Source organism: Cupressus sempervirens, chromosome 1, assembly GCF_028749045.1.
Source record: "Cupressus sempervirens isolate cs-2001-9-10 chromosome 1, ASM2874904v1, whole genome shotgun sequence".
NCBI lineage: Eukaryota > Viridiplantae > Streptophyta > Pinopsida > Cupressales > Cupressaceae > Cupressus > Cupressus sempervirens.
In genome coordinates this window covers 466,135,868-466,280,046 of record NC_143118.1, presented here as the reverse complement: position 1 = coordinate 466,280,046, position 144,179 = coordinate 466,135,868, and the positions used below count along the sequence as shown (strand labels likewise).

General features: G+C 34.9%; 2 protein-coding genes across 3 annotated transcripts; both read right to left on the bottom strand.

The window, feature by feature from the left end:
- Positions 1-33,877: 33,877 nt before the first annotated feature.
- LOC149578316 (uncharacterized protein At5g02240-like) lies at positions 33,878-113,649 on the bottom strand. The gene is made up of 7 exons (XM_089828229.1): positions 113,367-113,649; positions 81,853-82,124; positions 81,585-81,621; positions 81,359-81,456; positions 75,338-75,399; positions 34,526-34,649; positions 33,878-34,395 (listed from the first exon to the last, which is right to left on the bottom strand). The coding sequence occupies exons 1-7, from the start codon at positions 113,416-113,418 to the stop codon at positions 34,276-34,278; spliced, it is 765 nt and encodes a 254-aa protein (XP_089684355.1). The 5' UTR covers positions 113,419-113,649; the 3' UTR covers positions 33,878-34,275.
- Positions 53,813-54,941, bottom strand: LOC149578317 (uncharacterized). 2 transcript variants are annotated; one of them, XM_089828231.1, is made up of 4 exons: positions 54,783-54,923; positions 54,629-54,695; positions 54,168-54,514; positions 53,813-53,968 (listed from the first exon to the last, which is right to left on the bottom strand). In XM_089828231.1, the coding sequence occupies exons 3-4, from the start codon at positions 54,437-54,439 to the stop codon at positions 53,935-53,937; spliced, it is 306 nt and encodes a 101-aa protein (XP_089684357.1). In that variant the 5' UTR covers positions 54,440-54,514; positions 54,629-54,695; positions 54,783-54,923; the 3' UTR covers positions 53,813-53,934. The 2 variants fall into 2 exon arrangements, with proteins under 2 accessions (XP_089684357.1, XP_089684361.1); XM_089828235.1 differs by lacking the exon at positions 53,813-53,968 and having other exon boundaries at positions 54,783-54,941.
- Positions 113,650-144,179: the final 30,530 nt, after the last annotated feature.

The following is a 144,179-nucleotide window of genomic DNA, read 5'->3' as shown; positions in this document are numbered from 1 at the left end:
GTGACACAAACACAAAATCCTCCACTAGCTATGATAAAAATACAATTAAGCCCTCCACTCAATATCCCCCCTCAACAACCATGACCACAGATAAACCTTGAATGCATCCCATTCTAGATCATGTTATGCTAGCCAGGAGGACCTCATCACTTGCCTTACACAAAATAACTCTCACATTACACAATTGATCAATAAGTTGAGGTCATCTAGTCTTAATCACCATAGAACCCTCATAGATACACTAGAACAAATGGCCAATAATGCAAATGAGGTGTCCAGTAAGGTCACAAAATTAGGTTCATAAAGGGATAGGTTTTGCACATTTTATGTTGATGGGTTATCATATGTGCAAGTAAAAGATTAGGACATGAAAAAGGTGATACATATTCTCTTTTTTGTGGATCCTATCAGTGACAACTTCTTGGAGGAGACTACTAAAAAATTTCCTATTCATCGGTGCATTCATGCTAGGATAAATCAATTTTCAAGGAGAGGTGGTATATGGTGTTTGACCTACCATGATGTAAAAATTATGAGGAAACTTTATATTTTTTGAGAAATCTATAATGTTAGTTCATCCTTGGTGAAATTACTTTCACATACATCATTTCCATGGTAGAGAGAGAGGCTTTGTGTAGGATAGACCTAGGGCATGTAGGGTGGTACCACCAAATGAAAGGAGGCATACAACACAAAAAGCTATCTCATGTTGTGGTCCAAATAGTTGTAAAAGTGTCTATTGAATTATAGACCCTTCATGTAGCTGCATCATTGACTGATGTCATCATTCAACATGTCACATAGTTAGCTAGGAGAGTGGATGGATCATCACCTATAGCACCTCCACCATCATCAGATGTACCATTAGGGTCATCACAGCCTACGTTAGCTCCATTATTGTCACCTACACCACCAATGTCATCACCTCTTGTGCCACCTACATCATCATCATGTGCATCATTTTAGTCATTGGGGTCCAATCAACATATGTGTTTTAGTTTTCAACATGCATGTGATGGGATAGGTATTAAGGAGAATGAGGATGGAGTGACATCCCATCCATGTATACATTGAGCGATGACCTATTATGCATCCAGAGATAAGGGTTTGATTCTCAGAGATGATTTGATGATGCTCGTCTTTGGTGGAAAGGAGACACGAGTTTATTTATTTAAGTTTTCACATTTTATTAATTAATCACCTAAATATGATAAATGTAAATAATTATTTTTTTTTTAGAACACTCTAGATTGATATGGTATGAGAACACCACACGATAATCATTTTGCTAGATGTATGGGCTCAAGAGAAAGAACACCAGAGGTAATTTTTTTAAAATATTCTTTAAATATATTACAAACACCATTTGTAAGATTTTAACATTTAGAGAAAACCAATCCTCTTGCATTATTTTTTAAACTTTATGATGGTGAGACAAACATTTATATTGTATGGTCTTGTTTGAGCTCTTTTAGGTCCCATTAGATCTTTGTAGTCTTCAAACTTAATGAAGGTCAACCACGTGACCCACCTAGTATCCTTCCAAGTCTTAGGTGCTCCCAAGTGTTCCAAATTTATAGGTATCCTTCAAGTATCCACTCACAAACCCTATCCTTCCCATTATAGTTTTCCCTCTTATTTCTAACAATGGTCTTTACTATTTTATAGGGCTTGTCAAGGGCTCAAATTTCTCAACTTGATGATGTCACACTTTCTACCATTAACTTTGGCCTAGAGAGCTATGTGGTATCATATTTTGCACACCTATCAAGTTTACAATTTGAATTGAACTCATCTTGTAACATATGCATTCCTCTTATGTTATTTTTGTTTTTACATAAGGGTACCCCACATAGCTTGAACTTACGCAAAAAGCAAAAAAAATCAGCTAGCATACCCAAACACAAAAAGGTATTAAATATAAGTTAAATGTATATTTTGAAATTTACTATGAATGAATATATTTGTGTACTCAATTTTGATGAATATGTACTGACTTGTTTATTCTATATATGCAGAAAAAATTGAGCATTATAGAGTTGGTGAATGCACCTAACACTACTAATGTTCAAGAAAGGGAAGAGGTAAAATTTTCATAATTTACTTGAATTAAATTTCATCACTATGGCATAACATGTTATGTTTTTCATCTATGAAATTTTCAAATCTATCTCATCAACAGTGTTGCCTCCTATGAGCATAGTACATGCATATGAGGTTATGGTATGCATTTGTTCTACATACATATTTAAAAACTTCATTTACAAATGAGTACATATATTTTTCAGTTTTATAGTGATTGTCAACAATTTTGGGTTATTAACTTGAGTTAATTATCTTTTTCCCATTACAATGTCCTTCGTGACTTCTTAAAGATTCTTTATCATCTCATTGTGTTAGGAGTTCTAATCCTCCAATATGGGGTTGAGCACAATAGAGGCCAAAGGTATGCATGTAGATTCTTAGTTGAAGCCCTCTTTTGATCTCATTTTGGCTTATTTTTGTGTTTGATAGAAATCCCTAACACCTACATCTACAATGTTGTCATTCTTATCACTTACCATACAAATTGTGCCTCATACTAGCATTGATTCATCACTAGTTGTGCCTCCTACTAGCATGGTACATTTATCTTAGGCTCTAATGTGTATTTTTTTTAAACTCCATTTACTAATCTTTGACACCTATGTATATAGTTATAACATTGTTATTACTTACTGTACAGGTTGTGCTTCCTATCAGCATTGTTTCGTCACTGGTTTTGCCTCCTAATAGCACAAGAGATCTAGCTTAGGCTCTAGTACGTATTTATTTTTTACTCCATTTACTAATCTCTAATACATATATATGCAATGTTAACATTTTTATCACTTACCATACATGTTATAACTCCTACCAACATTATTACATCATTGGTTGTGCCTCCTACTGGCACAAGAGATCCAACTCAAGCTCCAGTACATATTTGTTTTTTAGTCCATACATTTTTTGTTTATTATTATATGTTGAATTTCTATACTATTGCATTCATTTTGCATTTCCTCTTATAGGAACCTTCAAGACTACCCATCATCTATGTACCTCATCATTTTGTTAGGAATCTCACTCATCCACGAAGGAGCCCATTGTTGTTATCATTTAGTCTGAGTGTAGAAAAAAGAGATCAAGTAATCAACAATTTAACTATCAACAAATTACAATTTAATTCAACATTATTTTCATATTATTTTTAGTTAAGATATCTAAAATATATAATTTTTAAATTCTTCTTGTGTCGACACATGGTGAGCCACATACTACCTCAAAGAGGCTCAGCTTTGATGATCCAATGGAATCATTGATATTAATAGAGATATATAGAAGTAGTTGTGGTCATCACATTACATTTACATATATTTCACTTTTTTATTGTATATTCAACATTTTTGATAGTATACATGTTCAAAATTTGTATTTGTATTTTATATATCAACATTGACCTATGGGATGTCATCTTTTTTTAACTATATTATTGATATGGAGTGATATTATTCATTTTGATTTACATTAAATTTGTATTTTCATCCAACTTATTCATTGTGTGCATATAAATTTGCAATTGTTCTTACTTTCATGCAATTAATCAAACACATAATGTTCGTTATTTAATATAAAAAATGACACATGTTTATCGAAGTCATTGCAGCATGGATAATGAAATCAAACTCATATGTGATTTATTTTGATGTAATAAGACATGAAAAGTTAAAATATGTAATGATTTGTCTATTTGTGTGAAATTATTAAAATTATAAAAATTGTAACCCAATGTTACTTAGTAACCCTTAGGGATACGTTGTTGTAGTGCACTTGAGAACCAGTAGGGGACCCAATAGCTGAAATTAGATGTCCCCTAGCATTTACCTGACCAACCAGAGCTAACAGAGATGAAAATTTGATCCAAGGATGAGTAGATTCAAAGATGGACAACCTTTCGCATTTGAACTAAGCAACACAACAAATGTTGGCATCGAGCGAGAAAGGGGTGCCAAATGAAAACAAAGTCTAGTCTCCCAAAATTGAGATAGGCTATTATAGAGATTGACAACTCAATCCTATAGCACATAATTGTTCATCCATACCTCACACAAGCTATGAGATATGCCCTATCAAAGATGGAAGCCCAATGTTTCTTAGAGACCCTTAGGGACACTCTGTTGTAGTAAGGTGGAGAATGATTGGGGGACCCAATAGCCGAAATGAGATGTCCCCTAGTGTTTACCCAACCAACCAAAGTTTAAAAAATTGACAATTTGATCCCATGAGGAGCAGGAATAACCTTTCCCATTTGAACCAAGCAATAACACAACTTTTAGCATCTAGCGATAAAGAGGTACCAAATGAACAAAGTTTGATCTCCCAAAACTAAGACAAGCTATTGTAGAGACCAAAAATGCAATCATGTAGCACCTAACCACTTGTCCATACCTTACATGAGCTACAAGATATTCTATGTTAAATATGGCAGCCCAATGTTGCCTAGTGACCCTAAGGGACACTTTAGTGTAGTGAACTTGAAAGCACTCAAGATACCTGGTAGTCAAAACAAGATGTCCCCTAGTGCTTACCCAACCAACTAGAGCTAATGATTGGATCCAAGGATGAGAGGATTGAAAGATGCACAACCTTGCTCATTTGAACTAAGCAACACAACAAATTTTGGCATCGAGTAAGAAAGGGGTGCAAAATGAAAACAAAGTTTGATCTCTTAAAACTGAGACAAAATTTTGTAGAGATCAACAATGTGGTCTTATAGCACTTGATCGTTCATCCATAGCTTGCACGAGCTACGTGATATGCCCTATAAAAGATGGAAGCCCAATGTTTCTTAGTGACCCTTAGGGAGACTCTGATGCAATGCACTTGAGAATGATCGTGGGACCCGGTAGTTGAAACAAGATGTCCCCTAGCATTTACCCAGTCAACTAGAGATAATAGAGCTAATGATTTGATGCTAGGACAAGTAAATTTTTATCATCAAGTTCAACTATAAGATAGTAAAGCCTTCCTACATTGCTTCATCAATTCAACATTATAAATCTCATTTGTGGCAATAAAGCATTCATCAATTCAACATTATAAATCTCATTTGTGGCAATAAAGCATTCATCAATTCAACATTATCAAGTTATTTTTTATACAAATTTTGGCATCTAAATATGCACATGTTACATGTCTTCTATCCTTTTATATACAACAATTGGCATCTAAATATGTACATCATTACAAAATTACAATATTTCATGTGCAAGATATATACAAAATTCTCAAAATTACTCTACCATATGTAGAATGATTTAGCTAGATAGCACACAATCAATCAAGGGAGCCTTTTGGATCATCTCTAATCCTTATAGTATCAAGTATTGCATCATCATCATATTTGTAAACTTTCCACAACTTCGTGTAAAGAGGTTTACCATGATATGGTATCAATTGAATATGTGTTGCAACAATAAGGTTAGAGAAATGGAGAATATGTTTGTGTGTCTCAAAATACTCAAATAACCAAGTGCTAGAATTCTTGATAGAATACTTATTATAAGAAAAATATAAAAAAAATTTAAAGTCAAAATTGATATATTAAACATGCTAAATTTACTTAAAGAGATTTTAATGCCAATGGACACAAATATACTACCTTCTAATCCATGTGTTTCTCACAATGATAGATCCTATTGGGTACTCGATTCCCTCACCATCAATTTTTTAGCATGAATTTTGATGGTATTCCTTTAGGGGAGTATCCTAAGCATTGATAGAACACTTGGGGAGATTGTTAGCATGATTGACATGTTGCATTGATGATTGTGTTTGTCATTGATGTCAACATAGCAATAATTCAGTGAAGGCTAGCAGAGGTAGAAAATAGAGATCATGGTCGTATGAACATTGTTTTGATTATCTAAAAACATGTGGTTAAGGACATGTCCCATACTATGTCCTGATAACGAGGTCAAGTGTGTGTAATCTAAGTCAAAGATATACAAAATTTATATGTTATTTACAGAGAGCAATGCATAGAAAAAGTGTTTGGAAAGAAGTTTCTAATTATCCTATTATGTCTTCTAATAGAGATATAATCTAGAGATGTGTAGTTATATAGTGATAAAGGATATCCTGATGATGAGTAAGTGTGCAAGCCTTGAAGTCACACGTGTGAGAAGTTGTATAGACTATGAGCCGATAGTACTATATGGTTGCAAAAATAATCAATTGTCTTAATATGGTCCTATTATAATTAATTGGGAAATCCTAAAGGCCGACTCAAGGAACTATTTTGAAGACTTGGTATAAAGGAAATTATTTTCTTTGTTTGTAAATGTATGGATTATGCGAAGTAATCAAAGAAGTGTGAATACAAGAAGAGTACTTGAAAATGTGAGTAAGTGATCCAAGGGATTATTGGATGTGAAGTTTGTGATTTGGTATTGAAATTAGAAGGAGAAAAAGTTTGGTTGATAGGATAGAGAAAGAAGAAGAAGTAGTACAATTCAATTATATTATTCTACAAGGAATAATATAGAGATCATTTGGACAGTGCATTCATTGTTCTTGCCCTTAAAGCTATTTGGATAGTGGGTCCATCTACCTTCCACAACTCCTAACAAAGTTGGAATCTCCTAAAAGAGATTCAAAGTCTCCTAACAAGGACTAATATGTATAGAATGTATTTCGTAGACTCCTAAAAGGGTCCATCCTCTAACAAGGAATATTTATATTAGTACATCATCTTGTGGATACCATTCCCACTGGGGTTTCTATGATCAAGGATTTCCCTAGTTAACATATCTAGTGTTATTGTGCATGAGTATCTTATTTTATTTTTTGATTATATTGGTCATCTGGTTAATACTTAATAAGATTGATAATTGTGATAATAGTTGGATAATTGATTCACCACCCCCCCTTCCCCTCTCAATTATATTGGTGGACTATATATTTTAAAAATTGGTATTGGAGCTTCAGGTCCTTGAAGGGGAAGCTTAACAACTTTGGGATACCAATGGAGATTCTTTTCAAAAAGGATAATCCTAAGATTAATGGGGTCAACTATGAAAGTTGGAAGGATAAGATGAAGACTCATCTATTGTATATGGGTCTGAGATATTGATTATTGATAAAAAGTAGCAAAAAAATTATGGAAGAAGAAAAGCTTGAACATTGATGTGAATTAGAAAGAGATTTGTTTATATGTAACATGAGAGCCAGAGAAGCCTTACTATCAGCTCTTCTAGAGAATGAATACAATCAGAATTGGATATGCACATTTCAAGATGCTAAAATGATGGAAGATGAATCTGTAAGAAGATATGTTGGTAGGATATCTAAAATTGTTGCAGGAATCAAATCATATGGTCAAACCAAAGAAGAAGATGAGATTTTACAGAAGATCTATAAAAATATGACACCACCATTCAAGCAAGAAGCACAGATGATTGAACTTTTGATACCCTTTACTGAGAAGTTCTCCAATTAAACTTTGCTTGGAAGAATGAAACCAACAGAAGCAAGATTGAGATAATTAGGAGAATTAACAAGAGTGAAGATAGCTTTTAGTGCCTTAAGTGTTTGTACATCCCTAACTAGAACTGCAAGCACTCATGGAAATTCTGCTAGTAGTAGTAGAACCAAATCTTATGAAGATAAAAAGATTAAAGAAGGTATAGCCCTTCTAGTGAGGAGAGAACCAAATGGTAAGAATGTTTTCAAATGTTGGACTTGTAATTAATTTGGTCATTGTGCATCTAAATTTCCTAAAAGAGAGAAAAAAATATAAAGGAAAGTTTAAGCCTAGAAAACCTAGAAATTGTTTATATGCTAATGAAGATGAGGAATCTAATGAAAGAGTTCAAAGTGACAGTGATGATGAGCTAGGATTTGTAGCTATAAAGGAAGATAATCTTGACATAGAAATTAGAGAAGAGGAACCTCTAGTTTCCCAAGTTGAAAAAAAAATGATTGGATAACAGACAATGGATGTTCACATCACATGACTACTGATATGAACAAATTTTCTAAATTTGGGTATCATGATGGAGGTATTGTTAGAGTTGGTAACAATGCAGCCTATCACATTACATGGATAGGATCTATTACTCTTGAAGGAAAGACTAACACTAATGATGTTTACTTTGTTGATGATTTAAAGCATAACTTCTTGAGTGTTGGACAATTGGTGGATAAAGGTTATCAATTGAAATTCACTGAAAAGACCTGCATTATCAAAGACAAATATGGCAAGTTGATTGGAATAGGTACAAGATTCAACGGTAATTTATTTTAGTTGAATCCCACTAGGATGACATAGTTGGTTGCTAAACTTGATAATAGTTGGTTATAACATAGGATTTTTTGTCATATAAACTTTTATAACATTGTGAAGGTTAGTAGCACATTTGTAGTTAGAGATTTGCCTAAGATAATTAAGCCTACTAATGTTTTCTTCAAAGAATGTATCATGGCTAAGTAGAAGAAGGTATCATTTCTCAGTAAGAAGTTCACTACTACAAATAAGATAGAGATTGTTCACATAGATTTGAGTGGCCTTACCAAGACAAGAGGATTCTATGGAAAAATGTATTTTATGATTTTTGTTGATGATTTCACTAGAATAGTGTGAGTAGCAATTCTTATAGAAAAATCTGGAGCATTTGAGAAGTTTAAGATATTTAAGAATAGAGTTGAGAATGAATCTAGTGTTAAGATTAAAAAAAAATTGAGATCAGATAGAGGAGGATAATTCACCTCTAGAGATTTTAACATGTTTTTTGAAGAGAAATGAATTAAGAGACAGTTATCTTCACTTAAGACTTCTAAGAAGAATGGAACAACAGAAAGAAGAAATAGATCAGTGTCAAAGGCAGCAAGAGCAATGTTGTTTGAGAATGATGTATCCAAGGCATTTTGGAGAGAAGCAGTCAATACAACAATATACACCATGAATAGAGTATAGATCAGAAAAGGTATGAGCAAGACACCTTATGAATTATGGTTTGGTCATACACCTCAAGTAAAGTATTTCAAAAAAATTGGAAGTGTTACATAAAGAGAGATGTTGATGTTGGTAAGTTTGATCCAAGAAGTGATGAAGGTATGTTTTTTGGTTATTCATTGAAAATTAAAGCTCACAAATATTTTAATCATAGAACCAAGATAATATTTGAATGCGCAAATAAAAAAGTTGATGATAAGTTTAGAATTAAGGAAAAGATGATGGATTGCAATTTTGATAAAGAAGAAATTTTTATCGAAAATCTTGAAGTTTTCTTTGAGACTAACAATCATCTATAGAATGATGTACAAATTGTTGAGCAAAGAGGAGAATAGATATTTGAACCAAGAGAAGAGATAAGAGTTGAGTTAGAAAATCCTACCTCTAACAAGAACTTGACAAGAAACACCCCCTAGAGAAAATAATTGGAAGCAAAGATAAAGGAGTGGTGACAAGGAACAAAGTTAATGAGGAAATATGTTTGATTTCCCAAATTGAACCTAAGAGCATAGATGAAGCATGTAAAGATGATCATTGGATTCAAGAAATGAAGGAAGAATTAAATCAAATTGTGAAGAATGACACATGGGAATTAGTTCCTAGACCTAAAGACAAGAATGTTATACGAACCAAATGTGTATTCAAAAACAAGATGAATGAGCAAGATGAAGTTGTAAGAAACAAATCTACACTTGTGTGCAAAGGAGATTCATAGCAAGAAGGAATAGGCTATTAGGAGACATGTGTCCCTGTAGCCAAAATGGAAGCAGTAAGAATGTTCTTGTCTTATGCAACAAATAATAAATTCAAAATGTATTAGATGGATGTCAAATCATCCTTCCTAAATGAAGAACTTGAAGAAGAGGTATACATTAAGAAGCATAAAGTTTTCCCTCTAACTAAAGAAAAGGACATGATATGCAGATTGAAGAAAGCTTTGTATGGTCTAAAGCAAGAACTTAGAACTTGGTATGCAAGGTTGGACAAGTATTTTGGCAAAACTTGGATTTGCTAAAGGTACTCTATTCTACGATCTAGGATGATTACAGAGAAATGCTAACTGATTAGATAAAGTTAATTTAAACCTTTAATGAATCAAATTAATGTAATTGAAATAAGAGAACAACAATATTAAGCTGATAAAAGAGAAATTGGGAGAAAGAAGACAAACAATTTGATTTCAGAGTTCGTCCATATGGACTACATCTCTGGGTCCTACTCCAATAGGGAGACTGATCCGATTATCTCCAAAATTAGGTACAAATGTTTACAAATCACTCCCTTTAAGTATAACAGCATCACGCTATTTCAAAGTACAGGAATGATCACTTCACAAATCTCCCTTACTCTCAGCACTTGGATGTTCTCTCCATTTTTTGAATGACCCTTAAGAGTCTCCTAACCCCCTTTTATACAAAAAATTATCCAAAATAAGGCTATAAAAAAATGATATAATATTAGACCCTTCAATTAAATCCCCACTTTGAATTAACCTTTAGCCAATTTTGAAGATTTGGCCTCATGTCAATTTTGGGGTCAAAATGGTAACAAATAGCATGAATGTTGATGGTATTCCTTTGGAGGAGTATCATAAGCATTGCTAGAACACTTGGGGATATTTTAGTATGATTGACATGTTGCATTCATGACTGTGTTTGTCATTGATGTAAACATAGCAATAATTTTGTGAAAACTGACAAAGTAGCAGATAGAGATTGTGGGCATATGGACATTGTTTTGATTATCTAGAAATGTGTGGTTAAGGACATGTTTCATACTGTGTCCTAATAGTGAGATCAAGTGCACATAATCTAAGACAAAGATATATACAATTTATATTTTATTTATAGAGTAGTATAGAGACTGAGTGCCTAGAAAGTAGCTTTTGGTGATCCTATTATATCTTCTAACAAAGATATAATCTAGAGATGTGCAGCTATACAATGATAAAGGATAGCCTAATGATGACATCAATGAGTGCGCAAGCCCTGAAGTTGCACCATGTGAGAAGTTTTATAGACTGTGAGCCAACAGTGCTATATGGTTGCGAAATAATTATGTTCCTATTATAATAATTGGGAAAGCCTCAAGGCCAACTCAAGGCATTTTTTTGAGGACTTGGTATAAAGAAAAGTATTTTATTTGTTTGTAAATTTATGGAGTATGTGAAGTAATCAAAGAAGTGTCAATAAGAATAGAGTATTTGAAAATGCGAGTAAGTGATCCAAGGGATTATTGAATGTGAAGTTCATGATCTGGTATTGAGATTAGAAGGAGCAAAATTCTAGTTGATAGGACAAAGAAAGAGGAAGGAATAGTACAATTCAATTATATTATTCTACAAGGAATAATATAGAGATCATTTGGACAGTGGGTTCATTGGTCTTGCCCTTGAAGTTGTTTGGACAATGGGTCCATCTGCCTTCCACAACTCCTAATAGGACTTCAAAGACTCCTAATAGTGATTGATATGTACTATATGTATTTCATAGACTCCTAATTGGGTCCATCCTCTATCAAAGAATATTTTTATTAGTACATCATCTTGTGTGTACCATTCCCATCAGGGTTTCCCCTCTTATCAAGGGTTTCCCTAGTTAACATATCTGGTGTTATTGTGCATGAGTATCTTGTTGTGGTTTCTAATTATATTGCTCATATGGTTGAGATTTAATAAGGTCAATAATTGTGATAATAGTTGGATAACTGATTCACCACCCCCCCCCACCTCTCAATTATATTGGTGGACTATATATTCTAACACAACTACTATAGCTATCAGTTTCTATTTTGTTGCAATACAATGACATAAAAAGTAATCAACTCCTTCATTATTCTCATTTGAAATTACTACGTATACAAGTTGGCATCAACCATATTAATTAAACTTTTCAAAAGAGTTATACCAAATCTTTTTTCTCAATTCTTCTACAATTTCTTTGTGACATTTTATCAAGCATTGGCTTCAAAACATTTTCAGTAATGTCAATTAGAAACTTTGGCTTTCTATGAATTATTCTAGGAGATGTCAATGTATGTGCATGCTCAACATTTTCATTTATTTCATTAAATGTATTTGTCAAATCAAATTGAGATGCCACATTAGGTGCATTAGGTGAAGTTGGTATATTTTTCATAATCACATCAAATGGGGTGTTCTTGATTTTGGTTTATGGAATAAGGTGCATTTTTCACATTCATATCAATAGGTGCATGCTCACAATTTTCATTTGGTACATTGATCATGTCAATTTGAATTTCTATATTTTGATCACTTACATTGTGTTCATTTGACAATATACCTTGACACAATCTCCTCATATGCTCTCTTGTTTATTCTTTTGTTGCTTCTCATTTTTCAATTCTTCCTCTCTTGTTTTTTCCCATTGTTGATCCAAATTACCCTACAAACACTAACATGAACAAAATGCACAATCAGTTATTAAAATATCAGCTTTGCATCATTAATGTATACTATGAAGAAAAATAAAATATTGAAAAACAAGATAAAATTATGGTGAATGACAAGATACAAACATAAAATAACATGGACACAAGAAAATAGACAAAATCAATCATTTCAAAGAAAAAAAGAATGAACTTTTGCAGATCTAATGCAAGAAAATACATGAAATAGTAGTGGGACCTTATGAAAGACAATGAAATAGTCAATTAGTCGTTGAGAAGTTAAAATATCTACATTTTTTAATAGCTTGATTGGATTTCTTGTAACCCAATTGTGTTCCTCATAACTCAATTGGGTTATTAACTGCTAAGCACAATGTGCAATTAATGTCATAACCCAATCAGGTTATGTAGAACTAGGATAAAAGAGAGATGGAGGGGTTAGTAAAAGTGATAATGAGATATGTTAGGGGTTAAATATAGAAGGGTTAGAGGAGGGAGGGAGAGAGAGAGAGAGAGAGAGAGAGAGAGAGAGAGAGAGAGAGAGAGAGAGAGAGAGAGATGTTATGGGTTTGAGAGGGATGGAGAGAGAGATAGAAGGGTTACAGTTTAGAGGGAGTCATTGTTATGGGTTATTGAGAGATAGAGAGAGAGGCTATGAATATATGTGACCATTTCTATTTATATCTATAAGAATTTTGTTATATACATATAAATATTTTATTATATAAGAATTTAGTTAAAATATATACGTATAAATATTTAATTATAAATATATATACAAATATAACATAACATAAACTTATATATACAAAAAATCATAGCATAATGTTAAAACTATAACACATAACCTGATCGCATTATTGCTTCCATAACCTGATCGGGTTTTCTGTTGCAAAATAACTCGATTGGGTTTTGGCCAATTGCACATGTCAATATATGCCTTTAAAACCCAATTGAATTATTTGAAAATAAAAAACACAATCAGTTTATGGCTTGGTAATACGCTTGAAAGTTGACCCAAAGGATTTGGGAATTATTTTCCCTCCAATTTTATTCCTTTATACTCTTTCTCATCTTCCAAGATGTTTTGTCATCTTTACCTTCATCGGTTTTCCAAATGATAAAGCACCTATCTCTAAAATCACCACCATATTCTAACACATCTTCTTACCTTTGCAATGACATAAATATTTCTTTTTTTGGACAACATTAATAGTGGAAACTTTAATTAGTTTTACCATTCTCTTCATAGCCCTCACAGATATATTTCTAACTTATTTTAAATAACTTTTATATAATAAATCAAATGCAAAATAAATTACATATTATTGTTCTACAGTTCATTCTATAAACTTTTAAAAAACAAAGTTTTCATTTTCAATTATTTTGATGCAAGTTATGCCCTACACACAAACATGTACCAAGATTTCAGGATGTCGTCACTTCAATAATTCATTAAAAAAAAACTTATCAAAAAATTACAAAAAAAAACACTTCTAGATTTCTCTCTTAACATCCTACCAAAGGGATTTTCAAAATACTAAATATAACTGTCTTTTTTCTTTGCATATGAAAATAGTTGTGTTAGCCTTAGTTTTGAGTTGCCAAATTTTAAACTTTCTCTGATTCCTTTAACCCAAAAAACATACATCAAACAAGCCTTTCTCGGTCTCATATCCTACAAGTATCACCAAGCTTTACTTATCGAGGTCAATCCTATGACATCTCCCACAGTTCTCATTTCTTCGAACCACTTTGAACCTCTTTGAACCTCGATTCAAAGTAGTTCAAAGAAGTTCAACCAAAGGATTTTAAAACTAACCTTTTATTCAGGTGGGACCCGCTAAACATACTAGAGGTTTTTGTTCGAACCTCTTTGAACCTTAGTTCAAAGAAAATCAAAGCAGTTCTATCACCGAATGCTTTTGCACACAGATGCTAATGATTCCTGAAGGACAACTGGTTCCTGAGAAATTAATTGAGATGCCAGAAGTAATGATGAAAATCTTGTTTGAGTTATTTTTGTTTGAGATGAAATATTGGTTGTCATCATGATCAAAGAAGGAAAATATTTCATTTGGGAGTTGAATTATTTATCAGAAATTTGTAATGATTACAAAGACACCCTCAAAGATAATCATTTAATGAAGGTGTCTTGTCACAGTTTCAAGCATGCAAATCAGGCCGCAACAAAATTGCCATGAATACCTCATTATGAGGTGGTAATTTCACCAGTATGTCTCCTTCCCTTTTAAAACATAAGTTTCCCACTTAATTATTTTATCATGCGAAGAGGATAATTAAAGGTGGAACAGAAATAAGTGAAGAAAAGAGGTCTAGTTTTCTCTTAGTGGATTACAGGTGAGAACACAAGAAAAACCTTGTTCTATCTTTTGTGTGAGTTTTGAAGAAAAAAAGCAGTATTGAGCTTTTATTTCCTTTTCTTAAAATGAGGTTTGTTCTACATTTATTCAAAATTATTTATAGTTAAGAGTGTAAGAAGCCTATCATTTTTTATACTAATTTGGAAGGTGTCAAGATTGAAAAGCTACAAGGAAATTTCCTTGAGCAAGCTGACAAAGTTAATGGTCTATTAGAAACTCTAACAAGTGGTTTAATTGAAGTTGTGGCTTTTCCTCCTACCCTTTTGAGTCCTAAGCTACTCCAGTTGTCCACTGATCATTATGATGTAAGAACCAAGAGTATTCTTAATAAAGATAGGGAACCAGTGTTGACCATTTCTAGGGAGACTATCTCATCAGTATTGTGTTTGACTAAATGTACCTTTTTTGCTTTTAGCCCTACCCAATCCTTGGTTGAATATCAAGAAAGTCTAGACAAATACCGTAACATGTTGGCTAGGAAATGGACAGAAACTAATGATAAAGGTAGTTCAAGACTGGCCAAAATAATTACCAAAGATCATATGAAGCCTCATGTTCATGATCTCATGGTTTTATTGCACCAGGTTAAAGGTTTGATAGAAATTTTTCTCTTTTAATATTGGATGTACCATTATATATAAATTATCCTAAAAGGAGAACAGTTGTTGGATTAGGTAGAATTGATAGCCAGTGCATTAAGAAATGAACTTAAACACTCTAAGGTATCTAGAGAATATTTATATATGTCTTCCTCCCTGACCTATTGCATTGTGTGTGTCAACAATATCACTTCCCTTCCTCATGGAACTTGCAGTGAAGACATGATTTTTTATCAGTATTGTCCCCCACTTCAAAGAGATAGGGTGTTGGAAGATTTTAGGAATACACATGTTCTCTAATAGAAAGTGTACATTTGAACCTTAGAAAAGCACCCATGCTGAGGATACCCTCAGAGGCCCAAAAGTTTATTCAAGTTCATGGGAGCTATTTCATCCAATTTCATAAGTTTATGTACTTATAAATAGGGAGATTTGAAGAAGAACCAATGAAATACCTTGGTATGCTTTAGATTGTTTTATCATAGCTGAGATTTGTAAATAGTTATTCTCAATGATTTTGGATAATCTCCCTCAAGAGGAGTGGGAATCTATTTTCCCTAATAAGCTTGGTTATTTAACCTATAGTAATATGATCAATACCTCAATGGTTGGAAGTAATTTACTCAACTTCAATTTCAAATCCTACCAAGGAAGGAGGAATTTTGACAGAAAACGGTTTGTAGCTAAAATACTTGGCTTACAAGGTCAATCACCAACAATTCCTCATCTGGAAGATCTGTGGCAAGATTGTAATGATGAGGAAGAAGTGATAAAGAGGGATCAATCAAGACTAACACTGCCACAAATTAATTCTCTCAAATTAAAATTTCAATTGGAAGGGGAAGTTGAGGATGGTTCAGACATTATTGAACCAGGATGAGAAGAGGTAAGTGATCTAAAAAAGTTAGAAGTGGACTGAAGTCAAGGTGAAGAAGATGACATAAACTTGAGAACTAGATCTATTCTCACCCATATAGATACCTGGTTAAGAAGAATGAGTATGAAAGTTGTCAATGAAAAACAAACACCAAAGACCCCAAAATTGATTTCTCTCTCTATAACATTAACTTATGACATCTTGATTTCATCTCATGTTGCAAGTAACACTCCAACTCCCAATAAGTAGAACAAAATAGTGTCTCCTAAACAATTCATGACCCCTAGAACCAGGTCTAGGACTAAATTTGAGGCACTCATGCAATAGGAGATTTAGAAGGAGAAAATGATGATTGAAGAGCAAGATCAAGGAGAAGAGCTCTCCTTCTCGGATACTCAAGATGGTGATGTGCAATTAATAGAGGTTCCTAAGTTAGACCGGCCTAATTTCATGACTTCTCTAGAGGAAATCAAGGGACTATAGCTACTCCCACCATTCCATCATGGTTGTCTAATTTAGTTAGCAAAAAATGGAGTCTTCAACCAGTGTCTACACAAGTTAGAGATATCATCTCCAAATATGCAACCCATGGTTCCAAAAGAAAAAAGATGAAGAGTGGTGTGCATTTGATCAAGGGCATGGTGACTAGAAAAGTAACGGTAAACCTACAAACAAAAAGATGAGTCTAGGGAAATTAACGCAAAAGGTTTTTAAGTCACCATTATAGAATTGGGGGTCATTACTAGAGACACTGGTAATCACTTCTTTAAATTTTCTGCAGACCACATGTTGACTTAGTTTGAGAGGGATAGAAAAGAAAAGAAAGAACTAAAGGGGTTGGTAATCACTATAGTTGCTTATATAGATTCTCTGATGCATTTGGGTTCCCTTCTATTGGTTCAGAATCCCCAATCTTTTGATCCCAATTCATCAAATAGCTAGCAATTGGTTAAGCAAATGCAAAGGGGTAAATTACTCTCAGACACAATACAAGAATGGGTGGGATCCATAGTTAAAGAAGGTAGTAAATTTATTCTAGATTTTATGACCATGTACACGGAAGGAGAGGTGTTGTTAGGTGAAATTCAAACCCTTGTGCCAGTGTGGGAGGCTAAACAGAATTGGTGAAAAGCTATTGTTTTCCAAGTCCATGATGTTGAAAATAAGGAGTGTTGAAGTTTCTAAACAAGAACCCCATGAAAACTATAGACTCATGCATGTTGTTCATCCTCAGAAGCAATATGGGTTGGAAGGAGTCAATTTACAAAGGATCCATTGAAGAAATGTGATCAGTGGAGGCTAAAATCCCTGGGATACATAAAGAACTCTTAAATGATATGCAGATTGTTAACCCTATAGGATTCCTATAGTTTGAAGATGGCAATATGGACTCTGAGGTTTTAACCAAAAATTTCAATCATGTTGTGACAGGAATCAAGGACAATGACACACCCACTTCCAGAGACTTCACCACCCTAGCCAACATTGCATCAATGCTATATTTGAACAAGAACCTCATGCCAAGACAAAGCCACATGATTAAAGAGCTTAAGTGGGAAAAGGCTGCTTGTAGGTCAAAGCTACTCAACTTGAAAAATCCTCACTCTCATGCAATACAGGAATTTACAAACGCCTTCAGGAGTTGGAAACTAGACAAGTAGACCATGGAAAATGGAGAGAAGGTTGGCAAAGGTGTTTAGTTGAAGACAATTATCTTGTAATTCATTTTTTTGAAAACTGATTTCAAATTGTTTCTTTTTCTTGTAACTATTTCCAACCAAAACATTAGGCTTGAATGGATTCCTTTTTGGGTTTATAAAAACTATAAATGCTAAAGCATTTAGTTAGAATAGGGTTAGAATTTTAGTAGCCTAAGAATACTTGATAAAGTTAGTACTATTTTGATTATGCAGAAATAGCAATAGACAGATAGTAATATATATGAAGATCCTCTCTTAATGACTTGGTGCTTGGAGAAGTCTTTTTGATATATATGTATATATCATATTTTGTTGTGCTTTAAAACAGTGTTTAAAGTGAAATCAATCATGGTTACTTTTTGGGTTGTGATGATTAATCATGTATAATATCTACTGCTATTTCTTTATTGTTCATTTATATTTATCATTCCCCAAGTTTGGTTTGAGTTGTTGCAAAGTTTAAATTCGTAATTAAATTTTGTATGCTTGTGGAAAGACTATGAGTTTCCATTTATTGATTTTTTGAATATGCAATTCATTACCTTAGTACCCATGAGTGCATGAGTGTCCTTTAAGCACATTTTGGCAAAAGTGTGCATTAAATTAATTTTGATTATTTAAAATTCATTGATAGATCATTTGTAAAGTGAGTTGCACCTGTAAAAATTCAGAGGGAAACTAATAATATAGTGTTTACCCAACTATTGTGAACTTTATTGAATATTCTAGCCTTGGGCATAGATTGGATTTTTTTTTAGTAGGAAAGACAATCTATTCACTAACATATTTTTGGTGAATCTACTAGGAAGAGTCCCTTGAACAATAGGATTAAATCCTTTGAAACGGTAATGAATTACAATGGTCCTACTACACGATGATATCCTCCCTATTCTGCAGCATAATTTACAATTTGAAAATACCCAGGAGGACATAGTTTTTGATTTGGCTTCGGCTTCCTGGCCATTATGTCAAAAAAATTAGTAGTTTCAACAAGATTTGGTTGTTCTCGAAAGAGAAGAGGAGTGTGCTAAACTTCTTAGAGGTGCGCCTGAGGTTCAAGAAGAAGCAATGGTTAATAGAATTGCCCAAACCCTTGCAAGACCCTAAGTAAAAGAATAAGAAGTAGATCTAGCTTATAGAATGTACACAAGAGGAGAAAGAGAAAAGGGCATTTTAGATGAGAATTTTAAGCCTTTAAAGAACTTGAGCTTTCTTCCCAACTTTAATGTTCTGAGAAAGAGAAGAACTAAATCGTATAGTAGACCTAGTTCTCCTCCCAAGCATTCCACTATCTCACCTTTAGTGCAATCTCTACTTCCATTGAAAGTTTTGGTTCCTTCTCATTTAAATATTCAACCTCTACAATTTATATTACCAACAATGGTTGTCAACCAACCCTAGGGGAAAAAGATAGGTCCTTTGAACCTTGGGGCTAATCCTACTATGTTGCCCAAAGGTGTAACTAAAATTCTACCTAAGTTCAGTGGTGATGGTAAGATTTCCATGGAAGATCACCTAAGTTCTTTTCTCACAGCATGTGGAATTATAAGTGTCCACACTCAAGAGATAGTTGTGAGGCTATTTTTCCAAACACTAACCAATATCGTTGTTGATTGGTTCAATCACCTACCCCAACATTCCATAACTAGTTGGAATGACATGAAAATAGCATTTGAAAATAGATTCAAAACTCTTGGGAATGAGTGCTCTTTGCTACTTCAACTAAGTCAATTGAAAAAGGAAATGCACGAACCCATGAGGGAATTAGTAGCAAAATTCAATACATTAATCCAGAGGATTCTAGCTGCTTCTAGGCCAAATGGTGAAAATCAAAAAATATTCTTTGTAAATGTAGTTCCCCTGGATGTTAGCTTTCACCTTATTAAAGACGTAGTCATTGATTTGGCTGCTACCCAAAGATTAGCAATTCAATTAGAAGATGCATTCATCACAGCTGGTAAATGGAGAAGAGACATTGAATCTTCTGGAACTACTTCCACCTCTGCTCCCATGGATCCTTTCATACAGAGATTGATGAATGATATGGCTATGTTGAAAAGACAATAGAATAGAACTAGTGTTCCTTACCAATCCTCGTACCAAGACACTAATAGACATCAACAACACCAAATTCATGGTAAAACCCCTTTCTTGACAGCACCTCAGCCAAGATTACAGATTGAAGAACTACCTAAAGAGACCATGTGTTCCTTCTATCTGACTACAGACCATGATAGAAAAACTTGCATTGATTGGTTAAGATGCATTTAGATAGCAAAAGATGCCCTTGGTATTGAACAGTTGATTGAATGTGAGAAAGGAGAAACTAAAAATTTAGGTAATTATTTTCTTAAATATGGGTCTGACACTGAGAGGGGAGGTGATGCTTTTGTGACACGCCAAGATCCTGCCTACATGATCTTGACCAAGAATCAAAGAAATCAAAAGTCCTATACAACACCTAATGCAATTGCATCGAGTCCTAAAGAAAAAGAGCATACACATAGTGACTCGGCAAAGAACGTAGGCTTGAAGATATTATCTACGAGAGAATCGGCAGCTGGCACTTCTGCCTTTGACATTGTAGAATTTTATAAATCCTTTTCAATTTCTATCTCCCTGGCTGAATACTTAAGAATGAACCCTAAGGATTTGGATAATCTAGTCTGATATGTGAAAGGGAAACCTTTAGCTAATGCCCAATTCATTGATGATATTGAAAATCAAATATCCCATAAAAAACATGTCTTCGTATCAAATAATACAAGACAGTATCTGAATGCAGAGTCCAGTTTCAATGTTATTGAAGGAGAAGTTGAAGAAAAGAAACCTAACCCCTTATATGTGTCTCTATTTCTAAATGGGTAAAAAATTAGTAATTGCATTATAGATTCTAGAGCTTCAGACAATATCATGTCGGCTCCAATAGCTAAAGCCCTTGGTTTAGTTCTCACTAAAACTTTTGGACATTGCTATTCCATGGATGGAAAGTAGGTCCCCTTCATTGGTCAAGTCAAAGATGTACAAGCAGTTCTTTATGCTTTTTCAGAGAAGAGGTTGAAACTAGCTATCCTAGTGGCTAACATCCCCACTAGTTATGGAATCTTGCTCAGTAGAGCCTTCTATAAGGACATGGTAGGAGAGATCAAAATGATTGGTCTAAGGCTTCTACTCTAGTGGGTAAGAAGAAGATCAAACTAGAGCAGGAGCCAAATAAATACATAGTAGTACCTTCAGACAATCTGAAAGCCCAAATATTGTACGAAGAATGCCAGTTCATGAACTATGTCATTTTTCCTGACAATAAACCCAAGGAAGATGAAGGGAAGGTTAACGTCGATGCTTTGTGGGTCTTAGAATTTGATGGAAGCTGCTCTAATTCAGGATCAAGGGTTGGGGAAGTTTTAGTTTCACCTTCAAGGGACTTTTTCCCTTTTTCTTTTAAATTGGATTTTCCACAACACAAACAACACCATAGAGTACAAAGCCCTACCCCTAAGGTTGTAGGAAGCTAAAGTGAAAAAGATAAAGTAGATGAGAGTAAAGGGTGATGCTAAACTCATCATAAAATAGGTAAGAAATCAATTCTCTGTAAAAAAATGATAGATTGAAGCACTATCGAAACCTAGTTTGGGATGAGATTGAATCATTTGATGCTTTCTCCATTGAGTTTTTACCTCACTCTCATAATTCTAGAGATGATTCCTTAGCTATCTTTGCTTCCTTATTATTACCACATCCAAACTGTAAAAGTGATACCTATAGGATCGAAATGATCTACAGACCTAGTGTCCTAGACAATGTAAACCATTAACAAGTTTTTGACAATGATTCACAATTGAAAGGTACTTTATTGAATGTATTGGAAATTCCACTGACATTTTCTTCGAAGGGTCAGAAAAAGATGGTGAATCTATCGGTGAAGAATCAGTTGAATCTGAAGGGGTAATTTAGTTGAAATGAAATAAAATTTTCGAAGGATTAGTTTCTTTGGAACATTTGTTTGGACAAAAAGATGGCAGTGCCACTCAAAAGGAAAGTGATCGCAATGGAAGTTTAAAGGCACATGAAAGAATAAATATTGGAGATGAAGGAGATCCTAAATAGATTTCTATCGGTCAAACATGCTCAAAAAGAGAGAAGAATGGCTTGTTGAAACTTCTCACCAAATACAAAGATGTCTTTGCCTGGGGATATGAAGATTTTTTTTAAATTAGGAGTGGAAAATTCAGACATTGCATATCAATAAAACTTGAGGCAACCACTTTCCGATAGAAGCTTTGAAATTACAACCCAAAGGTGTCTGAGGAAATTTTTTAAGAAGTGGAGAAAATGCTCAAAGCTTGAGTAATTTATCCAATCCATCATTCAACTTGGATAGCAAACATTTTCCTAGTGAGAAATAAGAATGGTGAAATAAGAATCTATGTGGACTTTAGAAATTTAAATCAAGCTAGACTTAGAGATAATTATGCACTTCCAACTATGGATCATGTTTTGCAAACCGTCACCAGGTCTAAAGTTATGTCAATGCTTGACGGCTACTCAGGATATAATCAAATCAGTGTTGCACAAGAAGATCAACATAAAATATATTTTATAACCCCCTAAAGTACTTACACTTATAATCGAATGCCTTTTGGTTTGATCAATGCAGGGGCAACATTTCAAAGAGCAATGAATTCTTCTTTCAAAGATCTGCGAGACAAAATAATTGTGATATACTTGGATGATTTGACAATCTACTCTAAGAGGAGGAAACATCATTTGAAGGATCTTGAAGCAATTTTAGGCTGATGTAGATATCATGACATATCTCTTAATCGTAAAAAGTCTATATTCTTTGTGGAGGAAGGCAAATTGCTAGGGAATATTGTTTCAAAGAAAGGTATAAGGATTGATCAAGACAGAATAAAGGCAATACAAAAATTATCCTTACCTACTAATAGGAGTGATCTAAAATCCTTCTTTGGTCATATCAATTTTCTAAGGAGTTTTGTTCCTAAGTTCTTAGAAAAAGTAAGGCATATGTTGAGCATAATGAGTGAGAAGCATCCTTTCAGATGGCAAGAGGAAGGTAAAAAGGCTTGGATATCAAGGCAACTATTTCAAATGCTCCAATGCTAGTGAGTCTAGATTTCAAAAGGGATTTTATCATCTACTACTATGCTTCGAAACACACTCTGTCCAGTATTTTAACCCAAAAAGATGATCAGGATAATGATGCCCCAATTGCTTTCATGAGTATTCCTCTGAAAAAGCATGAGATGAATTACACTCAAATGGAGAAACATGTGTTTACAGTGGTGAAAGAAATGAAACAGTTTGGGTATTATATCTTACATTCTCATTCTACTGTCTATGTACCTAAAACAACAGTAAAGAGTGTACTAACTCAACAAGAGATCGGGGTAAACAAGAGAGTAGTATGGGTAGCCAAGATTCAAGAATATGACCTAACCATTAAACCTACAACTTTGGTAAGGGATTGAGGTTTGTGTGGGTTTGAGGTTTGTGCAGAGTAATAGCTGAAAATAAAGAATCAACGTTAGAAAACACTGAAGTTACACCTTCTATTTTGTTGGTAAGTTCAACTGATCCCTAGTTTTCTAATGTAGTATACTTCTTGACATATGGTGAATGCCCCACAAATTTGAGTTATAAAGAAAAATGCAATCTCAGATTGAAAGCAGCAAAATATGTAATTTCTCAAGGCGTATTGTATAAAAGAGGTATAAAGGAACCTTTTAAGATGTGTAGACAGTGAATAGCAAAAAAATTATTGAATTTGTATCATTCAAATGTTTGTGGCAGACATTTTTCCTCTACTATGACTGCTTTCAAGATCCTCAGAAATTGCTTCTATTGGCTAGGTATGTTTAAAGATGCATATTCTTTTGTAAAAAAATTTGAGAAATGTCAACTTTTTACGGGTTGCCCTCAATTAGCAGCATTACCACTAAGACCAGTAATAATTGAACCTTTCCATCAGTGGGGTATAGATTTCATAGGACCATTGAACCCTCAATCTAGTGTTGGTCACATGCACATATTGACAACCATGGATTACTTCACCAAATGAGTAGAAGCCATCCCAACTAAGAAAGTTAATTCACAAGTGGTGTGTGAATTCTTGATGGAATACATATTTATCAGGTTTGGGGTCCTACAAAAGATAGTGACCGATAATGTAACCTACTCCTCATCTGAAGAAATTTCTATGTTCTATTACAAGCATGGCATATCTTTAGCTTATTCTTCAAATTATTTCCCTCAAGCCAATGGGCAGGCAGAATCTAGTAACAAGAACTTGGTTGCTATAATAAAGAAGTTAGTCAATGATAATGCCCAAAATTGGCATTAAAAATTGTATGAAGTGTTATGGGATGACTGGGTCACTCCTAAAAGATCTATTGGCATGGCCCCTTTTCAATTAGTGTATGGAATAGGTGCTCAAGTATCCCTACCCCTGGAGCTATCTGTCATGAAGTTGTAGTCTGTAATCGAAGATCCATTTTTTTGAGATTCCTTAGAGAAAAGGATGTTGTACTTGAAAAAAATGGAAGAAGAAAGAGATAAACTTGTGGATCACATTACTGAACACCAAATGAAAGTAAAGCAGATTTTTTATATGAAAGCCAAGCCTCGCAACTTCCTAAAAGGAGATGAAGTCCTCTTATGGGATAAAAGGAGAGAGCCCAAAGGAGCACATGAAAAATTTGATTCACTATGGAAAGGTAGATTTGTTATCACAGAAGTTGTTGGTCCAAAAAAAATTTGCTTGAGCTATCCAGATGGTACTAGTTAACCCTTTACCTATAATGGGCAAGACCTGAAATTGTTGAAATTGTGATTCCTTGAAAAGTCCTTCTCATGTATATTCCCCTTTTTAGCTTTCTAGTTTGTCTTTGTTTGCCTTTATGTTGTTTTTTATTTTGGTGTTTCCTTGAGTTAGTTTTGTTTCTAGCATTCTAAGTTCTCTGCATACTCCGCATACATAGTCCCCAGTCAGAACCCCTATTAGCCCTAGTTTTGAGTCACCAAAATTTAAACTTTCTCTGATTCCTTTGAAACCCAAAAAACATAGATCAAACAAGCCTTTCTCGATCCCATATCCTATAAGTATCACCAAGCTTTACTTATAGAGGTTAATCCTATGACATCTGTCACAGTTCCACTTTCTTTGAACCGCTTTGAACCTCTTTGAACCTCAGTTCAAAATAGTTCAAAGCAGTTCAACCAAAGGATTTTAACAATAACCTTTTATTCAGTTGGGACCCGCTAAACATACTAGAGTTTTTTGTTTGAACCTCTTTGAACCTCAGTTCAAAGAAAATCAAAGCAGTTCTATCACCGAATGCTTTTGCACACGGATGTTAATGATTCCTGAAGGACAACTAGTTCCTGAGAAATTAATTGAGATGTCAAAAGTAATGATGAAAATCTTGTTTGAGTTATTTTTGTTTGAAGTCAAAGATCGGTTGTCATCATGATCAAAGAAGGCAAATCTTTCATTTGGGAGTCGAATTATTTGTCAAAAATTTGTAATGATTACAAGGACACCCTCAAAGATAATCATTTAATGAAGGTGTCTTGTCACAGTTTCAAGCATGCAAATCAGGCTGCAACAAAATTGTCATGAATACCTCATTATGAGGTGGTACTTTCACCAGTATGTCTCCTTCCCTTTTAAAGCATAAGTTTCCCACTTAATTATTTTATCATGCGAAGAGGCAAATTAAAGGTGGAACAGAAATAAGTGAAGAAAAGAGGTCTAGTTTTCTCTTAGTGGATTATAGGTGAGAACACAAGAAAACCCTTATTCTTTCTTTTGTGTGTGTTGTGTAGAACAAAAGCAGTATTGAGCTTTTATTTCCTTTTCTTAAAATGAGGTTTGTTCTGCATTTATTCAAAATTATTTATAGTTTAGAGTCTAAGAGGCCTATCATTTCTAATACTAATTTGGAAGGTGTCAAGATTGAAAAGGTACAAGGAAATTTCCTTGAGCAAGCTGACAAAGTTAATGGTCTATTAGAAATTCTAACAAGTGGTTTAGTTGAAGTTGCAGCTTTTCCTCCTACCCTTTTGAGTCCTGAGCTACTCTAGTTGTCCATTGATCATTATGATGTAAGAACCAAGAGTATTCTTAATAAAGATAGGGAACCAGTGTTGACCATTTCTAGGGAGACTATCTCATCAATATTGTGTCTGACTAAATGTACCTTTGTTGCTTTTAGCCCTACCCAGTCCTTGGTTGAATATCAAGAAAGTCTAGACAAATACTGTAACATGTTGGCTAGGAAATGGACAGAAACTAATTATAAAGGTAGTTCAAGACTAGCCAAAATAATTACCAAAGAGCATATGAAGCCTCATGTTCATGATCTCATGGTTTTATTGCACCGGGTTAAAGGTTCTGCAGATGTTTTTCTCTTTGAAGATTGGATGTACCATTATATAAAAATTATCCTAAAAGGAGAATAGTTGTTGGATTGGGTAGAATTGATAGCCAGTTCATTAAGAAATGAACTTAAACACTCTAAGGTATCTAGAGAATATTTATATATGTCTTCCAACCTGACCTATTGCATTGTGTGTGTCAGCAATATCACTTCCCTTTCTCATGGAACTTGGAATGAAGACATGATTTTTTATCAATAGTGTCCCCTGCTTCAAAGAGATAGGCTATTGGAAGGTTTCAGGAAAACACATGATGTTCTAATAGAAAGTGTACATTTGAATCTTAGAAAAGCACCCGTGCCAAGGATATCCCCAGAGGCCCAAAAGTTTATTCAAGTTTATGGGAGCTATTTCATCCAATTTCCTAAGTTCACATACTTACGAATAGGGGATTTGTAGATAGTTGTTCTCGATGATTAAGGATAATCTACCTCAGGAGGAGTGGGAGTCTATTTTCCCTATTAAGCTTGGTTATTTAACCTATAGTAATATGACCAATGCCTCAGTGGTTGGAAATAATTTACTTAGCTTCAATTTCGGATCCTACAAGGGAAGGAGGAATTTTGACAACAAGGGCTTGCAACTAAAATACTTGGCTTAAAAGGTCAATCGTTGAGAGTTCCTCATCTGGAAGATTTGTGGCAAGATTGTAATGATGAGGAAGAAGTGATAAAGAGGGATCATTTGAGACTAACACTGTCGCAAATTAATTCTCTCAATCTAAAATTTCAATTGGAAGGGGTAGTTGAGGATGGTTTAGACATTATTGAACCAAGATGGGAAGAGGCAAGTGAGCTAAAACAATTAGAAGTGGATTGGAGTCAAGGTGAAGAAGATGACATAAACTTGAGAACTAGATCTATTCTCACCCATGCAGATAACTAGTTAAGAAGAAGTATGAAAGTTGTCAGTGAAAAACAAACAACAAAGTCCCCAAAAGTGGTTTCTTTCTCTGAAACATTAACTTCTGACATCCTGATTTCATCTCATGTTGTAGGTAACACTCCAACTCCCAATAAGTAGAAAAGAACATCGTCTCCTAAACAAATCACAATCCCTAGAACCAGGTTTAGGACTAAATCTAAGGCACTCATGCAATAGGAGACTCAGAAGAAGAAAATGATGACTCAAGAGCAAGATCAAGGAGAAGAGCTCTCCTTCTTGATTACTCAAGACGGTGATGTCAATTAATAGAGGCTCCTAAGTCAGATCAGCCTAATTTCATGACTCCTCCCAGAGGAAATCAAGGGACTACAGCTACTCCCACCATTCCATCATGGTTGTCTAATTTAGTCAGCAAGAAACGGATTCTTCAACTGGTGTCTACACTAGTTAGAGATATCGTCACCAAATATGCAGTCGGTGTTTCCAAAAGAAAAAAGATGAAGAGTGGTGTGTGTTTGATGAAGGACCTGGTGATTGGAAATGTAATAGCAGAGGTGGCTACCTAAAAATAGAAAGATAATTTTGGGAAAATTGACGCAAAAGGTTTTAAACTCACCACTATAGAATTGGGGGCTATTACCAGAGACACTAGTAATCACTTCTTTAAATTTTTCGTAGACCACATGTTGGCTCAGTCTAAGAGGGCTAGCAAAGAAAAGAAAGAACTAAAGCGGCTGGTAATCACTATGGATGCTTAGATAGATTCTTGATGAATTTAGGGGCCCTTACATTGGTTTAGACTCCACAATCTTTTGATCCCAATTCATCAGATAGCCAACAATTGGTTAAGCAAATGCAAAGGGGTAAATTACTCTCAGACGCAGTACAAGAATGGGTGGGATCCATAGTTAAAGAAGGTAGTAAATTTATTCTAGATTTTACTACCACATACGTGAAAGGAGAGGTGTTGTTACGTGAAATTAAAACCCTTGTGTCAATGTGGGAGGCTAATTAGAATCGGTGCCAAGCTATTGTTTTCCAAGTCCATGAAGTTGAAAAATATGGAGTGTTAAAGTTTCTGAACAAGAACCCCATGAAAACTGTAGACTCATGCATCTTGTTCATCCTCAAAAGAAATATGGGTTGGAAGGAGTCAATTTACAAAGGAACCATTGAAGAAATGCGATCAGTGGAGGCTGAAATTGTTGGGATGCATAAAGACCTCCTAAAAGATATGCAGATTGTTAACCCTACAGGAATCCTACAGTTTAAAGATAGCAATATGGACTCTAAGGTTTTAACCAAAAATTTCAATGATGTCGTGACAAGAATTAGGGACAACGACACGCCCACTTTCAGAGACTTCACCACCCTAGCCAGGATTGAATCAATGTTATATCTGAACAAGAACCTCATGCCAATACAAAGCCACAGGATTAAAGAGCTTAAGTAGCAAAAGGATGCTTGCAGGTCAAAGCTACTCAGCTTGAAATATCGTCACTCTCATGTGATTTAGGAATTTACAAACGCCTTCAGGAGCTAGAAATTGGTCAAGAAGACCATGGCCGATGGAGAGAAGGCTGGCAAAGGTGTTTAGTTGAAGACAATTATCTTCTGTTTCATTTTTTTTTTTACTGTTTTAAAATTATTATTTTTTTCTCGTAATTGTTTCCAACCAAAAGGTTGGGCTTTAATGGAGGCCTTTTTGAGTTCGTAAAAACTATAAATGTTGGAGCATTAAGCTAGAACAGGGTTAGAATTTCAGTAGCCTAAGAATACTTGATAAAGTTAGTACTATTTTGATTATGGAAATAGCAATAGACACATAGTAATATATATGAAGATCCTCTCTTAATGACTTTGTGCTTGGAGAAGTCTTTATATATATATATATATATATATATATATATATATATATATATATATATATATCATATTTTGTTGTGCTTTAAAACTTGGTGTTTAAAGTGAAATCAATCATGGTTACTTTGTGGGCTTTGATGATTAATTATGAATGATATCTGCAACTATTTCTTTGTTGTTCATTTATATTTATCATTCCTTAAGTTTGGTTGGAGCTATTGCAAAGTTTAAATTCATAATTAAATCTTGCTTGCTTGTAGAAAGACTATGAGTTTTCCATTTATTGATTTTCTGAATATGCAATTCATTACCTCAGTACTCATGAGTACATGAGTGTCCCTTCAGCACTTTATGGAAAAAGTGTGCATTGATTTAATTTTGATTCTTTAAAATTCATTGATAGATCATTTGTAATGGGAGTTGTACCTGTAAAAATTCAAAGGGAAACGAATAATACAACGTTTATCCAATTGTTGTGAACTTTATTGAATTTTTCAGCCTTGGGCATAGATTGGATTTTTGTTTTAGTAGGAAAAGACAATCTGTTCACTAACACTATGTTACATTTTTTTTGCAAAATCAAGAACTATTTTTCATGTGCAAAAGCTTTGACTTGCCTAATCTTATCCATTTTGGAAAAAACTCTAGGAGTTATAGAAAGTAGATTAAGTGTATTACAATTTATATGTTTTACACATCTTGTCATTTTGAGTGGATGACCCTCAAACATCTCATGCAAGTTCAGGTTGACCCAATTTTTGAAAATTTGTGTCCAGTTATAACCCCTTTTTGTACACCATCTTTGTGCACTTACCTTATCAATAATGAAATAATATTATTTTATATATAATATTGATAAACATAACATCTAATTATGATATACATATATATCTATATTTATTAAATTGACTTATTTATTATTATTGATTATTTCATTTTCAATTAGCCATTCCATTACCAAAGGGGATATTACATGTTTTTGGTTTAATTTGCATATTTTATGCACTTTATTTCAATAGTTGCAAATGGGTGGTTGGAAATTTAGAGAACATGATGTTTTAGGGTTTTGTGATTGACCTTTTCATACAAACTTTTGACGTTCCAATGTTCTCTAGTCTACACCACCACACAAGAGGAGTTTGTCCAAGGTATCGTCTGCTCCACCATTTTAGTTATCATTGCATAGGGAAGGTGGGTAACACACAAAAGGTGCAACATCAAGCACAACAAATAAAGCTATTGCAAGTTCCAAACAAGGACCATTTTCTTTATCAGAATGAGCTAGGGATAATATTTGTAAATATTTGCAAATAATTCATGATTTATTTCAATAATGTCATAAACATCATTCAACTGTAACAATCAAAATCATTTGTATCATTAACATTGTTATCATCATCTAAATTAATACCAATTAGATTTTAATATGAAAAGAACAATCAATCATGTTTAGACAATTTAATTTTCTCTAGATTATCTTTCTCTCTTAGGGGATGCATGAGTTAATCAAACTCAATCAAAGCATTGTGAGGTGTTTTAAGTGAGAATATGGTTTGGGAAGCTAGCTCACAAGCCTTAGCGCATCTGTCACAACCACAAGGACAACAATGGCATTCAGTTTTGTTTGATATTTAAGAAAGTTTAGAATTTATCAATAGTAACTCATTTTCTTCCTGAGTGGAAGGAATGAAAGGAATCTTGCTACGTTGAGAGATAGAGGATATATAGTGCTTATAAAAATATAAGAGGTGGAGTGTAAGTACATGTAGGAAGAATAGGGGGTGTAGGAAAAAGTCTAGGTTAAAGAAAGGGAAATGGGGCATCCTTAAGAATACTTAATTCAAAAGTATTTTGGGCTTTGACTTTGTGATAGGATCATAAGAGACAATTGTGGTGAGGTTGTAATGGTTTAGCATGGTACAACTTGCAAACTATGGTTAATTGGAATGATTTTTTTCATTTTGGAGAAATTTCATACACTTTTGGTTAAGGGGGGTAAGCTTTCATATGGGTGAGTCAAGGAATGCCAAGTCTCACTTAGAATTTATCATAAGTTAGGATGACAACAAAGGCAACATGTAAATGTTTATTACAAACTTCAATGGGAAAAGTGGTGAAATCATAGGCAGGATAAGAAAAACCTTTGAAAGTCTCAATCATCACATCTGATTTGACATAGGAGTTTTAATGAAATTGTGTAAAGATGTTCCTCAAATATAGCATTCACCATACAAATAGGATCAATAAGCACTCAAAAGAACCTATAATTAGTCTTCGCAAAAATATAAAGAGGACTGTTGGGTTCCTTAATAGCCTCCTTAGGATCAAATATAATGCAAACTCAGGTTTAGGTTTAGGTTGAGATTGATTAATTAGATTAACACTATTAGACATATCCCACGTATTATCAATACTAGTGGTAGTAGGTTCATGAGGGATAATAAGATTGATGGAAACATGCAATGTGGTGGGCTCGATGGTAGTGGTAGAATGGAAAGGCAAAGGTTTGGCATAGATTTATAGATTTTGATTAGGATGTAGAGAAGATGTGTTTCCTACATCATTCACACTTTCAATAATGATGATATTTCTATCGATAAGGTCTCGAATAATAGTTTTCAAAGAGAAACACTTCTCAATATCATGGTTAGGTTGACAATGATATTAACAAACAACTTTAAGATAATAAGAAGATGGCAATGGTTTGGATGGTTTAATCGGTTTGATGGGAGGAAGTTTCAAAGCATTAGCATTAATCAACTTCAACATAACATTATGCAAAGATTCAAGAAGAGGTGTAAAAGTACAAAATGGTTTAAACATGGATGACAAAGGAGCCACAACAAATGTTTCAATTGCAACTTGTGCATCAACATTGTTGTAATAGTAGTTGATCTTGATGAAACCTTTGTTGGATTTTCGGAACTTTTGGAATGATTGTTGAGAGGCATCACTCTTATCAATTGCAGTCATTGAAGAGGATGACTCAAACTAGCTTACATGAAGTCGATAATTATGAAGTATTGCACAATTGGGTAAAAGAAGAAAACTCAAAGAAATATCTTTAATGTTTTTTGAAGAAATAAAAATATGTTCAACATCTATATAAGGGACTAGATTAAAAAAAATTGAGTATGCAAATGTTTGAATCTACCAATAAAATCAGTCACTTTTTCCTTTACACATTGTTTACAATAAATCAAATCAAATCATTTAAGGAAATGTGATGACCAATATCATTTTGAAAATATTGAATGAAAGCATTAACAGATTTTTGAGATGAATCAATAAAATGAGACAAAATAATAATAATACTAAGATCTTGTCTCTGAAAGTCCTAAAAAATAATTTAGCCATGAGCCTACAACTAATATAGAAGTCACTACACAAGTTTTGAAATGTTTTCAAATGAGTCAAGGGATCACCTTTTCTATTATATGTCTCTAAGTGAGACATTTCTATGTATTGAGAGATAATCGCAGGAATGATATCTTGAATGCTTGATTGGAATGACTTTCTTGGATGTGATAGACTAGCTTAGATAATGACATCTTCATGAGAAAATCGACACTTGTGAAGGTATAACATCTTCTCAAGCTCTGCTACCGACATCATGCTTTTTCTTTATGCAATTTCAATTCAATTTCAAGATTGATTCCTATATAGAGGTTATTTTGATAAGAGGTATAAATACAATGCTACCTCCCTCATTTTGGGATAAGATAGTCTACCACATCCAAGAAAGTCAATCCAATCAAGCATTCAAGAAGGAATCAAGGTAAATTCAAGCATCTCCATCTTATTTTCTCAAAAACAAATAAAAAATTCAGGGTCAACATTTCAGTTGACAATATGCTCTGTTGTGTGAAGGCTGAACTTGAGTGAATGCAACCAAGTACTAGATCATGAAACATATCAAGGGAATATCAAAGTTGGATTATAATAAATAAATGCAATTTGTTCATAGCAGAGTGCAATAGTATAGGGATGCTGTCTTAAATAGATACCCAGGTTCAAACCCCAATTGGATCAGCTTGCTTGCAGGCATCATGCCCATGTTTGGTCAACATGCTCACAGATGTGAACCCTGTGTTCATTGAGGGTTGGAGCACTCGAAAGAGGAAGAGGGGCCACTCCCTCAAATTAATAAATTAAAAAAAGTGCATGGAAGTTGTTAAAAGAATAAGCATGTCATTACAGAAATATATACGTGCCTAGGGATAGTAATTAATCTAAGCTTCTGTATCAACAAAATAACCTGAGTTAAATACACTCATATCAATCCTTGTCTTTCTGTTTGACATATTACAATCTAGAATGGCAAGTTGAATACTACTTTTTTAAACTAGTGCAAATTACTACCTACCCTGATGGATGTCTTTGCTTGTGTTAGGGTTTCTCTGTTACAATTCCAGTCCCGCAGGTTGTCTATATGAGGCCTTTACCCTTCTCACGGGACAAGGCATTGTTCAATGCTACTCCATTTTCTGTCCACTATAACAGCCAAAACTATTTATGTTGCAAGAATTATGAGTCACTGCTACAGTTGACCAAGAAAAAGGTGGCTAGGCAAAGTAATCCTTAATACTTATCCAATACATGTTGCACCTCACGATCTGTGTCAATGTAATAAATCAGCTCTGGGCCACATTATGACAGGAAATTCATAGTTCAAACTCGAATTATATATCATTAGATAAGTTTCAATACAGTTTAGAATAAGAACCAAACAAATGGTCCACCAATGAGTTTATGGATGTGTTTCTGTAGCGAGCTACAAAAAATTTAGTAAGTCATAATATAGAAAGTATTATTTAAACTATGAACGCATGTGTTACACACCCCTCTATGATACATGGATGTGCCAGATACTCACTCAATATCGTACAAACTAGGAGGTAGTTTAAAGGTGAGCTGAAACACATACAACATCATTACCTGAAACTAATGCATAAATAAATTTGATTCGCAAATTTCCACGTATTTAATTTGATACACACAAGTTAAGCGTGGAAAGATGTAAAGTTTATCTCATGGTAAGCATGAAAATTTATCCCCAGGAGAATTAAAATTTGGTAGACACTTGACTGAAAAGAGCCCCGAAATCTCTTGTTGGTGAACCTGCGTCTTCTGGCTTTGATGCAAGATCAAATGCCTTGTTCTTTGACTCTTCAAAAAGTAATGCCTGCAACAGTTAACACAGGTATTTCAGCTTAAGAAAGCCACAGACTGGACAGAGTAAATATTGGACCTACTTATGATACATCAGACAAAAATAGGTACTGTGTGGTTTGAAAGAGAACCATGATACAGACCTGTACACAGACCTCTGCCACATCAGCTCTAGGTATTGATTTGGTGTCAGTAGCAAGTAATTCATCATCCTTTCCTACTACTAACTCTCGCAGACCACCTTCTCTATCTACCAAGCCACCAGCCCTAACAAAAGAATGATGTAATAAATTCCAACAGTTAAAAGGATAAATTCAAATAAAACATATATAAGCTTATCACAAACATGACTCTCATCATGAGAATCAAGTTAAAAGACACACAATCTGTCAGCCTTGATAATTTTTGAACAGTATTTGCCTACTTAATCTTTACAAAACATTGGGCAACATTTGCCTTTGAAAAGAATAAAGTAGATGCAAAACTGACTCAATGTACCCATAAAGCAACAACATAAAAAAGGCAATCTTCCTTTGCCATCTAAACCATGTTCCATGGAACTCAACAATAACATCAAATCAGTAAGTTATCGTATGCAGTAAGTTTTTCATATTCAAGGCCCATGTTGTTAATTCTTAAAATGGAATCCCTCTTTTCCCCAAGTCTGGTAGGTACACTTGTTTCACAAACAGTGACACACATGAAAATGATCCCCTCGAGTTTGTAATTTTTATGTTGATAAGCCACTTCTCATTGATTCATAATTTGCTTTAGCTTCATCTATATTACCTCTCACTTCTTGTTCTTCAACACTTTTCACAATGAGTTCTCTCACACTACAGCTTGCTATGTCATCTCATCGATTGCTCCTACCTCTCACTACTTACCAGGTGCCATCACAAAAATGTGTTCCTCATCCTTTGGGAACTCTTGACACCCTCCCCCAAATGAAGTCATACCCAATTATCCAAGAATATGATGATGAATGTAAAATCAGACACAAATGTAATTTAAGTCTACCATAAACCATGACTAACCTATTGTTTAGAGTCAACACAGTGGAGGATTGTCAATAACTTAAACATGAGATAAAATAATGCTTATGATCTCTCTTCACATATAAATTTATAACGTATGAGTCTAAGACCTTATGGTGTGCCCTCCCACGCAAGAAAACCCCTCTCCTCCTGTTGAGCCCTAAACTTAAAAATCTCATACTTTTATTCTTTCTGCTGTTTATGGTCAGTATCTTCCTACCTCTCTCTCTTGTTTAAACCTGGTCAAATCAGAAGCCATCCAAAATTCTACCAGCAGCAAAGTAGCTACTGACTATATACTCCAAGTTGATTTTCTAAGGATGTTTTGGATTCTTCGACTGCTCCTACTTATGAAATCTTTAATAAAAGTGTTGTGCTTTGGTCCCCTCATATGTGTTATCCATTCTATTCATATCACTAATAAATCAGGCCAAAGTTGTGTTATAAACAGCTAGAAGGCTATATCATGATCGAGTATGCATTTATCAAATCAAAAGCATCTTTTTAGGAGATGTACTTATCTGAGTTATTATAAAAACTGACTAAAAAGCCAGTGGTCAAAGAAGACTCCAATAATTGTAGACCACCCTCTTATTTCATGGCAGTGCTCCTCCAAAATCTACTTCTGTTAAAAGGAGCTTACAATCAGATTTCATTTTTGAACAACTTTTAAGGCGCCATATGAGATCAAGCTAAAGATTATTTTGTTGGGAGGAGTACTTGCCAAATTCATTTTTAATGTTTTATTGATGGGCATTTAATATTTATCAGTACTTGCCAAATTCATTTTTAATGTTTCATTGATGGGTTTTTACAAAGAGATGGCTTTAGAGAAGCAGCCAGAGCATGCTTTAAATTACAAACCATAGACCATAACTTACTGTTTGGGCCATAAAAAATAGTGTTATCCCCCTAATTGGATCATAATTGTTTGTGAGTGTTGGCAAACCCAGCGTTTTCTGTTTTCTGATTGTTTGTTTCAGATTTCATTATCACATAGAATACATTCTCAACTGTCATATCTGCTACATTTCCTGAGCCTGGGAAGGTTTGATAGGAGCTTTGTTGAGCACTATCATGATAATATTATTACTAATTAAATTACTATTATATTAAATAAATGATAATAATTAATAAATAAATAATAACTTTTGCATGGCCAAACTACTCATTTAGTTTTATGTGCCAGCTAGAATTAGTTTGGGGAGGCCGACTTGGTCTGTTTGAAACACATATGCAAGAAAACACGAGATGAAATCTCGATTGGAGGGCATTGGATTCTATTATGAAATTACCTTTGTAATTTGTCCAACTTACAATGCTAAGCAGAATTTATTGCCAAATTATCAAGGCAAGAGCTGTAGGAGGCCAATGCAACACAAGGCAGATTCATCTATCAAGTGTTAGTCTCAATTCAAGGTGGTGCATTGCAAATCAGAGCATTAATTACCAGCACAACAAAAGATCTGAGCGCTCATCAGGGCTGTGATGGGGCCTATAACAGTGGCTGAAGCCAAATACATCAACCATAGGAGCTTCCAGAAAACATAAAGGGGAATTCGCTGTGTTTGAGTTAATTCTCAAGCTGGGCAGTTGGGACAAAACCATAACTGTCAAATCAGGTATAGCGCCATTGCTGGAGTAGGAGTTTGGACTATTTGCTGGGTGGTTGGTCACTTGGACACCTGCTGGGCACATCAAGCATCAAAAATCTTAAATCTAGTCAACCCAGTAGCCTACAACAAACAACAGGAAGATCCATAATGTGTTTCATGTCTCTTCTAGACCCATTTGTACTTCATATAACTCATGTTCTAAAGTCGGACACCTTCAGGAGGAAGACCTTGGGATGGTAGCAATCAAACCCCTAAAGGATTTCCCAAGCATCAACAAATCTGCCTTTGTAGGAGTACAACTGATTAGTGCAAAGTTCAATAAGACCAATACTATAAGGAAAGTACCACTTGGAAACACAAGAAAATTATTCCCAAGTTTGTTTGAATTAACTACTTTTCAAGTGAACCATGAATAAAGCGTGAGGGATGTAGAATCCAGTAAAATTACTTGGTCCAGATAATCAATCACTTGATAATTCAATAAACCTATATAATTTGATACATTGTAGAGACTTAATTAATTGTATCAATTATTGATACTATTCCATTTAATCTCATTTTAAAAATTTATGAATAAATGTAACTGAGTTCATTATAAAGATAAATTTGTATGACTAATATTAAAGAAAGGGTATCACATCAAGTTTTAATCCTTCAATTAGTCCATGTGATGGATGCAATAAATTAGTCACAATGTATACCCATGTTCTATGCATGAGCTAATCATTACATGTAATGTGATGTACATTTGAGCTAGACACTGACTACTGACGTAGAACTAACATTTGATGTATCAACCATCGTACTATAGCATTTGGATTGAATTGGAAGCTTACACTCCAAAATTCGTTTACTTAAAAATGAGATCAAAATCTCATCTCAAAGGATGGGGTGAAGTCTTTATTATTAGGTGTGCAACTGCAAACTATAGAGCCTCTGATTCCTAGAAAGGGATACATAAGCAGGGTCGTTGCAAATGAACCCTTTAGGCCTGGGTCTAGATCTAGGTCTAGCTCTAGGTCTAGAGATGCCCCTAACATTGGGATCTTAACATATTATGTGCAAGTATGTAAGATCGTGTGTTATATCCCTTCCTTGTGAACCTTTTTAAGATAACAGTATAAATATTACATGTGAAGTGTGATGTTATACACTTATGTGACTTTAAGTTATTTGGTTTCATATTTTACTATGATGATTTAATTTACATATAAAGAATATTGGGGAAGAATTATGATGGAATTCATTATGAATGATTAAATTTTAATTATGCCAATCGATTATTGTCATAATGATAGAATCTAGCCCTTCTTTGTCAGCGGCTATAGGAGAAGGTCCATCACACAAGAATGAGAATAGGGGAAGAGTCTTATCAGTGTAGGGGAATGTGAACATACGGTGAAGGTTGAGAATGCCATCCGAGTTGGAACCATAGTTGTCTTGACTCTTACTACTCACCAAGTCCAAAAGGGGAGTTAGCTTAGATGCCTAAATGGTTACCTTTCTCCTTTGGTGTACATCGAAATTTTGGCCTTAACATTAAAGTTATGCTTATCAATCTTAAGGAGCAACCATGGTGATCTCTTATGTTATTTTCACTTGGCTAAACATTTATGTGTATGTGTACCATATAGGTAAACTTATATGATAAGTACAAATGTAATTACATGTATACGTGTATGTCAATGACAATTAAACATATAAAATTAACTAAACAATCACATGAGGGTTCGTGCATAATGCCGTGCTCTAGATGACAAGATAGATGTATCCACAGTGATTGAAACTTGTTGACTACACAAGATGAAACTTGACATTACTTGATAATGCAGGTGTGCATTAAATTGCATAGACGCGCACTAAATTAAAGTTCAAATATGAGGGGCTTGATGCATATTTTTACCGAACTTGATCTTTCCTCCTTGGGGGCTCCTGTTGAGATTTTGGTGGGAGTTCAGGTGAGGTGGCAGAAGAAACTATCTCATTCCTTCAAGCATTTCTTGACCATAAATTTTTATTTGGCTACATCATTGAAAGGATCTTTTGATCTTAAGCATTTATCTGTTATGTATTTCAAAGGGGCCATTCCATCTTGTTCTGTATACTTTTCTGGTTCTATTCGAATGGATCATTCAATCCTATGCATTATACCTTTCTGGTTACATAAGAATGGATCATTTGATCCCACTCTTTTTATCTGGCTTCCTATAGAATAATTGGTCGTGTGATCCTATGCTATGTATATCTTGCGGTTATATAAGAAAGACGTCCGAAACTTTGGATTCTTTTCTACTGTTATGATTAAACAGATTAATTGATAGCAATAAGTTTTACAGATCCTGATAGGAAAAGGAACGATTAATTTATGCATTCATCTTACAGTTTATGAAAGGAATGAAAAAATCATTTATAATAAAATGCATTCATGTTTAAATTGTAACAAAGGTTGAACCTTTTGAACTTATGCTTTTGTAGCTATAAATCTGGGAAAGACGAATCACTCATAATCAAGAGAAGGGCTTATTTATTTCCATCAAGTCGAACCAACATTCATTATGGTTGCTGCAGGATTTCCTCTGTGCATTTCAGTGTATAAGAGTAAAGAAATTTGGTTGAGTGCAACTTAGGGTCAGTAAATTACCAACTGTAAACGTGTTCGCTTGAATCTTTAAGACAGAGATGGTTAATGGGAAAATGTGTAATGGTCAAGATTGAGAAAATGTGATCCATTGAGAACAATGAGGCCATCAGGATGTGGATATCTAAATAATGGGTCTATATGGCTCATAACAATTTTGGTGGTGACATTGATTGCACAAGGATTTGTGTTGGTACTTTAAAACCTTGACCAAGGTGGTACAATGCTATAAGTAGTAACAGTCAATCACCAGAACTAGTAGGGAAATGTCTCACTAGGAAGGTCACCTTAGTAGAAGAAGAGTTCCTATAGGTTGGCTGGCTATGACAGTTATGGGTTATACACCAAGTCTGGGATGGCAGGAAAATTGAAGCAATGTTCACATGTCTTTGGGAAGAACCAGGCCACTTCCATAGTTGTGCGATGACCGTTAGGTCACAATCATAAGGTCAATGGTTGGGTGGTAAAAACCCCCCTAATGATACTCTTTTACCCTATGGCCATTGTAGGCTATGGGAGCACAACAAAATTAAACCAACAAAGTTGAGGTTCTATGTATCTAATTCGGAAGTTAATTTCTCTCATTACATTTCTCATAGTTACAAGACCTTGCAAGTCCAGGGTCAAGTAAAGAAAAATGGGTCTTTTGGCCTCTAGACACTGACTCAGCCAAGCCAAACCGAGTCTGGGTTGACTCCCCAAATCCCAAGCCCAAGACTTGGCCATGGTAGACGAGCATTATAGAGTGAAAAAAAGCATTTTTTAATTCCTTTGCTTTGACTTTTATGGTTTTAGGTTTCTCTCAAACACAAAAGAAACAATCTTTCATTTTCAAACACAAGAAAGAGAAGAAATAAGGGATTAGGCTACTCTGAGCCTTAGTCTTCTAGGCTACTTTGAGCGGTATCGACTGGTCACTAATATAGGCTACTTTGAGTGGTATTGACTGGTCACTAATATAGGCTACTCTAAGCCTTAGTCTTCTAGGCTCTAGCTTTTATATCGATATATGTTTTGAACTTTACATTCCATGAATTTCATATTCCATGAATATTGTAGACATTTGACAGTGACACTATTTATATTCAAATGTGTTATTTAGTTTAACTTATTTTCTTCAGAATTTCACATATATACTTACGTGAGCAATATAAACTTATGTGTGAAAAATAGCTTCTATTTATCTCAATTATCGTGTTTGATGTTAATGTATAAATGATGCATGCAAAAAGTTTTAAATCCTTAAAAATCTTCGAAGTTTTTGGGTTTTTTAATTTGTCAAGACAAGATGCTGAGTCCAAGTCTGAGTCAAAAAACAACCTTCTGAGGCCAGTCTGAGTCTTGTAACTATAAGATTTCTTACCGTTGTTATGTTAGTTTCCTTTCATATGGCAGTAAATGTCTCATTCCTTATCAATTTCTTCTCACTGTTATACTAACAAGTAAATTGGTTGAAATCAGATTCATGTGAAGTTGGTAACTACTTTTAGTTGGTCAATGATACTCAAATCATGTTCGTAGGAAATGGAATGCAGTTATTTCAATTTATGATGTTAAAGCATTTTTCTCTTCCTCATAACAGAAATTTTCTTATCCTAATTCCTTATGATAGTATAGATGTTATGTTACACTGTGGTCTACATTTGCTATCATGGATACGATCGATAATTTTTAAATTTTATGAAGCTAATACTACTATACTGGATAGAGATTGTAAGAACCCGTTGATGATTGTTTTGTGACTCTTTCCAACACAGAATGAAATACTAAGTGTCATATCTTCTCTTGAACAAGGAAACTTCAAATTCGAAACAATGCAACAAATGTGTGGTCAAATGAAGCAATCCCAAGGTTTACAATCTGTACTAGCAACTTTATGTTGGATACAACTCAATTTGTATGATGTGATATTTCTAGTAAATGACAAGAGGAGTTACATAAATGTTCCTAGACGTTATCAATTATTTTCTCTCAAAGAATCTGGAACTTGAATTCTTGAATCAGCTTGAACTTCAAAGGAAGATCAAAAAGGAAAGGCTTTAGAGAGTCTAAGCTACTTTCTACAAACAATGATTATAAGAGATGATGTTTGGATATTAGAATTCCTTAAACCGGGCTTTGTTTCACCATGTAGAAACAACTACATAAAACATGATGCAATCTCCATAGGCAACGGAGATTTTCATATTGTAAACATTCATCTGATTACCCAATACTAGCGCAATCTAAATGAACATCCACAATCAAACTTGTGCTTAAGTTAGGTTCAGACTAACTATACACTGCAATTTGCAATCAACAAACTATAAATGATATGAATAGACAAATTCATCAAACATTTTCACATTTCTCCATTAAAATCGATGAAGTATAACTAAAGTTTGAGAAGTAGAAACCATGCAAAATTTAGAAACTCATACACAACTAACCACCATATCTTCAATGGAAATTGTATATTAACTTCAACATAGTCTTAGCAATAGTTTATGGTCTACTCCTCCTATTGCTGCTTAATCCTCCATTCTTCTAATGAATTTACAAATGAGAAGGTCAAGCCTTTTATAGACCTCTCAATTACAATGAAGGGCCTAGATTGATTTGAAATCAACAGCCAAGATAATTCTTAAGAAGCCCTAATTAGGGTTAGTTACAATCACTACTTACAAACATTACATGTCATCAAGTGAGAAAATCACATTGCTTTTGAATACATATCCTTTTAAGGATGAATCAATGAGAAAATTCATTGTAGTAATACATTAAATGCCTTCCATATGTCCACTTGTGAATGAGTCAAGTTGGAGGTGCTTGGACATATTGGCGTGAAATTCTTGATTGCTTAAAGATGAGTGGATGCCACATCCACTTACACAATTCTCAAAGTGTTTTTCTTCATCTTTGTTTTGATTCCACTCCATCATCATAGAGAAGTCTTTGCATCTCTAGCAATAGCTCCTGATACTCAAAATTATTCAATCTTTGATTGATTGTGATGGCTCATATTCCCAGGCTACTTCATCTTCATGAATTTCCCTTAATATTTTCATCCTTCATCATTTTGGAAATCTTCTCCTCGAATTGTCCATGAAATTGTTCATATCTTGAAATCTTGACTTTCTTGAAGTGATTGGATCCTTCATGTCATTATCTAAGATTGTGATAGCAATCTTCATTTGATCTTAGCTCCTGTCCAATAGTGTGAGTCTTGTCTTGAACTTGAACTTGCTTTGATGTAATGTTCCTGATAAGGGCGTCGCTCTCCAGAACTAAACTTCCTCTATTCTCCCCTTGAGATTGGTGTACGATTTGGTGTTTCAACTCACAAGTGTGGGATGTGGATAGCACCAAATAGACTGGACGTACGAGTGAGAAAATATGGTGTCCAATCTATGCACTAGACAACATATGGTTTGGTGAACATCACACAAATTGCTAGTTGAACACTATATGGGCTTGCTATCGAGCACTGTACGGGATGGGTGTGGTTTCTACTGTATGGTTTGGGAGTGCCTTCACCGTACAGACCCCAAATTGGTTGAGCAACCTATTTGGCAATCTATTTGTGTACAACAGAAATAAATGTTTTGAGTGGGTGATGGTTGTATGACCTTACCCGATTGCCTTTGGTTGCTGCACAATGTATTCCTTTGAGGGATGTAGCATAGGGAGTGATTGAGAGGATTCTTGTAGAGTGATTTATACTTTCCTTCAGTCATACTTCTCCAACTATTCCATAGTCCCTTCAATTTCTTGAAATCTAAATTAATAAATAGTGCTTAAAGATTGTTGCATGCAAAAGACACTAAATATATTGTTGCCAAGTTAATGTCATAATTGAGATTCCTCAGGCAAAGATATTGTTTCTGATTTGCCAAATCTAAAATGTGGTTATAAAAGAAGAGTAGAGTGAGGGATGAATGCTATAAAAACTACATAAGCCAAATAGGGAAGATCTTTCACTTTTGAAATGGTGCTCAGAGAAGAAGTCCAAATTGGGAGTTCACAATGCAAATAACAAATCAAGTGGCAAGAGAAACTACCTTTCTATCATAAATACCCCATTGAAGAACTCTGAAGGCGCAAAACAAGTTCCAACACAAAAACAAACAACTATGACCAAAAAAAAAGATGGGCTCAAGATATACATAAATCAATTGGGACACCTAAGTACAAATATTATTATTTATCTTATTCAATAATGGGAACTGTTGGCCATTTTTGCCTCCCATTCAACCCATCATTGATAACCGATCTGAGAGATCTTCAATGGGCTGGATTCTTTGATGTGGGTGAACACATTTTTTGGTTGGGTTAACATCTTGTGTTAACTCAGTCTCTTCATTAGCCGAGTCGGCTCGGTCCCTTCATGAGCCGAGTTAGTTCAGTTTGTTCATTGGCCGAGTTGGCTTGTTTTTCCTCCATGTGCCAAGTTGCGAGTTAACGCGCATTTTCTACTAGGGCTAACATTTCATGTTAACCATTTTCGCCATTTCAGAGAATGACTTCTCTACTCTTCCCAAAATTGCAAAATCGTTGTTGCCTCTTCAATCGAACATTCAAGAAATGTGTCGACCAACTAATTCATGCCACGTGGTAGATCCTTCTTGTGTTGGGCTACTTTTAATCGGATGGTTCTCATATTTTTGCATCACTTCCCTTGCTCTTGTGAAGATACGATGGTCGTAAGATTTTGGAGCATCATTGGATATTATGAGTACAACACAGCCGTCCGTTGGAGAATGAAGATGTGCATCTACAGTTGGGTTTTATTCACTTGTTGAGGAGATTTTTGCAACATCTGGGCCGTTTATTTCAAAATGAAGATCTACATCAATGGTTCATACATTTTCTAGGCAGATCAGATTTATTCCATGCAGGTCAACTTTGTAATTTTTCGCGGCGAGTTAACTTGCGTGTTATCCCATCCTGCATTTTTTGACAGTGGGACGGATTTATTTGTTGTGGCCATGACACGTTACAAGGACTGTTCTTTAATGCTGAATGACATTCTTTGGTCTTGTTTGCACGACATCCTTGCATCTTCGTGCCTCATTAATGATTGCAATGATCAAATCTCATGGGATTTGATTTCTTACAATTGGGTGCATTTGTTTTGCCCTTCCTATCACGTCACTACAGCAAGTTGATTTCAAGATCAGATTTTACTCTGATATTCATTTATGGCTTCTTTGCAACTCAACTCCACTTTGGTTGGGTTTGAACTTCAAGTTAGACTTGAGTTATGCTTGAACTCTTTAAAAGACAATTGTAAATATTTTTTCCAGGTTCTTCTCTGTTCTTCTCCATTTGTATTTTGCAGCAGCATTATGCTCTGCATTTTTTGCCTTCCATTAATGAAACTTCTCATTTTCTTACCTATTCTTGCCATTCTGTTTACTAGTGCATGTATTTGCCTTGTAGTGAATGTTTCCTTTCTATTTTCTTAGATCTATGTGTTGTGTTAAGTCTATTAGTGGTTGCTATATAGTGAAGTTCCTTTCCTTTCAGCACTTCAACCAATTCCAAACCTGCATGTGGATCCTTGGAGATAGAATAGAGTCAAGACTAGTGTATTTGGGTGCTTTCATTGATGTGTGAAGTTACATGCAGGGTTGTAACTATTGTTCTATCTTGGTACATCACCGCATTTCCCTTTCTGCATTCCTTCTCCCTTTTCCTCTCAAGTAGTTTAGGTGCACCCTGATAGTAAGGAAGCCGGCCTTCTCCGGAGATTCAGCCTCAGAGCGCAAGTCCCACACTTGGAGGCTATTTCCATGTTACACAAGGTCGCCTGAGAAGTAGTTCCTCAGGCAAGGGTGCAAACTTTTGTGTCAATAGGAACTTTACACTCCTCCAATCCCAAAAATTGCTAGTTCTCAAGCAGTCGCAAACTAGTGTGTTCTAAACTCTGTTCACTGTCCTAGGTGGCATCTTCCATCGACAAAACTTTCCAACATAAAATAAACTCCTTAACAATTCATGTCCTTAGCTTCCTCTCTCGAGTGTCAATGATCTCGGCTGGTTCCAAAACAATTTTTCCTTCTTCATCAATGGACGACAGATCCTTTGACACAGTGATGTGTTGTCCCACAACCGTCTCCAAGCAAGATACATGGAATATATTGTAGATTTGACTTCCTTCATATAGCGCCAATTTGTAGGCAACTTCGCACACCTTATGGACCACATGGTAGGGGTTGTGAAAACACAGCCTCAACGCAGGGTAGTCCACACACATCCATAGGGTTTCATTCTTCTTCTTTACCATGAAAGGGCTAGAACTAGGTCGAAATCCATCCCTTGTCAAGAACCTCCTAGATTGTCATTTCAATCTCATTCTTAATTTCTTAGGATGACAGTATAGTGTGGTGATGACGGGCTTGGCACCAACCTCTAGCTCAATAATATGCTCAAAGCTTTGGAGTGGAGGTATGCTAGGTGGAATGTTAGCGAAGACCATGTCATGCTTATCCAATACGGCCTGAAGCTCATTATCTTGGTAGTAAGTTTGTTGCCTTTTAATAGGTTTTGTTGAGAGAAAGCAATGTGCTTCCCAGACAACATCATCATGTCGAAAGATGGCCTCCATTTCTTATACTGAAATCTCTTTCAAGTCATCATTTGTCGTTCCTCTGAAAACAACCTTTTTCCCATCAACCTCAAATGAGAACTCCATTCGTTTGAAATTGTGTGTACTCATCAAGAGTCTCCATCCACTAGATGCCCAATATGACCTCCATGTCATCCAAATCTACTACAAAGAAGTCGTTTGTCACCATGTAATTTCTTTCCCATGGTAATGTTTGGTTGTGTTAGCAGATGGGTACATGATAAGAGGGTTCCTCCTGCCACCTTGACTAGGAATCCTACATGCACCTTTGTAGGTATACCTCTTAGCATCACAAGTGATGAGGTAATGAAATTAAGTGTGGTCCCATTGTCAAGCATCACTATGACCCTCTTTCCTTGGAGTCTCCCATATCCAAAAAATAGTACACATCAGACTACTAGGAAGAGCAATGGTGCCTCCTCGTCTTACCAATGCGACAATGCTCTTTGTACGGTTTATGTTAACCTCCTTGGAAACTTGTTGACCAACCCCTTCGATTACCGGTTCCTCGTGCTCCTCGTCCGACACTACCTCAAAATAATAGATTTTTCCCTTGCCTAAGCATTAGTGCTTTGGTTCCCATGACTCCTTATAGTTAAAAAAGAGTTTTCTCCTCCTAAGCTCTTGTCTAGTGGCCTCATCCAACGATGGCTTCTTCAGATGGGGTTTGTTGTCTTTCTCCTTCAGAGCCAAGGGTGGCTTGGGGGTGAGAATACCTCTTGGAGAGAGAAGAAGATGCCACCATGTTACATGCCCTCTTGATTGCCTCTAAGAGAGTGTCGGGGTTGAACCCTTTCACCATCCCTTCAATGGCTTTATCAATCTGTCCATGAATAGCCAATCCATTGTCTCTCTAAGATGTTCGTCAACAATACTGACAATGTTTCCATTCTTGGAAGAAAAGTTGGCATCAAGGGTCAAGAGTGTAACGGATGAGGGTTTGTTCATCCTGTAGTCGAATCGTCGCTATTCCCATTATATTCTCTAGATATTTTTCCTTTTTCCAATTTACGCAGGGTTTCCTCCCTGAGTCGCTGAGTGTCATTGATTTGGACTTGATTTCTAGTGAGCTCTCTTAGCAGAGTTAAGACTTCTGCAATAGCATCTTGTGAATCCCCCATCCTACCAATGGAATGATACTGCCTTTTTTTCCTAGTATAAACTTGCATTCACATCCAACAAGCTGGCAAAATCACCAGCTTTGATACCATTGTAATGTTCCTAACAAGAGCGTTGCTCTCCATAGCCAAACTTCCTCTATTCTCTCCTTGAGATTGGTATATGATTTGGTGTTTCAACTCACATGTACGGGATGCAAGAAAACACTGAATAGATTGGGCATACGGTGAGAAAATATGACGTACAATATATGCACTAGACATCGTACGGTGTGGTGAATACCACATGTACTGGTCAAACACCACACCGGCTTGCTATCGAACACCATATGGGCTAGGTGCGGTTTCCACCATACGGCTTGGGAGTTCCTTCATCATATGGACCCCAATTTGGCTCAAGGCTCCATTCACCGAGTGGACCATATGACATTACTGTAATATCCCCTATAATACTAAAATATAATATTGATATTCCTATTTGTAAATGATTAAAAAGGATATGTATAATAGCTAATTGATTATTAGATAAACAAAATAAATAAAAACATTTGATAAACTAAGATAATTAAATGATAGTTTACTAAAATAGATAATTATCAAAGATAAATAAATTAATACATTAAACATCAATTAAATAATAAATAAACAAATAACAAACTAATAAATACTCATATAAATCAAAATCAATTCATATTATTATTGATTAGATATTAATATTAATAAAGAAACAAACATAAATAAATGAAAATAAATCAAACCCACCAATAAGTGGACTTCACATAATAAAAAGTCATGACTGCACAAAAAAGAAATGTATATATTTAGCTAAAGCGAGGGGGGCTAATTACCAAGAAAATGACGTTGAGAAGAAATGAATAAATTATATGGCACATAGATTATACATAGGAGGAATAATTGCCATGAAAAATATAAGTACATGGGGTACAAGTTAATTATATGGTATTTTCCAAGTAAGGAGAGTCAAATGTGTGCCATCTAATTTATTCATTTCTGCTCAACATCATTTTCTTGGTAATACCCCCCCTCGCTTTAGCTAAATGTATACATTTCTTTTTTGTGCGTCGTGACTCTTTATTATGTGGAAGTCCACTTATTGGTGGGATTGATTTATTGATAAAAAGTTTAGTGTTTTATTAATTAGAAAGGTTGTCTTTATTTGTTAAATAAGTTTATTATATGACTTTTTTCTTGATATTATTATTTATATATGAACATATTCATATATAGAAGTTTACAAAAGATATTTAAGTTTTTATCTTAATAATATTAAGAAAATATTTTTTAATTCAAGGAGTGATAATTAAAGATTTGATACTATAAGAGTTATTAATTGATTATAAGATATCAATATAATTCCTTATGAGATATATAATTATCAAATTCTCATAATGCCAATGTAAGAAGTGAGATCCTCGTATAAATGGCCATTGTGACAACACGAGAGATGAGTAACCCTATATGAATGGCTAGATGAGGAATAAATGGAATCTCATATTTCCAATACAGGAAGTGAGATTCTCGTATGAATGGATATCGTGCCAGTGCAAGAGATGAGTAACCATATATGAATGGTTGGATGAGAAATGGATAATATTGTGTTAGTCCACTGGACTGACACCATGGAGATTATGAGAATCTCTATCATGGGATATGTGAGGCATTAAGGTCTCCATCTAAACATCAGTACTAGGATTAATAAACAATCTCCATGTGCCAGAATATTTTGATGATGTCAACATATGCATATGTGATTGGCCTTGGATAGAGGATGTCTCATCCGAGAAGAACCTTAATGGGAGCACTCCATCAGAAGATGACGTAATAGCTAAGGGTCAGGAAGCCCAATTTGGAGACGTAATTAAGGTTGGGGTTAAAATAGAGGGTAGAATAGTATAATTAGATTTATTATTATGAGGATTCTGATATCTATTTTGTAGTTATTACTTGTCCCAAAAAACCCTAATCGTAGGGACATTACAGTGGTATCAGAGCTATGATCTTGCCATCCCATAGGGTAAAGGTGAATTGATCAATCTTTCTATCCAAAGGAAATAAATATAATAATGCGTTTGGATAATATTCAAAGAGTTGGTTAAGTTATTAAACAAAAATAATAATAATAATAATCTCTATAAGAAACTATGACTCCCTCACATTGGAAGTTATAAAAAAGAAAGAACATTTAATTTGAATTAATTATCACCAACGCATTTAAATCATTCATCAAATAGATCATCAAATAAATTATCAATTACAACAAGTATAGATTCAAAATAAACCATTTTTTTTGTGATTTAATGATACAGTCATTAATTGATTAGCATATAACCAACCAAAGTTGAACCATTCATAACACTAAATCAATTTATCCTCGACTATTAGTTGTATCATTGAGTTCAAACTTGGAAATTGAAAAAAAAATGTGTAACAAGAGCTAAGGGTTCATTGAGATCTACTAATTCAAATAAAATTAGTAATTGCTTGAGGACAAGCACTTTTGGAAGGGTAGGACTGTAATATCCCCTTTAATACTAAAATATAATATCGATATTCCTATTTGTAAATGATTAAAAAGGATATATCGCAGCTAATTGATTATTAGATAAACAGATTAAATAAAAACATTTGATAAATTAAGATAATTAAATGATAGTACAATATAATAGACAATTATCAAAGATAAATAAATTAATATATTAAACATCAATTAAATAATAAACAAACAAATAAAAAACTAATAAATATTCATATAAATCTAAATCAATTCATATTATTATTGATTAAATATTAATATTAATAAAGAAACAAACATAAATAAATGAAAATAAATCAAACCCACCAATAAGTGGACTTCCGCATAGTAAAGAATCACGACCGCACAAAAAAGAAATGTATATATTTGGATAAAGCAAGGGGGGATTATTACCAAGAAAATGATGTTGAGCATAAATGAATAAATTAGATGGCACATGGATTATAGACAGGACGAATATTTGCCACAAAAAAAAATGGTAATTATATGGTATTTTCCAAGGAAGGAGAGTCAAATAAATATGAGTAAGGGGGGAATTAAAAAAGAAAGTCAAAAGAATATTTGCATTTGGAAGGCCTGCCAAATATAAAGCATTAAATCCCAAACTATAGGAAGGAATATTTGCATTTGTAAGGCCCACCAAATATGGAGCATTAAATCCGAAATTATAGGGAGTAAAAGATGGAAGGGATGTGATAAAAAGGTAAGTGTTTTATTGATTAGAAAGGTTGTCTTTATTTGTTTTGTTTTTTATATCAGTAAGAGGCTGAAGCCAAGATTAATTATTATTATTTATTAAGCTCGAGTAGACTCAAACGCAAGACCTCTCAGATAAGAGGCTAAGAGGCTCACAATTTATCGTTGTGCTAGAGGTTCTTGCCTAAGGCTGTCTTTATTTGTTAAATAAGTTTATTATATGTCTTTTTTTTCTTGATATTATTATTTATATTTGAACATATTCATTTATAGAAGTTTACAAAAGATATTTAAGTTTTTATGTTAATAATATTAGGAAAATGATTATAATTCAAGGAGTGATAATTAAAGATTTGATACTATAAGAGTAATTAATTGGTTATAAGGTATCAATATAATTCCTTATGAGATAAATAATTATCAAAACCTCACAGTAGCAGTGCAAGAACTAAGATCCTTGTATGAATGGCTATCATGTCAATGCGAGAGATGAGTAACCCTATATGAATGGCCAGATGAGGAATAAATGGAATCTCATAGTGCCAGCGCAGGAAGTGAGATCCTTTTATGAATGATTATCGTGCCAGTGCAAGAGAAAAACTAAATATAAATATAAATAAAAAGAAGAAAACTAAGAAATAAATAAGCGCAAGGAATAAATTAAAGAGGAAAAAGAACAAAAGGAGAAATCAAGAAAGGGCAAAGAAAATAGCATATACATACCACTTGCAAGCTAAGAAGAATCCAAGAAAAATCTTAGACAAAAGAAACGAAATAATTGGGTATAACCTAGAGAGCATATGAAATATAAGAAAGAATGAAAGAAGTGCATTAGATTTTTATTTTTTATTTTTTATTTTTAATTGGTAAATGGCCGAAGCCTAGATTAATTATTATTTGTTGGAATTAGTTATTATTATATGTTAAGCGAAGGTAGATTCAAACCCCAAGACCTCCCACATGAGAGGCTCACAAGTTACTGTTGCGTTGTAGGCTTTTGCCTAGTGCATTAGTTATTGTTATTACGACAATTATTTATTAAAAAAAGAACCCAAAGGTATCTACCATGAGGGAAATAATTAAAGAAGGGAACAAATAGAGAAATGAAATACACGTGTGTATATATGTGTGTGTGTGTGTGTGTGTGTGTGTGTGTGTGTGTATTTGCACATATAAATGTACACATGTATACATATGAGTATGTATGTGTACATATATAAATATATCTGTATATGTTTTTACATACATATAAAATAAAAGCAAAAAAAATATTAAGTATATATATAACCTACAAAAGTTGATAAGATAAAGAAGCTAAACGAGAGAAAATGTCAACTGCATAACAAACAAACCAAACCGAAGGCAAAAAATAAATCACAAAATGGAAAGGCAAGAGCTAGGTATTAAAAATAGGAAGGACATCAGGGTATTCCATGTAGGCTGACGGGTTGGGGAGGATTGTATTAAGAAGGGGTTGCGATGATAGGCTGATGCATCTATCTCCATCACAATTGAAATCACAATCACCATCTATCTTGTTTTACAAATTCACATCACCATGCATTTTCAATATTTTGATTCCCTTGTGTTACTCTAGTAGTGACATACTTCATTGTATTGCAAATAGTTTCAAACACTAATTTGTAGGCCATGAAATATTACAAACCATTAAAAGTTATCACTACAATGCTTGAACCTAAGCCCAAGGGAAGACAACTTCCATCAAACTTCAAAAGTTCAAATCTTGGAAGAATCACTCTAGCTAGAGCTTTTGATATCCTAGCCTCCTCTTCTAACATAAGCATATGAGTTCCAAGATCAATTTCTTCATATAAGATTTCAAACAAAGATCATCAAATTTAAGTACTAGATTTAGATTTTGAGTTAAAACAAAACTTTCTTTTAATAGGGATTAATCAATATGATCAATCTAGTTCAATTTCGCCTCCCCAATCTCTACAAAAGCTCCTACTTAATAGCATAGCTTAACTAATTAGAATATCAGCTACTACGTTAGTCAATTTCGTCCTCTTCTAAGGTCATGCTGCTAAAGCAGCTTGGTTACCTTTAACTTGGCCAACTTATAATGTCCCCAAGTTGGACCACTCTATAATTTGCCCTAAATTACAAAACCAGATAAAACAAAGTATATAATATGCTTAGGGACAAGATGAAAACATCACAGACTTCTTGGTGAGAAGATAGTTTCTAGCGAGAAGTTCTTGCTCGCAAGAAATTCTGACTTTTATTGCCAAATTTTCTCACTGAGAAGTTGTAGATTTATGACAATTTCTTGTTAAGAAATCAGCAAGTTTGTGCCATTTTCTCAATTGTGGCTAAAAAATTAACTTTGATGTCAAACAAAAGTTTTATTTGCATTTTATGACTTCTATTTTGCTAAGCCACAAAAAACCCTTCCAAGGAATTGCAAGGTCATTTGCAAAGACATAGGTTAATTTGGAGTGGATTTAAAGACAATTTTGAGACAAAATCGGATTCTTGTGTAGGTTTTAAGATTGTTTTGGTTTCTTTTGTTCCAAGTTGTCGATTTGGGTACAGCAATGGATTTGAATTCGGGTTCAAGTTCGTGGGTTCAGACAAAAATAAAAATTCCCATTTGGGTTTTGGGTGAAAGTTCATGAGTGTATGTACACACACACACACACACAAACATATATATGAATTATTATACAAAAAAAAAAGAGAAACATGCATAATTGCAAAACTATGTCATTTCATAGTATGAATATATGTTGCTTGATCATTGACCAATGCCAAATGTCAAAAATAAACATTAAATTTTGCCCATTAATCTATGTTCAAGATTGTAAAGAAAACCATACATTGAATTACTAAATTGCAAAATGGAATTTCAAAAGATAGACTTGTTCATCAAACAACAGAGTTTGAAACATTTACAAGTGTTTAATAGTTTATCAATGATCATAGTAGCAATGCCCTTCAAGGGCCAAATAGGTCATCAAAAAATAAGGGATTGATGGCTTCATGCCTGGCTGCAACTAAATCTAGATCCCCATCATTGGAACCCAAACCGGTTCCACTACTCCCAAATTCTGCTATATCATCAACATCATCCTCAACATCTAGCAAGGTAGCTCTAGCTAGATCGTGGATGGTCATATCCAAGTGAGCAAACATGGGTGCTACATCCCACAACTTCTCTAACCCTTCTTGTATTTTTGATCCTTGCCTGATAGGAGACAGCAGTTGTTGTGAATATATACCAAGTCCTTTGCTCTCTTGGAACCCAACCGGCTATGCTTCACTGAGTGGATAAAGGAGTATGTAATCGAATTCTGCCCAGCAGCAAAAGAGCTCGCAACTTAGAGAGGCAACCAACAAAATTTCTTAGAAAATAGAAATTATAAAACAATAGAAATTTAAAAGTGCTAATTCTACAAGCTAATTAGCCATTAAAAAAGGAAAAAAATACTCAAAAAACTTACTTGTGATAGGATCTTAATAAAAAGAAGCTAGAGGTACATATAATCTTACCCATGTAGGTACCACCATGGAATGCCATCCACTCTAGCTTGGTCATTAATTGCATCAGGGTTTGCATTTTTTCCTAAAACAAACTCTGCAAACTCTCTCCTAACATTTGATGCCACCTCGGGATTGCTAAAGAGCTTGCTAAATGCCTTCTTATACCCACTAGCAACCTCGGGACCTCTGTATGGTGCCACTCTACCAAGAATAGCAAGCATCACAGCACTATAATACCTGGGAGATAGTGCATATGTCATGAGGTACAAAGGTGTAGTCATGGACAGCGATGAAGAACAATTGACTCCACCTTTTTGCACAAGGTGTCCTCAAGATCATGTTCTCCTATGAATAACCTAGAATGCCAAATGATGTTCATGTAAGTTAGCTTGATGTAATGTTAGTTAAAATTAAAAATTAAAATCTCTCAATAAACAAGGATAGAGTATTGTATAAAAATCTAAACTTACCATTTCACTCTCTCTAGCATGGAGTTCATGGCATCATAGATGTTCCCCAAGCAAGGCTTATCAATGTCTGCAAATTGAGGCATAGCATATTGGGCTTGGTGAATTCTAATAAAAAATCCACCCGAGCCCACTAATCATCATCCAAGATCATTACCTTTACGTTTTGGGTCCTCCTTGTATTCAATTGCTTCCATACACTCAATTGGTTGCTAATAACCATCTGGGACAATGCATCTTTCACCCTCACAAGTCGTCTAAGGATGATCGTGAGTGAAGCAACTTGAGTTTCAGCCACCTAATAACATGTTAATTGAAGTTAAGAACACATTTTAAATATGTAAACACGAAAAACATTTTAGTCAAGTCTGTAAAGTATAACACAAAATGATAACTGAAACTAAATTAAATTTTAAAATATACCTTCAATAATTCCAAGTTGGAGAAAGTTCTGAAAAAAATTTGTGACATATGGTGGTTTTCCACAAACATTTGGATCTCCTCACCCTCATATACTTTTCACCCATTCAATTTAGGTGCTAATTGCTTTCATCACCAAACTCAAGGAGTGGACAACAGACAGTGCCCAAAAGATATGATCATATTGTGCTTCTACCAAAGCACACAGCCCTACAAATTTGCACTGTTCATTACTACTTCGACAATGTTATCAACACTTACGGACTCTATGGATTAAATGAGAATCTAGGCAATAAATTCAGCATCCTTTACCTCCCCTTCACAATCAACTACCTTCAAAAACATTGCCCTCTTGAGGGAAACAACAATCACATTTATTAATGGATGGTATTTGCAATCTTTTCATCCATTAGAGACAATAGTCACCCCTATTTGGATCCAAGAATCTCTTATTGGTTTGAGGAGGTTGTCTACATTTTTTGTCTCACTGTGCAATAAGGTGATTCTCACCTTTTCATACCTAGGACCTTGGTAATCACTAGGTGCTTGATTATTTCTAGCACCATCTCTGTACAATAAGGTGATCGTACTAGATTGAATGGAAGACCATTCATAGAAAGGCAACACCCAACATTTACATTAGCAATTTCTCTTAATGGGCCTCTCTTGCCGGTGGTGCTTGGGGGTGTTTCTACATCTTCTTCATCCGTAGAGTGCATAGGTAAAAAGGGATGATATCTAGTGGTTATTTGAGAGGGTGGTGTTGGTGGTTTGTGTTTTGATTTTTCTCGTGTCCCTCTTGACACTAACCTATCCGCATCTTATTGTTCTTTTAACATGGTTGCTATTTGAGCAGCAAACAACCCCTTCTTCTCTGTCTTTGATCCCTCACATATTGATCCCTTTACTCCTGGGGCCTAGAAAATGATGTTTAACTCAGTGATAGGAGCTTCTATATTAGGTTTTGCAAAAATTGCATTTCCATATTAACCCCCCCTCCAAGAAATTGTTCAATTCTTTTTGTATACTTCCACAAAGAACTTTTATCAATTTTAATTTTTTGGGACCCCTCCCCACCCATTGAGCTCTAACTACTCATTCTTGCAATCTATAACAAAAAAATTAAAAACATATTTTAAAACTTATACAAAAACTTAGAAAACTTAGAAAACTTAAAACAAGCTATCATAGAAACAAAAGAAAGGATAAAATGCATACCTGGAACACTAAACACTAATTATTGGAAGGATTTGAGACTCCAAAATCAATCTGTACAAACTTCTCTTCAACTTGCAAAATGGGCACACCAACATGAGAGAGAAAATGAGAAACCAAATGAGTGAAATGTTTTTTAATAAGCTCCTTTTAGGGTCCACCCAAGTTTGCCCCAGGACCACGACAAGTCCCCATAGGGTCTACACCACAACCTATGGATTTGCTCAGGGCCACACTAACATGAACCAAGCTAGACCCACAATCTATGGCATGGATTGTGAGGGGACCCACTGCTTACCCCAAACAAATCCCGACCTGCCATAGACCCAGACCCACCTAGCAAGGTCCAAACCCTGCATCTCAGCTTTTTTGAATCATTTTATCTCCTTTTAGTTGCATCCAAGTTTATAGAAACTCAATATAACATTTCCTAAGTACTCTAAATTGTTTTTGAATGTAATGAACAAGACTCCAAACCCTTTTTTAACAACTATTTTCTAACGTTTTCACTATTTTCTCAAGAATCTCAAATTTTCCCTAAAATTTCCAACCTTAACACTTTTTTTCTTCTCTTTCAAGTTTTAACTATGTCGAGGAAGGAGGCACAACCACAACAAACTCTTAAGACTAGACCCCCTACCCCTCTTCTAGTGCTTACTAGAGCTGCTAGGAAGGGGAAGAGGAAGACGTAGATTGTTTTAATGTTGTATTTGCTTATAGTTTTACAAAGATAATTTTCTAATTTAATCTTGCTTCAGACTATTAAGCTAATAGCCATCAACATTCCACATGAGGATGTCATTTTGTATCCAATTCTCACTTAAATATATCTAGACTCGACTTCTTTCTTTGTTTGCCCATTTATTGATTCATAAGATCCATCTCCTTATTGAATTTTGCAAAAAAAGAGTGCATTTCAAATTAAATTTAAGGAAATTTTTTGAGCTTTTTGCCAAGTTTATTTTTTTAGGCCTTGGTGAGAAGTTGTTGAGTATGATTATTTCAACTATGGTAAGGGATACATTCTTAACTTGAGAATAAAATGAGCTAGGCCTTGTTGTGAGGTTTCCTTGCATCACCCCATTGCAACTGGGGACCCCCTTTTTTCACTTTGTGGCTTAGTTTTAGCTTAGTTGTTAATGATGTTTGTTACTTCTAGTCTAGCTTACTAGTAGTTTGAGTCTTTGGGTCTAGTTTGAATCTTTGGGGCTCCTAAGAATGGAGAAGGTTCTAGTCTCGCTAAGTCTAGATGAGCTTGAACAATTTTTGAGCTTAGTATGAAGTTGGATTCTTGCAATTACAAAATGGGAAACTGAAGGTGAAATTGTGAAAGGATGCTAAAATGTTGCCATGTTCAAAAAATTCAAGCCTTCATGGTGAAGTTTGGTTTTCCACTCGAAGGCTAAATTTGAAATGTTCCAGACAAGTATGACGCATGTGAAAGCAATTGAGTACGGCTACACCTGAGTTGAGACTGTACAGCAATGTGAAATGAGAGAGAAGGACGAATGAATGAAGGAAGCTATACAACTGGAAGTATAATGGCCGTACGGCGGGAAGTTGCAAGCCGTACAGTGGCAATTAAAAGGTCGTATGGAGCAGGCTAGTTAAGCCGTACGATTGGTTACTCAGCCTTCCAATGACTATGGATGCCCTATAGTGAACACAGGTGACAAGGCAATGATTGTACGGTGAGTGACTATGTGGGGAGTCCGTACGAAGAAGGTAGCAAACTGTATGGCAGGATAAGTGTAGTACGGAGAGGGTTAGGTGATGGCCGTACCTGAAATTGGGTTGTACGGCATTAGGAGAAGGCAAGGCGTGGAGTGTGGGACAAGGATGGAAGGGAGAATGTGCGAGGGAGTGAGAGATGTTGACAGAATGGGAGGAATGAGTTGAACACACACAATTGGGTACCGGAAACCAATTCAATATATACGAACACAAATAGTCGATGAAATTCACACAATGATAGAGATTTGAATACGAATAATAATTATAGAAGAGAATGCTCCAATTTTCCAAATCTGAACAAAGAATTACATGCAACAACGGAATAGGGTGAGGGTTGAATCCCATCGAAATCGCACAAGCCAAATAAGGAAGATCTTTCACTTCTGAAATGGCGAACACTTCCGAACTCCAACAAGAATTCACAGTATAGAGAAATATAATCCAAAGCATACCTATAGACTACCTAAAAGTTGTGCTTAAATACCCGTCGGGAAACTTTCCGAGGGTGTACAAAGATAGCCGACAGCGACACAAACTACGAAAACAAAAATAAAAATGGGTGCGAGATAAATTAAATCAATCGGCCCGTTACAAAGTTTAATTTATTTTATAACGGGGACATTACAGTCCTCCCATCCCAAAGTTTTCTTGTCCTCAAGCAAATGTAGTGCTGGATGCTAGAGAATGTCCTCGCCTTCCCACATTGCATCATCCAACGGTAGGTGTCGCCAGCATACCTAGTATTCCTTCACAGTGCGGTTCCTTAAGGTCTTTTCATGTACTTCAAGGATCTTGGCAGGTTCTAGAATGAGCTTTCCTTCTTCGTTGAGTAGCGGAAGGTCGGTAGCAACTGTGACATTTTGCGCTATGGCTTTTTTCAAACAGGAAACATGGAAGACATTATGAATGCGGCTTCCCTCCGAGAGTTTCAATTCATACGCTACCTCACCAATGAGACGAACCACGCAATAGGGGCCATAAAATCGTGGCTTCAATTTTTCCTTTCCTGTTCCCTTTAATGAAGATTGTCGATATGGCTGGAGTCGGAGATAGACCAGATCCACTCTCTATTCGATGCCTGTCGGCGTACATCTTCTATTGATTTTGTGCACACTGTAGGTTTTCTTTCAGGCCCCTAAGTATGTCCTATCCTTCCTGAAGCCAGTCCCTTGCCCTTGGTGCGCGACTATCACCCAAAACTGTCGATGAACGAGAGGGGTTCGTACCCGTACAGAGCCTTGAATGGTGTCATCCCGATAGACATGTGATACGTGGTATTGTAGCAATATTCCCCCAAATGGATCCATTTTACCCACGCTCGTTGTTGTGCCGAGACGTAGTTCCGAAGGTAGCCTTCGAACCATTTGTTCACAATCTCAGTTTGACCATCCATTTGCAGCTGGTAACTCGTGCTTGGCGATAATTCTGTCCCTGCCATCCGAAACAATTATGTTCAGAATATTGATAAATCGTTCATCCCAATCACTGACAATGTTTCGGGGTAATTCGTACAAACGAAAGACTTCTCTAAAAAACAGATCGGCAACTTGTGCAGCCTGTAGGTCTAAGGGGATGGCAAAGAAATGTGCATACATTGTTAATCGGTCAACCACCATGAAGATACAATCCCTTCCGTTTACCTTGGGAAGACCTATTATGAAGTCCATTGATATACTTTCCCACTTATGTTCAAGAATTGGCAAAGGTTGTAGCAGCTTGGCAGGAAGAGTGTGCTCGGACTTGTTCTGTTGTCAGACTGTACATTCTCCTACATACTACAACATGTCCCCTTTAAGTCCTTTCCATGAAAACCTCTCTTGAAGACTTCTATAAGTTTTGAGGAAACCTGGATGCCCAGCCAAAGGTGAGATCGTGCATTTCCTTCAAGATCTTCTACTTCAATTTGGATTCCGGTACCAAGTATATCCGGTCCTTATAGCAGATGATGTCATCTACCACTCTGTACCGATCATCGTGGGTTTAGCCATCCATTATTTCACAGGCAAGTGTATTTTTGGAATATTCCAATAACAAATGCGCCTTCCAGTCAACGGAAATCCGGTCTAGTGAGCAGATGGTGGGTTTCCGAGACAAGGCATCTGCAACCACATTGTTTTTCCCTTTCACATATCCAATATCAAAATCAAAAGCTTGAACTTTGCTTACCCATTTCTGTTGCCGTTCGTTCAAGTCCCGTTGCTCCAAAAAAAATCTCAAGCTATAGTCGTTCTACTAGCGTTAGCTTCCTGCTCTCATAAGCGATGGGATGTCTATCTTGCATCAGTACCACTCCAATGCCTTCCCCGAATGCATCACACTCCAAAACGAACGGTCGAGTGAAGTTTGGTAGTGCCAGCACGGGACAAGTGCTCATGGCCTCTTTCAGCTTATCAAAGGTGAGTTGTGCCTTTTCGTTCCACTGGAATGACCCCTTCTTCGTCAAATCTGTTAAAGGTGCATCGAGCTGGGAGAATCCTTTAACGAACCTCCTATAGTAACTACACAATCCAAAGAATCCTCACAAATCCGTGAGTGATTTTGGGGGAGGCCAGTCGAGGATAGCCTGAATCTTCTTCTGATGCACTTTAACTCCGTATTTACTGACGACATGCCCCAAGTACAATATTTCTGTCATATCAAATTCACATTTGGACTGTTTGGCGAACAAGGACTGTTCTTCCATGATACTTAGAACTTCATTCAAATGCTTCAGGTGCTCCTCCCATGACCTGCAATAAATAAGATCATCAAAGAATACCAATAAATACTTACGCAATTGTTTGTTGAAGATGCGGTTCATGCACGATTGAAATGTAACAGGTGCATTGGTCAATCTGAACGGCATGACCAAAAACTCATAATGTCCATAGTGACAACAGAAAGTCGATTTCTCCACATCTTCCCTCATGCAGATCTGATGGTATCTAGAATGGAGATCTATTTTTGAAAAAATAGACCACGCTATGTAGTTCATCTAGCAGCTCATCTATCCTTGGAATTGGATATCTATTCTTTATTATTTTTTTGTTTAACGCGCGGTAGTCCACACACATGCGCATCGTCTCGTCCTTCTTTTTGACCAAGACCACAAATGACGCGAATGGGCTAGAACTGGGACAGATCCATCCTTTCTCTAGCAATTCAAGAATCATCCTTTCAATCTCATCTTTGAATTTCTTGGGATGGCGGTACGATGTGGTTATGACCGGTTTTGTCCCTGATTCCAACTCGATAGTGTGTTCAAACCCTCGGTGAGGTGGTATCCCAGGAGGAATATCCATGAAAGCTTTTTCATGCCTACTTAAAATATCTTGGAGCTCATCATCCTGTGGAAGTGTTCTTTGCCCTTGTATAGGTTTCACCGAGATAAAACAATGCGCAACCCACACAATGTCATCGTGCCGAAAAATTGCCTCCATCCAATGCACAGAAACTTCCTTCGAACCTTTATTTGCCATTCCTTGAAGGACAACCTTCTTCCTGTCAACCACAAAAGTGAAGTCCATCCGCTTGAAACTCTAAGTGTATTCATCAAGGGTCTCCATCCACTGTATGCCAAAAATAACTTCCATGTCAGCCAGGTCCACTATGAAGAAGTCCTTAGTCATCATGCGATTCGCCATTGTGATGCTTAGTTGAGGAACAAGGTGCATGCAGGGCAGGAAAGTCCCTCCGGCTACCTTGACCTAAAAGCCTACGTGCGCCTCCGTAGGGAGACTTCTCTGTCTTACCAAGGATGAGTTGATAAAATTTAGAGTAGCGCCGCTATCCAACATCACCGTAATCCTTTGTCCTACCCCGTACACAAAAAACTGTGCACCTCGGGCTGCCAGCCAATGCAATGGCTCCTCCGCACTATACCAAAGTGGCAATTCTCTTCGTACGGTTCAGACTAATGTTGGTGTCATGGTGGGGTTGGTTATCTTCAGCCAACATTTCTTCCTATTCGTCCTCATCATCAGACACGACCTCAATGTAATGGATCTTCCCCTTTCCAAGGCATCAGTGACCCAACTCCCAAGGTCCCTTGTAGTTGAAACACAATTTCTTCCTTTCGGAGTTCCTGTCTAGTAGCTTCATCCAACGACAGCTTCTTGGGCAGAGGTTTGTCCCTCGAAAACGTCGACAGTTTAGGATGTAACTTCGAGAGGATCAAGATGATGTCGATGACGATGCCATACTTCGTGCTTTATTGATTGCTTCCGACAGTGTAGCCGGATTGAATCCCTTCACCCAACCTTTCAAAGGTTCAGTCAATCCGTCCATGAAGAGCACTACCCGCCTTCTTTTGGAAATGTCTGTAACCAAAACAGAGAGTTTTTGAAATTCTGCAATGAACTGATCTACCGATCCAGTTTGTCTCAGTTGCGCCAAATCTTTGAAATTGAGCTCCTAATGTTTACCATCAAATCCTTCTATTAATCTCTCCGTGAATTCCACATAAGTCTTTATTTGATCATGCCCTAATGTGATGGTGTCGTGGTGCCACCATTCGTGCGCAACTCCCTCCAAGTGTAACACGGCAAATTTGATTGCTTCTTCTTCTAGCATAGGATTCAGTTGGAAGTAGGTATCAGCTTTCATAACCCACGCTTGCATTGATATGGAACCCGATCCATCAAATGGAGACAGATTTATCTTAGTCAACTTTCTCCTGAGATCATCATTAAAGTATCCTCTGTTTTCGCCTCCCAAATATCTCATTCTCAGATCTGCATAATATTTGTAGGATATATCTTCTTCAAGGTTTGCATTCTTCCAATCTTCTCTCATCTCTTCAAAAGTTGGTTGTCTCCCTTCGTGTTGTGCCTCTGTCCGTGGTGGAAAAGTTGGCATGGAAGGTCGGGAGCATGCTAGCTGAGGGATTGATTTTCACGACACCGAGTCCGTGTTGTGACCATTTTGTTCTCCAGATATTTTGTTCTCCGCCAACTTCTTGAGAGTTTCTACCATAAGTCGCTGTGTGTCAATGATCTATGCCTGATTCCTGGCAAGTTTCGTCAGAAGAGCCAAAAGTTCGACAGCGGTTGGTTCCCGTTCGTCAACCATTTGATCAATGAAATGCGTCCTTCTCTTCCGGCTATAAACTCTCAGTCACTGTCCACAGGCTGGCTGGATTGTAGAACTCTGATACCACTGAAATGTTCCAAACAAGTATGACGCATGTGAAAGCAATTGAGTACGGCTACACCCAAGTTGAGACCATACGGCAATGCAAAATGAGAGAGAAGCACGAATGAATGAAGGAAGCTGTACGGCTAGAAGTATAATGGTCGTACGGTGGGAAGTTGCAAGCCATACAGTGGCAATTAAAAGGCCATACGGAGCAGGCTAGTTAAGTCGTATGGTTGGTTACTCAGCCTTCCAATGAATATGGATGCCCTACGGTGAACACAGGTGACAAGGCAATGACCATACGGTGAGTGACTGCATGGGGAGTCTGTACGAAGAAGGTAGCGGATTGTACGGTAGGATAAGTGCAGTACAAAGAGGGTTAAGTGATGGTCGTACCCCGAAATTGGGTTGTATGGCGTCAAGAGAAGGCAAGGCATAGAGTGCGGGATAAGGATGGAAGGGAGAATGTGCGAGGGAGTGAGAGATGCTGACAGAATGGGAGGAATGAGCTGAACACACAGTTGGGTACCGGAAACCAATTCAATATATACGAACATAAATAGTAGATGAAATTCACACAATGATAGAGATTTGAATACGAATAATAATTGCAAAAGAGAATGCTCCAATTTGCTAAATCTGAACAAAGAATTACATGCAACAACGGAATAGGGTGAGGGTTGAATCCCACCAAAACCGCACGAGCCAAATAGGGAAGATCTTTCACTTCCGAAATGGCGAACACTTCCTAACTCCAACAGGAATTCGCAGTACAGAGAAATATAATCCAAAGCATACCTATAGACTACCTACAAGTTGTGCTTAAATACCCGTTAGAAAACTTTCCAAGGGTGTACAAAGATAGCCAACGGCAACACAAACTACGAAAACAAAAATAAAAATGGGTCTGAGATAAATTAAATCAATTGGCCCGTTACAAAGTTTAATTTATTTTATGACAGGGACATTACAAAATTCACATTTTAAAAAATCAAAGTAAAGAGTGAAGATTTGTGAAGCTCCACCCTTTGTGAACTGAAGCCTTCATGGTGAGGTTCGATTTTCAAATCTAGGAAGAAATTTACATGAAAATTTTGAAAGAAAGAATGGAAATTCATGGCAAACCATGAATCTCTACCCTACGAAAAATTAAGAATTAATGATGTGGGTCAATTATCCGCCCTTCGACAATCTGAAATACAAAATAAAATCTCCATGGTTAGGGTCGTGTTGATGCGAGTTTTGTGAACACTTCAACATGCTGGATGAAAAACCAAATATCAAATCCTCTCTTGAATAAATAAGCTTAGATGCTAAACAATATATATGGTTGTGTGATTAACTAAGACAAACTCAAGATTCATTCTTATTGTGGCTTAACTTAGTTGTAATAATGTGATAAGTTGGGTATAACTTGGGGACATATGCTATTCATTTAGTGGAAAAGCTATCAACATTTCTAAATGCGAATGATTTGGCAATTAGAGTTGTTTGACTACCTCTAATAAAAAAAATCGCAGAAAGAAAGAGGTTTAGAAAGGTAAGCTAAAATCTATAATGTAAAGAGACTATTGATGGTAAGGTGAGACTCCAACCAATCCTTGCTTTGCTAAATCAAATATGCTAAGGAATGTGCTATCTTCAAGGGATCTGTGTATGATTTTCATATCATCAACACTCATTCAATTACTCAAGCATAGCACAATCTAACTAAAAATTTCCAACTGAAGTTAAATGCTTGCAATATGTTCAGACCAACCTTACTTCGCTACTTGCAATCAACAAGTACCAAAAAGTATGAACATAAGTTTCACCATGAGTTCAACAACCACAATAGCTTTCATTCATCTATTTCTAATCTTGCTCAACATAAATTAAATCTACTCAAGTGAGGAAGTAGAAGCCATACTATACTGTAAAATTTCACAAACATTCACCATTATAACAACAAGAAGGAATAATTTTAGTAGCATTATGGCAACAATCTTCAAAAATCTATTTCCTAGTGATTGGCTCTCAAACGTAGATCAACTTTGACTCCATCATCTTAAACTCAAACTTTCCTAGGACTTAACTAAGTGTTGGATTTCCTACTCACAACTCTCATCTTCTTCAAATGCCTTGACTCTTATGTGTGACATGGATCTAGAATTGTTTAGACTTGTCTTGCCAACTTGGAGACCTCAAGATTACCACCAAGCTAGATCAAAACTAAGACAGGCTACTCTGCCACTAAAGAAAAAGTGGAAGTCCCCATTTGCAATGGGACGTCTATGTTTTACAACACAATAGGTAACTTTCCACCCTTCGAAATTTCAAGAAAATTCAAGTGAAAAAAAGAGTGAAAATGGCATCTTTATAGTCATGGTCGATTTTCCAATCCAAGAAAAAATTTGCAATGAAAAATCAAGACAATGAGTGGAAATTCACCATGAATCACAAACCTCCACCCTACATCAGATCAAGCCTTCATGGTAGGAGTTGATTTTCCACTCTTGAGGAAAATTTACAATGAAAAATGAAGGGAAAGAGTAGTGATTCACCATAAACCACAAACCTCCACCTCCCGGATGTCAAACTTTCATGGTAGGAATTGATTTTGCACTCCAAGAAAAAAATTATAAAGAAAAATCAAAATGAAAGTTAAGATTCTTGCTACACCACAGACCCATTTGCAAAACCAAGCCCTCATGGTTACCTTCAAGTTCCACTCCTTCGTTGAAAAAAAAAATACAATTAAAAGTCATGATGGAAAGTCCAATTTAAAAAACACAAAGGTCGATTTAATTAAAATATCATGAAAATGAATGCAATTAAAAAATCTCATGGAGATCAACATAGATAAGGAAAAAGGCACTGGTGGAAACGAGGAAAATGATAATGGCAACAACAATCCTATGCAAGGGAGAGGTGGAGAGGGCATTGCTCATGTGAAGGATTTTTCAAAAGTCAAGGCAGGGAAAGAGGACAACATTCAAAATGTCATTAACAGGAATGCGGAGGATTTCAGTGTCGATCTGGAAAGCCTTACTAATATCCTTCGTACTGTTAAAGCCAAGTACTCTTATTCTTTCAAGTTTGACAAGTGGGTGGTGGGGGAAATTAAAAAGCTCAACGAAGGTCTTGAGGAACTTCGAAACAAATTTGAAGACTTCCAAAAGGAAGCTAACACTAGGGAACTTGTCAACATGATTGAGAGCAATTTCAATGCCATCATGGAGGTCTGCGTTCATCAGTTGAATGAAAGAATGGAAAACATGAAGCTATGTTGGCCATGAAGGTCTCCATGCTTCCAGAATTTATCTTAAATATCTGCACGATATGCTCAAAAACCAAAAGGGAAAAACCTTATTAATATTCACAAGGAGGAAGGTACTTCATCGGGAGCTAATGATGGACCTGGTAACAGAACCCGCTTTAGCATGAGGAAGAAGATTGAGAATGAAAAGAAGGATAAACCTAAAGTGCAACCTGACATGACAGTCACTGCAAAAGCTGGAGAGTCTGGAAAAAGATACCGAGTCTCTCCTTGTTCAGCTGGTCTAGTTTGGTCATTCTCATCTTGCCTTGCTGGTTCTTGTTTGTTTTGATCTATATTTTGTCTTTTGGTTTAAGTGTCTAGTGTGTTCTCATGTTTTGTCTGCGTTACCAGTCTTGGGTAACTGTTGTATCTCGTAATGTCTTTGAAAATCTGTCTTTCAAGAGATTGTAAAGGGTTTTGGGGCCCCTTCAAAACCTATTTTTAACATTAATCAAAAACATAGATAAGGAAAAAATATATATAAAATGATGCAAGGGAAAGTCATGAAATCAATCTATTTAAGTTGAAAGTCTGAATTGAAGAAGAGTTCAGCCAGCTTAGGGAGTGGAGAATAATTTTAAATGCAAAATTTAAACTGGTTGGTCCTCTTGTGGAATGGACACAACCCTTCAAACATGCCTCATGATTACTACATAGGGAATATAGAATGGAGTATTTCAACCACAATTAAAAAATGAAAAAATCAATCACCAGCAGAGCAGAGATACGTGAGAACTTGATCTATTTGAGAAGCAATTTGAAAGATAACAAACATTTTGGGAGAGAGGCAAATTTATAAAAAGTACAGATTTCCCAAAATCAAGGAAAATTACAATCAGATCAAGGCGACTTCACATCAGAATTGAAGTTTAAATTCCCAAATCAAGCACAAAGCGCACCAGATTCCAATCAAAATTAAGTTATAATTGCTAACAAGGGCTGCGAATTTGTAAGGGTAAACGCAAAATCAGGTTCAATTCTGCAGTGCAAAATCCAGAATTAAGTTGGGAATTCCATTTAAACTCGGGTGAATTAGATAAAATTCAGGCACACCCTAGTGAATTAAAAGTAGATGTAGAAGGCTGAATCAGATCAGATTTACGAGGACAGATTGAAAGGCAGATTACATCAAGACAAAGGCAAAAGTGTGTCAGAGATAGAGACCTGAAAGAGCAAGTTCAAAGAATTCCTAAACAATCAGAATTGACGAGAAATCAATTAAGGCACAAAAGGTGCAAATTCCATCAAGTTGAGGAGTGAATTCAAGGCAGATCTTAGCAAACTTCAACAGGGATGTAAATTTAAATCATAATCAAGATGGACTTCCAATCAAGAAATGCAAGTTATAAGATGAAGAGCAAATTCCTTTATTCAACCGACCATTTCCAGACTTTAGACCAACAAAACATGGTTTGAATCTGAAAGTGGAGTTGTTTGAGATTAGTTTTTGGGATATTCCAAGTCACTTCTAGAATTTCCAAATTCTGAAAGTGATGTTTCCAGATTACAAAAGGAGATATCACAATACAATACAGTTCAATTTTCTGGAAACTTTGTACAAATTGGTGAAAGTAGGGGGTTTCAAAGGGGTTTGTGAAGCAAATTTCATGAATCCTTGATGTTATTACCTTACATTGAAGAATGATTTTCGTGGAATTTATTTTAAATCCTTCAACTTAACTTTGAAATGCAAGGGTTTGAAAATTTTCATATCACAAATTCATTGCACTCTACTAACATAGGGGTTTCATTACAAATTGTAATCCAAAGATTTTCTTCTCTCTTGCAAGAATGATTACATGGAATGTTGGAGAAGGATGGAATGGTGGAGAAGCCAAGGTTCAAGTTCATGCCAGGAATGATGGATGGTGAAGATCATGTCGTCATGAAGGAATGGGACTTCATAACATGAACAAAGAAATTACAAAAAGGTGTATTTATCAATGATTTGGAGAAAGAAGATCAACACGTCAAGAAGGTGATCATGATAATGATAAACCTAAGCAAGGAAGCAAAGACAAGATTCACATCTCAACAAGGAGCATGAATGCAAGAGGACTTCAAGAAAAAATCGAGAATATTTCAAAAATGAAGAGGATGAAGAAGGCATTGATGAAGATGAAGCAATTTAGGAATATGAAATGTCACAATAAATCGAAGGTATGAAAATGTTGGATATCAAGAGATATTTCTTGCATTGGGATGAAATGATGAAGTTTACAAGATAGGCATGCTGAGATGGTGCCCACTCATCTTCAACCAATCAGGTCACTCCAAGTCAACATGCCTGAGTTCATCCAGTCAAATTTATCCTCAGGTGGACATCTGGAAAGTATTTAATGTATTAACACAATGAATTTTCTCGTTGGATGTAATTTCTCATGGACCAGCATTTAATGCTTGTAGGTGGGTAGTTGTAGAAAACCCTTTAAATTCTTGTCATGAGCCCAAATTAATAAAAAAATCATATTTTAATCAATTAAACACATGTTTTATAGATTATGATAAATCAAGTAATATTATATAATTGTTAATATTGAAATATAATAACCACCATTAAAGAATGTACTATACTTAGTTATTCAGCGGCCAAATGATATTTATTTGTAATTATACACAATCATTCCATAAAATCAATTATGTTTACATATGAATGTAGTTTTAAATTATAAACTAAATATTCTAATCAATATTATTACTTAATTAATAATAATAAATTAAGTAATAATTCTAAATCACTAATATTATCACATATTAATTAGATTAGGGGATTAATAATACTTATCAATCCTAAAGTAGAATCAGACTATTCAACATTAAAAAGATAATAAGGTGAATTGGTCTATGCAATACCTATGGGTTGCGACCCTACCCCTTGTCACATATAAAAAGGGAAATACACTTAATCACAGGGGTACGAAGCAGATTGAAGAGCGCTCAAAAAGATAGTACACCATCGGGAAAAGCGAGGGACCAGGGGGGATACAAACGAGTATTCAAAGGGCATCTCATGTGTTACGTTGACTGTGCCAACCCACTAAATTCCGCATGACATACTTCACTTACAAAACGCAACAATCAACGTACAAGAAAGAAGAAAGGACAATCGCCATTGAAGCAAAAGCATTCAATAAAAGGCAAATAAGTCAGTGACTGGGGCCCACATTATCAGCGGCTAGGTAAGTAGAAACAAGATAAATTTATTCACAAGACTAATAGTATTTTCGTAAGTTTATATGAATTAGAATATAAGAACTCCTAAGGATCATAACTAGGACTTTAGTGGAATAAGAGATAGATGAATAATAAAATGGTGATAATTCCAAATGTAGGGAATGATATTAGTTTCTATTAATATAATTCTATTCAAAGGAAATGTGGATTTGACAAACAAATCCTATAGATCTTTAGGGATGACCTTCAAGGATGATGGCTAACTAATCAAGGGTCGCTCTACAAGAACATAGGGGGTCCTCCTAGAGGGTTATGAAGCCTGACTTGAACAGTAGATTCGAGGAAGATGGTAAATTAATCGAGGACCGTTCTCAAGTCCTCCCAAAGGATTAGGAAGCCGGATTTGAAGGAATCTTTGAGGATTATGTAGAAACATGGGAATTATAAATATTGATCATTGTGAATTTAAAAGCTTTGCTAACAAATATATGTAGGTTAATCTCGTTGATAAACATCTTAAGGAGGGGGGATATTACAATTATCTAGGCCATTAATCTCAAATCAATCTGGGCCATTGGTCGTACTTGAGGCCCCTATATAAGGCTTTCTCATTTTATCTGTAAGGGGAGACTTTTATGAACTTGTTGAAATACTGCTAAAGTAATTACAAATTTCATTGAAAGTTGGTGAAGACTTGTGTTATTTTGGAGTGTTGCATGATTTCCTATTTCTCACTTATTAGACTTTGTTTATGTTGAGTAGCTGAATGAAAAAAAAATTTGTCCATCAATAGTGAAACCTCATATGTTCATACCTTTAGTAACATGTTGATTGTAAGTCACAAAGTAGGATTTGGCTGAACTTATTGCCAAGCATAACTTCAAGTACTTTACAGTTTACACTCATTAATTCACACATCTTGTGGTGTTGATGTGCATGAGTTATTTGAAAATCATCCATGCACCCTTAGAGGATTTGATTCGACTTTGCATACTTCGAATTGGCGAAGCAAAGTTTGGTTTGGTTTCCTTTCATCATCAATCATCTCTTTCAAGAGAAGATCCAGATTAAATTTCTAAACCCAACCTCTTTTGCACTTTATTTCAGAGTCATTGTTAGGATTAGCTGGAGTGCTCATATTGCAAAATCATTCATTGTTTGGAAAGTTGATAGATTCATGAATGAATAGCGTAAGTCTCTTTGTGATTACCAACAAGTCACATCATCAAAATGAGTTGCATCAAACACTAAGTTACTTGTATGCATTGTCTTGGGGCTGTCTTAGTTAATCACACAAAGTCCTAATTATTTAGCATCTAGGATTTCCTTGCTGATGTTCAAGAGAGGATAGAATACTTGATAATTTATTCTACATGTTGAAGTGATCACAAAACTCATATCAACAGGCCTATTTTGGAAACCTGAAATTAAGTTAGATAACATTGCAGACATAGTTCATAAAAAGAAATCTATTATTAGAATAACGAAATCATACATTCATCAATGAGCAACAGATCTGATTCATATGTGAATCTCTATCATATAAAATATGAAATAAGGAGGCATGGTATGGTCCTTTAAGACATTCATTCTCCCTCCCTGCAATCTCCCACAATTCATACATGATTGGATATCTTTGGGATTGCCAATAGTTCCTCAACATAGGGATTGGAAGGAAAATTGAAATTAGGTGCTCTTGGCCATCCTCTTCCTTTCACAATGCAAAAGGGTGCCCTAATAGCCATCCTCTATTATGCACATCTCTGTTATATTTTTCATCTGCTGTTTGATCTGAATATGTGATATTTTATCTGCGGATGTCTTGTGACTTTGAGGCTGATTTACTGATGAGGGTTTTATGCAAGGTTGCATGGGTACTCGTACCCACACCCCTGGTACTCGTACCCACCGAGTACCCACGTACCCAAGTACCGGGTACACGTATCCCACGCACCGGGTACTTGGTGGAGAGCATCATAGCTAAGGACCTTGATTAAGATTCTGATTTTGGTTTTTTATTTTTGTATTAGCTTGTTGTTTATCGAACTTAATTCAATACCAAATCAGTTTGAAACTTTGATACTCATTAACAATAAACTTTATCACTGTTCAAGTCATAAGTTTATCATTTGCAATATGTCATTGTTATATGATTTAGGATCCTCTTGTTCATGTTTAAAGTCTGCCTTCTTTGTTATGCATCTAAGCATTTATCATGTATTATTATTTCAAACATATAGCAAATCTGAAACTGAAAACAATACATTACATTTGCAAACTTTATCACTGTTCTTGTTTTGAAAAACCATTGTAATGACTCATAATTTCAGATTTTTTAAAAATATAAAGGTATAATTTTTAAATAAGTTTGACATACCCAAGTCCCTTCGTCCCCTATTATGAAAAATACTTTAAACATTAAACATTCAGCAATAGCATATATATATATATATTTCAAATTTCTTGTTTTGAATGCTCAATGTCATGACTCATGACATATATTTTGATTTTTATATTTTCTATAAAATATTAATAATATAGAAAAAATAGGCATACACACGTACCCCCGTCCCCTATTTTGAAAAATATGCGTACCTGTACCCGTTCCCATACCCGTCCCCGTCCCCGTACCCACGTACCCGTGCAACCTTGGTTTTATGATTTATTATATGTTTATATATAGATAGATAGATAGATAGATAGACAGACACCCACTAAGTCACAAGGTTCGAGTTCGGTAACAATAAAATTCAGATGAAGTTCAACAAGGGCAATAAAGCTCAAAACAAAATCGTGATTAAATTTGCTTTAAAAAAATTGATTTTTTTAAATATAAATACCTATATATATATATAGGTGTGTGTGTGTGTGTGTGTGTAGCTACTATAATGAGAAACAATAATAATCTTAACATATTAAATAATATTATTTGAATATATATAAAAGTATAAATAAATTATGTTTATAACATTACGAAAAAATAAAAGAGATACACAGCTCTCCCTTTAATATTTGAAAAAATTACAAATAATATCAACATTAAAAATTTAAAAACTGAGGTACACGACATCCATCAACTAAATAAATCCTATTTCAGAGCATGGCACACTGAATCTTGTGTTTTCTCGAGACAAAATGGCGCTTTGACTCCTTTTAATTGACAGAACATTTATTGTCTGATCTATTACATTTCCATTTGTCTGCGGGTAATCTTCTTTGCCCATCTGAGAGAGGATAAAATAGGATTAGCGTCCAAAAGGTTGCAGGAAAAAATCTCTTGTGCAGGGAACTCAAAATATGTGTAAAACCCTTCTAATATTTTATTAAAGATAGTGGCAGATATATTTCCGTACGAATACCAAGCACATTAGAATGAATTTTTTATACTGTTTAGAAGTTCACCAAATTTCGAGCCTCATGGGCGAAATTTGGCGAACCCTGATTGTGTGTGCGTGTGCGTGTACCTTCTCTGCTGCTGCTGGTTACTTTTATTGATTTATGGCCTTCATTTCTTTTCCTTGTTGTGGAAGAGATGTGACTAAGTATTCATCCTATTGCAATTAATAATGATATATGGATAAGTTTGGAATCTTATATCAGAATATTCTCCTAGATTAATTTCATTGATCGATGTATCTGATTCGTTCCTTTCTCCCCACTGTGGTCATACTTATATATTCCATCCTTCCCATTGAAGATATGCATTCCTTTGGATGGCTGACCGACCCTTCATAATGGGTCATGTCTCTTTGACCCAAATGTGATCACACCTCTGCTATCTGTTCACCCAAATGTGATCATGCCTCTTCTATCTGAACAGCTGTCAAGAGGTTTGCTAAATTTGTCTATAATTAATTTTTATTCAAGATTTCTGCTAGAGATGATCTTTGCTTCTCAATTCAATCACTGTTCTGTCATTTCCTTTATCAAGATTCAAATGTAATCGCTATTAATCACTACCCCTTTTGAACCATGATTGCTATTCCAAAAATCTTAAGTTGGCCTCAAATTATTAATATTATGCATATATATTTATTTATGCTAATGCTAAGATATTGCAGGTTGGTCTTAGGGACGTCTCACAACTAAGGGGGATTGTTTGGATTCATGCATAACTTTTGCATAATGGTATAGTCAAATATAGGCCTACAGATTAAACTACGTTGGCTGGCATACCATTGTCTGAATCTCTAAAATTAATAAAATAATGTTGCTTAGTTTGAAACTAGATATCTATAAGGATGCATAAAAAGAATTATGTTTCTCATTCATGGAAATACATGTTTATGTTCCACTGGTTGCAGTTGACAAGAATGGATCTCCATCACATCAGCAGCATTTAGAGTTTTGCGAGCTGTGTTGGTTTTAGGAATGGAATCAGTGTCACATTTAATATGCACAAACCTGTCTAGTTCTTTATGATTAAATTTCTGATATTCTGTTTGGGATATTTGAATTTTTGTTTTATTAGATAAATCTATTATAATTAAGAAGCTCCTATGAATCCACAAATGTTATGCCTTGAATCCAAACAAGCTCCCCTAGTTGGCTAAGTTAAAGATGCCCAAGTTTCTTTAGTAACATAACCTTTGAAAGGATGAAATTGCCTGTCCTAGTAGCTGATATTCTAGTTAGTTACAGTATGCTGTTAAGTGGGAGCTTTGGTGGAGATTTGAAGAGGTAATTTTAAGAGTTGAATCAGTAGACTTTTTGGTTGCTGCTTAAACCCAATTATCCAATGAGATTCAATGAGGCTTGACTTAACCCAAATATCCCAAATCTTTTCACTAAAACAGTTTCATCTTGTCACTCTTCTACTTTCAATTCCTCCTCTCAAAATTATGTGAAAACTAAATTCTAGTGTACGAACTGATTCTCCTAATTAGCAGAATATATTTAGTTCAATGAGGTTTTTAAATATAACAGATTTTCTAATAAAACTAAAATTAAAATATTTTAAATAGAAAATCAGAAATCTAATCCGAAAAGAACTAGATAGACTTGTAAATTATATCAAAACTGATCCCGGCTGCACTCCTAAAACTACCACTATTATCAAAACTCTAAATGCTGCTAATGAACCCAATAAATCTGATGGATATCCCTTTTTATTGACGCAACCAAAGGAACACAAATATGCATTTCCATGAATGAGAAACCAATTTATTTTTGTGTCCACATAGATTTCTGGTTCCAGATTAAGTAATAGAATTATTTAATATTGATTTTGTAGCTTCAGACAGCATTATGCCTGCCAAAGTAGCTCAATGAGCCTGTATTTAATTAGACTGCAAGGGGAATGTTATTTCATAAATCCAAACAGTCTCCCTTAGTTCAACAAGTTAAAGATGTCCAAGATACTTTAGCAGCATAACATTAGAAGAGGATGAGACTTACTATCCTGATTCCTAATAGCTCATATTCTGGCTAGTTGCGATATGTTGTAAGTGGGAGCTTTTTGTAGAGATTTGGGAGGAGAAATTTAACTAGATTGATCACATTGATTAAACCCCACTGAAGGCAGGGTTTGACTAAACCTGGTGAAAATGCATTTTGGTTGCTGATAGATTAAGATAATTCAGAAGTACTTTTTCTGAAGTCTCATCCTTAACCTGTTGTTTGATTCATCTGTTTAAAAAATGGACTAAGAGCTTTGGTAGGGTTTTCTTTGTGCACTTTTAAGACTCGATCTAGCTGAAAAGCTTTGAGTTTTGGACTATTTTACTGACAATAAACATATTCAAGAAAATTACCTGATTATTGTATAAGGAATACCAGACTCTGCAAGATATTGTTCAGCCTTTCGCTTCCATATCTGCAATTACAACAAGACATTACACAACATTGAACTTTCTATTTTTCAGTGCATCTGCATGTAAGTGCTACATTTGATATGAATGATTTAAATCATATAGAAGAATCAACAAACTAATAAATATAAACAAAATATGAAATATAAGAGAGAAGAGCTTTAAACAAGCACATAGCATATAGTTAACAAAATGAAAACCATGCATAAGAACTTTGATTCTTTCCAAAATTATAAAACATTATGAGACAATATACTTAAACTTAGAGCACATGAATAATTGATGATATTTTTAAGTATATTGTCTCATAAAGTTTGAATAAGAATCTTCATTGTGGTAACTCTATTGCCCGAATAAACTAGGCACAAGTCATTGGAATACAATCATTTGGATTTACAGTTGAAGTCAGCGGTTCTTTTCTGTATCTCCTTCTTGCAAGCATTGACTCAGTTATTGATAAAATCTTACATAAACATTTAATCATATCAAGCATTTATATAACTTTATTTTGATCAAGTTTAAGGATTCTTCCAACTTAAAAACTTGAAAGATTTGAATTCGCTATAGAAAAGCTTTGAACCAAGTCACAAGGGTTTAAAGAAGGTTTACCCACTTAGGTTTAGCGAAGCCTAAAGTGCAGGGGAATTAAATCAAAAGGTTATTCCCATTCGTTGGCCAAAACTGATTGAGTAATCCTATTGGAGAATCGGCAAAACTCTTGGATTTCCAATTTGTGGTTTTGGGAACCAACAAGTAGCACGAATGGTTAGAATTTGGTCCATTGTCTAAAAGTCTGTTAGGAAACCTATCTAACCCCTCGCATGACAATGTCGTCTATCAAGCTCTCTGGAAGTGGATTTTTTTTAGAATCCTTAGGATCCTAATTAGTGAACACTGAATCTTGATTGATGAACATTGAATCATGAAATACAATTTGATATTGTAATTGTAATGATTTTCTCATTTGCATTGGTATATGATATGGCTTATTTGAATATTTGTGAACTATCAAATTACATTTAATATTTATCTTGATTAATGATGAAGTATCATACTATCAAATGATTGAATTTTGTATATTTCTTTCATTTCTTTGTATGTGTGTGTGTATAAACACACCCAAATGCATCCAAAACCCCAAAAACAAATTCACGCATCCGCGCACCCAATTCTCATACCTACGTCCACACCCACACCCACACCCAAATTGGCAATTCAATATAAAGAAACAAAGAACAATACACACAAATTCAAATGAGGCAAGAATTACAGAGAACACCATCTCATGGGAAGCCTACAAAAACCAACTAGAACCATTAGTGACAATGACCTGGTGATCGCGAAGGGGATTAAAATGTCATAAAAACATGAGTAAATTTTTATGGTGTAGTGGTGACAAGATAAAAGCACACGTCAAGCACAAGTGAAGAGTGGTGACAAGGAGATGCCATAGAGAAGCAATATAATCTTTCAAGGAGACTTGCACATTTGAAATACAACTTAGGAATACTAGAGACCATATATTGTGTAACTAGATTCCAGTTTAACACCTCTCAAAACCAAACAACTTAGAAGGAGGATTCAACAAGAATTAGAGATGACAATAATGAACCTTGCCACTAGCTTTCAACTTTATTTGATCTATAGAGTTCAATTCAATGGCCAGATTTGACAATCCATTCACCACTTTATTAGCTTCACTGTAGCAATCATTCACGAGATTCAAAAGATGGCCCTAAACAATGTACATAGTCTTTTGAAGTGTCTAATTATCTAGATTTTACATTTTCGACATGTTAATTACCAACATAGAGTGATCCTCAATTATGATCATCTTTATACTCATGCAAGAGGCAAGACCTAACCCTATAGCCAAAGCCTAGAATTCCACCTCATTGTTGGTAACCGCTAAACACTTCTTGGATGCAACGTGGCTCACCTTCCTATTGTGATCTCTTAAGACAATTTTCACAACGAAGTGGCCTAGGTTACCCTTGGTAGAAGCACCACATATTTTGGTTAGTCTTTTTTAAATTGTGGAGGAATTCGTGTTGCATTTTCTCTCAAACTGCTTGGTTTTGAATAAAATTTGATATTTTTATAGGAGGAAGACAAAGGAGAGGGCAGCATTTCAAGAAATTTCCATCCCATGAGGTGAAGCACAAATTTGCTTGGAAAAGGAAGATTACTAAAGACATGATTGTTTGGATGTTTATGAGATAGTAATTTTAAGTTTACAAAGAGGCAAAGGAGAGGACAGCATTTCAAGAAATTCTCATCCCATGAGGCAATCTATGTCCTAGGAAAGGGGAGCAATTCTAGATTGTTTTCTTTCACACACCGTCTTGTTTGCAAATTGTGTCCCAGGAAAGGAGAGTAATTCTAGATTATTTTATTTCCCATTCCATAGGAAAGATCTTAATATCATGAAGAGAACCTTTTCCTAACATAGATAAATGAGAAAGCATAAACACTGGTGATGCAAACAAGACAGAAGTAATTAATTGAATCCTCTTTCCAAAGAAGAGTCATCTACTCTTTGAAGAAGAAATCTTAGATAAAAAATTTAAATGCCATCAATGATAGAATTCCAAAAGGCTGATATTAACTAGCAATTGCACCTTGGCGTGCAAGGGGTATGTTGAATAGGTGTGGAAGGTCAATTATAAGAAACTATGATTTGTTTTGTTTTTCATAAATTTGTGTATTACATTGTCTATCGATAAGCCATTTAGAAAATAGATGTTTATGTGACAATGGTCCCAATGAAGAGTGAGAGGAGAGAGAAGGATACAAATGGATGGATAATGAGAGCAAGAGATGTTTTGAGATGGGGGGAGAGGGAAAGATAGAGATAAAGATGGAAATGGAGACATCGAAGGAGAGGGGGAGATAAAGAGAACGAGGACGTACATATAGATAGAGATGGAAGAGACAAATATATTGTCATGGAGATAGAGAGGCAAAGAGATAGAAAAATAGAGGTGTAGAAAGGACAGGGAGAGGGAGAGAGGAGAGAGGATCACATATGGATGGATAACGAGAGTGACACATATGGAATATCATCTACTGCCTTTATCTCGTTATTCTCAAGAAATAATAAATTTGAGATATCATTTTTCATTGAATGTGTATGATGGTACAAAATATTTATCAGTTTGACTTATAGCAATTGAGCTATTGTATCTTTTCACTTACTGACTTTGTTTGTACTTGTTTCTCTCCTTGGGAGTCTTAAATTCTATTAGGCCATTATTTTTATTACATATGTACTTGCTTTAGTTTCACATACAACTTTATGACCGTGAAGACACTACATTGAGTATATGTTGCATTATCGGATTTGCATATCTAGGTCATGAATCAAATTCGGATCCGGATGTGTGAATTGATTCGTGCAAGACCTTGTGCAAATCCAATACGAATTGGTCATGATCCATGTGGACTTGGGGGAATCCGGCGTGAATCTACATGGATCCCTAGGGACCCATTGACCAAACTTGGAATAAGTACACACAAATTCATCCATGAATCAAATTCTCATACCCAAACCTATCACCAACTCCGAATCAATAACTTAATTATATGTTGATAATGGCAATCTAAAATGAATTTACATTAACTTTGATTTTCTATCCACCAGTATTAAGTTTTAGTTCTATTATCATAAATAGATTACCCTGTAAATCAAAAATCAAGATGCATTATTATAAAACCATCTCCCATGACCTCACAATGAAAAAATTAGATAAACAAAAATGAATTAAAATATTAAAAATTTGTTTGTTCCCATAAGTAATAAAGATATTCAAGGTAATTAAAAGGTGTACATTAACTTGATAAAAATGATTAAATTGAATTTTTCATGTTTTTCATACAAGTAAAATTAGGTCAAAAGTGAGTAAAATTAGGTGAAAAGTGAACTGGGATAAACATTGTGGGGTAATTTGAGAGATTGTTTTTTTAGATATAATAAATCTGTTCCATGTTATTTTATATTGTTATAATATTGTTATGATATAATTATTAATATTAATGTATATATTTTAGTTAATAAATTTTTTAGATATACATGATAATTTAATCTTATTATATTTTAATTCAATATAATAAATATATAATGTAGTTCAGTTATAATAATTTAATATTAATATATTTTATTTTTGTTTAAACTGAAACATTATATACATATGTTAATTAATCTTATAATGTTATAAATTATAAGTGTTAACAGTAAATATATTATACTATAATTTAATATTTTAATCATTAAAGAAAATGTAGCATATAAGGCAATTTAATCTTATTATATTATAATTATTTATAATGAATATATTAGTATATTTAAATATAATTGTAGTACATCATTTTATTTATATATTAATAACAGCATAAATAATATGATTATTATATTACAAAATGATGACAATAATATTATTTATATATTCCTATTATATAAATTATTATTATTAACACAAACCATATAGATCTCGCATAGCCTCATTCTTCGGTTTTAGATTCAGATTTTTAGCGTAAAGTTTATTTTCAAAACTGCTACTATCATATTAATTGTGACTAGGAAAGCGAGTATGGCCTTCCGCTGGTATTTTTTCTACCACCTTCGCTTTAAATACATTTTGTTAAAGGCTGACACTGTTGTTGGGTGGATATTTAATATTGCGGATGAAACTGTACTGAATTATGTTCCTCTCGCTTGAACGTCACAATTTCGTATTTTATTTTTAAAATATATTTGATATTTAAGTTTAAACTTGCCCTTTCAGACTTTGCAGAAGATGTGATCTGAGCGCATACACAGCTGGTTTTCATGCAATGATTAATTTGATTGGACGGGTGTGTACACAGGTGGCTTCAATGTACGGTGAGCTGTAGTTGGTGTGTAAAAAATTCATAGGAAAAATAAAGTTTTCAGACGATTTTGAGCGCTTTTTATTTTAGTGAAAAACATGGTGTGAACATGATGGGACGGCATGGCAGTAAAGGAGGCTCATGAAACCAATGCATCTATAAAATGATAGACAAATGAACAAATCTGATTATTTGAATCGTCTTGCATGCCGTAAGGAAAAGACTCGGCCATTAATTGGTTAAAATAGCTCACCCATTTCAGATATGAAATGCCTTTGGCGTAATTATAATTTTAATTTACTATATATTTAATGTTAAATTACACTATCATAAGTCTAAGTTACTAGATATTTGATATTAATTTACACTATCATAAATTTTTCCTATATTTATAACATAAACTCCACTATATTTAATATTAGCCTTTTGTGTTAGTTATATAGTCTATACTATAGGATAAAAAATCGAAAGTTCAATGTTTTGACAATTTAAAAAAATTTAAAATTAAATATTTTAAATTTGACTGGCTAATCTTTACACAAAATGTACCAAAAACAGAAGGAAAAAAACAGATTCACGAAAACACAGCAAAATTTTTTAAAAAATACAGACCATGAAGATCAAATGCTGAAAATTTAAAAAAAAACATTGTGTTTTAGTTTTTTTGAAATTTAGTCAATGGTGCAATTTGTAGAGAGGATAGCCAGTCCATCAAAAATATAGAAAGTGATGCACAAATACTGATACCAATCTCCTTACAGGCATAACAAATGTGTAAATGGAATATGGTTCTTGACAATCTAAGAATTAAAAAATGATAAATTGAAAAGGTACCAATAAAATGATAGATTTAAAAAAACATATCAAATCAAATAGGTTATAAATAATAACCAGCCAAATATTTCTGATAGAGAAAATGAAATATTTAAAAGACCAGATCAAAGTAAAATTGTAAATAGGTTATACGTAACCAGCAAAATATTTTATATACTGAAAATTTGGCAAATTGACAAATATTAGGGAAGAAGAGAAAAGCCACAGCATTATCTGGGCCAATCAAAATTTGAAATTAAAACAAAGTTTAGGTCAACTCACCAGAATGTTTCCATTCCCAAGAGAATTCAGTGGATGATTGGGATTCGTCCCACCCATGGATCCAACTAGGACTATCTGCTTAACTCCCACAGCTTTGGCTTCATAGTTTCCAAGCAAAATAATCACAGAAAAGACAATCAAGATATGATATGTGTCATATTTTTAAAACGTCTCTCTTCGTTGGAAAGGGAACCGTAAAAAAGTATAAACTCTCAAACTGATGTACCTGTATCAATCTGATTCTTTTGTCCGATCCAATCAACCTGTAAGCGTTAAAACCCAGAAAATTTGTTACTGAGGAACATGGAAATAACATAGAAAAGAACTAAAAATAAATTGCAGTTTTTTGCAGGTGAATCGAACATGATCATATAAATTTGAAAGTTTGTTGTGCCATGTCTATCAGCTTGAATTTGAAGGGCCCCACCACTCCCAAAATATAGGAGGGAAAAAATGAAAATGAATTATGTTTATAACAGAAAATTTCAAAGAACCTGTTCAGGATAACATCCTTCTTCAAAATAAAACTCTGGGCGTCCTCCCGTAGAGGGATCAAATCCAGGTTTCATCTTGGGCACAGCACTTGTAACTATAATCAGTGCATCAATCCCTTGGAAAGCTGATGGTAGACTTTCTGGTTGTCTGATATCGCCTACAAACACATCATCTGCACCACCAATCTTCTGTTTGCTTTCATCTGTCCTAACAAAACCCCTAGCTGTAAACTGGCCTACTCTTTCCTTTAACTTGGTGTATGCTAATTGGCCTGTGAAAAAACCAAAAACGTCAGAAAATTGTGAAATTGAAAATTGCAAACTGATTTACCCAGTCTTTTAATACTCCGATAATTGTACATGCAAAGTCTCAACATCAATACAGAAATCATTTTTAACGCCCACCGGTGTTAATATTTTCCATTTCCTGGTCTCCTGCTAATGCTTAGGTTTGAGCATATCCTCAGAATTGGTTGATGAGATCTTAGATCTTGGATGCCCTGAGGGAGGTGCTTAGGCATCTTCCCCCTCATCTGAGGCCATTTTGTAGGTCGAGTAAAAGCATTGTAGGAGCCCTTTCTTCAGAATAGTACACAAGGACGAAACTTGTCAGGAGCAACCCCAACTAGTGTGAGTCATTCATGTAGGGATATTGGATTGTAGGTGAGATTGCTGAAATACTTGGTCTTAATGTTCTGTCATTGATGTCAACATATCTATCTATCAGACAGCGTTCCCGTTGTTGATCAGTGCATAGATAGTTTCAGTGAAGACACAGTTTGATGAACCTGAGCTAGTGAATATTATTCGATAATGTTTGATGAGTCTACATGATATGTTTGTCATGCATATGTTTCTGAGGTGATTCGGAGAAGTTACAAGAGATTAGAAGAGACTGGTTACTGACGATATGTACTGCAAACTACTTCAGACAATGGTTCGGATTTTTGTTCAGTGAGTTTCAGTGGAGCAGAAATTCAGTCTGCGATTCAGAATACTTTATGAAGACGTACATTCACGTCTATCTGCAGATTTGTTTGAGGATTAGAGACTCGGAAGTCAGTTTTCTCATTGGACAGTGAAAGGGGCATTCACGTCCATCTACAGATTTATTTGAGGATTGGTGACTTAGAAGTCAGTTTTCTCATTAGACAGTAAAAGAGAATTTATTTCATGGCCAACTCAGTCAGGAAACCTGTTGTCTGGATTGTTATGATTATCTATTGGATGATAGGGTGTTATTTGATATCGTAATGTATTCTATATGTTTTCAAGCTGACACTTATGGAATCACTTTGGTTGATGTAATTTATTTTGTTATTAGGTCTCATATTGAGCCAACCTAATAAGTATTTGAGACTTGTATAAGAGAGTGAATTCTTTTGTGAATTTGTGTGTGTTCTAATGGAGAGAATGATATGATGCGAAGTTGTTGATGTGAATTTTGATCAAAGACAAAGATCAGAGTTGATTGAGAAGAGGTATGAGTGAAATCAAATACTGTACTTCAAAGGAATTGTATTGGCATAGTTGATGCTTTCAGTCAGTTCATTTCAGTGGATTGTTGTCCACGAAGAATTGTTGCTCACTCATTGGGTCGTTGCCCTTATTGTATTTGGATTATTGTCCAATCAAAGTCGTTTCCCTTGTTGTAATAGAGCAGTGAGCTCCAAGCAAATGCATGTGCATTCCCCATGTACCTTTAACAGGGTTTTATATGTGCTAGTACATCATCTAGCGGGTTTGATCCCCACCATAGTTTTTCCCTTAACCAAGTTTTCACGTAAAAAAACTGGTGTTATGTGTTATGGTGTTATATGTTTTGAATTGCATTTAAGCATTCAAATCTGATGTGATGAACGGTTTAAAGTTTTAATTCTGTCACAACTGATCCATCCCCCTGTCAGTTGTGAATTGTGCATTGTTATTCCTAACAATTTGTATCATAGCTCTTTGGTCCTCTATTTGGAGCTTAACAGTTTGAGGAGATCTGCAATGACCTTTAAGAAGGAAAGTCTTAAGTTTAATGGAACTAACTATGCACTATGCACTATAGGGAAACAAATAAGAACTACTTTCAAGAACAAGACATATACTGCCACCAGAGTGTTAGATTTGGTTCATACAGATCCATGTGGGCTAACTAAGACAAGGACTCAGTATGGTGAACATTTCATTCTATTCATTGATGATTATTCTAGAATAATGTGGGTTGGAATTTTTAAGGTAAAGTCAAAAGCTTTTGACAAATTCAAGATATTTAAAGCTAAAGTTGAGACTGAATCACGATTGAAGCTAAAACATTTGAGATCAGATCATGGCGAAAAATTTACATCTGGAGAATTAAATGCATATTGTGAAGGACATGGAATAAGGAGACAGATGTTTTCCCCAAGAACCCCTCTACAAAATGGGATAGAAGAGCGAAGGAATAGGACAATCCTTGACTCTGCAAGAAATATGATGTTGGAAGGAAAAGTACCTCAGATGTACTGGAGAAAAGTTGCTACTGGAGTCTACACATTGAACAAAGTTAGATAAAGCATGGTACCAATAAGATACCTTATAAACTATGGTATGAACATGTGCCTACAGTTAAGTATTTCAAAACATTTAGAAGAAAATGTTTCAATAACAGAGATGATGACATAGGAAAGTTTGATCCTAGAAGTGATAAAGGAATATTTCTTGGTTATTCTACTAAGAACAAAGCATGCCGATGCTATAATCAAAGATTTAAAAACTTGTTGAGAATGCTAATGGGAAAGTTGAAAGATTTCAAATACAGGAGAGATTTGTGTTGTAATGAATCAGATGATGATGAAGATAATCTATTACAAATCATAGAAGAGCAAAATCAAAATTAGAATAGAGACCAAGAAGGTTTGGTTGAAGAGAGTGACAATGGAATTGAAGTTGATGAATTGCTCCTAAGACTTTGAGGTATGTAATCTAAATCATACAGAAGATCAAATAATTGGCGATAAGAATAAAGGAATGATAACTAAAGGATAGATTGATAGAGATGAAATTTGTTAAATTTCACAAGGTGAGCTTAAAATTGTTAATGAAGCCTGCAAAGATGGTAACTGGATTAAAGCTACAAAAGAAGAATTAATTAAATTGAGAAGAACAAAACATGGATTTTAGTTCCCAATCCCAAGGATAAAATTCTACAGGAACTAAATGGGTTTTCCGAAAGAACTTGAATGAAATTGAAGTGGTTAGAAACAAAGTTAGATTGGTTCGAAAGGGATGTTCACAGATGGAAGTAATAGATTTAGATGAGACGTTTGTATATGTTGCTAGAATTGAAGTTCTTAGAATCTTTTTTGCTTATGGTACTTACAAAATTTCAAGGTATATCAAATGGATGTTAAATCGGCACTTGAAGTCTATGTTGAACAACCAGATTGATTTATTGTGGATGATTAGGACATTATTTACCGATTGAAGAAAGCTTTATACAGATTAAAGCAAGCCCCTAGAGCTTGGTATGCAAGATTAGACAAAGATTTGTTGAAGCTTGGATTCAATAAAGTTATTGCGGACAGTAATTTATAGATTAAAGTTAATTTTGAAAGCATTTTGATTGTTGGAGTCTTTGTGGATGATATCATTTTTGGTGGTGATGATAAGATGAATTCAGATTTCTCTAATGAGATGCAAAAGGAATTTGAGATGTCTATGATAGGAGAGATGAAATTCTCTCTTGGTTTGCAAATTGCTCTATCTGAGACAGGTGTTTTCGTATCACAAAGAAAGTATATGCAAGAATTATTGAAGAAATTTGGTATGGAAGATTCAAACACAGTTGGAACACCAATGCTTATAGGATGTATATTGACAAAGGATGATGAATCTAAGAGTACTAATCAGACTAGATACAGATCTGTGATTGGTGTTTTGCAATACCTAACTCATACAAGACCTAACATATCTAATGCGGTTGGAATTGTGGCTAGATATCAAGTTGATCCGAAGGAATCACGTGCTACTATTAAAAGAATATTCATATACTTGAAAGGAAAAATGGATTATGATATAACATAGCTAATGATTTTACACTTCATGTATATATTGATGCGGATTATGGAGGTAATACAAATGACAGAAAGAGCACTAATGGAGGAGCATTCTTCTTAGAAAGAAGGTTAGTTTCTTGGCTAAGTAGAAAGAAGGATTGTACTTCACAATCTACCGTTTAAGTTAAATATGTTGTTGCTGCTAATAATTGTACTCAAGTTATTTGGATGAAGCAAATGTTGAAGGATATCAGAGTTATCTATGATGAACCAATTACTATTCATTGCCATAATTCAAGTGCCATAAATATTTCAAAGGAACATGTGTTACATTCAAGGACAAAGCATATTTCAATCAAGTATAATTTCTTGAGAGAGAAGATGAATGACAAAGAAGTAAAGCTAGAGAATGTGGCTACTAAGGAACAAATTGCTGACATCTTTACAAAGCCCTTACCAAAGGATGCCTTTAAATATCTTCAAGGTATGTTAGGGTGATCGCCCCTCCTTTTCAGAATCGATTGATGCAGGCTGACATTAGTCAAGTGGTCTTAATTGACTTATCCTACATCTGGACTTGATGTTTTGGGAGTTCCTCCTAAGGGGGGTAGTTGAGTTGTTGAGAAAGGCTGTGCAAAGGAAGAGCTGAACCTTTTCCATTAATGTCAAAGGGGGAGAGAAAGTTATGTGAAAAACAATGTAATCAGAGCAAAGAGTATGATCAGAAGGAAGAATTATGGTGGGGGGGAGAGGCATTAGAGATATTACTTTGTGCATTGAAGGTTTTTTACATCATATGTTATCATCAATGCCAAAGGGGAAGACTATTAGGGTATTAGATTATTGAGGAGATGGTTGGAATACTTGGAATTATTGTTGGTTATATTTGGCATTAATGTTGTCATTGATGTCAACAAATCTGTCAATCAGATAATGATCATGTTGTTTATCAGTGCAGAGAGAGTTTTGATGAAGATACAGTTTGATGAACCTGACCTACCAAACGTTATGGGATGATGTCTACTAAGTCTATATGCTATGTTTGTCATCCATGTGTTTCTGAGTTGATTCAAATAAGTTGCAAGAGATTTGTTGAAGACTGGTTACTGACCGTATTTACTGACAACTTCTTCAGATAGGGGTTCGGTTTTTTGTTCAATGGATTTCGATGGAGCAGACTTTTGGTCAGCGATTTAGTATACTTCATGAAGACATACATTCACATCTATTTGTAGATTTGTTTGAGGGTTGGCAACTCAAAAGTCACTTTTCTCATTGGACAATGAAAAGGAATTTATTTCCTAACCAACTCAATCAAGAAACATGTTGTTTGGATTATTATGATTATTTATGGGACAATAGCGAGTTATTTAATCTTGTAATGTATTCTATGTGTTCTATCCGACACTTGTGGAATTGCATTGGTTGATGTAGTTTCTTTTGTTATTAAGTCTATGGAGACTTACTAATAAGTATTTGAGGCTCGTGTAAGAGAGTGGATTCTTTTGTGAATTTGTACATGTACTAATGGAGAGAATGATATGATGTGAAGCTATTGATGCGAATTTGGAACAAAGACAAAGTTCAAAGTTGATTGAGAAGAGGTATGAGTGCAATCTAATATTGTACTTCAAAGGAATAATATTGCCATAGTTGATGCTTTTAGCTAGTTCATTTCAGTGGATTATTGTCCATAGTGAGTTGCTGTTCACTCATTGGGTTGTTGCCCTTGTGTTTGGATTGTTGTCCAATCAGGGTTGTTGCTCTTGTTGTAATAGAGCAGTGAATTCTAGGCGATTGCTTGAATGCATGTGCATTCCCATGTACCTTTGATAGGGTTTTATATGTGCTAGTACATCATCTAGTGGGTTTGATCCCCACCATGGTTTTTCCCTTAACAAAGTTTCCACACAAAAAAAATCTGGTGTTATGTGTTATGTTGTTAGTTTCTTTGCATTGCATTTAGGTTTTCAAATCTGATATGTGATGGATGGTTTAAAGTTTTAATTTGGTCACAACCGATTCACTTCCCGCCCCCCCGTCAGTTGTGTGTCGTGCATTGATATTGCTAACAATTCTATCGGTGTGTTACCTTTGATAATGGCACTTCACTACTATCAAGGTTACCACAAGAGGCCCGTGAGCTTGGGCCTCATCTAAGACCTTAGGTTAGAGAGCATAGAGCTTATTGCATTGAGTTTAAAACTTGAGGATTGTTGGAAAGTGCTCCTCTGCCTCAGCAAGTACCTCGTGAAGGTCAATCTTATGGTGGTAGTGCTCATAAGAAGCAATGAAGGAAGCATATGAGGGATTTTTGTAACATGCTAGAATCCAATAGCCAATCTAACCCTTAATTAAATGAAATGTATTTATACTCTTAACGGTATGAAAGGAGTGACAATTATAGCAATTATTCTACACATTCACATGAAAGGGAAATACGAGTTAACTACAACTTGCGATTCATATAACTAAAAGATAAACTAACATTTCAATTCTAGGTTCACATGAAATACAGTTAAAACTGATAATTTAGGATCTCTGCAAATGTAATAACATTGCCATTGTTATTGATGTGTTCCAATTGCAGATTTGCTTCTCACATAAATATGAGAAGGAGGAGACATGTGTCATAAAGAGACATGTCTCTATAGTTAATCATCATTGTTTGTATATTTAATATAACTAACCATATGTATAATATATAGATAAATTATTATATATATAATATAATATGTAATATATATTATATATATAATAATATTTATGTATAAAGAATATATATCTAATGATGATTTACCATTTATAATGAATCTCATGATTATATCAATCTGACTGAACTACAATTTAACATAATCTGTTATCGGCCATTTGATTAAATACAAACTGATTACATTGCGTAGATTCTTAATATAATCTTAAGTGTGTGTGTGTGTGTGTATATATATATACAATTAATGAATCAATTATGTAATATTAACTTGAGGATAGACATAAACAATATAGATTCAATTTTACACAAGCTAACTTCTTAACACTCCCTCTTTAGCAAGGGAAATTGAAACAAGTTACACAATAAGGTGTAATCATCATTATGTTTTAAACTAAGAGAGAGAAAGAAGAAAGAAAACATAATGGATTTTCATGGTGTCCGGCTATCGCCCAAAAGACCCATGAAGTTTATCAATGTGTCTGACAAAATCTGGCCCAAAGAACAAAGATAACCCAAACTTTCAAAACAATGGGCTTTCATGGTGTCCAGCTATCGCCCAAAAGACCCATGAAGATTATCAATGTGTCCCGCAAAATCTGGCCCAAAGAACAAAGATAACACCAAATTCAACCATTGTTTGAAGATAGATCAACTAAAATAAAATCGTCACTTTATAATAGGATCAGAACACACGAAAGGTCGTCACTTTTCACAATACAAGCTTGCAAGCAAAAAATCATTTTATATTCATGAATATATAGTTTAATAAATGCATTTACAACAAGGTCATATCAATTTTACCTCTGAAGTACACAATTTCAACTTTGCAAGAGGCTTGGTAAAAATATCAGCACTTTGCTCATCTATACTAATATAACTCATCCTCGTGATAAATGCACCAGCATCACAAGGTCACATGACATTAAGTCATGGAGCATTTTGTACAAGAGTAGATTTATCATTGTATGCATATAATCATCAACCATATGATGTTAGTCAATAAGTGCATAAGAAACAATAATCATTAATCATGTCAAGTTTACCTTTGAAGTGATATGATCTACTCCCTCTGAATAAAAATTTGACAGAATCGTGTTCTTATTTGCTCCCTCTTAATCCGAAGCAATGTCAGATTTCCTCTTCATAATTTAAATAATAAAAGATGTTCACTTCCAGAGCCTACACAATAATCCTGGTAGCAAACGTACCAACTTTCCTTTTCTGCAAGAACATTTGTAGATATAAAAGGAAAGATCAATGCAATTTAACTCTTATAGTACGTATAAGTTTATAACCGAGAAAGAGAGAGACTATAGTAAGTAGATAACTGTAATATTCAAGAGTAAGAATTACTTATCTTTCTATGACAATCCATAAATGTCAAATCATTAAATCTCCTCTCTAAAGATGGTTCCAAGTGGGAATTTGAACATTGTTTATTAAATTTACCCCCCACAATGTGAAATTCCAACTTTTATATCATCGAACAATTTTACGTACTCAGTACCTAGTGTATGATTGTGCAAGTTTTTTAAGGATCTTTTCATTTTCTTGTGATGTTCACAAGGTGTGGCCCATTAAAAAACATTTTGCTACTCATAAAACTTTTGAACTTCCTTTGAATGTCTTAATCTTTTCAACCTTCAGGTGATAAGTCAATACTTCCTCATGATGTACATAGAGTAGGCCCATCAAAATCACGAAGACACACCCATGTATTTCTAGACTCCCTCTGATTATAAATCTTTTGAGCTCCAACATTGCCTTAGAAAAAATGTTAGACTCCCTCTTAATAAAGAAGGATACTCATAATCTCAATCATCATGGATATTTGTTTCAAGATCCTCACATTATCCAACTTGATCATCATAAGACTAATGAATTCTAGATCACAACTTCTTTGGAGCTACTTCATAAGATTGAGTCTGCACAATATTCCTAACGTACCATCCTACTTTTCCTGCAAGATCATCTTTAGATAAAGGAAAAGATCAAGGGAAATAGCTCATATAGTACATATAGAATTACAAATAAGAAAGAGATTACAATGAGTTAAACTAATATAAGATTACTTATCTGCACATGAAGATTCAAGAATTGTCTATAGAGATTGGAACATCTCCTCTCTAAATAAGGTTCAAGTGGGAATGGAACATTGCCTATTTATTCCCCCCTCAATATAAAATTTCCACTCATTCTTATATTGTTGAACAATTTAGAATTAAATGTGACAATTTGTTTCCAACTTGCTCTTCTGATCATTTAAGGCCCAAACATTCATTTAGCTTAACATTAGAATCAAACACATCCTTCCATTTTCTCAAGCTTGTCCACAATATACAAATATCTTGATTTAGTATGGTTGTGTCACATGAATGAATATCTTACAATCTATGTATTCCTATCATTGGTGAATCCAGCACAACGTGGTTTACTCCCTCTCTTTCAAGGTTGTCTCAAATGAGATGTTAAGTTCCTAGTGAATCTTAATCTCCCTCTTTTTCCTGCAAGAACATTCTTGGAGGAAAAGATCAAGGTATATAGCTCGTATGGAAATATAAGTAAGAAAGAGACTACTATATTACACATGGATAATAATTCTACACAATAAGATCATTCAATAAGACATAGATCTAACTTTTAATCTATATTTTCATCTTATTATTTTATTAATGCCACATACCAATTTTACTTATATTCAAATTATTTAAAATATGTGACTTCATATATATATATATATATATATATATATATATATATATATATATATATATATATATATATATATATATATATATATATATATATATATATATATCGCATTATAATTCTCAATTATATTGATATAGATTCATATTCAATAATCTACAATTGTGAAAAAATAAAAAAGATTCTCATTTATAAAATGAAAATTCTTAATGCTCTAATTATATAACATATTAATCTTGATATAATTTCTAATTAATATAGATCAAATAAATATCTAAGTTAAATGGATATTTAAATATATATACATATATTGAATATATGTATATTTAATCTATACTTTCAATATATTATTTCTTCATTTTTATTAAAAGTATAATCATATCATATTAACATATAAATAAAGCTTTATACAATTATCATTATTGATAAAAACATATCTTATGTTCTTTAATATACTATTTTCAGGGTTATTATATCTCCCCCTATTACATATTAATAATGCAAAGAACTTAATGAAGAGAAAGCTTTCTTTTTCGTATTACATAATACATACTTTCCTTGGTTATACTTACCTTATAACTTGGTTGTCACGTAGATTAGGGTAGGGTATGTCCAAGTATGCAGTCCATTTGCAGGCTAAATGGCATTTTTTCTTTGGGCTCTTTTCTAGGATGCAAAACCTTTCAACTTGTTCAATCACCAAAGCTATCGTGAGTCATAGTGGAGTAGTTCAGACTTTCTGTCTTCACCATCTCTTTTACACAACTATCACCACCATGGTACATGCCAAGGAAATGGAACCGAGGCGGCTTTCAACATGCTACTTGCAATTGTTTTGAATTTTCTAAAGTGCTCACATGGCAACCATGCAATTAGAAGAGTGTGCATCTCAATGAACTATATTTATTTATTCATTGGAAGTTGTAAGACCATATTTCTTCATAGCATCGTGTTCATACGCTTTCCTTTCAAATGATCCTTATCTTCTTTTGAAGTCCATGTACGGCCTCCAAGATTTGACAGAGCACCAATCCTTCATACAACAATGTATGATTGCAGATCATTTGCAACTCAAAGGTGATGAAAGTCATTGGAAACTCTCAGAGGATCAAGACTCTTTTACACTCATCAATTCTATGCATATTAGGCAGTCATCAATTAATATACCTTCTCAGGCAAAGATTGTCGTTGCTATTCATAAAATCAGATTGATCAAAGAATAACATGGTATATGTGGATTAGTTGAGGCAATGATCGATTGTATTAGGGACATTGAGCTTGCTAAGTATGAAGGTCTGATGGATTGTAGTGCATTGCCTCCAATGTTTCCTGTTTGGCCAAGTTGGATCCAGGCTGACATTCAATCTCTGTTTGCAATCTTTTCCATTAACTTCTGAGTGCAGTAATTCCCAGCTCACTATTAGCTGAAGCAAAACAAAAAATACTCCCGAGTGGATAGGGCCTTGAATGGTTTATAGAAGATTGAGATGCAACCCTTGTATGACCTCATATGTACTGCTGTATGTATTCGATATATCTTTATTGATACATCTTCACCATCACAGGATTCACATTGTGACTCATTTCTACTTGCTTAAAATAGTACCTTGGTGCTGAAGAAGAATCTTCATCGCTGTATCTATCGATCTCCAAGTATTTCTGTTGTTTCTCAAAACTGAAGGCACAAAAGTTCTGAACTGAAATTGTTTTACTTTATAATAGGGATCCATAATAATAACATGGCTGACTCACACCTTTGGCTGAATCTCAACCTTAAATTTCTCTTATATATTTATTTCATTACATATACAGTCTAGCTCTGATACCATGTTAATTTAGGATCTCTGCAAATGTAATAACATTGTCATTGTTATTGATGTGTTCCAATTGCAGATTTGCTTCTCACATAAATATGAGGAGGAGACATGTGTCATAAAGAGACATGTCTCTATAGTTAATCATCATTGATTAGTATATTTAATTTAACTAACCATATGTATAATATATAGATAAATTATTATATATATAATATAATATGTAATATATATTATATATATAATAATATGTATGTATAAAGAATATATATCTAATGATGATTTACCATTTATAATGAATCTCATGATTATATCAATCTGACTGAACTTCAATTTAACATAATGTGCTATCGGCAATTTGATTAAATACAAACTGATTACATTATGTAGATTCTTAATGTAATCTTATATATATATATATATATATATATATATATATATATATATATATATATATATATATATGACTTATTATAATATATATATATATATATATACAATTAATGAATCAGTTATGTAATATTAACTTGAGGATAGACATAAACAATATAGATTCAATTTTACACAAGCTAACTTCTTAACAAAAACTACCATAATTATTGCTTTTCCTACTTATGGTTAATCCATGTAACTGAATCCAAACAAACAATATAAGACATAACAGAATTTAAATACATGACTATATATTTCAAATAAAATGTGGAAAACGAGAAATGAGTACCCGAGAGAATGCAGATAGTGTCCCTATGTTGTGCAAGCCTTGGCATCTAGAAGTGAGAAGCATTGCCATGGGCTTAACCTCCCAACCACAAACCCTTAAGTATCCCCACACAGTCTCTATCAAGAAAGGCCCTCCCTACCTGGTATTAGGCTTGGGACACCATTGTTCTGCTACTGAGCACCCTGGTGTTAGAGTGTTGGCTAGTCAATTAACGAGGTTGTGGACACCTTCCAATCAACCTATCTTCTAACTGCTAGCACTCTAATCATGCCACTAACCTACCTTAGCCAATAATTTTGGATGGTCATCATACAATCTCGATCACCCACCGCTCAATTTGACAACAAGATGATATACAAAGGATTACTATGAGTTGACATAGTTATTTCAGATTTGAATATATTATTGATTTATGTTTACTTTTCTTTGCAAGAATATTCCCATTCACACCCTTCATCTCAACCATATTGGTCCTCGTGGACAATTTTTTAGGTGATCCCTTATTATGATATCTGGCTTTGAATATAAGTATTGCCATCTTATTAAGCTCATACTAGCCTATGGCATTATAAATGCGAAATATAACTCTTTTCAGATTAATCCATTATTTTACAAGTGTTGCACTCATTTCAAAGAGTATATTAACAATACCCCTGTTTACAAGAATTTGGATCACACACGATGAACAGGTTTGCTGCATACATCTCAATAGCAAAGCATCTATGGGATTCTCTTTCACCAAATTACAAGGTTGTGAAATTAGCATATGCTAATGCAGTCAAAATTGAAGCTATATCAAAGACAATGGAAATCCAACATCTTCCTACACTACGTGAGTGCATCACCAAATACAAGGCCCTTTAGAACAATCCCTAGGATTGTTTCAACCTTCTTCTGTTTTCTTCTTTCTTTAGTTTTCATGTTTGTAGTTGGAGAGAATGAATTGCATGAAATTATGTAATTAAATGTAATTCGATTGCATATCCTTATGACATGTAATACAATAATTTCTCTCACCTAGTTTGACCAGGTCAAAGTTTGTTGGGTTGCTTCCACTTTTTTCTCAACTCTTTTGCCTATACAAAGGAGTGCCCTCTCATTGTAAAAATCATCTTTCATTGAAAGCTCTAAAGAAATTGTACAAGCATGACTTTGATTGTGTAGTACTATTTTGGATGAAAAGTGAATACAAAGAAATAATTGGAGCTGAACTTAGATTGAGTGCAATTGTGAATAGTGCAAATTGGAGGATTTGACTGTAATTTGCATTTGTTTTCGTTGGTTCGTGCTATTGTTGTTTGGTTTAAATAATTGAGCATAAAGAGTTAAGAAACAATCAGATTTGAAGCTTTGATTGGAAGCGACTGTGGTAATACCTACGAGCTTTGACTGTAGCTTGTATTACCATCTTAATTTACAAAACAGTTAGAATTCTTTACTTTTGGAAGTATTTGATCCCCAGTAGTAAAGGTTGTTCTTATAGAATAGATTAAAACCGGACTTAGAGCCAAACAGATACACTTTCAACTAGCCTTTGAGTTAGTGTTGGTTTATTGGTATCGTTGTTTCCAGCTTTAGATAGAAATGTAGTTAGAGAATTCATGTTGCTCATTACTCACTCTGCAGGTAAGTGGATTCTTTCCTGAAAGTTAAGAGAAAAGAATATTGGTAACACCCCTTACGAATCTCTCAACTTCTTGCCTACCTTGAGTTGATCCAAGGAACAGTAAGGAGAAGAAGCCTTCCCTTTAAGGTAGGAGAGACTTTGTCTCATATGCTATGGCTACCTATTTTGCAGCTGGAATTTTCACAAAATTGTCAGTTGCAAAATATCCACCCAACAATGCCATTCGTGTGTTACTTTGATAATGGCACTCCACTACCATAAAGGGTACCAAAATAGGCTCATACACTTGGGCCTCATCTAAGATTATACGTTGGGGAGCATAGAGCTTATTACAATGAGTTTGAAACTTGAAGATTGTTGGAGAGTGTTCCTCAACCTCAGTAAGTACCTCTAGGAGGTCAATCTGGGTGTGGTTATGCTCATAAGGAGCGACAGAGGCAGAATTTAAGGAATTTTACTCCTTAGAAGTGGCAGATTAAGGGTAGTCAGCCGTGTACCTATCATTAAGTTAGTCATCACTAGGGTTGTTCTCAACACACACAACTTCAAATCATAGGACTATTATATTTGCAGTCAAAAGGCACATATTGTTCAAAATTGTCCACATGGTCAAATGTTAGCTGGTCATCAAGGAAAGATTATTCTCGACCCACCAGCGAGTGAGCACTGGCTAGTTGGTGTTTGTTGATCCATTGCTAGCCTTTGTCATGCTTGGCCAGCTGATTTTGTTGGATAATTTCTATGTACCATATGTGTAATGTGTTGATACTATCCCTGGATTTACTGTATGCCCCAGTTTAGAAAATTATACCTTTCTGATTAATGGTATTTTCCGATTTTATTGCCCTCTTATTTGGTGTTTTCTGGACCAATAATGATGTCATCAAAATGATCAATGTCATGGCTGTGATAGTGATTTAGAAAGGCTGCACACAATAACCCAAACTCAGATTGCACTTATGACAGTGGTACAAGAGCTGCGTATACCTCATGGATGTAGCAATATATCTAAGTAACGCCCCGGCTTGCAGAGCTACCCAAGAAATAATGATGTAATTTATATATGTGGAACTTAGTTACTAGTTGTATGAAACTTTTTTCACTAATGCACTTATGGCATAATGTTATGAAAACAACAAGCAATCATAACGAAAACATTATCATGATCTACTGGCAGTGATTTATATGACAGAGAGCAACCAATTGTTAGCACACTCCTTATTAGTTATTTGTGCAGGTTGCAGACACAAACTTGCTATATTTCTGCTCAAAAGGCATACAGAATTACACCAGCAGTCACAGCACCCCTTCAATACAAGTGTTAACATTAATACCAATCCTGAAGTTTCAAAGTTTCAACACAATGGTCTCTCCAATATGAAACAACTCCAAAAAATTGTTGGTTTTTGTCCTCCAGATCTAGTAGAAGGAGTTTGTTCTCAAGTTAATTGAAGAGGAGTATAGATTTGAAATAGAGCGGTCTATCAATATGCTGTCACCTCCCCACATAGCCTCTTTATACAAATTTTCCTCCAAAAGACATTGCTACTAGAATTTCAATTAGGACCCTTGATTGATACTTGAGAGGAATTAATTAAAACATAAGTTTAATTCTAAGAGGCCTTGTTTTATAGTTTACTTTTCTTTAGGCACTCTTTGTAATGGCAAATCGAAAAGTAGGCGAAGGCTCCTTAAATAGATTTACAAAGACAATGTTTCTAAATGAAATAATCATGAACTGATTTAATGTCCCCAATTTTAATAAAGTAACTTAATTAAACGGTCCCAAAAAAAATTTTAAAAAAGACTCTAATTAATTCTCCTGTACTCATTCAACTAGGCCTCTTCCATCCCCATTCAACCATGGCGGGAGCTGGTGGTATTATTAATGGCAGGCTCAGGCCCGATTTGTGTCGCTATAGCCCTTCCCTTAGAACTAAGGAAGGCGCATTACCATACTGTCAGTCGTTCTAGCCATATCACTATTCTATTCGCCAGGTAGGCCTCGAATGGAAAGGAAGGGTCTCTTCCCACCCATCCCATAGATTCATTGCAAAGTGAGAAGAATGAATTGGTCTATCGGAACTTTCGCCCCTATCAATTCTATGGGTTGGAGCCTCAATAGTAGGAACACTAACTAATCCCGGAACATGAACTGGAACACGTGCAAATGTATATAAAATAAAAGAGGGCCAAAATAATAATATAATAGTTCAATTAAGTTATTTGTGTATGGCCCCAAAATTAGTAACATCTCTTGGGCCCATTTAAATTTTTAATTTAGTAGTTGTAATGTCTCGGCCGTAATAGCACATTCGTACTCCTTTGGGAAGTTTCTCCAAGCCATATATATGGTCGAGTTGTTAGTTGTCGTAGGAATGCAATTTGCATTTTTATTTGTATGTGTGAACTCCAATTGGAGGTTCACTTTATCTACCATTTCAAAGGCGCAAGATCCTCCCTACTTGTTAGCCGCAATTTTGGTGGGAGTAACTCCTCACCCTATTTTGCCATTGGTCTGAAATTGTTGTATTGAAGATCTATTTAATAATCTAAACTTGAAGTGCTATCATTATTGTGTTTTGTGGCCTCGATCTATATTACAATCTAGCAATAATAATATTAGCAATCCTGAGATATCCAAACAACATCAATCTCAATTACTTTGTGTCAATTGATATCAAACCAAATATAGAAGGGTTGCCCAAAGATTGGTCGTACGAAGTCAGGAGAAAACCAATTGCATACAATGGAAGCAATAATTGTATGCATCAAGGCGAAGGATTGTACAACGTAACCATACAAGGTGAAGACATCCCTCACCGTACATGTGTCATGTTCCTTCCGGACGAACTATTGTGTGAGGGCGTATGATAGCTATTGACTAGGTCGTACAATAGTTGGCACCACATGAACATCTTGTGGCACCGTATGGATAAAGCCATACACATGCAATCCAACCAAATCGAGGAATCGATGTCAATTGTGCCACAAAGATTTACGTGCAGATTGGTACCCACTAAGATTGTCATACAGTGACTATATGGTTTGATGCGTGAAGGAAGTCTATCAGGATGAATCTCTTTGAGTTTGCTTGACATACAAAGGGCATCTAGAGTTGGAACATCACAATGGTATCAGAGTTGGTGATCTTGCCAACCTATCTGTAAATTCAGATTGAAACATAGCACCAAGTGATGGATTCAAAGATGCATTGAGGGAGCTAAGAAGAAGTCAGCAAACACTCTGCCAAACCCTAGCAACAGGATAAAAGCAGATTGACAAGACACTCAGTGCATGGTAAATGGAAGAATAAAGGGCAACATGTCAAGCACGCTTCAGACCAATAGAAGACCGGCAAAGTCAATTTTCCCTCTAAAGATCAAGTGGGCGGAAATGCATCGGCTCACCCTAGTTGAGCCACTAAAGCACATCAACAAAGATTGGGTTGAGTAACTAAGTCAAATCAAGAAGGATTGGGTTTATGGTGGATGGAAGACCAACATATCCCTCGAGGACTACACAAACTTGAGGTTGAGATATCCATCCTCTAAAGCAGATAGAATCTACAACAGCAATCTCGCTCAAGAGATCGACAATGAGGTGCTTGGCACCATGAGCCCTACAAAGGATGAAGTTATGCCTACACTATGGCAACTGGAGGATTTGAACAATGTCCCTTCAAATGTAATACATCCAAATTTTCAAGACAACTAAAAAGGTGAGGAAGATGCTTGTACAAATTTCGTCAAACTAGCACCCAATGATCAACTTGATGCAAATGAGGGCTCTATCAATGACATGTAGTGCCTCCCGTGTTTGCATTATGTACCTTGTTGTGTTTTGTTTCGAGAGATACTTTGATACTCATGTTTGAGGACATTCGAGATGACCTAATGGTCAGATACCATATTTTGATTTACCAATATCATAGATGTTAGATGCTATGCTGATCAATTTGATCATATCTGCATGATGATGCTTATTGATGTGATATGATGCTTTATGATGATATTTGGTTATTTTGTATTCGGACATATACTCTATTTATGATTATATGATAGACTTATTGGATTCCAGATACTTTGATTTGATGCTATGGCTATTTACTTCACTCTTGCTTTGAGATGTTTGTGATGCAGTGAGCTATTTAAACTGATTATTTAATGTGATTTAATGCATTTATTGCTTCCCTTATATTATTATATGCAATTGCACTTGATCATGTTGTTCAATGTGCAGGATTTATATCCTCAACAGTGGCACATGGAGTTGTGATTCGGCTATTCTTACCTAGCTAATGTCATCCCTATATGGTCAACGTATCCTATTTTATTGATTAATTAAATCCTCCAGTGATTTAATAAATCCGAACTCATTTGCATTATGAGATTAGACCTGTGAGCGTGCCTGTGCATTTAGAGTTTCACAATTGTCGCAAAAGTTATTAAAGAATTTTGTGATTTAATAGTTAAGGGGAAATTTATATTTGATTTAATTATTTTAATACCCGGCAGCATTGACATAGTTGAATTCCATTTAATTGGAATTTCCCGATTTTGTCTAGATTAAAAAGGGGTTGTTTTCGTGAGCCAATTAATTTCCAAATATTATATTCCACTTTAGAAAGTGACTATATATCCCAAAAGGGAATTATTCCCTCACTTCTCACTTGCGAAATAGGAATTTGGAGAGTAAATTCCAAAATCCTCTTTGAAGGATTTACTGTTTAGTTCGCTAGAGGAGCCACAGGCATCAGATCATCGCGAGGTTCAGCTCGTTTGATCCAACTCGAGGAGACTTTTGTTTGCCGAGATTTTTGGCGGTGGCCGCAGGGCGATTATTTTATTGCACACGTTCCTGTTTTAGCCCTTTTGGGTGCAAGCTAGGGCTCTCTCATTAATCTATTTTCGCTCCGTTTTGGGGTCTGCTTTAGGTAGTAAAACGTTGGGAGGCTGAGAACTAGTGTTCCCCTCTGTTTTTGCATGCTAGCTCTACCTGGTTGGGCAGGTATGAACATTTGTTTTGGACTTGAGGGTTTGGGGTTTCGTATCGTTGTGCTAGCATTTTTTGCATACGGACTCCAAACCCAAATTTTATTTGATATTTGTGACTTTTATACCCAGTGACATAATGGGTTTTATTTTTGAGGTTTCTGTCATTTTTGGTCTTCGCCTCGATTTTTGTGCCGCCCAATTTTCTTGGGTTTTCTTGGCATGGAAGTTGGTCGTGGATCCATATTATCCATAGGGATATCTATCCGACCCTTGATGTATTATTTTGTTGCATTGGGATTCGTGTTGAATCCGTAGTCCCAGATACAGGCCAATTGAGTGATCTATTTTATATGTTTCTCATCTAGCCCTTGTTACTATGCTCATCGTGTAGTTGGCGTGCCCACACACAAGCACGTGAGCATGCACTTGTCAGTCTTGCAAAACCTGAGCTCCCAGTTGCCTGTCGGTTGAGTTATGTTCATTCAGGTTGGGTTGGGAAACTACATTACCTACGGGCACTCATCGTGTGATGAGCATAAGTATGTAGGGTATGTCAATGGAGGGGCTTCTCTCATAACCTTGGGTCGTGTTCCCGACATGGTGTACGTGAAGAAGTTTCTAATTAAGTGATAATTAAATAAATTCATGGGTAATTAAATAAGATAAGAAAATACCGTGTTGTCCGCACAGTTCAGCCAAGGACCCAACATGTTGGTCTCCTAAGGGAGTCTCAAGGGGAACGGTCCATAACGATGTTGTGCTTGAGAGTCCCAAGCAACCTACTCTCCACCAAAGTCCCTACATAGTAGACCCATAGAGCATTTGACCAGGACCTGTTGTATTGCATTGTCTCACGATCTTAGTTTCAGTCCACTATACTGTTTGGCGTGAGTGTTAGCCATAGATGATTGTCTTATGTGTGTTTCAAGTCAGATCACTATCTCCATCAGCACGGCGGAAGTGGGCCTACAAGCCCATGTGGTTGGCAGGCGTACCACTGCTAGGGACCAGCATACAGAGTTGGCCATTCTCCATCTTTAGTTCCGGAGCTGGATGCTCACATGGTTCTCTATATCATCCAAAGTATGTTTCCATGTGATTTATGTTATTTCAGTTCATAGAGATAGTTGATTTATGCACATGTATTTTCATTGCGATGTTATTTTCCACATGATTACATTAGAGGTTTGGATTAGATGTTATGGTTGAGATGTTAGACTTATGTGATCTTCCTTATGCTTTTGAGTGTTTACTATGTAAATACAATCCTATCTTTACACCTTGGGAAGCCCTATGACAAAATCCATTGAGGTACTCTGCCTTTTATATGTACGAAAAGGTAGAGGTTGCAATAAATTAGCAAGTGAGAATATTCATTTTATTTTGCTAGCAACTTGGCACTCACATACATACTTAGAATGTCATCTTCCATCCATTTCCATGAGAATATCTCACAAATCGGCTAGTATGTCATATAATTACCAGGATGACTAGCCATAGAAATGTTATGAAATGTCTTGAAAAATCTTCATCTTAAGTTTGGATTCAGGAAATTAGCAACAATCTTTCTTTATTACAGAAAATGAAATTATCTCTTACCTTGTAACTATTGAGTCCAAGAAAGAACCATCTAGAATGTGTTGACAAGGGCATTCTTTGCATAATCATATTATATTTGCTCCTTCCAATCTGCCGCCATCTCTGAAAATGAACACAAATGTGGCCTTCCTGTCAATGCATCAGCCACTATATTGCCCTTCACCTTGACATATTTGATGTCAAAGTCATAGGCTTGGAGTTTGCTAAACCGCTTACTATCACTAAGATCTTTCCGATTTAAAAGACTGAGGCAATTATGATCTGCTTTAACAATCGATCTCCCTCCAAAAAGGTATTATATACATTTAGCCAAGGCATGCATTATGGCTAACATCTCCATATCAGAGATTGAATAACCCTTCTCACTTCCTTTCAACTTCTAACCCTCAAATACAATTGGGTATTTTCTTGCACTAGATAGACCCAATACCTTTACCTAAAGCATCACACTCCGGCTCAGATGGCTTAGTGAAATCTAAAATAGCTAAAACAGGACATGTGCTCATCAAATGGTTGAACTGATTAAAAGATTGTTGTATTGTTTCAGATCAAGTTAAAGATCCTATTTTTGTTGAACCTGTAAAGTGGGGCAGCCAACTATGAAAAGACTATCACAAACCCCCTCTAGAAACTACATAGCCCAAAGGAATCACTCAACTATGTAAGATTAGTGGTTAGGGTCCAATCATGAATAGTTTTTTCTTATCTCAGCATCCACACTAACTCCCTTAAAGTTGATTATGTGCCCAAGATATAACAATTCCATCATCTTAGACTAATACTAGACTCCTTAACAAACAATGACACCCTCAAGGATACTCAAAACTTCGTCCAAATGCCTCAAGGGTGCCTCCCACCACCATCTGAAGATAATCATTTCATCAAAGAAAATCCAAACAAACTTGCGAACTGCTTCCTGAATATCTTGTTCATGCAAGACTGAAAAGTAGCAGGTACATTGGTCAAATCAAATGGAAATAATAGAAACTCAAAGTGATCAGTGTGACATCCAAGTGATATTTTCTCTATGCCTTCCTCTCTTACCCTAGTATGATGGCATCCAAACATCAAATCTATTTTAGAAAAATAGATTGCTCCATGTAGCTCATCTACACATGTAATGGGGTACCTATTCTTGATATTCTTCTTATTCAATGCCCTATAGTAATGTACATGTGCATGGTCTTGTCCTTTTTCACAGACACAACTAAAGAAGCAAATGGACTCTTACTTTGTTAGTGTACCCCATGATGGAGCCCAAAATTTTTAAAAAAATTAACCTTCATTAGGGCCTCCATGAAGAAGATGAAGGAGATGAAAGAACATGCATGAATTGCATAGTCATATTTCAAATTGGAGAAAACATGCATGAGTGATATTGTGATTAAGTAAATAGCATGAAGGTAGCATCATCATCTATGGTCATGTTATGAAATGCTAAAGAGGAAAGGTTACTGTTACTATCAGCATTAATGTCAGAATAAAAGGGGATTGGTGAATGGAGAGACAACATGTCAGCATATTATCAAGTTCTATTATAGCACATGTCATGTATAAGGAGGTCATTGATATCCACTGTTGTATTAATTTAGTACAAAACAGAGCTAGATGCTAGTGATCGGCATTATCACGAACAGCCAAAAGGAAATGATATTGTTTTGAGAAGTTAAGTATGGAACATCATGGAACAGCATTAAATTACAGTTGTACAGATCAACCAGCATATTCAAAATAGTTACAGTTGAAGAAATTATATACAGCATTTACTTCATCTATTCGTATTCACAGTAAGAATATGAATATTTCATTTGATATATATCTTTACCATGATTCCATTATGCTGAGGTGCACCAGATACTACAAATTTGGAAGCATTTGTAATATGAAAAAGGAACAACAGGTATATTGAACAGCGAATAGTTGATACAAAATCAAATGAAGACAATACACATGTGTAGAGGCTGAAGAAATCACACAGCAAATGAAGATTCATGCCGAGGCAAGAAATAACTGAAGAACAGGGTAAAGTATCAGTTACATATAAAATTATAAATGAATCTTAAAAGGAAGACATAAAAAGTTAGTCAGTCATGTTGAATTTCAAAGCAACCTGATATCCAAAGGTCCAGTAACATTAGTTCATGCCTTGTCGTGTGCATATTTTTGGGAAGAAATATCAGATTGCTATAAGATGGGCTGGATATCTCCCTGCTATTCAAGACATAGTTATGCAGTGAGATCGAAGGAGGCCATGGATGACAAAGCTCTGTATTTTGGAGAGGCAACAGTATATTTATTGAAGACGATTGGTGACACAAACCTTGGACCAGTCAACATGGTCCAAGTCAGAGATCAACTGTTTAGAGACAATTCATAACATGTTGTTGCAAAGATCCTTGAAGACAGGGCTGTTGTGAGAACATTAAGCATCAACCAGCGATGATGTGGTAATCTGATGAACACATGATTAAATAGAGGCACTCCCAATACTCCTTTATTACATAAAATGCTCAAACCTTGAACTGTATAGCGTGTGGGAGTTACATAGCAATCACAACGCACCTGTAGCATACATTTATATCTGCGAGTATCATTTTGAGTTTACAAAATAAATAAATAAAAATGTGCATCACGCTTTCTTTCCCGTGAAATACAACCAGTAATCATGAGCCTGCCAGGCTTTTCAATTAAGAGATGTTCTGAAAGAAATATGTGACACTACGGAAGATGTCTTTAATTTGTGATGACTCCATCTGCACAAATTGAAGAGTCTTCAAACATGAGCAGCTGTAACATTAAAAAAAATTACCATAGAAGTAGTGAGATCAACGTTAAGATATCAAATCATTTAGCAATATTTAATAACATTTTGTCCTTATGCAGGAGATGGATGCTCGTGTAAAGTCTTTGAGTGGTTTGGAAATGTTCTGTGCAAGGAATGTTCAGGTTTAAAAGATTGTTTGGTTCCCATTGAGAGACACGCAAATCATCAATTTGTTATTTCTTTCCTCATGTTAGGAGATATGGATATGCACGTGAATCAAAGGTTGGTGGGTGTTATCGTGGCTATCCGAGGAAATCGTGGATGGAGATGATTCAATAGTTTACAGAATATGAAGAGGACCGATGAATGTATAGATGATGGTGTGTGCAAGGATGATCGTGTGGTTTTGTAAAGGATCCAAAGGCATATCATCAATATAAAGGATAAAATATATTTGGGTCTATAATCTTCCACCAACACCGCCTGATTTGGTAGTAGCAAGTAATATGTTGCCAACTAAAACATTGATCAATGAGTTAAGAGTGATTAGTTTCTTATTATCAAGGGTCGTGATGTTCTGAAGAGACAACCGATGCCTCTTCTGCTATAAATATGAGATTTAAAATCAAAGTCAAATATATAGACAATTCATATCCATATTTTAAAATTTTACATATCCTATGCACACTTTGATATATTATATTTTCCATTGGTAAAGGAATGAGCAATTGAACAAAGCTAGTGGATTTCAATTATTGGATAACTTTTATATGGTCCGGATAAATTTGCAGTAGACGAATCATCCGTAAGGAGTCTCTATGTGCAATTTTTATTTTCGGCACAATCTGTAAGCATATCTATTTTATTTATTTGCATTAGGATTTAAAATATTATTAAGTTGTGTCCTTTATAAACATTTTTATTAATTTCTATAAATATTTTAATATTCGGATAAGTGGACTAGGTCATTATTGCATTTTAAAATTGATAAACATAGATATTGTGAAATATTTAATTGTTTCCGTACTTATGTCTAATTTGTCTCTGGATCATAGGAATTAAAGTGCATCCTAGAGTAGTTTAATATTGTGTTCATATAATTGATCCGTTGCATCTGAATTGTGGAAATTGTTTATAGTTTAAGTACATTGAACTTTATAAAGTTGTACGTTTCAACTTATAATATTGACTCTGATTGCCCATTTAATTAAGCACTAGTCCTTATATTACTCTTGATTCATAATCCATATGGTGGCAACTGTTTCATTTCTTTCCATTGAGGAATTAATATATTCATTTGTTGCATTAATCTATAGGTATTCTTTATTTAAAACATTATCAAATTTATACAATCATTTACTTTTATTCTTAATTCATAAAGCACAAGTTTGAAGTTTTCAATAATTCTTGCCATTTTGGAAGCTTTCATAATAGTTGCATTCTAATCAATCTACTATAAGTGTCTTGGACCTAAGTGTTTCGTTCAGGATCAGGTGCACCCACCTTGGCCTTGCAAAGCCAGAAGCACAAGGGATTTGGATCGCATTGATCAATCCTGTCAAGTTGGCCATAATTGGTTGGATATCCCAGCAACGAGTTGGGAAGACTCGTAGGATTACAATCTGCGGTTTTGGGAACCAACACCCCATATCCACAAGCTCTTTAATTTCCTTCTCTATCTCATTTTTGTGCCTCTTGGATGCGTGTATGGTGTGATGATAACTAATTAGCTCCCTCTTTTGACTCAATCACATGCTCAATGCCCCTATTAGTAGGTCTTCTTGGAGGAATGCTACTAAAAACCTTGCTTTGCTTGGATAGAAAACCTGAACATCAGAAGGGTAAGATATCATCCCCTCTTTTGTGACTATAGACATAACAACACACTCCGCTTTGCACTCTACACGTTCATGGACAAAGATCCTCTTCGTAAATCTAAAAAAAACTCTTGTGGTCCTCCACTAAACATACCTCTCAAAACCACATTTCTATCCTTTGATTTGAACTTCACCTTCATGGTCCGCAAAATTGAGTGTGATTACAACTACTATATCCCTAACACTAAATCTGTATCTCCAATACTCACCACATAAAAGTCATCATTGACTTCATAGTTCCCCAACTATACACGCTCAATTGTTGAATCATGTTAGTGCAAGTAATAGTGAAATCATCTACAACCATGAACCTAAAACCATCTACCTCGTGTCTAAAGTCCCCTCCATAATAAGAGTACCTGATCTATGAAATTATGTGTAGCTTCTTATCTATCAATACCGACTCATTCTTTTGGAGACTATGGAGATGATCAAATTTTCCATCATTCTCTGCACCGGTTTCAAACTCTTCTAAAGACTCTTCTGCCTTTTTTTCCTCAAAATCAGATTGTTGGTCTAATTTTCTAATAACAATTCCTCTATTGAATCATACTCTATCCTGCTCACCTTCCCCTTTGTTGCACACTTGTATCATAGGGCCTCCTCAATTCATGCAAATGATTTTTCTTGGTCGATTAGTGTTTATTGAGAATCATTTTTTGTCCTTATTCAGAAAGGATTTGGACTGAAATTCTGATTTACATAAAGCCTGATGGACCCCAAATTTCCGGCCTCCATTTATGATGTTGGACTTGAAAGAAGTATGGTCATGGATGTCAAAGATTTTCAGAACAATATATGTTGGAAATTATCATTGATGTGAAATGTTATCATTCTTATATGGGCAAGGATAGTATTAATCAAAAGAAAAACAATTGAAATATATTTGAGTGAGTATTCACTTCGATTCTATACTTTAGTAGGAAGCAGCAACATAGTCAAGACATTTTCATATTTCTTTTCTATCCTATATAGAAGAATGTTAGAGATAGAATCAAAGATTATTTCAAGAGGTTGTTCAAAGCAGATAGACATGATGGCCAACATACATCAATTTAGCTCCAATATATATCTACCTATTGAGAGAATGCATCAACACTGGCATGATATATGAGGCAAAAATAAAACTAAAAGACAGTACAAAACATATGTATAAGGAGGATGCAGATAATTAATACATAACACAGCAGATCTGCAGACTACCATTTCTGATCTATAAGTTGTCATTAGAGGTATCCAGTTACTGATGATTCCATTGAGTTTCTACCAATGAGTTTACCCATATATCCACATGTCTGTTCAAAAACTGGACCTGTTAGAGAAGGTATTGGACGTGAGACTGCATTCTCAGAATATAAAGTTGAATACACATCAAATTTCTTCCCCGTGATATCGTCCCAGAAGTTTGGATCTTTGGCTGCCTTAGAAGCAATAGTTGAAGAGCTTGAAGAAGATGAAATTGCCGTATCAATTAAGTGATTCTCATATGGACTTTCAGAACTCAGGAATTTGAGTTCACAATCATAAGGATATCAAGAAGACATAACTTGTGTAGGTCTGGTGCTTTCGAAATTCCCAGTCATCTCATGTAACTACAGATCTACATATCACAGGCTTGATAACAATAAAAAAGGGTCTAGCAATAGTTCTAGCAAATATGGAGATCACTTCACAAGTTTTCAATACTATAAAAATCAGTAACATGCCATCATATACAATCAATGATGAACACTATGCAGGATGAGTCACAATGCGGGTAAGTCCATAAATTCACATCAGAATCCTCACAAGATCTAAATGAGTATATAGTGTTGAAGACCCGATAAGGAGCAAAAACTTCATGCCCTAAATGGATATCGTGTCAGCATCAGTAATAAAGACATCCACATATCACAAGCTTGATAACAATAAAAAAGGGTCTAGCAATAGTTCTAGCAAATATGGAGATCACTTCACAAATTTTCAATACTATAAAAATCAGTAACATGCCATCATATACAATCAATGATGAACACTATGCAGGATGAGTCACAATGCGGGTAAGTCCATAAATTCACATCAGAATCCTCACAAGATCTAAATGAGTATATAGTGTTGAAGACCCGATAAGGAGTAAAAACTTCATGCCCTAAATGGATATCGTGTCAGCATCAGCAATAAAGACATCTACATATCACAGACTTGATAACAATAAAAAAGGGTCTAGCAATAGTTCTAGCAAATATGGAGATCACTTCACAAGTTTTCAATACTATAAAAATCAGTAACATGCCATCATATACAATCAATGATGAACACTATGCAGAATGAGTCACAATGCGGGTAAGTCCATAAATTCACATCAGAATCCTCACAAGATCTAAATGAGTATATAGTGTTGAAGACCCGATAAGGAGTAAAAACTTCATGCCCTAAATGGATATCGTGTCAGCATCAGTAATAAAGACATCAGTAAGATCGTGTTGTCATAGAGGTTCCGTCCAAAGAAGCAGCGACATATAAGAGACATGTAATATTTGAATACACAACAAGATTGTGGAAACATTTGTTTTGACCTTACTCACATCACTTTGAATGGGACCCCTCATATCCTATTTGGAGTGGTAATTAGAAGAAATAGGGATACGATGCAGAAACGAATAGAAAGTTTGGAATATAACAGTCACCCAAAGTCTTCATTGGTAAAGACGGCAACAGAGATGTCTGAAGTATTAGAAGGCATAATGAATACTTGAATAGCAAGAGTGATAGACTTCTGAGAAATATTCAGAGCCCCATACATATGGACGCTAAAGACTAGATAATGGACGGGCTTGCTGGAGAAGAGCCGCTGGAACATTGTTTTTTACCAATTGTTGTCCACTGATTCATATCTAACAATTCTTTGTCTCGTTGCAGGAATTATGAATAAGTGCGTTGAAGAAGGGGCTTGTGTGAATTGAGAATATGGAGATTCAAAACATTTATATGTTTGAAAGAACCTTGTAAAGTTGATCGTTGAGGAGAGGGCATTTAGATCATCAAACTGCCGGTTATTTTTGATAAAATTATATAATTGTTTTGTATTGGTTATTTGTCATGAAAAGGTGCAGTGCTTGAAAAAGCAACCGACACCCTTCAGCAATTTATAAATAGGAGATACAAAATCAAAACGACACAATTTTTCATATTTATATCAAATTTTTACATACCCAAGTTATATATATGTGCTCTATGATATATTTTATTCTTTCATATTTATTATTTATATCAAATTTTTACATACCCAAGTTATATATATGTGCTCTATGATATATTTTATTCTTTCGTTGGTAAAGAAATAATTTTTTGAAGTAAGCTTGTGAATTCGGATTATTGAGTAAATATATTTATGCGATTCTAGAGTCAAACTGCATTGGATGGATCATCTGTAAGGAGTGTGTCCAATGCAATTTTATTTCCGACATGATCACTAAGAAATATTTATTTTATTTGCTTGAAGCTTTAGAGTTAAAATATTATATAGTTTTGTCCTTTATAATTATTATTTTTAATTTTATAAATAATTTATATGATAGATAAGTTGACAAGATCAATTTTAGTATTTTAAAATTGAACATCATAGATATTGAGAAATATTTAATTGTTTTTGAATCTATGTTTGGTTTGTCTCTAAACCATAGGAGTTAAAATACATTCCAGACTATTTTAAAATTGCGTCCATATATTTGATCTGTCGAATCTTGATTAATAAATTGTTTATAATTAATGTGCGTAGAATTTAATAAAGTTGCATGTTTTAAACTTATAATACTGACTCTATCGCCCTTCCATAATTCGTAATCCATATGCTAGCAATTATTTCATATCTTTCCCTCTGAAGAATTTATATATTCATTTGTTGCATTATTTCATACTTATCCTTATTTCAAGAACATTCATACAATTATTTAGTTTTATTCCTAATTCATAATTTGCAAGTTTAAATTTTTCTATAATTCTTGCCATTAGGAAAACTTTCATCGCATTCACGTTCTAATCAATCTACTATAAGCATCTTGGATCTAAGTGTTTTGTCTAGGATCAGGTACACCTGCCTTGGTTTTGCAAAGCCAAAAGCACAGGGGATTTGGATCACATCGATCAGTCCTGTCAAGTTGGCCTTAACCGGTTGGATATCCCAGCATCAAGTTGGCAAGGCTCATAGGATTCCAATCTGGGGTTTTGGGAACCAACAAAGCCCAATCTGATCTTTTTCTTTCTCCATGAGTTCTATATAAGAGAAGAAAACAAAGCAACCAACGAAATAAGAAAAAATCAAGCCCACCCCCAAGCAATCTGGAAGACTTACATATACAAACTCCTCTCCCACCATGTGCAAAAATTGGAGGAAATAAACTAGTTAGGAGGATATTAGACACCACGTTAGAGAAGGAAACATTTGAAAGAGAACCCTTGGAAACCTTGCTCTTGACAATTTCCAACAAAAGCTAAGAAGGAAGCAAAAACCACAAAGAACAACAGAGCCTGAGTCCGAGGTAGAGGCAAAAGAAGACATCCAAACAAAAGAAGCAATATTTGTTGAACTACTGAGCAACTGAAGTCTCAGTGCTTGATGAAGATAAGACATACACCGAACCCATTTGCCAAGGTGCCAAAGAAATACTCAACTATGCTCAAGTCCAATAAGCATATTGCAAAAAGCTCCAATCAGGTGCATGGTGGCAAACAACTATACTCTAAAGGACTTTACATGCAACTTACTGCATTAGGTAGCATTTGAACTCAGACTCCAGAGGGAAAAAGCACAATAGGAGGGGTAAACTTAAGACATCATTATTCAAACAACTTCAAATATGATGCCCCCTCAAATGCAAAAACTCATAGATATGAAAATTAAAGAACTCTAAATGAAACAATGGGTTGACAAACTAATGTTGGACAAACCAAAGATCATTCAATAGATTTAAGTGGAGCATACAAAGGTGACTATCATGGCCTCTAATCAAATATGTGAAGAAGAGACAAAAGCAAAGCACAAAGTAGCAAGTCCCCAAGTAGAGACCATATATAAAGCCTCTATAACATCATCATCTAGGACTTCTGCAATGAAACATATCACAAACTTTTTGGCACTACAATAGTCACAGTCGGTGAATGCCAACACACTACTCAAAAACCGTATAACCAACAAGCAAGTAAACATAGGGAATATTTCTCCTGTACATACGTTTCAATTAGGATATATTCTTCATTAGTCATCCAAAGAAGATATCTTAAAGGGCCATGTATATACCCCAAAGAAGATAGAAAAAGTAAATAAGGAGATCCAAGGAAATTATCCTTATTTGAAAAGGGACATCTCTCAGTCAATCCGGATATAGGCTATTGATAGATGAATTACTCTAGGATGGATTGGGCCCTACACAAAGATAACCTCAAACAAGAAGCACAAACAAAGTTTTAGAAGGCAAAGGAGGAGTAAGCAAGAAACCATTGTTTCATAATGTGGGCTACCCTAGAGACACAACTAGCCATTACAAAATGCTAGGTAGAAATTTTTCAACTATACTAGTACTATTTACAATGGCCAACCATATTAGGTAACCTGAAGGCTTAAATGGATTAGATGGAGATTGGAATCCTTTAAAAGCACACCAATACAATGCCTTTAAAGACTTGGGTGTGTCAAAAAAGTTACCATAGAAGACCTGCACAATCAACATCAATAGGCCCAAAAGTAGAAAGAGAAGCCCAACGAAAGTCCAAACAGCTTATGGAATTCATCAGCCTCCAATTAGCCCACATCACCGACATTATTCAAGATGCCTAGAATTTCCTCAATAAAGAGCAAATCCCAATCTTGATTACAAAGCAGAAAATCAGCTCATTCAACTCCACGTAGACCACAGCAAGCTACAAACTACAAATAATGGGATGACAACTTCAAATCTCTCCAACCAATATGAAAAGACATTATTCCACAGGCAAGCTGACTTGAGGACAAGTTAAAGTCTTAATGAAGGGATGATGTTGGTGAAAAACAATATATATACACCTGTCTGGAATCATGTAATAGCAGACCAAAAATGAAGATATGGAGTAAGAGTTTTGGAGGCTAGGTCAAACTTCAAGGATGTTGTCTAAGATCCACATAACCTAATATAGATATAAGTATATAGAAAGATCTATTCACCAAAATAGATGAGAGATAGACAAGATATAGAGGAAAGGAGATATAGGAAATGTATGCATGCATGCATATATATAGGAGGAGATATAAGGAAATAGAAAGATCTATTCACCAAAATAGATGAGAGATAGATAAGATATAGAGGAAAGGAGATATAGAAAATGTATGCATGCATGCATATATATAGGAGGAGATATAAGGAATGTAATCGAAATAGTATATGAATATAATTACTTCTTCCTATACAAATATATGTGTGTGATCTTTAATTCTAACTTATAATTCAGATAGGATCTCGAATGTATGTCATGCCAAGTATCCGTTTCGCTGTCCCTATGTCCTTCATGGCAAACCTTTCTTTGTAAGATTTTTTAGGCTTCGTAAGATTTATTTGTCTGCAATCTCCATTCTCTCCAGTCCTTCAATATAATTAAACTTATCATACTTTCTACAGTTTATTCTCCTTGTATAAATATTAGAGTAGCATCGAAAGTACCTGTTCTACCACCAGCACCAGTGACAAGCACAGTCATAGCCGAATCCGCCATTGAAGCTACCGTTACACCTAGTCCCAACGCTCCGCGACACCTTTGTCTGCAGGACAGGGTAGAGCCTACTACTGAAGAAGATCTTAAAGACCCAAAATTACAAATTGAAATACTAGGTAAGTTTAAATATGTTTTTGTCCTCCTAAAGAACTGCTGCCTTCTATAGCACTGCCGAGAAAAATGTGGGGATTGGATATTATATTCTGATAAGAAGTTATGGATGGAAGAGGTAGGCGATGGAATTACCATTGTCCCCATTTTTATAGGTAGCGATGAAGAAGCATCCAATAAGAAGGAAGATGCTTCTAGATGCCCGTGTATGACTTGGTATGGTTTAAGTTTCAACTAACATTTAGTATGCTTCAATGCACTGTAGTAAGTGCAGAGCAGTTTAACTCGACAAATACAAACGACTTGATATGCCCATGGCCTTATCCATCGCATTCATGGAAAACACGGAGATGACTAACATCGCATATGAGCTATTTTTCCATGGTTTAGAACGTCACCACGATCTTAAGTAAACAAAATACGATCAATTACACAAAAATTGCACCTCCTAGCATATCTATTTTAATATAGCGAAATAAATTATTCTAGAGTAGATATGTCTCGTAGGATATTTCTGGATTTTGACAAATGAATAATCCGAAACAAACGCAAGAATTTTGAAAAAATATCATCAATTGTATAATTTAATTAGAGATAATATTATAATTAAATTAAAATTATGTTTAAATTTGATGGTAGGTTAAGCTAGGTTAAATCTATAGCTATGTTAAGGTTCAATTAGAAATATGATTAATTTTAATTTTTATGTAAAGTTATTTGTTGATCTAAAATGGTCTATTCATGGCTTACATCTAGCCTAGTTATCCTTGATTGCCTTAACTCTGTTTGAAACCTTGCTCTTGAGCCTTCTAGTTGGAAAAAGCTTCTTGTCAATATTTGCTTTAGGTCGATTGAACCCCAAGATTCGTTGTTTCCTATGGAGGTTTTTGTTGCATAAACTACTTTTTGAGAAATCTAGGGGTGAATACAATGGTTGTGTTGTTTGTAAACAACTTGAATCTATTCTCCATGTGTTTTTTAATTATATCTTTGCCCGGGAAATCTAGAGATTGTTTGGGTTAGCTCTTGACACTAACTTTACTATTGAAAATATTTTATCTAGTTTTATTATTAATGGCAGCAAATAGTGCAATATATTTTGGTCTACTCTCTCTTCTATTGTGCTTTGGTTTATTTAGAAGTTTAGAAATAATGACATTTGATAGGCCAACACCAGGGCAAACAATTAAGAAATTATTAATACTTTAAAATGAGTTTCAGCTTGGTCTAATCATGTCAATCCAAGAGCTTAAGCTTGTGAAAGTTGTCCAGGTAATATGCCATCAAGGGATGCTAGTTGCAAGATGAGGGATTATGAATGCAACTATAACAGATGAAAGTGAATCTAGGGAAAACCAAATAAATCCCAATGACAGAAATTGTCACTTCCTAGCAATAGGAACATCAAAAATAGAAATAACTCAACAAAATAAATCTACGATGAAAATAGTTGCAACTCATAACAAATCATTAATTAATTTGTAATTGAATTCAAATGAAATAAATATTATTACACAATCAAACATGGATATTGAACCTATAAACTAATATAATATGATTAAATGCATACCATGTAATGTTGAGCTAATTAAAATACAAATGGAAACAAACTCAAATACACTCCATACCTAAATGAAAAAGAATCATCAGGTAACTTCAAAGTGGGTCCACCTCCTCAGTTGCGTGGTGATGAAGAAAAGAATTGGTTTTAAAGCTTTGTAATCATGCAAATGTGGAACTTATATTTCAGAATGATAACAACAATCTTTGTATAATGTTGTGCATTCTACAAAATTGTGTGTGTGTGTGTGTGTGTGTGTGTGTGTGTGTGTGTGTGTGTAATTGTATATGTATATATATATATATATATATATATATGTATATGTGTGTGTCATGCACACACACACACACACACACACACACACACACATTGTATCTCATGTTGGTTATATATACGCAGGCTTAACAAATTTATAACTATTTTGACATGCACAAGCTTAACAAAGAATGGATATTACGAACCAGTCTTAATAGAAATCCGCATCATGTAAAGAATAGCCAATTTTTTGTTATCATACGATATGAAATAATGTTGTCTTCATCCATATTTGTGGAGCCATGGGTTTGAAGTGGTTATATTGAAACAAAATATAAATATAGGAAGAATATGATCATTGTGTTTCCTGTCCACATGATATTTGGAAATGCATCCCAACTACAAAATCAGACTAAGATTGCAGCAACAGAAATGGTTGGTCATGGGCCACGTGTATTTTCATATTCTGGCACATAAACCTCTACATATTAAATCTTCCAACATAGATATGTTTTGGTCTCCTCCATTTCAAATATTTGCATCACAGGTTTCCTTAGAATCTCTAGCATGGTTTATTTTGAAGAGTTAATGCCACTATGAAAGCTAGAGTAATGTTTTAAAATAATAACATGAATAAGTTGTAGGCCAACATTATCCACAACAATTTATGTCTCAAATTCGAGAGGAAGCTTATCTAGGAGGCGACAAGAAGATCTATTCGATGCATAAACATATTGTCATAAACAAAGATAAGTAAAAAGCAATCAATAATGAATTTTCCATATTTTAATCTTAGATTTCCATATTTGGAAGCAGTTCAATCTAGTATTACATCAACAGCTAGATGAACAAGTAAAAATCACTAGAGATGTTATTCACATGGTTACTAGAGATCCCATTACTGAAAAGGTCAAATCAATTAGGGTCACATTGAAGAAGGAAATTGAAGATAACACTAAAGCCAAGTGGGATAGAAGGCATTTGAAGGTTTCCACTATTATCGATATGGAGATGAGATTTGACACATATATTGTTGCATACAAGATTTATCAATCTAGCAGATCTAATAGTGTGTCATGTGTAGTTGTGGATTTGGCATACAAGATTGTGAAGAAAGGATTCAATCTTGACTTGGTCAAACTGCAACTAGCTGAAAAAATGAAGACTATCTGAGTTGAAAAATCTAACACACGCAAATTTGGTTCATTGTTGGTATGTGTATTTTTATATATGCAAACCTATTTCCCTACAATTGCAAATATCAAGTGGGATGTGAAGAAACCTATTATTTACCAAATAAATGAGTATATTCAGAGGTTAGAAGAAAACTTTGGAAGTGTAATATCTGCATTTTTCAATGAATTTAAGGAAAGAAGGCATAAGAGGTAAATGATCTCACCTCAACTAGATGAAAAATATCATGATGATATATTTTTTCTTTTTGATACTAACAATACACTGATTCAATCTAACCACGTGACAGTCACGTGGTTAAAACCTATGGAATATGAGGTGAACATTGACCAAGCTACAAAATCAATAGAGACATTGCTTAATGAACACGCCAATAAGTTATCCAAACCTTTTGACACTTATGAAGTAGCAAATGAAAGAATCAAATTGGACATTACAACCCCCAATGTAGAAAGGAAAACAAGAAAAATGATAGAAACTCTTGAAGGTGCACTTAGTGAAAGGAAAGAAAAGAATTTTCTAATTCCTACCAAGGGTAAAGATACTAACAATACATTGATTCAATCTGATAACGTGAGGGTCATGTGGTTAAAACTATGGAATATGAGGTGAACATTGACCAAGCTACAAAATCAATAGAGACATTGCTTAATGAGCATGCCAATAAGTTAGCCAAACCTTTTGGCACTTATGAAGTAGCAAATGAAAGAATCAAAATGGACATTACAACCCCCAAGGTAGAAAGGAAAACAAGAAAAATGATAGAAACTCTTGAAGGTGTACTCAATGAAAGGAAAGAAAAGAATGATCTAATGCTTACCAAGGGTAAAGATGAAGGTGATGACAAAGAAAAGGGGAAAGGGAAACAAATATTTGTAGTAGAACCCAAGGAGAAGGGAAGGAAAAGGTAACTTTTTATACCTCAAAGCCTCAAAGGTACAAGGACCAAAGCTAAATTAGATGTTGCCCCACCTGTGAAGATAGGAATTGCAAGGGTTATTAAACCTGCACAATCACGAGTCAAAACTTATCAAAAAATGAAGGGTTCTCCTGCATCATCTAGCCAACCAAATTAGAGAAGGAGAAGAAAGTTAATTATTAATATAGAGGAAGATAGTGAGAAAACTGAATCTGATGATGTTAGACATTATAGAGTTAATGTGAATAAGAGGCCCAATTTTTTATATGAAATGGCAGATTCCCTAAGGGAATATGGAGGATTGTCAACTTTTCAATATATCAAGCATCACACAATGGATAAGGCAAATAAGAAAAAGATAGAAGATTCCTTTATCCATATGATGGAAAAACTCAAGAACACACCTAGTGAGATTGGAAACATGATTCCAAATGAGCTTTACAAAAATATTGGGGACAAATGGAAATATGATTTGAACACTAAAAAATAAATGAGAGAGATCACTTGTGAATGTAATGCTTGAACTACATGTTGTAAAAATCAGTGAAGCAATGGAGAAACACAAGAAAAAATGTGCGCCTAAATAGAGAGCATTACAGATCTTATTAGGTAAACTACAAGATGTTGACATGGATGGACAAAGGATTTGGAAATAGATTTACAAGATCAAAGACCCTAAGGAAATTACAAGGTAGTAGATACCGAGCCAAAACAACACATTCATCTTGATAACCAAGAAGATGACTATGTGAAAAAATTTGCTAATGAAGTACACAATATGGTTAAAGATATTACTAATAGATAATACAACGTTATTATTGAAGATATTACTAGTAAAGATCCTGGAGATGAATTAAAAAAGGATGAATATGTCATGATTGACATTGAGCCCAATACATAAGGTTTAGCATCAATCGATTCAAGTCATGAACGTATACTACACTATGCACCTATCATAGAACATATTAAGAAATATAAGTTACCTGAGACAAAAATTGAGATATCTAATTTAAATACTATTCCTGTTGGTTCTTTACATTCTTTTGTTGCTAATATGGCAATGGACACAGGTGTTAAAAAAACCAAGCAATGGGCTAAGACTAATCAAGGAGAAGACAAAAATATAGAGCAATGAAATGATATTATTGACAATGGTAATACACAAACTATAGAAACTACAACTGAAAACAAAGTAGATGATTCTGTTGCAGGCAAAATGCCACAAGCCCAAAGACCTCCTATTGAGAGAAATAAAGGGAAAGGATAGACTACTATAACTAAGAAACATTTAGCAAGCAAAAATAAGATAGATATATTGAAGCAATCAAGAGTTGCACCTTAAAAAATATTTCAATTTATACCTATGATACCTAAAGAAAAGAAAGATGAGATGAAGAAAGATGATGCACCTAAAAAAATAGATTAGGAGTAGGTTCCATTTCCACCCAATCCATCACCGAATACCAATATTGTTAATTCGAAAGGTAAGAAGATGAAGAAGAAGACTATAGTAGTTAAGTCTAGTCTACTTACCTTCCCATTTTTCACCTAGTTCCAGAGAATTAAGAATGGAGTACTCTGTAAGGGAATATTCGGTCAACCAGATTCTGCTCACTACACTTCTCCAACTATGATTAGCTTATTTCTATTGTCATCTTAACGTGTCTTACATGCAATTTGTGTACCCAATTTGCTTACAAAGTCAATTTCTTCATGAATGCAAAAAATCACCTTCATGAGTTGAAAGCCCACCAAGGAGAAGGCAATCTTTAGTTTTCGCTCAAGCTTTGTTTACCTTCTAACTCTTGGGTTAGCCTTTTCTTTGAGTTCGAAAAACCACAAAAGGACTGTGGGGATCAAAAGAGGGCCCACTTCTTCTTTTTTCCCATTTACAAATGCCTTCAGCAGAAAATTGACTTCATGGATTGAAAACCTTCTGTGGAGAAGTCATTTTAGAGTTTTTCACTTAAAGTGATTCTGAGCACCATGATGAATCCCGAATGTTGTCCAAGGCAGAATACTGTGATGAAAGTAATGTTTATCCATAGAAAAACTCATTCTCTTCTTGTTTTAATCTGCAAACCACATTTATTAACCTTTGTGAAAAATCACCTTCATGGGTCGAAAACCCGCCGAGGAGAAGGCAATGTTTGATTCTCTGCAAGCTTCATTTTTCTTATGTGTAAATCATGATAAGCCGCGAACAAGTCCATCCTCGAAAGTAACTTTGTGAAAATCTTTATGAAACACAAGAATCTCCATCAAATTAGGTACTAAGCTACCCATACGACATCAAAGAGAAACCCACCCAGCCGTGAAATGTGAGAGAAAAAAAAGATGGGAAATCCGATGGAGAATCTTTTCACCTAAGGAGGAAAGACTAGACTTAGACATACCCAAACCAAACTAAGACACAAAATCTTTTCCACTTTTGCAAAATGAGTATAGGGTCAAAAGTGGGGCAACACATAGTTAGGTAACAAAGTGTTAGGATGACATGTGTAAGTGCGCAAGTCAATATGAAAGAAGATATGATAGTTTTACAACAACATGATGCCAATATTGACAATTTGGCTAAGTAGGATAAGTTATAAGAGAGTTAAGAGTTTTCATTTATGGAAACATATATCGTGTATTAAGAAGACATTATGTGCAGGAGAAGATTCTACAGTTAGACTTGAAAATTGTTTAAGTACAAGATAGCTTATATGATAGAACAAATATAGTTTTGATATGTACAAATGACTAAGACATTTTGGGCATGTGCATAGTTAGGTACAGATGGTTAAGAGTGTTAGGATGGCATGTGTTAGTGCGCAAGTCAATACAAAAGAAGATATGATAGCTTTACCAGTTGTGATAGCATACAAACAAGAACATAACATAACCGAAAATGGGTAGCTATGAGTTAAAAAATTAATTAATTTTTAAAATAATTACTTGACTAATTAGGGATGATGTCCTAGATGTTAACCCTAAGAGAGAAAGAGTTTGTTTTGTATTTTGCCAAGTGCGTGAAAGCTTGAAGGCCAACTGGACAATGCTTTATGAATTTCAAAGGTATAAAGGTAGATTACAATATGCGAAGTAAAGTGTGCTTCTTATGAAAACTACGTGAACTTTATGTGATGTGAATTCTGATGTATGATCAGAGGATTGTGAATTATGTGATGAGAAACAATAATATATTAGATATTGAAGATATCAACAACAAGCAATAGGTTATTGTATCTATTTTTTTGTATCAAGGAACTACATTGTAAGTTACATGTTTGGGCAGCGGGCTCATCTTGTGCATTATTTTGTATATGTATTCGTACCAACTCCTAATAGGGTTAAAGCAACTCCTAACATGGTTGAGGCTTATAATAAAGCCTAACTCCTCTAACAAGGACCAAGACACTATACATATGTAATAAACTAAGACACTATACATATGTAATAAACTCATAACATAGTCAATATCTTTAACTAGATACTTTTGATTAGTGGATCGTTTTGTGGGTACCATCCCCACCGGAAATTTTTTTCTTGGCCAAGGTTTCCCTAGTTAACAAAACATGGTGTTATAATTTCTCTTATTGCATAGTTATATTTACTGTTCAACATTGTTAGTTTACTTTCATATGCAAGTTATAAGGCAATTAATAATATCCAGTTTGGAGCTAAAGTTTGTAGACTACAGATTCACCCCCCCTCTTAGTATTCCCTATTTCTAATAGCCAAACACATAAAACTTCATGTATTTGAATCTATAAAAAGCATATGAGAGACTCAATACATCATGAGAAATATTCATTCAACATCATAAGTGCCCAAGTGAAGACAAAGCTTCGACATGCATGTAAAAAAAGGACTTGATGTTGAAAGTAGTGCTCTTTCATTAAAACATGGAGCTATGCAAATAAAAGCAACATATAGAATAACCTCTCATATTTAATAGTAAGAATGGTGCCCCAGAATCATCAAATACACGTGTAAGCATTAATTCACAATTTAGGCTGTAATCTCTCTCAAAGAGAAATAAGAGTAATACATTGCCAACAAGAAATCAAAGTACCATGAAGCTGCATGATTCCAAACAAATGATGAATATTGGAAAGGAATATAATGTCATGCAAACACATTAAAATCGTGAGCAATAGAAATGAAGGTCATGCCTTATTTCCATCAAAATGAATCAAAGAAGCATAGTTAAAAGTGCATCTACAACCAAAACAATAATGTCATACTCTACATCACACAACCTAAAAGTTGAAGCAACTCAAACCCACTTCAATACATCCAATATTATGGAATGCGAGAAACAAGTAGAGTCAATATGCAAGCATGAAGACAAGCTTTTAGCCTGTGGCCTTGTTTCGCAAGAAAGCATGAAAGATCCCAAGATTAGTCACAACCTATACAATAGCAATGTATAGAGGGAAATGCCCGAGTTCCCATGGAGGCCGTAGGATAAAGAAAAGCTCCTTCACATAAAGCTAAGTGAGCAGCATATGTAAATATCTTGAAGCCATTTCTTAAGGTGAAGTGTCAAAATACAGGTTGCAACTATTTGATGAGAAAGAGATTGAAACATACGGCCACGTCATGAATATAAAATTCAGCGCTTTAAATGATCAAACCCTTTGAATGCATAAGATCCAAACAAAAAATGTCTTCCATGAATGTACAAGTCGCGACCTTGGAAGCATGAATGCATACATGGTAAAGAAAAATACATAAACAAATCCAAAATATGAAAAAATAAATAAATAATAAGAGCATGCAAAAGAATAAGAGCATGAATATATAGGTTGTGCCTTTGTAGTATATGGAGAGATTGAATCAACAAGACCCTTACTTGTGCATCCCACAGTTGTTTTTCCCATTGTGAAGGCTTTACGAATCCGATTAACACTTGTTCAAAGTATAAACTTTCACTCCTCTAGTTCAAACTCCACAAAGATAGGGCATCATTTTTGCCATTGAAATGTCTCTTTCTCAAGTATTATGAATCGGGTTTGGGGATTTAAAAGTAATGTTGTAATGTTTAAAGGAGATATATTAAACATTATCAAAGGATGCATTGACATGATAGGGGGACAACATTTTAGTATTCTATGTTTTATAAAGGGAATAATTTTAAAGTGAGGAAAGAGTGTTTATTTTCCAAGTGTTTACATGGGGTTTTTGTATGCAAAGTGGGTAATGTTTTAATGGTTAAAATCCTAGGTTGTAATAGGGGCTTTTATTTTCATGGAGTCATAATGGCTTTGCATTGTAAAGGTGATTAAAATATATGTATGCCTAAGTTCTTGTGAGGGGAGATTTTTATTTTTGCATTTGTATTAAATGTAAATGTTTAAATAGATGACGTTCTTATAAATCATTGCATTTAAATGTAATTTTAAAATGCAAATAATGAGGAAATAATTGATTTTAGTCACGCACAAGTCATGGGTTGGTGATTGATTTGGTAGAAAGATTTTCACAAGTTTAATATATGTTTTCTAAGTTTTGATTACGTAAAAACAAGTTTTAAAGGACTCAAAACCTTTAACAAAGCATCAAAGAGTAACTAACTAAAGAGTTTAGAAAATAAAAGGCCTCAATAAATAGAAAAACTAATATAGAAACATGAGGCCAAGTACAACTATGCATAAAAAGATAGCAAAAGGAAAGCAACAGGGCAACACCTGAACAACTACAGAGTTTTCAACAGGTCTGCTGCTTGATTTGCTAGAATGTTCATATTTTTTGCAGTGGCTTTCATTTCCTCCAGATTTTTCATTCCCCCACTTGAATTCTTCTTGGAGTTGGCCCTGGTGCGCTTGCTTGACCCCTGATCCTCATTCACAACAGAGTAGTCAAGTCCTCTATCCAGATCCATCTTATTCAACAATGTATTCAAATTATCAGCCATAGTTTTTAGCATGTTACAATTTTTATCACCCAAATTCTTGATCCTTTTCTCCATATTGCTCACTTTGGCTTCTAGGCTCTCCATCCTTTTTTGGATATCTTTATTAACCTGTTCCAAATTCCTATTTTTGGTTTCAATTAGAGGCACCCTTTTCATTAATTTTTTAACCTCCTCTGCATTACCAATGACTTCTAAAAGCCTATCAATATGTTGGCCCAGTGTGTGCTCTCCCCTTGTCGTCTTATTGAGTTGCTCAAAATCTTTTGAGATCACTTGCATTTTTTGTTTAAGGACCCCAATCTCCTTCAAAATTAACCTTGGATTTCCCATGATTCCCTTTAGGAATCCCTTCTCAACCTCCTCCATGTTATACTGTTCCTGCTCCCCTAGTCTATTGATGCCTAAATCCACCTCTTTTGGGACATTGTCCTCACCTTCATGCTGAGTTGATACCAGTTTTCTTTTTCTTTCCATCTTTTGAATTAATGGTTCATCATCAAAGGGAACTAAGACCCTATCCACATTCAAACCCCTATCACTCAAGCCCTTCCCTATAATTCTTTTCTTCTGAGAACCCTTTCTCAATTACTCCTCGTAGTCATTGTCCTGATCTGACTCATTCCCCTTTCTTTTCTTTTTCTTCTTGGAACTACTACCAAAATCCCATTTCATACTCTGCTTAACATCCACTTCATCCTTAGTGTCCTTATCCAGGCCCTCCTCTGAATCACTTCCCTCCATCTCATAATCAATCACTTTCTTACTCTACTTGGGTCTATCCACCTTTTTGGACTTCAGAAGGTTCATAATGAGAACTATTAACCCCTCATGGCAGACATGATCACCATCTGGGTCATTTTGGAAAGCCATAATGGAATTACCCAAAGATTGTCTAAGATAAAAAGGTAGATTTATCCTAATCCCATGCCTAAAATGATTGACTAACATGAAATGGTGGCCATCAATTTATGTGAACCAACCATCCAGAGTGAGATATTCAATAATCACAAACACCACAAATTGCCATGGGCACGAAATGGAAGCTAGGTTAAAGTAGGAATTACCTATTTTAACCAGTCTGTTGTGTTCTTTGGCAAAATCCACAAACTTGTTGACCACCCTATCAGATAGCTTTCTATCCCAATAAAAATTGATGCCCTCCATCTCCAAACCCATAGCTTCAGAAGTTCCATACACCTACTAGTTGAATTTGAGGGAGATGCAAAATTTTAGATTTAAAAATGATCAACAGGGATCTTAGATTTCACCTACCAGTTGATTTGAGGAAAATTATGGATATGTTTCCAATTTGAGGGGATAATGCAGTTGTGGGTTTTTGAAAGTATTTATACCCCCCTCTTGGGAATTTTTGAAGTTAGTTATTGCATTCTACCTCCATAGAGTTGGTCTTTTCTCCTTGGAGAGTTTGTATTGTTTGTATCTCAATCCTATTTTGTGATGCAATTTTTGAGCATTTGCTCCTTCTGAATATGATATGACAGTGATCTTCTTTGGCCCTATCTTCAACTTTCCACTGTCTCATAACCATTTCTAGCTTTAAGTTAGTGTGGTTTTTAATGAATCCTTAGCTTAAAAGTTAAGTGTTTGTGAGGCATATGAGAGATAGTTTCATGAGTTAAGTGTAATTTGTGTGTAATCTAGGTTTAAAAGTTGTGAACAAGTTTTCTTATTTTGAACCTCACACCTTGTTACATTTTATGTAACTAAAGCCAATAGGATTTTTCTATGATCCAACTATTATATTCATTTCAAGTTGTGGGCTTTCCATTCAAAGCTACACCACCCTCATAGTTTTAATGAATTGCCTTCATTTCAATTTTAGTTTATGTTATTTGTTTTCTCTCTTCCCCTTTTCCTACCAAGTTTAAGTTTAGTTTTATAGGTGATTCAAGGGAAGTTGACCATTTATACTGATGGTTGATCCTTAACATGGCTTACCCATAGGTGAAGGATCATCCCACATTTCACTAGATTGTTGAAATTTATTTTCAGTACAAGGGTGCAATCTAGTTGACAACAATTATAAAATCCTTGAGAAAGGTAGATCTTCACTGATCTGATTGTATTACTTGTAATAGAGGAGGTCATTAGAAGTGACAAAATATTGTATCCTTAATAAGGCAACCTCTTATTGCAGTAGTGATGGATTTATGGGTACCATCCCCACTGCAAAATTTTGTCTAACCAAGGGTTTGTGTGACCAAATACTTGTATTACTTGTCATGCTTCTATGGTGTATGTTTACATGCACACATTGATATATATTAATTATATTTTCTTTCATTTCAATTTTGAAGTAATGTATAAGCATGCCTACTACGTGAGGAGATCATTAAGGGATAGTAAGATTTAAAAGGGTTTAAATGATTTAGAGGATTTACACCCCACCACCCCCCGCAACCCACCCCCCCCCCCAACACACACACACACACATTTCCTTAATATTCCAATAGTAGCACATGATTGTGTATATATGATTATTGTTTTTGAAGACTAGCAGCTTCACTAGTACATTCTATATAAGGATATGCACAAAGTAGCTTTGATAGAGTTAAATGAAAACTATTGGTGGAATACTAGTTGGAAATTAAAGCACACAATACATGTGGCTTCCATGAATGCCAAGTATTGAGCCATTCAAAAATTGGTGAACATCCATGAAAGTGTTGGAGAAACTACATCGTCATTTATTAAAGCATAGATCCATAAGAGAATTTATGTGGAATATTATAGTTTGAATTATTCCAATGGACACACATCTTTGATGTGGAACCAAAGAAAATGCAAATTGAAGATTCAATACAATTTCCCAATTATATTTTATTTCATAAAATATGGGAATTCTCAACAAAATATTGAAAGAACACCTCAAAAATATGTGTCTCATGGAATGTATATGTGTCCACATAGATGTCCTCCTTGACAATGCCATGATAGAAAATTTCAAAATGAAGAAGTGACTATAAGAAAATGGAGGCACATGAAATTCACATAAAGACCCCTTTATAGATGTACTACTCTTTGATTTTTAGTGGTAGATATTTTTTAGAGTAGTTCACAAGTGTCAATTCAAGTTACAAAAGCCTTAGAAGACTATATTACCAACAACATGTCTAAATTAAAGAATAATTAAACGATGTGTTTTTATATGGCTTCGATTCAAAGATCTCAATATGTGAAAGATATCTAAATGATAGTAGTAGAAATTCTAATGCATCAACTTTCAAAAATGATAGTGGTGAAAAAGACGCTTATCTTATGTATCTACAATACACATACTTTAAGGCTAGATTGGTAGTAAATTGGTGATCCATGAATTGGAAGAGATATTCACTCTCATGTCAGCGAGGTTATTTATTTGATAATTATTCTCTCAAGTTTCATATCTTTCAAGTAGTGACTTTTGTCATTTTGGGTTATTTTTGTAGAGGTTAATTTACCTCTCCAAATGCACAAAATAAAGTTAGTTATTAACCTAGGAAGATAGGTAATTATTTTTGCAAGCCTATAAATACAAGGCATTTATATTGGAAAAGGGGGCAAAGTTTTTAACAAAGGGGAAAATTTGGAGAACTTTTGAGTGAAAAATTAAATGAATACTAGTTTTATTTTATGTGTAAGAGTTTTCAAGTTTTTATATTGTCAAAAGATAATGGAGAATGCATTTGTTCATATGTTCAAACTATTCTTCTGAATTATGATCACTTGTTTAGCATATGTTAAACTGGTGATTCTTTTTTGTATTCATGTGGATCATTTGATTTGATACAAAGAAAGGCATTCATTTCATGGTATCTTTATTTGACTATATTCATATAGCTTATCACTTCCTATGCTAGAATTTTTTATATTGCTTTCACCATCATTATGTCTATACTCTCAAAACCCCACTCTGAATGGTTGTCTTTTGTGAATCTCAATTGTTAGTTGAATGTCTACTATTGGGATTTATATTCAATTCCTTTTAGTTTTTTTAATGTTTCCTTTTTGTACTTTCAAGTTAAAAGTACTAAGAAAAAATTGGATACCCACATTATACAAGTAGGGATAACTTTAAGAAACCGCCTTCCCCCAAAAAAAAAAATTGTCGCAAATCCAACATTAATTTCGAGGGGAAAATAAATTTCTATTGGTGATTTTTTTCCGATGTCAGGAAAGTTTAATTTAAGATGTGATTTTTTTTTACCATTACAAGATTTCATAAAATCGAGGCAATTTTGTCCCTTTTGATAGAAAACAAATATATTGTATGAGGCAATTTTTCTTGTTTATTGGAAAAATATATATATTATATTAGGTGAATTTTCTTGTTTATTGGAAAAAATATATATTTGATTGGGCGATTTTCCCATTCATTAGAAAAATATATATTTGATTACTCGGAATAAAGTCGTTCCTTCAATATTAATGTTTCACCATTCTTCGAAATGATCCTCAAACTATGGGTGTTGCATCCACATTTTTTCAAATCTGAATGGGAAATTCTTCCTACCTTGAATAGACTCCACCACAAGCAAAAGAGGATAATGGTTAGAGGCAATCTTTTGAATAGAATTGAGATTACACACAAAATCTTGAGTCCAATCTGAAGATATAAGGACTCAATATCCAAAGGAGCTTGGATACAATCATTTCCAACTCTTTTATTACTCCAAGTGAAATCAATCCCTTGAAGATCTAAATCCATTGAGCTTTCATTATTAATAAAGTCCATAAAGTCCAGCCTTCCTTCTAGTTGACTAGTATTTGCACCTTTTTTTTCATGTTCATAAAGAGTCACATTAAATTCCCCTAGAAATAACCGTCTACTATAATAGTCAACACTCTTAATCTTAGACAGAGAATCCCAAAACTTTTTTCTAGTGTTCTTATTATTAGGCACATACACATTAACAACATACCAATAGTTATCCTAAGACAAAATCTTACATTTAACCACAATAAAATGTTTATTGGCATCCATCAAGGTACCGGAGAACAAAGACTGTTTCCACATAATCATTGTTCCCCCAGGAGCACCTTTGGAACTACTAGTCATGATACAGTAATTATTGAAAGATTTTAGATTTTTAGCTTTATCTTTATCCATTTTATTTTCCTGGAGCACCAAGATATCAGGTTTGTGCTCTCTAACAAAATTTTGAACAACATCAAGTTTATGAATATTGTTCATCCCCCTAATATTCCAGGTGATAACTTTCATTATAACTTTTTAGGGGCAAAATCTAGAATAGTTGCCTATTTCCCATCAGCAATATTCTACAAACTTTCACTTTCTCTTGTCTTCCTAGTTAATTTTTTGCCAAGTTTCTCTGGAGTCCCAACATTCAGTTTCAATTTAAGAGAGTCTATTTCCAATTTAGTTCTACAGATCTCAACTCCTATGGGCATAGGGTTAGCTTTTTATCTATTTTCTTCCTTCGACCCTATTTCTATTTAGGTTCTTTCTTTTTAGTTGTTAGATCCATACATTTATAATCTAATACACTTTCAATAAGAAGAAACTCTTGACATAGAGGACTCAACAGAGAAAGGGTTTCTTCATCTTGTAATTCCTCTAAAATTTCAATCTCATCCAATTGACCACTTCTTTCCTCAAGAATTTACCCTTCCTTAGCCTCCTCTAAATCTTTGATTTCTTCCATCTCTACATCTTTATTTTGATAAATGATCATTTAGTTCATTGGAATTTCAACATCCTCATTATCCTTGATACGAATATCCTCATTGTTACAAATTTTCTCCTCTTCTTCCTTCAGCTTCTCCTTGTTTTGATTAGCTTGATCATCTTTCATTTGGAATGCCTTATTAGGGATAGCTTTAGGTTTCCAAACCCTTTTTTGAACCTTTTTTCCACCTTTTTTTCCACATTCACCATCTTCTGTTTATTTTAAATTTTCGTTGGAATTTTTTTTGCCCAGTGACCTTGTTTTTGCAGACAAAACAAGCATTAGGAAGATCTTCAAAAGCTATCTCTTACATCCATTTTCCTAATTTTGAATTTATTTCCATCTTCTAGGGAAGGTTCTTTAGATGAGAAACTTTCACATAGATTCTAGCACAATGAAGTTTAGATCTAGAAGCTGTCATATTATCAATAGCTATAAGTTCTCCAAAAGAACCAACTATCCCTTTAAAAATGTCTTCATGCCAAAACTCAAGTAGGATCCCTGGGAGTCTAACCCATACTGGAGTAGTAAGGAAGAAAGCATAAGAGAGATCCATATTAGGTTCCCACTTTTTAATTGTTAAGGTGCTATTACCAAAAGACCAAGGACCTCCAAAAAAGACCATATTTAAATCTTCCTTGCAAGTAAAACCAAAGGAGAAGAACCCTTTCATCATTAAAGAAATATCCACTTGACCACAAATAGCCCATTTCCTTTTAATCATTTGTCTAAGAGCATCAATATCTGGGCAGACCCCTAGAAATTTCCCAACTAGGGTAAAATCCATAGTCAAAATAGAATAATCAACTATCGAATCTAGGATAAAGATATGAAATTCAGCTTTTTCCAATAGGATTTTGAAGTAATAGGTGGAAAATAAGGCTTTCCTCTTGGAATTTTTCTCAACAAAGAAGACCACTTACATTGACCCACTTTAAAATCATCCTTCTTCTTCTCCTCCACATGTGATCCTTCAACATCCTTGCCCACATTCATTGAGACATTCCCTCCTTCAGTGGGTCCCTAGTTTGGACTAAGCTCTCGATTAGTGGATCAAAATGATTATATTCAGAGACCCCACATCTTCTAGAATAGAAAACCAACAAAACTTTGTCTTCTTGCTACTCTAGTAACCCACTAAAACTCATTTCTGACTTCCTTGCATCCCTTCCTGAACTCCCCACTTCCAGATTCCCTGTACCACCAGGGTCAATCCCAACTGCTAAATTTTTGCCAACCAGATTCCTGCGTACCCGAACTCTGCCCATTCTAAATCTTCTTATTTTCTAGTGTGAACATGTATTATCTAATTATTGTTTGTAATCGTGTGGAGTAAGAATGTTCTCTTCTTCAAATAACCAAAAAAAATCACTTGATCATAGAGTTCTCATTTGATCCTATCAATAATTTTGCATTACACCAATCCATAATTGCACAGTATCTCCAATTTTTTTGCATCCTCATAATCATGAATGATTGAGGTCCATAATATTTCCTTGACCATGTTCATCTTCCAAAACAATCCACAAATATTGAATAGCATTTTAATTTTGATGTCTGCATAGCCAATAAAACATTCAAACATTTCTTAATGGTACTATACAATTATTTGACTATATGAGATATTTAGTCATTTGGAATTCTCTCTTTTAAATTTCTATAAAATATATTGAAATAATTTTAAACAAAATATGGTAAGTGTAACTAGTTATCACTCAAATAAGAATGATACTCCCACACAAAATCTATTATCTTTTGTACTATTATCTGCACATCTTTATGCAATATGAATAAAGATGACAACCTACACTAAATTATAATATGAGATTTTATTTTCTCTCGTGAAGAAAGAATATAATTTTATGCTAAGTCAACCACCACTAATAGTATAGTTTGAATTGAGAATGTATTTTTAGATGTGAAATCTTTTCCATCAAGCCATTCACTATATTAGGAGTGTTTCACATATTTGGGTACAATCGTATCTTTTAATTCTTGATGAATGAATGCAAACTATTTTTTAAGAGACTAACACTTTCCATTTTTTCAATGTTTTAAATAATATTCAATGTAATTGAAACTTTTCAAATCCACTAATTGTTGAAAACTTTGTGCACGTTCTTATTTAACTAATTTGAAGTTTGGTTGATGGTTTTTTATCTAATCTCACTAAGGATGGATTCCATGAATCCTCCTCTCTAATTTTTATGCATATGAACTAGATACATTGGGTGTGTGTGTGTGTGTGTGAGTGAGAGAGAGAGAGAGAGAGAGGGGGGGGGGGGGGGGGGGGTGGGTGATGTGGGAGATTATTTCCTATAAGTATTGCTTCAAAAGTCTTGTATAAACTAATTATGTGATGTGAAGCTTCTGCACTCTCTATTTTCACTTTGGGTTTACTTTGAAGTTAATAAAATAAATGATTACAATTAATATTAAATGATGAAATGAACAATCAAATGAATCTTATATTTTAAATTTTTTTCTAATGAATTAATTAATTATTAATTAAGTATAGGTACAATTATGGTTTTTGTGTCTTTTTCAATATGTGAATAAACAATGATTGATTGACAATTGCTTTACAAATACAAATGTGATGACTAATTTTATTTCTTTTTATAATTAATTAATAGTAAAATAATATACATGCAAATAATATTTCTATTATTGTTCAATTTCAAATGCTATAAAAGGTATTTGTATGATTGACTAAATTCAAAATACTTTTGTTTCTATTTTTCTTATAATGCCTCAAATATTTCCCCAAATATATTAATTAATAGAATGAGAGCTCCTAGAAAGCTCTCTTTTCTTTCCCACTCAAGGTGATTCTTTCCCATCTCACTAGAACATGAGAACTATCTACCAAAGTTTCCACTTTATGAGGGTAAACCAAAGTAAAAGCTTATGGAGCAACCTGATTATTTGAGGAAGGTCAAATTTCTCCTTTGGTTGAATCTCTTAAAGTTTTCCTAACCTTCCTTATGAATACAATGATTCTCAGGAGGCATCTTGTTTTTGTATTAAAGATCATTTTCTGCAAATGTAATAACATTGCCATTTTTATTGGTGTGTTCCAAATGAAGATTTGAAGACTTATAAATATGAGAGGAGGAGACATGTCTCATGTAGAGTCATGTATCTACAGTTAATCATCATTATATATATATAAACAATAAAATAAATAATTATGTATGCATATTATATCTATTATATAAATAATATAATATGTATTATTATACATACATATATATACATACATACATATATACATATGTGTGGGTGTTTGTGTGTGTGTCTAAATGATGATTTGACATCAAAAATGAATCTCATAATCAAATCAAGCTTATTGAAGCTACAAACTTAAAACTCCCTCTTAGCTAAGGAGGATTGTTATAGAACACATTATGCTCTCAAGTATATGAAGAGATATCATCTCAGTATAATATTCCTGGAATGGCATATTTAAGGATATCAACATATATTCATCAACTTAGATGTTATCTCTCAATATAATTTTAATTATGGTTCAATAATAAATGTTCATCATACTTATATTCTTTTGGTATGTGCACTGGCATCAAATCTTTGATGCCTACCAAACGAATATATGTTATATCCTAGTAGGATATGAGTTATCTAATTTCTAGCACTCTGAGACAACTTAATGTAGTCTATCAGATAACAAGAAATCAAAGTGTCATTGTCTCTATCATGACAAATATCATGATCTTTGGCACCAAGATAACAAATTAATGAAGTATGATCATGATACATTCATTATCATGACTCCCGACACTCTGGGACAACAAATTAATGAATTCTGTCATAACAATAGGTCAAACTATTGATAATATCATCACCTTACAATAACTACCTTCCACACACACACACACACACACACACACACATATATATCAATGAAAGATCATCACCTTTCATGACATAATCCACATGTGAAAAATAGTAACCACCATGAACTAAATCTGAGGGTGGAACAAGGACTTTCACCTCAAATTCTCTCTCATGGAGTATGCATTACAATAAAGTTTCACTTTGATATTTTCCCTTATAGAGAAGAGATCACACTTCAAATTTCTCCCTCTAAACAACAATCCTAGGAAGTCATTTCCTCTATTTACTCCCTTAGAGCTCTCTTTGCCTAAGGATACCTATTGAACTCCATTTGAAACTTATATCAATCTTCTTTCTTTTTGGTGATAAGTCTCTATTTCCTCATGATGTACACAGGGGTAGGCCCATCAAAATCATGCATTCATACACATGTATTTTTTGACTCCCTCTGAGTATCAATCTTCTGAGCTCCCACGCTACCTTTGAAGAAGTGCCAGACTCCCTCTTAATGGAAGAATACTCATAATCTTAATTATCAATATTATTCAATTTCAATAACCTCACTAATCATTAGATGACTAATGAATTCTCAATCATAGCATCTTTTGAGATACTATCATAAGATTGAGTTTGCACAATATTTGGTAGCATGTGTAAAATACTAGCCTTCTTTTCCTATAAGATCATCTTCAAATACAAAGGAAAAGATCAAGGAAAATAGCTCATATAGTACATATGGAAATACAAATAAGAGAGAGACTATAATGAGTAGATAAATGTAATATATAAAAATACTTATATGCATATCAACATTCTTGATACTAATTTCTCCAATGAAGATCCATATCAATCAAATCACAAAATGCTTCCAATAGGAATGAAACATTCAGTTAAGGTAATAATCCAACTCTGTGTTAGATATTTTCCTTCCTACATTTCTTTTCTAATTTATAGCTTGAGGTGCATTTCCTTATTCTTTGTCTAACATGGATGTTCAATATATGCACTCAATTGCTACAAGTTATCTGTAGACATTGTGATAGGATTAAGTAAGACATATTATAAGATCTGGTGGTGCATTTATAATCACTATCTTCCTGATTTGTGTCAATAACTTCCTCCATATAATATTTTTCTTCTCAATTTTGCATCAATAACTTCCTCATTTTGTTATTCTCCCTACTCAATGAACTTCCTATCCTAATTGGTTCTTGTAGTTTTCATTTTCTATATGTCCTACTATTCAATTTGACACATTGATAGTTTATAACAAAATGAATTTGATCTTTTTTTTTTAAATGTCAACCATGGAATTTGCAAAGAAACATGCACCACATGACCCCATAGACTAAATCACAATGCTAAACAGAGATGATTTCAACATTGTTAAAACTCTTGATAGAAGCTTATAGTGAAAAACATACAACCTTTGTTACGAGATGAAAATATCACTTCCACCATATATTGATCTATTATGCTTAAGTTACTGAGCCAGGGAATATGTTCTTTGGGCTTTGTAGTAATCACATGTGGAGTACAAATTGATGAGAAAATAATGGCCTAGGAAAACAATAAAAGCCACGACTTGCAAAAAAATCTACTACCAATATATGTTCTTGCAAGAAATGTACGAATTCAATGCCATGAAAGGTATCACGTCTTTGATACAATAGGTTAAGCTCCAATTACTACCATTCAACAATAAAAACCAACCAAGAGAAAATGCACAAGCCCAAAACTATAAACATGATCTATAAGTGTATGCATAATATGGAAGAGAAAGTGGTGACAAATAAGAGAATGCAAGCCTCAAAACTCAGAACCATTATACTCGAAATGTAAAATCGATCAATGTAAATAAAATGAGTAGAACATCTTGAACATTCAAGCACAAATCCAAATTATTACCTAGAGGAATATTATACTAATACGTTGTCCAGAGGAAGATTCTACAATTAGACAAGGAGAGGAAACTCAGGTTCCATACACAAGCTCAACACCTCACCACATGAATATGTAAGTCAAAAGCCCCTAAAATACTGATCATGGGCTATGTTGAAACTCCAAATGTTAGTATAATGAGATAGGTTGCAATCCAAGCATGAAATGATGTTAGTTGACCACTCACGTAAATCTCTGTTCTTTCCAAAAAGAATGAGGTTGACATATATTCTAATGAAAAGAAATAAAACTCTGATCTTCTATCACCAAAAGAAACCCTATTAGGAATCAAGATGGAAGATGATTTGGTCCTATGGTTTCTTGATCTCACTTCTGCATTTGGACAACCTATCGGGAATGAGTTTGAAGAACAAGTCTCTCAACTTCTCCACATCCGATGACTCGTCCTTGTCCTTGCTCTCTAATCTTCTCATGACCTCCTCCAAGACACATATCAGGATGGACTCCTTCTTAGATACCACTTTTTCTTTTCAAATTGTGTGTATGAGAGATTTCTCTCTTTGAAAATTATAATCTTTGTCATTTTCATTTTCTTTTCTACATTTGTAGCCTACTTTGATATCATGTTTTTGTATTAAATATCATTTTATACAAATGCAATAACAATGTCATTTTTATTGGTGTGTTTCAAATGTGGATTTGAAGACTTATAAATATGAGAGGAGACATCTTTTGTGAAGAGACATGTCTCTACGGTTAATCGTCATTAGATAATAATAAATATATTAACAATAATATAAATAACCATATATACATATTATACCTATTATATATAATGTATAATATATATAATATAATCTGTATTGTTATATATATGTGTGTGTGTGTGTGTGTGTGTGTGTGTGTGTGTGTGTGCGCGCGCGCGTGCATGTGCGTGTGTCTCAATGATGATTTACCATCAACAATGAATCTCATAATTGAATCAATATGATTGAAGCTACAAACTTAGCACATCCTTTTTCACAAATAAGTTTCATGAATTGAAAAATGAATAATAAATAAATTTAATCATATTTATTCAAAAGACACATGCAATTATGAAATGTAGTTGATTAGGAGTGTTTCACATATTTCAGTGTAATCTTATCATTCAATTCTTGATGAATGCATGCAAACTAATTCTCAAAGGGACTAACTTTTAATACTTTCCATTTTTTCAATGTTCTAATTAATATTCATTGATCTTGAAACTTTTCAAATCCACTAATTGTTGAAAACTTTGTGCATGTTCTTGTTTAACTAATTTGAGGTTTGATCATTTTTTAAAATCTAATCTCACTGAGGATGAATTCTACCTAATCCTCTCTAATTCTAATGCATGTTAACTAGATACATTGGTGAGAGGAAAATGGGTAAAGTGGGAGAGTATTTCCCATAAGCATTGGTTAGTGTAAACTCATTTTGTGATGTGGAGCTTATGCTTTTTCTATTTCTACTTTGGGGTTACTTTGAAGTTAATAAAATAAATTATTATAATTAATATTAAATGTTGAGATGAACAATCAAATAAACCTTATATTTTGGAAGTTTTCTAATTAATTAATTAATTAAGTATATGTACAATTATGGGTTTTGTCTCTTTTTCAAAATTTGAATAAACAAAGATTAATTTAACAAATGCCCCCATTTTTTTTTCACAAAAAGACACCCTCAATAACTATTTTCACTTTGCAACTTTTTCTTGGTTTTTCCCACTCTCTCAGTGTTTGAATTTTTATGGGCTGAGGTGGCCCCCCAGAGACAGGCTAGATCCCAAGGATTTTCCTGGATCTGTAACTTGTTATGACCTTAACTGGGAGTACCTAGAGAGTAGTGGCTCCCAAGCATCCTTCGGGTGGGGACCCTATGGAGTCTATTGTGCTACCTAAGGATTTTCAAGGGAAAGTTGTGGGCCCTCACATGACCCAAGGATGGAAGGACATGGTCCTAGGAGAGAAATTGACTCAAGTCCCTCTGGAAGCCCCTAAGGTGATCAATGGTGAGGAGGGGTTGGAGATTGTTATTACAGACAGCTTGGTCAATAGTGTGTCAACCAACCTAAAATTGTGCTTGGTGGGTCAGTTTATGGCCTTTTGCCCATCGATCGAGGGTTAGGAAGTGGGTAAGCCAAAAGTGGAAGGTGAAAGTGAGTGTGGTTGTTTTGGCAATGTCTGGGGGGGCTCTTTTGCTTCAAGTTTGTGGTGGTGGAAGATATGACAATGGTTATTGCTAGGTCATGGTACTATGGTAAGTACAATCTAATGGTGGCTAAATGGCACCCTGCTTTGGACTCGATGAAAGAGTTGAATAGGTTGGCTCCTGTCTGGGTCAGACTCTTAGGCCTCCCCCTAGAGTTTTGGGATGAAAGGGTCCTTAAGTCAATTGAGAACTCCTTTGGACACTTTGTTGTTGTGGATGTGGTTACCCTTTAGAAGTCCAAGTTGGTTTTCGTGAGGTTTAGTGTGAATGTAGTGATTGGCGCTACATTACCTGAATCCATTTTCTTGAGCTCTAAGTGGGAGAAGAAGGTTTAGCCTATTGTTTATGAGAATGCAAGGCTATTATACTAGAATTGTTCAATGTTTGGGCATCTTTTTGTTGACTGTAAAAAGAATAATAAGTCTTCTAGAAAGGGAGAAGAGAACGTGAGGGAAAAGGAAATAGAGGATTCACTAAAGGAGAAGGAGGAGGAAGAAGTTGGTGGGAAGGTAATTAAGGAAGCAGTAACTCTGGAGGTTCTGGTTAAGGGAAACAAGGAGGTGAATATGATGCCTTTTGATTGGGAATGACTAAGGGTAGTGGAATCAGTTGTGCTCTCAGAGAAGACCCTGGAGCTAGGAGAGTCTTTAGGAATGGTGGAGGAAGGTGAGATTGTTGACATTGATGGGTGTGAACCATTCCCCTTTCTACAAGGAATTGGGGATCTTCTAAAAACTCCCATGAGGAATATGGTGATTGAGGAGGTGAGTGGGGGTTTGAAGGTAAAATGTAAAGAGATTTTGGAAGTCAAGGGGAATGATTTGGAAGACAAAGGTGGCTCGTGTGCTTAGTTCGAGTGAAGATTTTTCCCTGGTTACCAAGTTGATGGAAAAATCCACTACCTCTACTTACTCTCTAGGGGAAGATGAGGGAAAATGGAAAACTAAGAGAAGACAGATAAAAGCTTCAAAGAAACCTGGTGGGGGGGGGGGGAAGGAGATGAAACTAGATGTGGGGAAGACAGTGAAGCAAAATAGAAGGATGAAGCAGATGGAAAGTGAGGTGGCTAGTGGTAAGAAACCTACCGTGGAGTCTATGGCCAAGGGTAGAAAATTATTATACTATCATGGAATATGAGGGGGTTGAACAACCCTCAGAAGTAGTTTGTGCTTAAGCAAAATTTGTCTAATACAAGGATTGATATCCTTTTGATTTAGGAAGTTAAAATAACAATGTCTAACCTAGATAGTATTGCGGATTATATTTGGCCAGGGGATAAATATTGTTATAGTGAATCATAGGGAGTATCAAGAGGTGTGGCCACCTTTTGGAATCCTAGTGTTGGTAAAGGGAATTTCATCTATAGCTCTAAATACTACCTTATTACTGAGCACAAGAAAGATAAGGAGACCTAGAATGCCATTAACTTGTATGCCCCAAACTAGAGGCAAGGAAGATTCCAACTCTGGGAGGAGTTGTCTAACTTCATGTCCCATTCTAGGAATGCATTACACATGGGCAATTTTAATTCCCCATTGTACCCCTCTAAGAAGGTTGGAGGAGCAGTGGATTTTACTGATAGCATGAAGGATTTGGCTGAGTTCATAAACAAAAATGACTTGATGGATTTAGAGATGAGAGGTGTCAAGTTTATTTGGTCAAATAATAGGAAGGGGGTTGACCTCATTCAGGTCAAACTGGACAGACTCCTTGTCCCGATAGGTTGGAATCGGTTGACTTCTTCCACTCTCACAGTATTACCTAGGATGGTCTCAGATCATGCCCCTATCATTTTTAATTAGGAAGAGGAGATGTAGGGGGGGCCCAAGACCTTTTAGATATGAAATTATGTGGTAGTATCATCTAGACTTTAGAACTTGTGTTGAGGAGTGGTGGAGAATAACTATTGAGGGAATTGCAATGTTCAGGATCTCAGTTAAACTCAACAATGTGAGAAGGAATGTTCGACCTTTGCATAAGAGATACTTTGGACATATTTTTAAGACTAGGAAGGAGGTGGAAGGGAAACTGGAGGAGCTCCAAAAGGTGATGGGGGAGAGTTTGGCTTTGGAAGACTTGATTCTTGAAGAGGAAAATTGTAGGATGGTGTGGAAGGACACAATGAATAAAGATGAAACATTTTGCAAGAAAAGATTGAGAATATTATGGCTGAAGTTGGGAGATAGAAATATGACGCTCTTTCACAGATCAGCCTCTAAACATAAAAGGAGAAACACTACTGACTTTGTGATGAATGATCATAATATAAAGTTAACAAAATTGAAGGAGATTGGAAGCTGGGCTAGTAGTTACTTCAAAAAATATTATAAGGAGGAGCATAGGGCCTTTAATAGGGAGGATAGGCAGTGATTGATTGACTCTGTGCCTAATGTGATCTCAATAGGGGAGACCGAGGAGCTTACACAATTGGTCACAAAGGAGGAAGTGCACATAGTTATTTTCTCCATGAAAGCCTACAAGCCTCTAGGCCCTGATGGTTTCCTCCTGACCTTTTTCCAACACATATGGGATGTTATAAAGGTTGATTTGTTTAGAGCATTGCATGTCTTCTTCAAGACTAGGAAGTTACTCAAGAGAATTAATAAAATGTTCATAGTTCTAGTCCCAAAAATTAAGGACCTGGGGGCTCTTTCTGACTTGAGACCATCAAAATTTGTAACACTACCTATAAGATCTTCTCTAAGATAATGGTGAACCGCCTAAAACCTCTCCTTCACAAATTCATAGGGAAAAATCAAAATGGGTTTGTCTCAGGCCACTAGATCCTAGGTGTTGCTATCAAAACTCATGAGGTGTTACACTCTATGGATAAGAGTGGTAATCTAGGCATGGCTTTAAATTTAGATATTTTCAAAGCTATATGATAGGATTTGTCAGACTTTCTTGTATGAAGTCATGGTGAAAATCAGCTTCAGTCATGGAGTTATTAAAATTATTAGATCAATGGTTGAGATTGTCAACTACTTGGTGCTGGTGAATGCTTCACCCTAGGGAAATTTCAATGAGGGAAGGGGCCTAAGGCAGGGGGACCCTATTTCTACTTACCTATTCATCATGGTTGTTGAAGTCTTGGGAAGAGCATTCTTGATAAAGGTGGAAGGAAGAGAGATCAAAGCCATTAAAGTGACTACCTCCCTCCTGGTGAAGGTCATACAATAGTTTGTGAACGATACTTTTCTTAGAGGGGACTCTTCAATGTTGGAAGCTAGAGCCTAGAAACATGTTTTAGAGATCTATATAGTAAATGTGGGCCATAAAATTAACTTGGATAAATGAAAGGTGTTCTTCTTCAACACTGAGTTGGATATCCAGAGAAGGGTGCTAAATATTGTAGGTTGCAATATTGCCTCCCTTTTTTATACATATTTGGGGCCCCCATTAACTATTAGAGAGGGAAGTAATCACTTTTGGAATACTATTCTTGAAAAGATGCAAAAGAAGTTGATTAGGTGGAAAGGTAAAACTTGGAGTAGTGCCTATAAGCTCCAACTCTTGACTTCTTCCCTTCAAGGTATCCCTTTTTACTTCCTCTCCCTATTCAAAATCTCTCATGCTATGGATGAGAAATTGGAGAAAATCCAAAGAAACTTCCTTTGGTCGGAAGGAGAGGGAGAAGAATAGGCTAAGTTTGGTGAGTTGGGATATTGTGTGTAGACCAAAAAATAAAGGCGGTTTAGGTATCAGAAAGATTACTGACTTAAACATTTCTCTTTTAACTAAGATTGGTTGGAAACTGGTGAAGGATGAGGCCAATTGGTGTAAGATCCTCAAAGCTAAGTACTTGGGGAACTTGAATTATATTCATTGCATCTGGAGAAATGACCTTCCTATGGGGTCTAGGATATAGGGCAACATATTAAAAAATAGAAGTCTTCTTAGGGAAGGAGTGAGGTGGTTGGTGGGTGAGGGTAGCCAAGTTAATTTTTGGGAGGATACTTGGTTGATTGGCAAACCTCTGGTCCAAAAAAAGTTTGGCATTCTCAGAGAGCATCTCCAGCTGTAGGCGAGAAGGTGATGGATTTCATTGGGCTATGTAGGAGGTGGAAGAAGATACAATTATACTAGGGTTATTTAGATTGGGGTAGTTTGGCGGAGGACCTAGATGAGCTCCTCAAAGGATACAAAATTTTGGGGGTGGCTCAGGATGACACCTTCATTTGGAAAACAACCTCGTCTGGGGATTTTCCTATCAGTTCTGCTTATAGGATGATTTTTGAGAAAGATATGGAGCATAATTACTAGTGGAAAATATGGTTTAGCTATCTGATTCCAAAGGTCAATATTTTTTTGTGGGTCACTATGCATGGGAAGATCCTAACCATAGATAACCTAAGGAAAAGGGGATTCCAATTACCCAATAGATGTTATCTTTGTAAATGTGAGGAAGAAAGTATCCCCCATTTGTTCTTGGATTGCAGCTTTTCTATTAACATCTGGGGTAGGTTGTTTTAGAAGTTGGAGATGGTATGGGTATTCCATAAGGGGATAGATTAATTTGTTGTGAATTGGCAATGCCTGTTTCTCCACCCTCTCCTTATCCAAATGTGGAAAATGATCCCCCCCTGTCTGTTGGGGCATTTGGAAGGAGATAAATAATAGGGTCTTCAAAATTGAAGAAAGAAACAAGGAGATTGTTACAAGTTTGATCTTCAAGCTAATTGTGGATAATATGCAGAATTGCAAGTGGCAGAAACCGTTGGTTCCTCCCACTATGGCTGGACAAAGGATTGCCAAGTATTGAAATCTTGATGAAGGATTCATGGAGGTTGACAATTCCAAACAACTTGCAAGAATAAGGACGAGACGGAGCCCCCCTAAGGAGAGTTGGGTTAAACTTAACTTTGATGGAGCAATGAGAAGGGAGGGTTTTTTAGGAGAGAGTATGGTTAGAGATAGCAATGGTAGAATGTTGTTGGCCTATGCTAGTAATCTAGGGAAAGTCTTGAATAATGTTGTAGAGGCTATGACTCCCCTTTGGGGCTTGAAAATGGTTATTGGTGTGGGATGGGAGAATGTGGTGATTGAAGGAGTCTCGAAGATAGTACTTGAAATAGTAAACATGAAATATGGTTGGGTGATCAAAAGGGTGATTGAAGAAATTGACATTTATTAACTATCCTGAAAAGATATGAGTTGCAACATATTTACCAAGAGGGCAACATGATGGTAGTGTTGGGTCTGAGTGTGCATGGCTTATGTTGCTGGAGAGAAATTGGAGTGTTAGCAAATTTGGTAAGACTTTTAGTGAATAAAGGTCCAATATCCCATGGTTGGGTCTACTTGGATAGATTTTATAGCTTTTAGTGACAACTCGGTGCTGAGTCAACTGATGGGGCTAGTTTACTATGGACAAATGACAAGGAATGATGGAAAGGGTACTTCCAATAATAAATTCATGTGGTTTGAAAGGGAAAGTAAATCGAAGTACAATTTGAGTGCATTTTTTATGATTTTCTTTAACATAACTTCGTATTGGACGCCGAGTAATAATTCAAATTTCAAAAGGCTTTGGCTTCTTGGAGATGATGAAAAAGAGTGGTATAGGGGAAATGATAGTTGGCACTGATAAAAAATCAAACAAATGACATGGGTATTCATGACAGTAAAGGCTTTTGTGAGTACTTTGTGCAACTTCTTTTTTTGCATAAGTGTGATTGTGTTTTTAAAAATTTCCACTAGTTTAGAGCTTTGAAAGGAGCGAGAATTATGGTAAAGGTTGTTGCAATGGAGGGAGACTGTTGCGTATTGAGCCTTCGATGATTGAGGAAAGTGCCCATAAACCCCTAACCTGGTACATGCTTAAGGAGGGGGGATTGGTCCTATTCATGGAGGTGCTAAATGGTTTTGATGAGAGTTATTCTCATCAATTTATGAATTTTTGGGATGATAGAAAGGTGATAGTTGATGGTATTACATTTCAGGTTTCTAAGGAAATTATTACTTTGGCGACGAGCCTTGCGATGAAAGGGAGAAAATGGTAGAAGGTGACTAGGGTTGCGAATGAAGTGAGCCTGAATCACTTCTTTCATGAGGGTACAAAACCCATTCGCCATCATGGAGGGTTTCTGCGTGAAAAGCTTCTGGAGCCATGGAATGAAGTTTTCTTGGTGCTGATGAAATATTTGACCTTTGAAGGGAGGTACGGTGTTTACTACTACTACTACTACCATTTTCCCCTCCTAAATCATTTCCGCCATTGTGATTATATTTCTATTACTTTCTTCCTATTACATGAGGTAGTGGATATTGTTTCTAATGTTAAGGAAAAGATGAAAAAGGGGGTTGATTTTACAATCCTCCACCAAGGGTTGATGTTCCATCTTTACAAATTCCATCTGGCCTTGTTACCTCTAGAATTGTGGAGATTGATATCTTGGCTCTAAGTCATAACACCCACCCCCACCATATCCCTCTGAGAATTACCAGCTCTAGAGCCCCTACCCCCCAACCTTCACCAAGTGGGTCCCTTGAGGAGAGGAAGATTTCCTCCTGGTAAAAAAGTGAAAACGAAGAAAGGGAAGGAGAAGGAGCTAGAGGACTCAGAAGAAGAGGTTAGAGGTGGAAGGCAAAGGTTTGGAAGAATAGAGAAAACTAATGCTAAAAGGAAGATAAGGTCCACCACTTCGCCTGAGGAGGATTTTGAAGAGACGACCCACCCCAAATAAAGAGTGAAACAAAAGACATCGAACTATGGCTTAGGGAATGAGGAGGAGGAGGTGGAAATTTTAAACTCTTCTATGTCAAGCTCGGGTGGTGAGGTTAAGAGGAGCAAAGAGATGACCCACGTCTCCGCTTCTATTACCACGGGTAAAGTAGACCTTATGTAGGACCAGTTCCCAAAAACAATGGAAAGAGCCCCCTCCTCTATGACAGTTTCCTCTCTGGCTAGGGCGATACCTAAAGAAAAGATTATTTCTATCCCCACCCTCGATTTTGCAGGATAATGAAAAGGATATGGTGAAGGGTAATTCGAGTGGCAAGTTGGAGGTTTCCAAGGAGACCCATAAGTTGGAGGTTAAAGACCTGAAAGAGAGGATGCAGGCTGTGGATGAAAGGGTCAGACTTTTGTCAAAGTTCACCATCAAGGTGACAGATGCAGTGCACCTG

Excerpts from the sequence above, each read along its gene's own strand:
- LOC149578317 (XM_089828231.1), bottom strand. The coding sequence starts at position 54,439 with ATGACTACACCTTTGTACCTCATGACATATGCACTATCTCCCAGGTAT. Across the intron at positions 53,969-54,167 it reads CCATGGTGGTACCTACATGG|AATTCGATTACATACTCCTT; the intron begins GTAAGATTATAT and ends GCTGCTGGGCAG.
- LOC149578316 (XM_089828229.1), bottom strand. The coding sequence starts at position 113,418 with ATGGCGGATTCGGCTATGACTGTGCTTGTCACTGGTGCTGGTGGTAGA. Across the intron at positions 34,650-75,337 it reads ATTCCTTATACAATAATCAG|GGCTGGTGGCTTGGTAGATA; the intron begins GTAATTTTCTTG and ends TTCTTTTGTTAG. Across the intron at positions 34,396-34,525 it reads TGGCAGAGGTCTGTGTACAG|GCATTACTTTTTGAAGAGTC; the intron begins GTCTGTATCATG and ends TAACTGTTGCAG.